The following is a 114,489-nucleotide window of genomic DNA, read 5'->3' as shown; positions in this document are numbered from 1 at the left end:
AGCAGGATTCCTAGTGTTTAGCAGCCCCTTCCCTCACACCCCTCCACCCCGCACCGGCCAGCACAGAGCAGGTGCCCAGAAAACAGTTGACCATTTATGAGCACTTAACTAAGCACTGGACCCTGCTCTCCACACGCTCTCGTTCTTAAAAACACCTTAGACAGGTGTTTTCTCCTCTGCTTTATAGCTGGAGAAATTGAGGTTCAGAGAAAGGCTTTTGCCAAGGTCAAGGCTGATAATTTTAGGCACTAGCCTCATGAGGTAGAAGTCTTTGAAAATTCAGGGGTGAGAAACTGAACATGAACTTCAGGCCAAGGCTTAAAAAGGAACAAAGTTGTGAGGAAGGGGACCTAAGCCTACTTGAACCCCACCTGGGTCTTACCTCTGTCTCCATCATTACCCAGCCCCAGATTCTTGATCTCCCTCTCTGCTCATCTACCCTGACCTGGCCACCTGCCTCTATCTTCCACCCAAACATTCCCAGACAGAAAAAGAAAACACCAACCAAAATCAAAAATAGTGTTATTAATTCTGGTGTCTCCGAAGCACGAAAAAAAAAAAAAAAGAAAGAAAAAAAGAAACCACCCTTCCCACATTTCAGCCCCAGGTCCAGGCCAAGGGCTGCCGCCTCTGAAGGCAGAGCGGGCCCAGGGGCCAAGTCCAGTCAGTCCTGGCCATGGGCTCGAAGCGGGACCAGCCCATGGATTTGGCTTTTAGGGCCTGGCTGGGAGGCTGCCTGCCTCAGTTTTGGGAGCCCAGGCCCTGGACTAGGGATGAGAGATCAGGGGTCAAGGTCAGAGGTCTGGGCCACTTAGTTCTGATACTCTGGCTAAGGCAGCCAGAGGTCAGGGTTCAGATGTGGAAGCCAAAGCCACTCAGTTCTGTGGTCCAGGAGAGAGGGCCAGAGGCCGGGGATCCAAGTTACTGAATCCTGGGGCTGGGATCCAGAGGGTACCAGGCCACTCAGTATTGATGCTCCAGCAGGGGCTGAGCGGCCGGGCTCTCCCGCTCCTCAGCAGGGGCAGGCCAGTCCCCCAGGGTCCCAGTAGGTGTGCCACTTTCAGGAGCACTGCTGTCCAAGCAAGGAATGTCCTTGGCTGCTCTGGGGGGCGAGGAAGCATTGGTGCTGATATCCGGGCTGAGGCTGAGGTCTAGGGGCGCCTAGGGGAGGGGAGAGCGGTTGGTGGAAGAGCAGACCTGAGTAGCTCAGGACCCAATCCTTCCACAGAACCCTTACCTGAGATTTGGGGGTGCCTCCTTTGGGGCTCCCTGAGGCTGGTTCTGCCTCAGATCCCCCTAGCCCCTTTCGACCCCCCAGGCTCCACTTCCCACTGGGACCCTCAGAACTGAGGAGCCCAGGGCCAGGGGGCCTTGAGGGCCGGGGACCCTCCGTGGAGGCAGGAGAGGCAGGGGTTGGTCCAGGGAGCCGAGGGGGTGGCCACTGCAGCAATGGAGGGGGTCGCCCATCACCAGAGCTGCTCAGGGAAGGCCGAGGGCCCCAGCCTGGGCCCGGAGGGAGGGCCTGGTCGCCACTGCCTGTGGGAAACAGGTAAGAGGGTCAAGCTCTCAGCTAGGCTGTCCTCCTCACTCACTGGCTTAGGTTGGCCTTGCTCACTCACCTGCTGTGTTCTCAGGTGTGGAGTGTGCCAGGGCGGGGTTATTGCTGAGGGAGGTTAAGCCACCACCTCCGACACAGTCCGAGTCATCCACGTTCCCACCGCTGTTGCAGCCGGCACCACAGCCCTTATGAAGCCTAGAATGGGGGGTGGCAGGGAGGGACAGGTTGGCAGGCGGAGGGCCTAAGACTCCAGAGGCGCAAGTCCCCAGCTCTAGGACAAGCCAGCTAACATCTCTGAGCCCCAGGATCCCGTCTCTAAGAGATGTTGCCATCTCCTTTTCAGGGTCTTCTAAGAGAGGTGTCATTGACAGCTCAGAAGGCAAAAGGCCACCACTAACTTTGGGAAAGCAGCATGAAGATGGGTCAGCTCTAAGGCAGTGTCACCTCTCAGGACCCAGGCCTGGCTCCAGCACTTCTTCACTCTGAGGCTTAGGAGGAACCTGCTTCACCTCGCTGAGCCTCCGCTTCCCACTCCAGGACCTCAGCCCCACAGGCTCGGGGCAGCGTTCAGGGCTCACCTCTCCCAACTGCGCAGAAGCCAGCGGGCAATGGCACTCAGGCTGACTGGGCCACCCCACAGAGCCCGCAGCTGGGGGTGGCTACCAGCCAGCGAGGTGGTGAGGGGCGACACATAGATGGGGTAGCCCAGCGGCTGGTCACAGGAAGAATTAATCATGTTGCGGAGTGCCTGCTTGGCATTCTGGATACTGCCACGTTCAGGGTTGCGGTTGCGCAGAAACACCAGCTCCTGCTGCTGCCCGGCCCATAGGCCACGGACACACTCACGGTTCACCTGCGGGTGGCCATGCACAAGGGTCAGGGGGGGGGGCCAGTGCCTGGCAGGGGGCCAGGTGCCTGGCAGGGATGGGCCATCCGCACCTTGATGACTCGGAAGCTGAGGTGGCGCCGGTTAAGCATGATGATCTTGTACTCGTCGGAGGCATCATCTAGGACGTGGCGCAGAGCCAGCAGTGAGGGTGTGTTGCTGAGGATGGCACTGCGCCAGGCCGGGTCACCCTCATGCGATATGACCAGGCGCTCCTCATTGGCGGCGATGGCATCATACAGAGCAGCCGGCTCCTCGTACTCATCTGGGGACGTGAAGTGGTCCTGGGGGGCCAATGGGAAGCCTGGTCAGTGGCCCCTGACCCGGGGAGGGCTTCATCCCCCAAATGCCCACCCTACCTGGGCACACTTCTCCCACCTGGTGAAGCTTGAGGGCCATGCGAACCCCAGGTGCCACCACACGATGAAGCAGGTCCATGTCCGCGAAGACCCACTCGTCGCGTGGGGAGGTGATGCGGAAGTCGCCCTTGAACAGGGCGTGCAGGCCATAGAGGAAGGGCTCCAGGCTGGGGATGAGAAGGAACAGGCAAGCATGAAGGTTTCTGAGCCCTGGCTCTCCACATGGTGGTCTGAGCTGAGACCATTCTTTATGCTGAGCCTCTGTTTCTCCATCCTGACAAGGCCAGTGTCTGTCTAGGTCCCTCGTAGGGTGGTGAGGAACAGGCAAGGTCTATAAGTGGGAGGTACCCTGCCCGAGGAGAAGAGCCACCCTGAAGGAAGGACTGAGGTGGCTCCTGGGGGCTTCTGGCCCAGAGCTCTTTGTGGAGGGGTTAGAGGGGAACAGGGCCAGACCTGTGGCACTCACCTGGCCGACATGCTATGCGAAGCTGTCCCCAGGGCCCGTCGGCCCAACACACACAGGCCAAAACACAGCGTGACCAGCGGCGAGTTCCAATCTTGGTCCACGGGCTGTGGCACAAGGACCCCGTCCCCAGAGCCCAGCTCAGACCCAGGACAAGGAACCTGGGATGGGGGCCAGGGCCCAGACCAAGGGAGGCCGAAAGAGGAACCCATCCAGGGAAGGGAGGGGGAGCAGCCCCAGGGTAGTGGTGGCCAGACCTGGCTGCGCCGGGAGGCACAGTACTGGATCCACTCGAGGTGCACCGCACAGAAGGAAGGCAGTGAGAGGCCAGAGAGGCGAAGGTCATAGTCCTCATCCACACTCAGTGAGAAGGTGGGGTCCGAGTCAGCATAGCCAGGCGCCCTCACTGGGCGCAGGGCTGCCGAGATGCCCTCATGGCTAAGCCACGCCTCCAGCTTCGGTGAGCGGCTCACGTAGTAGATGATGCTCTGGGAGGAGAGGGCAGGCATCAGAGCTGGGGCCAGTGACTGGGGTGGTGCCCTAGCCTCAGAGGACAAAGCACCAGGATGCTTCCTAGGACACCAACCTCATGTCCCCTCTGAGTTCTCTGAGGCCACATAGGCTAGTGTGCTCCCCTCTCCAAGGCCAGGGAAGAGGAGTGAGAAAGCTACCAGGAAGCACCCTCCACCCCCTGCCTTATAGAGCATCCCCCGGAAGGGTCTGCACTGTGGCAAGTGCTCACCTGCTTGCTTCAAAAGATTCCCCCCCTCCCCGCTTTTTTTTTTTTTTTTTAAGATTTTATTTATTTATTCATGAGAGACAAAGGGAGAGAGACAGGCAGAAACACAGGCAGAGGGAGAAGCAGGCTCCACGCAGGGAGCCGGATGCAGGACTCAATCCCAGGTTTCCAGGATCACACCCCGGGCCGAAAGCGGTGCTAAACCACGGAGCCACCTGGGCTGCCCAAGATCCCCCATTTGTAAGACAGACTGAGGCTTGGGAAGACAATGGACTTGGGGTGCCTGGGTGGCTTGGTGGTTGAGCATCTGCCTTTGGCTCAGGTCATGATCCCGGGGTCCTGGGATTGAGTCCCACATCAGTCTCCCTGCAGGGAACCTGCTTCTCCCTTTACATGTGTCTCTGCCTCCCTGTCTCAAATAAATAAATAAATAAATACATACATACATACATACATACATACAAAAAAATCTTTAGGAAAAAAAAAAAAGACAGCAGACTTGCCTGAGGTTAGTCAGCAGGGCAAACTGAGCTAGGATTGGAACCCCCAGGATCTTACCACATCATAATGCTATGGGATCCATATCTCAGAGGCCTTGGAAGGCCAGGTGGGGCTGCCTGCAGGCCAGTGGGCCTAAGTGCCTGAGTCACGGGTCCCTTTAGGCAGCCGAGGTGTGACAGCCACAAGGCATCCCCTCAAAAAAAAGGCAGAAGCACATATCGTGTGTCCAAAGTCAGAGGCTCTTGTACCCCTTAAAAGAATGCTGGTTGCTAAACAGGGGTTTGAGCAAATGGAGAAGAGCTTTTGGAAGGCGGACAGGATGGATAGGCAGTGCAAGGCTGGCGGCTGGCAGCCAGCAAGGTTATTAAGATTCCATGTGCCACCCTGGGATGGAGCTGATGGGGCTGGCCCTATGCCTGGGTACAGGGTGAGAAGTCCAGGGCCGGGGAGGGTGCTACAGCTGGCCACGAACAGAGGCCACCCAGGCAGCAGGAGTAGGAATGTCCAGCCGGGTAGCTCTGGTAGAGTATGCAGGCCCAAGGGGCTTCCCTGCACAGCTGCCACCCCACCCAGACACTGCCCCTGGCACCCCCAACTCATCCTTCCAAACTTCACCTGACACTCTCTCTTTGGCAGAGCATTCCCCAGGTACCCCGGACACCTCTACCCAGCTCTGACTGTGCCCAACCTTTGAGGCTGCTGGAGCCATGGAGAGTTAGCTTCCCCCAGGGGATATTAAACTTGGCAGGGGTGGAGCTCATCTCAGTCTGCCAGCCTGAGACTGGCTGGGTGCCTGGTGTGCTACCATGAGGCTGCACTGGCCTTGAACTGGGTTTGTGGGAGCAGGGTGACCTGGGTAAAAGCACTTCTCTGACAACAGGGGAGGAAGGTGGAGAGAACTGTGACCCCTGCATGACCTGAGGCTGGGAATGTCCCCATTTGGACCACAGCCTCTTTCTTGGAGAAGGCGAGGGGCACAAGATTTGCAAACCCTTCCCTAGGAGTGGATGGGTGGATTGAAAAAATTACAGGAATTATAGCTTCTCTGACATGTGTCCCAGATGGGATGTCCATGGGGTAGTAGGACAGCTGGGAGGTGCAGAAGACTGCCCTGGAGAGAACCTCAGGTGAGCAGGCTTCCCTGGGCCCCTCCAGGCCTCCCCTCCAGGCTCTGCATGGGGAGCCCCAGGGTAGATGCTAAGAGGACACAAGGGAATGTGGACAGGAGCCACCCTCACCCCACTCCCATACTAATCCCTCTTCAAGGAGATACACTTAGGCACAGGAGAGGAGGTGACGGAGGTGACAATCCAAAAGAGGCTTCCTAGAACCCAGTCCAGGGCTTCTGCTGGACCCCACACTGCCCACAACCCTCAACAACCCTGCGGGTTCTCAGAGCATCCGGAGTCTGATAGGGAGGCCCAGGCTTGGGTCTAAGCTTGCCTCTGCCACCTTCACCTTATCTGGGGCCTCAGGCTAATCGTTTTGTTCTCCCAGCCAGCTTCCACAGCTGAGACATCGGAACCTCTCTGGGAGGGTGTGGTGGGCTTCACCCAGCTCAGGAGGGTTGCCTGGCACAGAGCTTACCCCTCGGTAGGCATCAGTGCTTGGTAGCCACTCCTATGATTATCATTTACCACTACCACTGTGAATATTATCGTCACTGTCCGCTGGTGGGAGTTGGGCAGGGTCCTGATGGTCTAGAAGGCTGGCCTCAGCAGCTGCCCTTCCCAGCACCATGGATTCCCAATGAGGGGATCCATGCACAAGCTGCCCACCTACCCCCAATACTCACTGTCCAAGGTACCTCTTCCAGGAGGGTGACAGGGAGCCCTACCCCAGACCCCATTAGAGCCACATAAGCTGCTGGGGCCCCTGAGGCCTACTGGCCAGTGGCAGGTGGCACTTTGCAGGATGCTTAAACTCTCTAAGGCTCCTGTTTCCCTTGGGCAAAATGGGCTCCCAAACATCCTGAAGATGACACTCAGGATGCTCCCAGTCAGTGAGTGCTCATTAGCAGGGACTCTGCTGCCCAGCCACCCGCCGGCCATACCTTGACATAGTAAGTGATGAGGATCTTGCGGAGATCAAACACCTGCAGCATGGAGGCAGCGTTATTGTCGCTGATGCTGTAGCCTTCCAGCACATACTTGCTGGCTGTCACCTCCCAGGCCAGCCAACGCTGCCCAAAGGCGGCATTGAAGGACAGAACCCGAGGCAGGTGGCCAGGCTCACAGCAGCAGCAGCCCTCATCCTCCTCCACGCCCTCTGTGATGGCCTCTACCTCACGCTGCTGGCAGTACGTACCTGGAGGCAGAGAACGGCCAGTCAGGGGGCTGCCAAGACCTCCCTGCCTGCCTTTCCCTCACAAGCACCCAGGCCTTCACCGTTCCCTGCCTGGGGATGCCGTGTGAGTAATCGTTAAATGCAGGGGTCAACAAATGAACCCTTTTCCTCCTGACTCCCAGAGGCCATGGTGAAGACTGCAGTTCAGAGAGGAGTGAGCGGTGGCTTGAGCCGTTCTGTACCCTCAGGACCCTCTTCTGAAACTGGCATCCGACACATACATCTTCCTGAGGGCAAGGAGCTAGCCCATTTACCAGGGGCTATACATGGCGCCCAGCCTGAGCCAAGCCCAAGAAAAGAGAGCAGGCAGGGGGAGCCATGGGAGAACCCAGAGCTCCAGGCCCGAGCTTCCACCAAAGCCACCCACTCGGGCCAGTGGACCCAGAGTCAGGGCAGGGATACAGTGTGGCCACAGAAGACCCTGCTACCTCACCACTCATCCTATGAACCCCATGCCTAGGGAGGAAGAATGCTCTGCTCTAAGTCACTCTGCAAACCAGGGCAGGGCTGGACTAGAATCCAGCACCAGGCCCAGGCCCCACAGCTTACCCCGGAACTCAAGGCCACGCAGCTGGAAGGTGACAAGGCCATTGCCGACCTCAATGAGGTGCACCAGGGCGTTGAGGTAGTCAGAGGCCAGGACGAAGCAGTCACCGGGGCCGTAGTTGCCCCAGCGGCCCAGCACCAGGTCCCCACACAGTGTGTGCTGCAGTGAGCGTGTCAAGTGCTCGTAGAAGATGGAGTTGAGGTTGTTGTCGTCAGCGCCTGAGACCCAAGACAGACAGACAAATGGACAAAATGACAAATAAGCGAGGCCCCCTCCCCAGGGAGGCACCGCCCAAAAGTCCCCTGGATGGCCGAGTACACACCGGGGTTCCGATCCAGCTGTGTGACCAGGCGGGTGTTGGAATGATCCACACGTTTAGTGCTGTTCAGACAGAATGACAACACAGTTGGCCAACAGGGTGAGGCTGCCAGGGTTCAGATGATGATCCTGCCAGCCCACCACCACATCCTCATAGCCCACACCCCTGTTCTCAGGGCAAATGCCATGACAGTCCCATTTCACAGGAGGCTGAGGCTCCAGGACATGAGGGGACTCCCTCAGGAGCACCCAGCCAGGAAGCCCAGGGTGTGAGCCCAAGGCTTGGCCCAACTCAGGTTCTGCCCTCATCAGATCAGTCACCTGAAGCCCACTGTGCTTAAGCACTTGCAACCCTGCTGTGCCCTGTCTCTGCACCCCACCTGGCCTGGGCTCCAAGCTCCCTTTCCTTCCAAGGCCCCTGTGGGTGATCCGCCTGGTCCCTCCAGACTCACTTGTAGTCACGCTCCCAGAACTTGAGGGGCCGAGCATAGGACATGATGAAGACGGCGCTGCCCAGCAGGGGGTTGAGCGGTGTGGAGAAGAGTGCGGAGAGCAGAGCTTGAACAAACAGCATGGCCGAGTCTGGGCACGAGTCAAGGAGGCGGCGGGCATACGGACCCGCCCTGGCCTCCCTCACCACCCCACCCCGTGCCCCCCATCAACCCACCCCACACTCCCTCATCCAGTCCCCCTCCCCACACTCCCCCAGCCAGGCGGCGGGCAGCAGGCCGGCAGGCTGGGTACGTGGCACGGCAAAGGGCTGGGCAAAAGCATGGAAAGCTGAGCCCCAGGTGATCTGCCAGGGCGCGATGTAGGTCAGCACGAAACGTAGCTTGTACAGCAGGTCCCACAGCTGGCAGAGTCAGAGGAGGTAAAAGTAGACAATACGCAGGTCACACAGAGGTGCAGTTGGCCAAGGACCCATTCAGAGCCTCCACTACCCCAGTGGCTGCCACGTGGGAGTCAAGCTCCAAGCTCACGCCCAGCCCTTTCTCTCTGGACCTGGCTCAAAGCACCTTCCTGTTAGCAAACCCTCTAAGGGAGCATTAGCCATCTATTTGCAGGACCACCCTGTGAGCTTCCTATTCTTGCCCCGTTTCACAGATGAGAAACTTCAGAAAAAGCAGAGCAGGACAATGAGTTGCTCAAGCTATCAGTGATGAGGCTGGACTTCCACCATGATGCTGAAAGTCGAGACAAGCCCTGCCCTCAGAGAGGGGCACAGTTTGGATCACTACCGTCTGGAACCAGACCAGAAAACTGGACTGGAACGCCCACGTAGAAGAGAAAAAGGCTCAGGGCTTTGCCGGGATCCCACTGCAGGCAACCCTACAGGCCTTCCAGACAGTGCCAGAGAATGGTTCTTTGTTTGGTGATCCCCCTCAACCCCAGATCAGGGCACACCACAGCTTGGCAGATTCAGGGAGCCCCACCCCATACCCCGATCCATCCAGGCCCCAGGGGCTTGTGAAACTCTGCTCTTAACTGCTCCCCAGGGCTGTGGCTGGGAGAGGGGCAGAGCTCAGAGGCTGGTTCCCAGAGGACAAGGACAAATCCTCACCATCTAGTAACTGCTTAAGAGGAAGATGAGAACAGGCAGTGAAGTCAGAAAGAGCGGCTCGCCAATTCTCTAGGGAACCCGAAGCAAGTCACTTTAGCTCTGTAAACCACAGCTTCCTCTGTGTCCCTCGGGAACCTGGGGCTGATGTGGCGCTGCAGGCCCCTGGGGAAGTTCTCCCCACCACCAAGGCAGAAAAGTCCTGCTCTCCTGTACAGCCCAGAGCCTACAACTCAGCCACCAACTCACCTTGCTGCAGAGCAGGGACATGAGGAAATAGTCAAGCAAAAAGCCCTGGGAGAGGCGTGGGTAGTCGAAGTGGAATAGCAGGACAGTGAAGGCCAAGGTCAGGTACTGCTGGGGTGGGCAGCAGAAGGCTGAGCGCAACAGCTTCAGCCCAGCCACAGTCATCAGCAGTGCCCGGCAGCTGTGGGTGAGGAACAGACATTATGTGCCAAGTGGGACTCAGGGGGCGGAGGCGGTGGGTGCCCATCCCTCCCGAATCCTGGACTGGGCTCTGCTGGGCTGGGCCCTACTCTCGGGGGGCCAGGGACTCTCAGTCATCACTGTTTTAAGACCCATCTGGGAGACACATGTTTTCAAACAGAAGGGTATCAGGATCCAGAGCATTGTGATAGCTTGCTGGGCAACTGAGGCAGGTTGCATTCCCTCCATGGGCTTCAGCGTCCCACGGGCCCCTGGGAATGTGGACTGTGAGATGGTGGGGGGTGGGGCCGTCCTTACGAGAGGCAGAACTTGTCTGGGTGGCTGACAACAGTGTGGGCGTCCACCGTGAGGGCGTTGAGCACCACGGCAGGGTAGATAAGATACTTCTCGATGCACTGAAGGCTGGCATAGAGCTTCTCAAACCACATCACCTGAGCAGCACCTGCAACAGAAGGCAGGACTGTTGGTCCTCCACATCCCCCTCTCCCTGCAAGGTCAGGTCAGGTGCCCTCTTGAAGAGAACCCGAAGGGAGGGCTGAAGGGAGGGCGAACTATAAGATGTGGCTCTCCAGGTTCCCAGAGAATTTGTGGCAGCTCAAATGAGGGCGATGAGGCCCGGGCAAGGCGTGTCAGGGTCTTCGGGTACATGCTTTTGCCTGCTCTGCAGTCTATATAAACAAACCTAAGGAGGATGTCCTAGATGCCCACTGGAGCCAAGGCAGGCTAGGTAAGGCCCACATCCTCAGAGACCCAGGTCACTGGCACCTGGCTTGAGCTGACTGTGGGAATGCACAGACCAAATGAAAACCAGCCAGGGAGATCTAGTCTATCGACAACCAGTTGATAATTCTGGACAACAGATCCCTACAGGGCCCTTGGAATTGTACATCCTCCATCTCCCCACAGAAAGCAAGATGGGCAGAGAAAGGGCAGGGTGGGCAGGGTGGAAGCGAAGCAGGGGCCCAGCCAAGGCACAGCAGGCATGAGGAGAGGACAGGGGCAGGGCTGCAAAGGGGCCCCGCAAGGACAGCGCGGCTGGACGGAACCAAGTGGACAGGGCAGTGTGGGCAGAGGCTGCCCCCTGCTGGCACTCTCAGCCAAGAGAAGGCTGCCCTCTCACCAGGCTGCAGGTCCTGCGGGAAATCAGAGCAGCAGGGGTGCAGGAGCCCCAGTCCCAGGGCAGGGACTCACCTCGAACTTCATACTGGCTGTACTCCGATGGCTTCAGCACGGGCTGTGACAGGCAGAACCAGGGCAGCTGTTTGCGGAGCTGCGGCAGCAGGTAATGTGTGAAGAAGCCCACAGCCCCGGCCAGAGCATACAGCACGAAGCCCAGGACTGACTGCAGGGGAGAGGCCAGAGGCTCAGCTTAGAGGAGCGGGCCAAGGAGCCCACAGGGCCTGGGCACAGGCCAGGAAGGGGTGGAGAGGAACATGAAGCCGTGGGTGCCCAGGGCCCTCAGGTGGAGTGGGCTCCTGTGAAGACTGAGGGGGCAATGGGGGTGGGGGGGGCACACGCACCTTCAGGGCAATGAAGACAGTGCTGGCACTGATGGCAAAAGTGAGGACAGCAATCACCACACACATCACCAGGTCAGAGTGCAGGACCTCACGCTGCAAGGCCAGGAAAGACTAGCTTGGGTGCCCACCACCCAGGGCAACCACACACTATTAGCCCTCCGCCCCGAGAGTAGAACCCCACACTTCAGGCTCTCACCACCGACTGGCGCATCTTGTCTGGCAGTGGGTCTGGGGGCTCAGCCCGAGCAGTCTCTAAGCTCCGCTCCTCCAGCTCGGGGAAGAGCTTGCTCCGGATCAGAGACCTGGGTTGGGTGAGAAAAGGCAGGAGCCCGGAGTCTGCGGAGGCCATTCTTCCTCCCACAGATTCCAGGGTCAGTTGGTGACAGGCACATGCACAAGACCACCCCTCCAACCCTTGCCATGCACAGACACTCACACAAACACACACATGCGCACAGACAGGCACATGCAGGCACCCACCAGAGCACAGTGGGGTCACTGCTCTGACGGCTCAGGTGGTAGGACAGTGCCACCAGGAGGCCACAGAAGACCGAGAAGAGGACAGGGACGTGCTGCTCCGGCCAAGGAGTCTGGGGAGAGAACCCATGCTGGTCAAGGGAGGCAAGGGTAAGCGTGGTGGTAGGGGGATCCCCCCATGGGAGAAGCCACTGCTGAGCCCACTTCGCAGCCCTATCCCACCCCACCCCCCAGGTCTCAGCATGCCCCCCCACCCCATAGGTCATCCCTACCTTGATGGCCCCAAGGCAGAAACCATAGAGCAGGGCAGCAGCCAGCAGGCTGCGAGAGAGGCTGAAGACTGCAGTGAGTGGACTGGTGGCGGCTGTGAGGGGAGAAACAGCAGGTAAAGCCTAACTTCCATCTGCTGGCACCTCACCTCACCCCCACCCCACTGCCCCTTGATTCCCACAAGCTAACCTCCCTGCAACCCATCCCCAGCCCATTCTCCTCTGGTCCCCAAGCCTTGAGAAGCCTTCAGATCTTCTGGCATTCTTGGGTTTAAACCATTGCTTGGGGAGGGGGCAAGATGGGCTCTTGAAATCCACAGTATAAACAGAGGAGAAGGATCAGCAAAAGGCTGGAGCCACATACCTAAACCACAGCACTTCCTGGGCCTCACGCTGCCCCCCCCAACCCCCAAGCCACCTATGGGCCCCATACCTGTACCCCCGAAGCCGTGCATATCTATCTGCTCCAGCAGGTACATGAGGCAGGTGTTGACCTGGGGCAGGAGGCCCAGGAGGAAGACGAACGGGAAGCACAAGGTGAATACTGGCAGGGAGGGAAAGCAAAGGCCCAGTCGGTCAGCCCGCAGGCCACCCCCTGGCTCACCCTTGGGACTTCGCTCCCCTGGGCCACCTCAACGTGGCCCAGTCTCACCAGTGGCCACGTCCCGGGCACAGAAGAAGAAGGAGGCGGAGAAGAGCGTGAGGCCATACAGGGAGACGGGTGGGAAGGGCTGAGCTGAGCCCAAGGCGTCCAGTAGCCAGATGAGCAGACAGCAGATGCAGAAGTAGACAGGCCGGCTATATGCGATCACCCAGTTGTGGCCCTGGGAAGTGGGACTGTGAGGAGCCAGATCTCCCTAGCTGACCAACCCACACACACGTACACACACACACACACACACACATGCATGCACGCACATGTTAATGCATGCTCGTGTACCCTGTCCATGGCCCTGGATCCAAGACAGAAAGCTTGGCAGGTTGAGGGCCACGGGACTGAGGATCTGAGGACCTCCCAGGACCCTCCCAGGACCCTCCAAGCCTATCTCAGCCCCCTGCCTGAGCCTCCTGGGTAAAGGCACAGGTACTCACGTGCATGGGAGATGCCGCATCAGGCTGGACACTCTGGAAGAGACAGGAGCTACATTGGCAACAAGAGCCAGAGCCCAAGAGAGGGTCAGAGACCCCCAGACTGCTTAGTTCTACCATTGGGACCGTCAGGAGTGACCAGGGCAGGAACCTAAACCATTCTGAGCCTCAATTCTCTCATTAGAAAGATGGGGGGCTGATTACAGGGGCTTTTAAGCACCTTATCTGCTTTCTAACTCACACTCCTCAAAACAGGTTGTGGGAACAGAGACGTCTGGAAAGAGATGGGTGGGGGAAAGAAAGCCAAGGAATAAAGCCTGACCTTCAGCAGGGAATACTGGCAGGAGGCAATGACCAAACAGAACTGGAAGACCCAGATATCCGTGAAGAAGCCCTTGAGCAGCAACAGGTAGCCCAGGAAGGCAACAAGGCTGCTGAGGCCGACGCCAAGTATGTTCTCCACCAGCCCGCGAGTCCTGGAGAGACAGCAGGGTCAGGGTACATCCATCACCTTCCCGGCTAATGGGGCAAAAGCAGGTTGGGTGGGAAGACAGGACCCAGCCACAAGGACCCACATTTGAGCCTGTGCCCACACCACCCCTCATCCTCTAAATATCTGAACCTATATACCTTTTAGGGACAGGGCCAGGTCGCACCTGTTCAGGAAGCTGCCCCATTGCTACCCTGCATACGAATCTTTGCCCCTTCTAGACTCTAAAGGCTCCAAGCACCACCACCCTGGGGCTTGCCTGGCTCCAGCTAATGTGTGCCCCATCAAGCATTCCCAACAAACACTGTGCCAGGGAGGAAATCCAAAGTGTGGGAAGCCAGGACCCAGGCTCAAGGCCCAAGTCATCCACATAGACAACAAAAGTCATCTGACTTCTGATCTGACTTCCCCAGCCTCAGTTACCCCATAAGAAATGGGGAGATTGAGACAAAGGGTTTGCTAGTTTTTTTAGACCATAAAACTCAACTTTGTCAAATCTAATTCAGAAGAAAATAAAAGCAAGAGACTAGATGAGAATCGTTTGTTTTGAGCAGAACTTTTGGACAGGGGGACGCCTGGGTGGCTCAGCGGTTAAGTGTCAGCCTTTGGCTCAGGTTGTGATCCCGGGGTCCTGAGATCGAGTCCTGCATTGGGCTCCCCACAAGTAGCCTGCTTCTCCCTCTATCTATGTCTCTGATTCTCCCTCTCTGTGTCTCTCGTGAATAAATAAATAAACCTCCTAAACTCCTAAAAAAAAAAAAAGAAAACACATACACAAAAAGAAACTTTTGAACAGGGAATAACCACAGCAGCCCCCACTCGGCCACCTCTTTTCACCCCAGAGGAACCTAGTAAAACCCCACTGCAGACCCCACCCCTCAATGTACCTTCAGTGACCCCCGGCAGTTAGGTTCTCTAATGCAATAACGGCTTCCACACGTTTAGAGGGTCCAGAAGGCCAGGGGCCAGGGACTGGGGACCAGGCAGGCAGGCACTCACCGGTCCAGCAGGGCCAGGAGGGCCAGCCGCTCGTAGCGCACAGATGTCCAGCGGCCAGGAAGAAGCCAGTACTTGTAGCTGTGCTGGGCGCGGGGCGGTGCCTCCTCCATCAGCGTCTGCTCCTGGGATTCGTGCAGGGAGTCCTGGTCCAGCAGGTCAAGCTGCGGTCCCCATACCGCAGCCATCAGCCCCTCGCCCCCCAACCTGGCCCACTGCCACCATTCCCCTTCCCAGGGCCCGCTGGCTCGTCAGCCATTGCCTTGGGCACAGGAAGTCCCCGCCATCTAGTGGCCCTATGGCCTATCCTGATCTTCCACCACAAAGGCATGCTCCTTTCTTTCTCCAGGTCCCCAAGACACGGCTTAATGGCAGCTGGGGCTGCTAGGGTTGCTGAGGGCCAGAATCGCCAGTGCCTGTGCCTGTTCTCGCTGCTCGGGTACCCTCTCCTGCCTCTTTCTGGGCTCAGTGAAATCCACCCTGTCCTTTGGGACCTGGTACAAATGCTACCATCCTCCCGGACAGAGCATCAAGGTCACTCTGACCACTCTACCGCAGAGCACACAAAGTACCAGCCCTGACGACAGGCCCGCTGATGGCTATGCTATGAGGCCCGAGACAAACTACTGGATCTCTGGGAATTTCTTGTGTCCTTCATTCAGTAAATACTTAGAGGGCAAGCTGTGGGCCTGGCCCTGTACCCAGCCTTGGAGATACCATGCAGAGCCAAAGTTGCACAGCCCCCGCCTATGGATGTGGCCATCAGCTCTATCAGGACCATGGTGGCTACCCTGTATGACAATTAGGGACAATAAGTGCCTCAGTAAGGGAGACATGGGGCTTCCAGACACTGCATGTGCTCTATGACCCTGAGCATTAGATGTGTGGGTACCTCTTTTACCACTGTTCTTCAAGTCCCGAGTCTGTGTTTTATGTGTCTTTAATGCTTCTACTATTACTACAGCGACCATGTGAATTATTGTTCAAACTGGGACACTTCCAGGAGTGAAATGGGAGGGTACGGTAACAAGCACAGAGTACCCCAAGCCGTGCCATGAGCCTGGGCCCAGCCCAGTAAGCTGACCAGTCTCTTCTGCAGGTTTCACCATAGATACCCACTGCCCCCTCTACTTATGGGACCCTACAGAATAAAGATACTCCAGACACGCTTGTCTGATAAGCAAACGGACAACTCCTTGAATCACAGAGATCCAGAGCCTGCACACCCAGTGCCAGCTGTCAAAGGTCAGGACAGACACCTAGGGCCCCCTAGAGCCCTCACTCGAGTGGCCAGTCCCCCTGGGTGCCTGGGCAACTGCTCTGCGACCTGCTCCCCTGCTGCTGCCCCTCCTGCAGGTCCTTCCCTGACCATTGGCTCCTCACCTCTGGGATCTCCAGGGGCACACGGCGCACCTGCATGCCCTGCAGAACCACGGGCCTTGGCTGCAACAGGTTCAGGCTGCCCGCTGCCTCAGGGACATCAGCCGAGTGGAAGCTGGAGGAATGTGAGTGGCGGTCCCTGTGGGAACGGCAGCCATGAAGACTGGGGCCACTGTTGAGCCCTGGGACAGCGGTGGGATTAAGGCCACAGCCAGGCCATACCTGGGGGCCTCAGGGGGCTGCTCAGATACCCAAAAGGAGGATCTGGAGAAAGCAAGTGGCAGAAGTGCCTCCTTCCCAGGCCCTGGGCTTCCTGGAAGCCTCCTGCCTAGAAAGGTCATGTTCCTACAGTGTCAAAGGATCCCTGTAAGCCTGGCCTTTGCTGCTCCCCACTCCCTTCTAGAAGTTCTGAGCTGCCCCTGCGAAGAAAGAGAAAATCCCCAGAAATGGCAACCCACCAGGCTGCTGGCCAGGAGAGCTCAGGACTGGGGACTCACCACGCTCCGTTGGCTGCCTGCTCCCCCTGCTGCCCCACGGGGTTCTCATAGCCGCCTCCAGCTAGGCCAAAGGTATAGGAACGCCGCACGCCTGGGTCAGGGGTGTGGGACACAAGGCAGCACGTCAGGGACAGGAGCCCTGGACCTGACCCAAGTGGACCATCTGATGAGGAAGAACCCCATCCCCTGGTCCCCTGCATGACAGCCCAGCCCCTAGGGACCACAAGCTGGAGCAGAACGGGCCTGTGGGTCAGCCTGCCCTGGGTTTGGGTCCCTGTTCTGCCATTTGCTCAACTGTCACTTCAGGTTGTGCCTCAGCTTCCACAGAAGCAGAGCAGGGATAACGAGACCACCCACGTCTAGCTGCAAGTGTGACAGCAGGCAGCACAAGTAAAGTGGTCGCTACAGACCCGAAAGGGTGCTAAGTACCCAATAGAGCAAGTACTACCACTGGGGCGACAAAGACGTGCAGCAGAAAGGGGCGGGGGGTGGGGAATGCTGGGATCAGGGGCTTGGCCACAGGACTGAGAGAGGGGCTCACCGCTTTCGTCGTAGAAGTAGTGCACAGCACCCTCAGACGTGTCATCGAAGGTGCAGGCTTCGTGCACGGTGGCACCGGCCCGTGTGAGCAGCAGCGAGGAGGCGAAGTGCAGGGCAGAGGGCAGTGTCAGCGCCCGGGAGTGAGAGGCAGCCCGGCCACGCTGAGCCTCCTGCAGGCTGCTGAGGAGGGGTCAGCACTTAAGTGAGCGCCACTCAGAGCCACTGGCCCCCACTGCCCCTCTGACCAACCAGTAGGTGCTCACCTGGGTGGGGAACCCATGACAGAGGCTGGAGGAGTAGGGTTGCTGCCTGCATTGTGGCGTCTGCGGATGGCCTGAGTCCGCCACACACTGCTTGTGCGGTCCCGTTTGCCAGGCTCCTCAGCTGCTGCCCAGAGAGAGGTCCCATGCGTAAGCCAGAGAGACTCGGACACAGCCTTGGACATGGTTGGGGCGAGGGAGGGCAGGAGGGGATAGCTGCTCCTGCACGGAGCTAAAGGTCAGGCCTAATCCAACTGTGACCTGCCTCTGGGGCCTAGCCAGGTCACCTAACCACTCATGACTCAGTTTCCACATTTGGAAATAAGGACAAGATCTTCCCCTGCCCTGCTGACAGCCCAGGAGAATGAATGTGGATGCTGAGAGTTGTCGATGGGTAGGTGCTTTGTGCAAACTACAGGACCTGGAGCTGAGTGTCTGAGGACTCCCAGCCCTGCTTATCTGAGGGGTTCGGCAGGTGTCACACAACCACTCAGTCCACATCCACCTGCTGCCTGAGACAGAGGCTAAGATGACTCTGACTGGCTCCACTCCAGCGTAGCCCTTGTCCAAACCCACGCCCAAACCTAGCTCGCCTCCCTACCCCCACCCCCCAGCACAGCAGGCACTCACCTCCCCCCACAGCACCTTCCTCTTGCAGCTCCCCCCGCCAGCCGGGTTGGTTGGCAGCAGGTCCCCTGTGGACCTCAGCAGGCAGCAGAGCAGGCTCAACAGAAGCCAGCTCCACCCCCGCCTGGGCCTCCAGCTCAGCCTTGGAGCCAGCCAGGGGGGCCCTCAGGACATCACCCCCTGCCCCATCCATGCTCAGCACACGGGCATGTGTTTTGGCGCTGGCGGTACTAGGCGTCCGCTGGGTCCCATAGGGCCGCTTGGGGGGTACAGCAGTCCCCTCCTCAGCCCCATGAGGGGCCCGTCGCTTCCGGGGTCCCCCTGCTGCACCACGGGAGCTCTCAGGGGAATAACAGGAAGTAGAAGAAGAACTGTCAGTACTGTAGCGGCGCTGAGATCGGAGGCTAGAGGCTGGGCTCAGTTCACTGCCCTCGCTGGTGTCTTCATCCTCAAAGAAGCCCCCACTTTCAAGCAGGGGCCGCCGAGGGGCACGGCCAGGAGGAGAGTGTCTTCGCATGGGTGGCCGCCGTTTGGTGGGCCGCAGCAAGGCCAAGTCCTTGGGCCGCACAACCAGGAGTGGCTCAGCTGGGCCCGGTGGTGTCCCTGCTCCTATGACTGTATCAAAGGAACGCAGCGTGTCATCTGAGGGGACTCCAGCATCTGGCGATGCAGGCAGCTCAGCCTCAGAGGGTGGGTCTGTGTCGCTGCCCTCCGGGGCTTGCCCACCGGGAGGGCTGTCCAGGTGGGTTGAGTTGGTCTTCTCACTCTTGAAGCTGCTCAACGTCTCCCTGTCAGTGCCACTGAAGCAGGAATCTGAGGAGCCTGCTTTCTGGGGCGTGGGCTCACCCGAGCCCCGCCGGTCCAGGGGCTGGTAGCCGCCTGCTCCCCGGCGCTGTTCCCGTCGACTGCTGGTCCTCACCAGGGCCCGCTCAGGCCGGGTCAGGGTCAGGAAGCTCTTGCTCAGCTCCTGGCTGAGGCTCCCCTTCAGAAGGGGGCTCATGGGAGTGTCGGCCACACTGCTCCCACTCCAGGGGGCTCCATCCCCAGCCAAGGGAGAACGTTCTGAAGAGTCTGTGCTGGGGAGAGAGGGGTCTGGGGCAGCCCCCGGGGGTGTCTGGGGAAGGTCTCCAACTATCAGAAAAAAGGAAGACAAAATGAGGGGAGGGCATGCTGCAAAAGGAACCAGCTGCTGAGGGGGTCCTGTGGCCAGGCCACAGGATGAGATAGGCTACAGGACGGGGCAGATGGGGCAGGACAACGAGAAAGCCCCATCCTAAAGGACAAAGAGAGCTCCGGAGAAGCAAAAGTTGAGGTGACTCAAAGACCAGATAGCTAGTCCTCCCCCTAAGCCCCTGCCACGTCACCCCCACTCACTCAGTTTCTCCTGTGAGCTTAGCTTCAGCATCTCTCGATCCGCTGAGGTCACGATCACATTATTGCTGCCCTGCTCTCGCACCAGCTCCTTGATGTCTGCAACCACGGCCCCACAGGTGTCAGCAGGACTTCGAGGCATCGCTGTGCCATCTCATTCCACACCGCCAAATTCAGACCTGAGCAGCAGCCACCTACCTCTGAGGGGCCCAGAGTCCTCCATCCGGGGCAGCAGCTCCTGAGCAAAGAGAAAAATGAAGGAACAAAAAGAGTAAGAAGTAGACTCAGGACATACCCCAATGGGGATGGGCTCCCAGGAGAGGAGTGGGACGGGGTAGCTATGGACCACTCACCGAGACCTGGTTGAAGCCAAACACAGAATGCTGGGAGCTACAGCGTACCGGGGGTGTGGAACTCACTTTCCGAAACACTGTCATTTCCACTCCAGGGTCCCTAGCAGTGGAGAAAAGCATCAGCTTTCAGCTAACCTCCTGCCCCTTTATACTATACTTCCTCCACTACCCCAGCACTCCTTTCTTCTCAAAGGTCCTCTCACAAGTCTGGGGCTGACCACAGAACAAGTGCCCACCTGCTCATGGACCCAATGTCCCTAAGGCCCCAGTGCTTAAGCCCAGGCACTAAGCACCCTTAATTCCCAACACAGCCCCTCCGAGACTCACCTGGGCAGACTGCTGTCCCCCTGTGCAGGCTCCTCCTCTGGCTCCCCCATGGTAGAGTTACGCTTCTCCACAATCTCGCCCTGATCGAACATAGCGTGTAACCGATAGTTCACAGTCTTGATGGTAGTGAAGATGACAGCCACCACGAGGCAGTACACGCAGGCCACCATCAAGCTGGGGGGCAGGACCTGGAGGTGGCAACAAGTCAGGTTCCCCCTCACGCAGCCCTGTCCCTATGGGGTAGACCTACCACCAAAATCATAGCTAGTTCACAAGAGTTCATCACCCATCCCTCGGAACTGCTACAAAGACCCTCCTCAGGGAACTCTGTCCTCTTACTGAAGAGAAATTAAGTGAGAGACTCAAGGTCACCCAGCCCAGGAAAGGAATAATTTGGCCACTTCTCCATATACCCCCAAACTCTGCAGGGAGTCCTCTGTCTCCACAAGGCATATCCCCAAATCCCTGCCAGCTTGGCACCCCTCCGTGACATCTGCCCTCCCTTTCCCCAGAGGGGGGTTACAGGTGGCGGGAGCATCTCACCATGTACAGCAAGAAGGGAAAGGTGAGCAGGAAGATCCAGACATAAAGGTGGAAGCAGTTGGAGAAGGTGCTCTGGTGCGGGTCGAAGAACCAACCGCCGGTGAGCGAGGCCCACACCCCCTGGCGCAGGATCTGCAATACCTGCGACCCCATGGCCCCGCCGCTGCTGCGCGCGCCCCCCTCCCGGGACCCTCATGGGGGCGGCCGCCGGCCCACGCCCCGCCTGGCGCCCGAGGGCCCCGGGGCCCGGCCTCGCGCTCACGCCATGGCCTCCCACAGCCGGAGAGAGGGGTCGGCTGGGCGAGGGGGCGGGCAGGGGGCGGGGCCGACCCGGGCAGTCAGCGGTGCGAGGCCTGGACGCGGGGGTGGAGCCTCATCAGGGGCGGGGTCCAGGCCCCCACCCCTGGCCCACAACTGCTCCGAGAGGCCGAGCCGGTAGACAGGCGCGGGGCACGGGCCAGACCCTCGTCGGCGGCATCCAGAGATGGGCGTGGGGTGGGTGCTCCGGGGATGCAGGCGACGGCTCCCTCGGCTCCGGCCCGGGGAGAGCCCCGGGACCCTGAGGTCCACTTCCGGGGTTACAGGTCACTCGCTTCGGTCTCCGCGATCGCCCGGCTACTGCGGGACCCGGCCCAAGGGGGAGGCCGGAAGGAGCAGCGAGCCGCCAGCCAGCAGTGGCGCATGCGCCCGACCGGCCTAGTTGGGACCCGGAAAAGGAAAACTTGAAGGCATGAAACCTGACGCACGCGCAGGAAGGTCGTGGAGCGCTAAGACGCGGGGGAGCCCTTTGGGCGTGCGCGGAGTCCAGGCCTAAAAGCTCCAAAAGTGGTAGCGCTAGGGCGCATGCGCACGCCCAGGCGTTGTCCACCCAGCGGACACCCCTGGGCGGAACCGAAGGGATAGTTGAGTGGCCACTGAGTAATGGCGGGATTAATTGGCACAAAACTCTCTCAGTGAGTTACAGGAGGCGGAGCAAAAAGAGGCGTGGACTTCTCGGGGCTACTGCGATAGTTGTGCACCACCGAGGCACGCCCCTCTCGGTCCGCCCCTTTCAGTGTAGGACCGCGTACCCGCACTCACGCCCCAAGCAGCCTCTACTTCCGGGTCAGAGCTCAGACTTAGCGGGTGGAGAGCTACCCTCCCGAACAGGCATGAATAATAGAAATAGGATAGCGTCGCTTTTCTTAAAGTGACAGGCTCAAGGCAATGGGGGGGGCGGGGTCTGTCCATCCAGCAGCTGTAAGGGCAATTTGGCTCTTCTGAATCCAACCACTGGGCGAAGTTCAGAATTACAGTCTCAGGTTTCCGCCCACTTGGCTTGGGGTGAAGAAGTGGATTGTTTCCCAGGTAAGGGGAAGAGGACAGTCTTAGACAACTCGTTCCAAGAGTTTGAGATGCAGCCAGTTCCGTCTTCCAGTCTTGCCCACTCCCATCCCAAGCAGAGCTTCTGGTCCCTATTTCAGCTATGAAGGGAAGGAGGCGAAAAGATGAGTTATGCAGTCCTGCAACTTCGGAGCCAAGACTAGGCTTGCCCCACTCCCAAGCCAGGTTCTTTACCCCGTTTTGCGGATGCGGATGCGGAAGGGATGGCCTGTCCTTAGCAAAGACCAACCCTGACCCTGAACCTTCTGCGATGGGTGTTCGGGGCGATCATCCCCTCCTGCCCTTCATTGCCCGCCTACCCGGGAACTCCCGGGACCGGCGCCGGCAGCCTCTGGGAGGGGAGCAGCGCTACCCGCCCGCGTCATCTGATGCTGTTTCCTGCAAGAAGGAGAAGAGCGGAAAAAAGTGAAACTCCACCCTCCACCTCTGCCTCCCGCCCCCGGGGCCAAAGTACAAAGGGAGGAGGAAGAAGGGAACGGGGTTGGAGCCGTCGGGCTGAGGGAGCCGGACTGGGAAGCGGCAGCTCGGCCAAACTAGGAACACGCCAGCCACCCCCTGCGCAAAGAGACCCAGCGGAGTCCCCGCGCTGCCCGTTGCGGACCCCACCTTGCACTTGGCGAGTGCTGGAGCCAATCTCCCCGGACTGCTCTGGGACGGAGGGACTTCAGGCCCCTCCAAGCTGGCCATGGTGAGACGCAGGAGGCCCCGGGGTCCCACCCCCAGAGCCTGACCACACTGCCCTGGGTGGCCCTCTAGAAGCCCGAGATGCGGGGGGCCGGGAGTCAATACTCCTGGCTCCCCAGAGAGGTGTGGGTCTGGAGCTGAGGGCCAGGGCCCGGATGCCCAGGTTCCGGGACTAGGGCCTCAGCAGCCAGCAGGGGTGGGGACCAGGGGCACCCAGGGAAGATACCCTGCTTGCCCCCAAATCAACTCCAGCCATGGAGCCCTTGAAGAACCTCTTTCTCAAGAGCCCGCTGGGGTCATGGAACAGCAGTGGCGGTGGGGGCGGTGGGGGCAGTGGCGGAGGCTGGCCAGAGGGGTCCCCGAAGACAGCGGCTTATGCCAACCCCGTGTGGACAGCCCTGTTTGACTATGAGCCCAATGGGCAGGATGAACTGGCCCTGAGAAAGGGCGACCGTGTGGAGGTGCTGTCCCGGGATGCAGCTATCTCAGGCGATGAGGGCTGGTGGGCCGGCCAGGTGGGTGGCCAGGTGGGCATCTTTCCATCCAACTATGTGTCTCGGGGCGGTGGCCCACCCCCCTGCGAGGTGGCCAGCTTCCAAGAGCTGCGGCTGGAGGAGGTGATCGGCATCGGTGGCTTCGGCAAGGTCTACCGCGGCAGCTGGCGAGGTGAGCTGGTGGCTGTGAAGGCAGCTCGCCAGGACCCCGATGAGGACATCAGTGTGACAGCCGAGAGTGTGCGCCAGGAGGCCCGGCTTTTCGCCATGCTGGCACACCCCAACATCATTGCCCTCAAGGCCGTGTGCCTGGAGGAGCCCAACCTGTGCTTGGTGATGGAGTACGCAGCTGGTGGGCCCCTCAGCCGTGCCCTGGCTGGGCGGCGTGTGCCCCCCCACGTACTGGTCAACTGGGCTGTGCAGATTGCCCGTGGGATGCATTACCTGCACTGTGAGGCCCTGGTGCCTGTCATCCACCGAGACCTCAAGTCCAACAACAGTGAGTTTTGGGGAGCATGGTTGGAGGGTGGCATAGCCCAAGCACACACCAGCCAACTTCTCAGCTGAGTCCCCTGGGGATCTACTCGAGGCAGGAGCTCCTTCCCTAGGGGAGTCCTAGTAGAGTCGGGGTGCCATTTACCCACACTGGCCGCAAAGCAGGAGACCCAGGCACCGAACAGTCCTTCAAGCCCCAGCCTCAGGAGTCTTTGACCCTGGCTCACAGCCACCAGGTTAAAAAATTGGGATCTCTCAAGTGAGCCATAAGTGTCCTGCCTAACATGGGCACCACTTCAAGGCAGTAGAGCTCTGGATGCTGGCAGTCATCTTCCCCCCCTAAAGTTCATGCCCATGCTGTTGATGCTCTGTTCTTGGGGTAGAAAGCTCCTCCAGAACAGAGATCTTGGAGAGGAAAGCCCCCACTAAACCCCGTGGTGGTCAAGGCTGGGGACAGGGCTGGAATTCTGGCTCTGCCCATACCCCTGACTACATGACCTTTAACTGGTTATTTCAACTCAGAGCCTCAATTTTGGACTCTGTAAAAAGGGAGTGACCAGGAAGGTGAAATGGTGTAAGGGGCTGGGTGAGCCTGGTGTCTGCTGCCTGGCACACAGTGGGTCTGCAGCTATGTGGGGGAACATTCGAGGGCTGGATCACCTAGAGGGCTTTGCCTGGAATTAGCACTTAGGGTGGGCCTGGTGGGGTTAAGGGAGACTCAAGCAGTCCAGTACAGCATCTCCAGCCATTTCAGGCCCAACACACTGCCCAGCATGGGCCCAAGACAAGCGAGTGACAGGTTCCGAGGGCTTCCTGGAGCAGATAAGCTTCACACCAGGCCAAAAGCAGGCACCCTGTTGGATGTTCAGGTAGAACACGACCAGAGCAAAGGCAAAGAGGCAGGACTCAGAGCCACCTACCGTGCCCCCAATAGTGGGGACACAGAGCTAGATTTGCCAGGGAAGGGGGGACCAGGGTCCAGGCTGTAGAGCAATAGGAAGTGCAGAAGGAGCTGATGGGTTATTGGAGAGGCTTGGGCAGCTCTTGGTGGGCGGTGAGCATAGATATTTTGGACCGCCTGGCTTGGGCTGGCCTTATACAAGTGGCTTCTGGGGAGTAGGACGCCATAACCCAGTAATATCCGAGTCCTTGCCAGGCCCGGAGGGACAAGGAAAGGCCTGCCAGCCACCCCACCTACTCCTCTCATCCAGTGGGGTACTTCTCACTGCTCAGCCTGGTGCTAGCCCTCCAGGGACCCCCACTCCCTGCCCCAATCCAAGGGAGATTCCCCGAAGGCTTTGGGGGAGGGGACTCCCTTCTTCTGTTTTTCCTCCAGTTTTCTTTCCAGAAAAAATGGAACAATAGCCCAGGCCCCTGCTCCCCACCCTCCCCACTGCTTCCTGCGTTTCCTGCTGCCCCTGAGCCGGCTTCCTGCCCCTGCTCCAGCCTCTGCTCCCTCCCCACCCCAGCTGCCTGCCGGGGAGGAAAGAACCAAGGGAGGGGGGTGCTGTGGGAGAGGAAGGAGCCAGGGATTGCATCCCCCCCCTTCCCCTGTTTCTCTCCCAGAGTCTGGGTGATGGTGAAGGACAGGCCAGGTGCCCTCAGCCTCGCTGAGCCTGGCCTCCCACCTTGGAGACCCCAGTCCTCGGCTTGGGGTGCTGTCTGTGGGATGGTGGGGGGAGTCCCTGGGCTGGGGGGGGCAGAGGCAGGAAACAATGGCGTGATTTTCCTGGACAATGGGGGCCTTGTGAGGAAGCCTGGCGGGGAGTGGAGGGGGAATTCTCTGGGCCCACGAGTCACAGGACTGACCAGCCAGCCCAGCCTGGGTCAGACCTCCCCCAATTTCTCCCCCAAAGGACTCCCTTCCCAGTTGGAGACCTGGTCTCAGCCTCCCAGAAAGGAGAAGTAGGGACCATGGGAGGGAAGCGGAAGAGGCGTGAGCTGCCCAGGCCACTCCCTGGCCCCACAGAGGCTGGCCTGGGGAGGGGGGTGGGGGCCAGGGCCCTGAATGGGACTGAGCTTGGGGTCTCCAGCCTTCTCCGCTCCAGGTGGCCCCTGACCACCCCTTCCCCAAGGTCCATATCAGACACCAAAGGGGCAGATCAGGTTGGGACAAATTCAAGGCACTTGGAAAAAAGCAGGGGATGCAGAGGTGAGGATGAGGCTTCGGAAGTGTCAGGCCAAGTTGGTGGTGGGAGGTGACAGGCCATTAGGACAAAGATGTCCCAAGATTTTGGATGAGAGGCTGCGTGTCTTTGGGCTTCAGATTACCTGATGGAAAAGGGGAGGCTGGCCCCCCAGCCAGAGAGGCTGGTGCAGAAGCCCTTCACTGGTCTGTGAGGTACGAGTGGCTAGAGACCTGACCAGTTGGTCTTCAAGAGGATGGGTGGGTCCTGTTACCAGAGGAGATGGGAGTTCCTCTCCAGCCTCCATACATAGACCCCTTTGCCTGGTCCCACTCCAGCCACCTGCCCCCACCCTGCTGTGGTTCTGCGTTGGAATGAGCTTGTGTAGTGTCTTCTAAGTGGTCCAGTTCTGAGCTTCCAACAGCCAGGACAGAGGCTGTTGCAAAGCCGGGAGGACCCTTGACAGAGGACAGCAAGGAGAGTCCATATGAGAAGGTAGAGGACTAATCTTTAGGACAGCTGACAATCTTTAGGGTACTCATACTAGATGTCACCCCCTGGGCTAAGGATTTAAGAAGTATGATTTTGTTTGGGTGTCTGGGTTGCTCAGTCAGTTGAGCATCCAACTTGATCTCAGCTCAAATCTTGATCTCAGGGCTGTGAGTTCAAGCCCCATGTTGGGCTCCACACTGGGTGTGGAGCCTACTTAAAAAATAAAAAAGTGTGATCTTGTTAAATACTTATGACAACCATCTGAGGTGGGTTTTGTTATCATCCTTAGCTTTATTTTTTTTTTTCATCTTTAGCTTTATTAATTGTTTGGGACTCAGCGTCAGTCTGGCTCAGAGGAGAGGGTGGATTGTAGGACCATTCTCTGAATCAGGAGAAATTGTAGGAAGATTTGCTGGTATGGTAGGATGATGAAGGTGGTTGTTGAGGGCCTTTGGACATCAGACAGGGCGATGATGGGCAGCTGAATTGGTTTCCGACCTAGAGCTCCAAATGTGGGAGAAGCCAATGGGGAGTGGGCAGTGGGGCACTTGGGAGAGGCCAAGACAGCCTGAGGGCAGTGGGCAGAGGTTGAGGAGAGGCCAGGCTCTGAGGAACACTGGCACTGGAAAGGATGAGGTTAGAGGAGGGCCTAAGGAAACAGCAGAAGGGGCACCTGGGTGGCTCGGTGGTTGAGTGACTCAGGTCATGCATGATCCCGGGGTCCTGGGATCAGAGTCCCACCAGCAGTGAGCGTGCCTCTCTCGGTGTCTCTCATTAATAAATAAATAAAATCTTTAAAAGTGGGGGGGGGGGGGCAGCAGAAGCAGGCAGAGGCCCCAGAATCAAAGACAGAAGGGAGCAGGTGGACAGCAGTGCCAGTTGCCCCCACAAGGCCCAGAGAGTTTGGCCTGCGCAGGATCGGGGGTTATAGCTTTATGCCTGGAAAAGTGAATATCCTAGTTCCGCCACCAGCCCTGAGAAGTCCTCCATTTCGCCAGGTTAGGTTAGGTGTCCATCCCCTCTGCCCCAGCCCCAGTACCTTGAGCTGTGCCCAGAAGGGTGCTGTCACCCTGGACAGGAGAGCTGAGAGGTGCATGTGCCCTAAAATGACATATGTGCAGGAAGGTATTTGGCTTGGATGTCACTTCTCTGCAGTAAGTAGAAAAGTGAGAGGCCCTTTCAAACCCTCGATGAGTCTATGACTTTATCCCCTTTCTGTCCTCAAAACCTTCTCATTTGAGCCATGTTTGTCCTGATGAGAGATTTGCAAGTTGCTGCTTCTCCTCTCTGTATAGAGTTTGGTGGCCCCATCTGGGTCAACACCGTGAGCCCCTGCCAAGTCTGACCATCCACTCCTACATTTGTCCCCAGCTTCTTTCTTTTCTAAGAACCTTCAGTTCTTAGACCCCCTATTTCTTTACATCCAACTGCATCAGTAGATGTCTTTTGTTGGAGTCTTTCTCTCCCGGGAGCGGTTGTACTAGCCAAGAGGCGATAAGGGGACCAGGGGCCTGCTGGGCTTCCTCTCTCACCAAGGAGTTCCCTCCTGCTCCCTCCTGCTCCCCTCCCAAGAGAGGTTCTAGTTCATTCTCCTGCTTCAGCAACATGACAAGACACATTGGGTTTCTATCCAATGCAGCACTAGAGAAAAGTTAGAACACTGGATTTAGAACCACATAGATGTGGTGGAAATTTGTTCTTTATTTGCAGATGATCTTGGCAAGTTCTCTGCCCAGTTTCCTTTTCTATAAAATGAGGATAATGGTGTGTACCTCAGAGATTGCTTTGTGAGTGTTAGAGCTGAGTGTATATGCCCCGCCCCAAGTAGCCCCTCCACAAGTTTCCCAGTATTGCTATTTCTCTCTGATTTTACCCCAACCCCAGCTGTGAACTCTCCAGAGCAAGATCACTTCTATGCTCCCAGTACCTAGCCTGCATGTCTGTCAGGTGATGGCTTGCTCCTAGCTCCTCCCCTGTCCCCACTACCTGATGTGGAACACCCACAATCCAGCCCCCCTTTTCCCCAGTTCTGCTGCTGCAGCCCATTGAAGGTGATGACATGGACCACAAGACCTTGAAGATAACGGACTTTGGCCTGGCCCGAGAGTGGCACAAAACCACACAAATGAGTGCTGCGGGCACCTATGCCTGGATGGCTCCTGAGGTCATCAAGGCTTCCACCTTCTCTAAGGGCAGCGATGTCTGGAGGTGAGGCCTGGGTAGAGACTGGGCAAGGCCATCTGTGGGGCTGAGGAGGACACAGGTGGCTGCCAAAATCTAGGGCTGGGTAGAGAGGCAGTGCCCAGTGGAGAGGGACCCGTCATTTGGTTCCTAGTTGTTTTGGGGTGAAATGGCAATGAGTAGGTAGAGGAGTGGATACAGACCTTTTGTCTCGCCCACAGTTTCGGGGTGCTGCTGTGGGAGTTGCTGACTGGGGAGGTGCCCTACCGTGGTATCGACTGCCTTGCTGTGGCCTACGGAGTAGCCGTCAACAAGCTCACGCTGCCCATCCCATCCACCTGCCCTGAGCCCTTCGCACAGCTCATGGCAGGTAAGGGGAAGGGGCTGGAGGAGGCGGGGCAGAGCTCCTGGGCACAAGACACATCCACCCACAGACCCCTTCTCATTCTGTCCCCCCCTCCACTCCGTGTCCCCAGACTGCTGGGCGCAGGACCCCCATCGCAGGCCCGACTTTGCCTCCATCCTGCAGCAGCTGGAGGCGCTAGAGGCGCAAGTCCTGCGGGAAATGCCGCGGGACTCCTTCCATTCCATGCAGGAAGGCTGGAAGCGCGAGATCCAAGGCCTCTTCGACGAGCTGCGGGCCAAGGAAAAGGTGGGGGGTCACGAGGTTGGAAAGGAACGCCGGGAAGTGCCTCCCCGGTTTCCTTGGGGCGGGGCAGGGCGGGGGGCGCCGACGCTAGGGCCCAGACCCGGCTGATCCCACCGCCTTCGCTGTTCGGGCACAGGAACTTCTGAGCCGCGAGGAGGAGCTGACCCGCGCGGCGCGTGAGCAGCGGTCACAGGCGGAGCAGCTGCGGCGGCGCGAGCACCTGCTGGCCCAGTGGGAGTTGGAGGTGTTCGAGCGCGAGCTGACGCTGCTACTGCAGCAGGTGGACCGCGAGCGGCCGCACGTACGCCGCCGGCGCGGCACCTTCAAGCGCAGCAAGCTCCGCGCGCGGGACGGCGGCGAGCGCATCAGCATGCCCCTCGGTAGGGGGCGGGGGCGGGGGCGGGGGCGGGGGCGGGGGCGGCCGCGCTGGCCACACTGGGATTGGCCGGCGGTGTTGGCGGGCGGGCCGGGGGCGGGGCCCACAGCGCTTTTTCCGTGTGTGGGCGGGCTCTGGTGGAAATCTCTGCTGGCGGCCGGGCAGGGGCGGGGTCAGGAAAGTGCCGGTGAGGCCTTGGGGACCCGGACGGTGTCCTCCCGGGAATCAGCGAGTCCGCCTCACTTATGGTGGTGGCGGCGTCCAGGCTGGCTGCTTCTCTTACCGAGAACCCGGGGCCCGTGAAGGTAGTGATGCTGGCCTCGGTCACAGCCACCGTGCCAGGCCCGGTCCTTGCGCTGCCTTGGTGGCCCGGGAGCTGGCCGAGAGGACCCTGAGGGTTGGAATCCTGGCTCTTGTCCACCACAAACCTGTACCCTGCTTCCCCCCCAACACCAGATTTCAAACACCGCATCACTGTGCAGGCCTCACCTGGCCTGGACCGGAGGAGAAATGTCTTCGAGGTCGGAGCTGGGGATTCGCCCACCTTCCCCCGGTTCCGGGCGATCCAGTGTAAGAAACCTCTTCCCGTGCTTCCCCCTGCCCCTTATCTTTCTTTCAGACCTTGTCTTAGGAGGTGGATTCCACCCACTGTCTCCTCCTCTAACTCCCCACATCCAGGCTCCCTTCCCTGTCTCTAGACTGATAGCTCCAAGTTCCCTGGACAGCATTCATTTTATCTAAATTTGGAGAAGAGAAAAGTGTAAAAAGTAACTTGCCTAATGTCACACAGCTAATGATGGGCAGGGCCAGAATTCAAACCCAGGCAAGTTTGCCACAGTGTGCTAACTATTAAGCACAGATGCCAGCGGAAGGACTAGATGAGATGTCCCACCCCATTGCTAGCCCAGGACACAAACCCACCTACTCCATCTCAGTTCTGCTCAAATTCTCTGTGGCCCCAAACCCACCCTCAGAATGGTATGGGTTCCAGCCTCATCCCCCATCCTCTAAGAAGTTGTCCCTGGTGCCCACCTCTCATGATAGGGTTCTTGACCTCAGCTCAGACTCCCTGGTTTTCCACCTACAGTGGAGCCTGCAGAACCAGGCCAGGCATGGGGCCGCCAATCCCCCCGGCGTCTGGAGGACTCCAGCAATGGAGAGCGGCGAGCATGCTGGGCCTGGGGTCCCAGTTCCCCCAAGCCTGGGGAAGCCCAGAATGGGAGGTGAGCGCCTGAGTGCCCCCACCCCGGCATTGTCCACCTCCCAGTAGTTCTGAGATTCATGAAGTCCAACTCCCCTCCACTCCCCAGGAGAAGGTCCCGCTTGGATGAAGCCGCGTGGTACCTGGATTCAGATGACTCATCGTCCTTGGGATCTCCTTCTACACCCCCGATGCTCAATGGTGAGTGGTTTTATCTACCCCACAGCAGACTCTTGCTGTACTCCTGTGGCTACTGCAGGGAGAACTATAGGAAGTTAATCCTGGGTTCAGGCCTAGCCTGCAAGAGGGAGCTTTCCTAGCCCTGTGGAAGCTACTGTGCCTCAGCAGGCTGTAGGGAGGGAAGGAAGACAGGGAATGGTACTCCCCATTTGGGATCCAAAGGAAACTGGATTCAGAGAGGGGAGGGAGACCACCCATGCATAGTGGAGCCAGGCAGGTGGCTGCCACACTGGCACTTCTCAGAGTCCCTTCCAGGGATCCTCTAGGTAGAGAAGAGGATAAGAAAGCTGAGCAGGTGGGGATCCAGGACCCACTGTCACTGTATCTGGGGCAGTTCTGAGCTTCTCTGTCCTCCACGAGGATAGCAGCAATTACGAGGTGCCAGGCATTCCATCGGATCAACAGCCCTGTGAAGGATGTGCTATTATTATTGCCATTTTAGATGAAAAAATTGAGGCTCCAAGAGGTAAAGTAACCTACCTAGAGCCTTCAGCTAAGGATTAGAACTCAGAGAGACTTAGAAGCTTTTTGAAGAAAGAGTTGGGTACATACACACTGCTTGGGAAGCTAGGGGGTTGGGCAGAGAGCAGGGCCCCGGTTTCAGAGGGATAAGGGCTCAGCTCAGGATTGGCAAAGGGTAGGAAGCTGCATCCTTCCTTGCCTCTGGGTCCCGTCAGAGCCCCTGTCACCCCACCCAGCATATCACCTCCACCCTTACTTGAGTTATACTTGATAGTAGTAACAACGGGTAACATTTACTGGGTGCCTCCTACGTGCCAGACAATGCTGTGAGGTGGGTATGATCATTAGCACCATCATAGAGAGGCACAGAAGGTTATGTGGTTTGATGTAGGGCACACAGCAGAATAGAGATTTGAACCAAGGTCTGACTCCAGAGGCAGGTCCTAGACATCTGCAGTACCACTCCCCAGTCCAGAAATTTTACTGCCCCCAGCTGGCTGTGCTGCAGGGACTGAACTGAGAATTAGAAGGCCAAGCAGGCAGCTTGGATTCACCTGCTCTGGAGCATACCAAGCTAGAAGGGCCAGGAGAGAACTTAAAGTACCATCAACCCAGGTGTGTAGGTTGAAGCAGCCCCTACCATATTCTGCAGAGCCCTCTGGAGGAAGCAGGACTAGGGACACAAGGGCCTGAACCCCTCCTTCTCAAGCTTGCACCTTATCTGGAAGGATCTCACCAACCTCAGCCCAACTGCTGGCCGAGCACTGGGTTCCCCGAGCATAAGCCCACACTCCTGTGGCTGTCTTGAGCCCACAAGAGTACATGAACTTGACCTACAGCCAGAACCAGAAGCCTGGCTGAGAATCAAAACAGATCCTGTGAGATTGCCCTAGGCGTCAGCCATACTACTGGGGAACAGGTCGCAGTAAACTGCCTGCTGATGGATGCAGTCAGCCTCTACCGAGAGAACGAGAGAACGTCCCTGTGCAGCACGTTGTCCTCGAGCCACTGTCACATGGCACCTCCTCTCTGTGAGGCCCCATGGAGGCGATTTCACCTTCATTTCTGGGTCAAGGGTCTCTGGGTCTCTGCTTTATCCTAAACTACAGGGTTGCCAGCTCTTCATGCTAGGAAGCTTAGAGGCAAATTCAAGGAACTCCTTGCTGCATTACCTTGAGCAAGGCACTTAACCTTTTGGAAACCTGTTTCTCAGGCCACTGAGCACAGGAACGTCTTTATGCTCTCATTTTGTGCGGGTACTGATGTCCACCTTCCCTTAACTTTGTCTCATTTCTCTTCCTGGTTTTGTTTTTTGTTTTTTTTTTTAAGATTTTATTTATTGGGCAGCCTGGGTGGCTCAGAGGTTTGGCGCCGCCTTCAGCGCAGGGTGTGATCCTGGAGAACCGGGATCGAGTCCCACATTGGGCTCCCTGTGTGGCGCCTGCCTCCCCCTCTGCCTGTATCTCTGCCTCTCTCTCTCCTCTCTGTGTATTCTCATGAATAAATAAATAAAATCTTTTTTAATTTTTTATTTTTTTAAGATTTTATTTATTTATTCATGAGAGAGAAAGAGAGAGGGAGAGAGAGAGAGAGAGAGGCAGAGACCCAGGCAGAGGGAGAAGCACGCTCCATGCAGGGAGCCCGACATGGGACTCACCCGGGTCCCCAGGATCATGCCCTGGGCCAAAGGTGGCGCTAAACCGCTGAGCCACCCGGGCTGCCCTCTCTTCCTGGTTTTAAACATGTTTTCCCCTATTCTGTTTAATATCACTGTAAAGGGTGAGTTCCTTCACCTTAAAGTGGTATCATAACAGTCACCTTAGGTGGTTGTTGCTAGGGTCATAAGAATGGACCCTTCCATCAAACATGTATTGATGCATTTTATGAGCCAGGCATGGACCTGTTAGAAATCAGCCCTGCCCTGACCCGGGAGAGGGCCTAGTCTGGTGGATGGGGCAGCTCAGAAACAAACAAGTAGAGCCGACCGTAGTAAGTGGTGGGGCAGAGGCAGAGGCTGTATCAGGCATGCATGCTGTGAGCAATAACTGCTCAGGTGAAGAGGGGTTCAGGGAAGGCTTCTAGAAGAGGAAAAAGCTCTTGTTCTCCTCTAGGTGTTGCCAACTCCACTTCTGACACCACAGGTGTGGCTCATGTTCAGTCCTGACATAGTCTAGCTGGAGTTATTAGCATCAGACCCCCTGGGTGAAGGTCAGTGCCATAAGCCTGCCCCCCACCCGAGTTCAGACTCCGGTCATGAGTCCCAGGTGTCACCTGTGCTTCTGACCAGCCAGTTCTAAATCTCAGGTTCCTCCCCCTTGGGCATGATAATTGGCTAGAGGAGCTCACAGAACTCAGGAGAGCAGTGTACTTATTAGATTACCAACTAAGTGTAAAGGACCACAGACCAAGCACAACCAGAGAGAAGAGATGTGCAGGGCAATGTATGTCGGAGGGGGTGTGGAGCTTCAGTACCCTCTCTGGGCATGCCACCCTCCAGCACCTTGATGTACTGACCAACCTAGAAGCTCTCCGAACCCTCTGGCTGGGGTTTTTAGGGAACCTTCATTATGTGCACATGATCAATTGATTAATCATTGGCTGTTGGCGATAGACCTCAATCTCCAGCTGCCTAGTCATGTGGCTCATTCCCCTGGCAACTAGACCTCCATTTTTTACAGGCTTTCCAAAAATGACTTTGTTAATATGAACTTAAATGTGATTCATAGGGGCTGGTTAGGAAGAGCGGAAGATGCTCCTTTTACTTCTACCCACCTATCACTGAGTAAGATCTGAGAGTTTTAGTTAGAAGTTCTGTGCCAAGAATGAGATGAAGACCAAATATATATTTCTTACTATAATTAACAGCACCACAGCTTCACAGAGGAGGCGCCCTTTCACCTAGGTGTTAAATGGTGAATAAGAGATCATGGAAAGCCAAGGTGGAGAAGGTGTGCTGGGCAGAGGGAATAGCGTGTGTGCAGGCACCGGGCTTATCACACCCGAGGAAAAGGAAGCTTGGCTGGAACTCAGAGGAGAGCTGAGAGCCAGGGAGTTGCAGGCCTTCATCCCCCAGGTCTGTGGGGCCCAGGTCTGTGGGGCCCAGCCCAGTCCCAACAGATGTCAGTTGAGTGAATGAGTGGGTGAAGCTGGAAAAGCAGGCAGGAGCCAGTTCTGGAACGGTGATGGGGAATTTAGCCAATTTGCATTTTAAAGGCAGGGGCCTGGATAAGGAGGGATAAGTCAAAGACTGGATCAGGGTTGTAGCTGAGAAAAGGGACCCTGAACCAAGTCTTGGTAGTAAAAGCTCAATTTCCCCAGCATTGCATTTCTTCCTCTGGACACTCAGCCCCATGTCCCACTCCAGGCCTGGCCCAAGGTACGTGGAGTAAGGGAAGGCTTTGAAAACCTAGCCGAGGAGCTTGGACTTTATTTTAGTGGTAATGGAGAGTGGCAAGTTCTAGCGCCAAAGACGACTTTGGGCTTTGTGGGAGGCCATCATAGGTGGTGCTACCACCACCCCCTCCTCAATGTCAGGTTCCCAACACTCACCCCTGGTGGTCTAGAATGGAGTCAGGCCAACTTTAGGCCCATAGGTAGGACACTGATGTCCTGAAATCCAGAGCAGAGTCTGGCTAGGAAGTAGTGGAGAGCAAAAGACTCCGTTGCCTCCACCTGGAGTGAAGCCATCTCTAGCCCTCACTGGCTGTGCAGCCTTAGACACACCCTTAACCTCTCTGAGCCTGGAACCCCTGGGGCACGAGGATCAGACAACATACTGCCCCTAACTCACTGAGCTCAGGCCTGGCACAAACAACTGACCACCCGAGTCTCAGTTTCCTCATTTCTAGAATGAGGACAGTGATGTGTGCCTCTCCGGGCTGTTGTGTACAGTATAATTGACCTGTGTGCCCAGTTCAAGCTACGGATGGAATAAGAGCAGGTGGGCAGAAGGACCAGGGCTGAACAGCCAGGAAGGAGGTGGGCACAGGGCACAGGTCCCAGCTCTGTCCCTGGAGCCCTGCAGATGCCCCTGGCTGCCCATTAAGGCCACTGAAGTCAGCTGGGATCTGGCCTCAGCTTACCTCCTGGTGGACCTCAGCTTACCTCCTGCTGGACCCAGCCCCACCCCTTCTCTTCAGCCCAGCCCCCAGCTCTGGGCTCCAAGGCACCTAGCTGCCTCCCAGGCTTTGCTCCTGCTGGCTCCTTAGCCTACACTGCCCTCCCATACCCACCCCTTCTGAAAGGCCAAAGTGAGAGAGAGAGAGAGAGAGAGAGAGGTGGGGGGAGGCCGGCGGGGTGGAGGAACTGGGTGGGGGAATAAGGGAGTCAGGGGAGACGTTGGTGGGGAGCAGAACTCAGTCCTTGTTCCAGGGCCACTGAGGGGTCCCTGGGGTCCCCGCCCGAAGACGGCCTAACATGTGCCCGCCCCCGCTGCCAGGTAACCCCCCGCGGCCGAGGGGGAGCCCGGAGCCTGAGGAGCCTCGGCGCCCAGGCCTGTCGGAGCGCGGGAGCGGCTCGGGGACGCCCAAGCTGATCCAGCGCGCCCTGCTGCGCGGCACCGCCCTGCTCGCCTCCCTGGGCCTGGGCCGAGACCTGCAGCCCCCCGGGGGCCCGGGCCGGGAGCGCGCCGAGACCCCGCCGACGCCCCGCGCACTGCCCTCCGTGTCCCCGGCCGAGCCGCCCCCGGCCCCGCTCCTCCGCCTCTCCCCCAAGACGCCTGACGCCCCCGCCTCCCCGCTGAGCCCCGATGCCCCCGGCCCGCCGGCCCCCGCGCCCCTGCTGCTGGAGCTGGGGGTCCCTGTGGGCCAGCGGTCGGCCAAGAGCCCCCGGCGTGACGGAGAGAGGCGTGGTGAGTGGCCAGTGGCCGCCCGCTGTGGGGCCGGAGGGGAGGGGGCTGCTGGATGCCAGGCCGGGCCCTCGGGCACTGGGGGCGCCTATGGGGGGCTGACTGCCAAGTTCAGTCACCCGGGGGGGTGGGGGGGGATGGGGTGGGGCCCGGCCTGGCGGGTTGTGAAATACTAGGAATAATCATCGTGGGGTGAGGAGAGCAAACGCCTACTGGTTGCTAACTGGCGCCAGGTGCTGTTCCTACTGCCTAGAGACCTTGTCTCACTTAACAACCGGGGGAGTGGGGGGGACCCTGTGCGCAAAGCACTCCAGTCATACCCATGTTTTAGATGAGGAAGTCGAAGGCACAGAGATGGGGGACTCAAGGCTCCCACCAGTACCAGGCGGAGCTGGAATCCAAGTGCAGGCCCCTCTACCCCAGAGATCTTGCTCTTAACCACTGCATGGTTAAACAGATGCACACACACACACACACACACACACACACGCACCCAGCAGAGCACAACAGGGCGGGGGGCATGGAAGTTCAGAGTCAAGCGCTCCCTGTGCAGATGGTAAAACCCAGGCCCAGAGCTGGGCCGTGCCTCGGGTGGATGCCCAGGACCCGCTGGCTGCCTGACCCTAGGCCCCCTCTCCCCACTCCCTAGGAAGTACTGTCTCACCCCCACCCGGGATATCGCGCTCGGCTCCTGGCACCCCAGGCACCCCACGCTCACCACCCCTGGGCCTCATCAGCCGACCACGGCCTTCACCCCTTCGCAGCCGCATCGACCCGTGGAGCTTTGTGTCAGCTGGGCCCCGGCCTTCACCTTTGTCTTCGCCACAACCTGCGCCCCGCCGGGCACCCTGGACCTTGTTTCCAGACTCAGACCCCTTCTGGGACTCTCCACCCGCCAACCCCTTCCGGGGGGGCCCTCAGGACTGCAGGGCACAGACCAAAGACATAGGTGCCCAGGCCCCGTGGGCGCCAGAGGCAGGGCCGTGAGTGGGCCGGGCTGCTCCCCCACGCTCCAGCTGCCCTAAAGGAGCCACAGTATACACTGGAACAGGAGCCGGGCAAGCCTCTGTAGCTGCCTTGGTTTCCCCCAGGGACCCCACCCCTTCTGGGGGTCAGGAACACTACACTGCACAGGAAGCCTTCACACTGGATGGGGGGGCCTACGTCCCCCGACACACCTGAAACCTGTGGGTCCCCCGACTTACCTGCCCCATTGGGGCCCAACACTGTACCCAGCTGGTTGGGAGGACCAGAGCCTGTCTCAGGGAATTGCCCCCAGGGTTGGTGCAGGAAGGAGGGGATGTGCCTGGGAGAGGGGCCAGCCTCAGCTGTCACCAGCACTTTTGACCAGGCCCTGCTACTCTAGCCCCTGCCCCAGGGCTCAGTGCCTGGGCACCCCCCCCCACCCGCCCTCACCTTGCCCTGGGGTCATTTGGGGCTAGGACTCTCTGGGTGCCTTCCTGCTGCCCCGGCCAGGGTTGGGGCCTCGGCCTCAGGATCCAATGAAGCCAAATAAACTCTCCAAGCTGTCTCCCCAGGCATAGCCTGTCACCTTTCTGAAGGTAATGGGGCGGGTGGGGGAGATCCAACCCATCACACACACCTGGTAACCTAGTGCCCCCAGCGCGATGAGCAGTTGGCCTGTGTCTAGGCTGGAGTTGAGTCCCCTGGCCTCAGCCAGGTGGTCTAGGCCGGTTCTCGGCATCCACACGCACTGGTCTCACCCACCTTTACCCTGCCCTTGCCAGGCCTTTCCTGCCATTACAAGTGACTGGTGACTATTCACCCCGATTCTTCCTGCTGCTGGGCAGTCCCTGCTTGTCGTCAGGGCCCAGCTCCAACATCACCTCCTCTGGGACATCTTCCCTGGCTGTGCCGCCCCCACCACAGTTAGTTTGCTAAGCTTGGGGGGCTGGAGCCCTCTGGGCAGCACCTTGGGGATTTGTCCCAGGTTTGTCTGTTCCATGGTCTGGAACTGGAAAGAGTGACCCACGCTGGCACCCAGCTCTGCCCGTGCTTCTACTGCTGCAGGCTTCTATGGGCAGCAGCCGCCCTCACATCATGCCCCAGGGCAGGGCCCTCCATGGTTCAGGGGAGTCGCACCTAGGCTCCTCCCCTCCCCTACACACTTCCTAGCAGCCAGGCCCTCTGGGTCCTCCATGTTCAGTGGGGCAGGACTCAGGAGGGCCCAGCGCAGAGGGTTCTCAGGGAGGACTCAGAACGGAGGTGTGAGAGCATCATCTGTCCAGGGTCCTCTGGGCATCCTTGGCTTCTCTTAGTTCACCACCCTGCCCCTACCTGGCCTGTCCCAGATCCTGCCACTCCCCTCCCCTCTTCCTTCCTACCTACGGTAGCCCCCCAGAGGTCTCCCTAGGCTATTCTTGTCCTCAAGACCCCATGTCTTTACCCTCTCTCCCCCAACAGCCAGCCCGCTGTTCCTCTCACACCCCAAGCTCTCCCCCACCTTGACTGGCCTCTTCTGTTCCCCAGCTGAAATGTCACTCTTCACTCCTCCAAGAGCCTTCCCAGGGAGTCCCCCCCGCCCCCAGAACTTCAGGCATGTGTAACTGTGAACTTGTCACATCTCCTTGCTAACAGTTTTCTTGTGGCAACACCAGGAGGGAAGGGACCTGTGTCTGTCCTCTTCTTAGTGTCTTCAGGATCAAAGTGTGTGCTGAGTAGGTGAATGCAGTGTGTGTGGCAGAGGGGTGAGCTCCTCCTTGAATAAGCCACCACAGTGTGATTTTTGAGCCAGTCGCTATCTCTTGGGGCCTCCTCCTGCCTCACCCCACCCGTATCTCCCCAGCTGCAGGGAATTGAGCAAACAACGCCTTGCCCCCGGAAACCGGGCAGAGGGACTCAGATGCCCTCCAAGCTCATTCACACTCTCCCTTGCTGCGTCCTAGGCATTGCTCTGTCTTCAGCCACCCACGTAGCACCTCCTCCCTACCCCACCCTGCCCAGCCCCTCCGAGGTAGGTGCCTGTGGTGGCGCCGCCATCAGCTTTCACAGCGGATCCAACCCCGGGTAGCTCACCATGGGGACTCTGAGGCCTTGGGCCCGGTTCCCACTCCTGGTGGCAGCCCACCTGCTGGCCCTGGGGATCGGGGCTGCTGTGCTTCAGGCCCTGGAGGGGCCTCCAGCGCTCCAGCTCCAGGCCAAGCTCAGGGCAGAGCTGGCTGCTTTCCAGGCGGAGTATGGGGCCTGCCTGCCACCGGGGGCGCTGGAGGAGCTGCTGGGCACTGCCCTGGAAGCCCAGGTACACGGGGTCTCCAGCCTGGGCAATGGCTCAGAGGCCAGGACCTGGGATCTGCCCTCAGCCCTGCTCTTCACTGCCAGCATCCTCACTACCACGGGTAAGGCCACCAGACGGCCCAGCAGGAGGGGTTCCTGGGGGCACTGGGGGTGTAGCCCTTCTGCCAGACCCAAAATGCCAGACTGACTAGGCCTGACGTCACAGCTGGGGCTTCCCACCCCAACACCCCAACTGGTGCCTCAACTTCAGCTGCCAGGTGGGGTGTGGCCTACTCAGCCACACCCTCTTGCCTGCCCCCCAGACCCAGGAAAGATGCCCAGACCCCGTGGCCTGAGGCCAGGTAAGGGACAGATACTGTGGGACGAATTCTTGAGTGGAGGAAAATGGAGTAGACCCAGGAGTACAGATTCGGACCACCAACTCAGGAGAGTGTGTCCAGGGGGAGGAGGCCCTGATGACATGTTAGCCATGGTGAGAGGGCACAGAGATGAGGGATTCCTGGCAGATGAAGGGATTCCTGGCAGAGGGAACAGCATGTGCAAAGGCCTGGAGAAATAAAGGAATGGGACCCACAGCCCTGGAGGTTTCTCCACCTGCCAAGTGTCTAAGTGTTTTTTTTTGTTTGTTTGTTTTGTTTTGTTTTTTTTTTTTTTTAAGATTTTATTTATTTATTCATGAGAGACACAGAGAGAGAGAGGCAGAGACACAGGCAGAGGGAGAAGCAGGCTCCATGCGGGGAGCCCAATGTGGGACTCGATCCCAGGACTCCAGGATCACGCCCTGGGCCAAAGGCAGGCGCTAAACCGCTGCGCCACCCAGGGATCCCTCTAAGTGTTTTTTTTTTTTGTTTGTTTGTTTGTTTTTTTATGATAGTCACAGAGAGAGAGAGAGAGAGAGAGAGGCAGAGACACAGGCAGAGGGAGAAGCAGGCTCCATGCACCGGGAGCCCGATGTGGGATTCGATCCCGGGTCTCCAGGATCGCGCCCCGGGCCAAAGGCAGGCGCCAAACCGCTGCGCCACCCAGGGATCCCTCTAAGTGTTTTTTGAATTAAAATCTATATTGCCAGATTCTTTTGAACAATCAGGAAACCTACTTGCACGGAGCCAGAAACCCTGCAAGGGATTCCGTATTGTCTGGAGTGGAATAGGCCTGCACTTTGGGCAGAGTGTGTCCTCTCCAGGCCAGCCCAGTCCCCACCACTCCCTCTTGTCTCACAACAGGCTCCTCAAGGCATTTGAATTTACAACCTCTGGACTAGCTGGTCCTGTTTGCCCAGCACACCCTGCTCCCCCACCTCTCCCTAACTTTGCACATGTTTTTCCAGTTTTGAATGCCTTCTCTCAGGCATGCTGGCTCTCTTGCCACCCTTCACATGAAGTGTCTCTACTGATTTTCCTGCCTGTCTCCAAATGGCAGGGCCTGAGCACACTCAGATTCCAGTGCAAGGCCTGGCACACAGGATGTCTCAGTACACCTTTGGGAAGTGATAGACTGGGTATTATTCTTCCTAGGGGATTTGGAAGTATCAAGGGCAGAGCTAAGGAATCTGAGAAAACCAAGCTTCCTCTGGGGCAGGACAGCAGTTCTCAAAACTGTCCCAAGCTACAAGAGGCCTAAGGTGACTGCTTCTTTTAATCCTTACATTTTCCAGAAAAGAGTGGCCAGAGACGCTGGTTGGTTTGTTTATTTAAGAGTAGGGGAGGTTGGGGAGGAGGATGGTGCCCAGAGAGAAAAGGAGAATCTTAAGCAGGCTCCAGGCTTTGATCTCATGACCCTGAGTTCATGACCTGAGCCAAGATTAAGAGTCAGACACTTACCTAGGAAGAGCAGTTACAGAGGTTAAAAGACTGGTTAAAGGACCCCCAGCAAATGAGGAGCAAAGCCAGCCAGAGCCCAGGTCTGAACAGTTCCCATCATCTCAGCCACCAGAGGGCAGCCTTCTGCCAGCGGCCTTGTTGGGGGAAGGAGGGGAACCACACCTGGCACCCCATGCAAGTGACCTTGCCTACCACCTCTCTCCTTTCCAGGTTATGGCAACATGGCCCCACTCTCAGCAGGTGGAAAGGCTTTCTGTGTGGTCTACGCAACCCTCGGGCTGCCAGCCTCCCTAGCACTCCTGGCCGCTCTGCGCTGCTGCCTGCTGCCCCTGCTAAGCCATCCTGGGGCCTGGGTGGCCATCCACTGGCAGCTGGCCCCAGAGACGGCTGCACTGCTGTGTGCAGCTGGATTGGGCCTGCTGGTGGCTGGGACCTTCGTGCTGCTTCCGGCACTGGTGCTGTGGGGGTTGCAGGGTGAGTGCGACCTGCTGGAGGCCATCTACTTCTGCTTCAGCTCACTCAGCACCATCGGCCTGGGGGACCTGTTGCCAGGTGGTAGCCGTGGCCTTCATCCAGTACTTTACCACCTTGGCCAGCTTGCACTTCTTGGTGAGTCCAGCTGCCACAGAGTGTGGGAGAAAGGAGAGGAGGGAAGAGGAGCCTGGACTAAAACTCCCATAAGCCACCAGGAAGGCTGAGCCTCAAGGGTGAAGGAGCACTGCCCTAGGCTGTGGAGTGGGAGTTGTAGTTGGAAGAACCCTGATGGTGGAGTTGAGAGAGTTGTGACTGGCACTAGGTACTGGTGGGGAGGGGGTCACCTGCCTGGGAGGTGGGCAAGGAGCATCACTGGCACCCCAAGAGCTGCCCTAGCAACCTCTCCTCACCAGGTTACTTGCTCCTTGGGCTCCTGGCCATGCTGCTGACTGTGGAGACCTTCTCAGAGCTGCCACAGGTCCGTGCCATGGTGAAGTTCTTTGGGTCCAGTGGCCTGCTGACTGCTGAAGACCAAGGTGGCATCCTAGGCCAGGATGAACTGGCTCTGAGCACCCTGCCACCCTCAGCAGCAGCCCCAGAACAGGCCGCAACCTGCTGACGGGTGTCAGGTGATGGAGTGGAGCTCCTCTCAAGTGGACAAGCCCCACAACGAAGCCTCCAGAGATGGGAGGGGGGATTGTAAGGACCTCAGATAATAATGTGTTTTAAAAAGGGGGTGGTGTAAGAACCCCAACTGTTTTTGTCTCTTCCTTCAAAACGGGACCCCTAGAGCGATCAACGACCCAAACCCCATCATCCTTAACCACCTACCCCCAGTCCTTTGAAAGTGAAAGCCGGGCAGAGCCCTCCTCCGCCATCTGGGAACCTCAAAGCCCGAGCAGGCCCCACTTGGGATCGCAGATAACCTCTTCGGCCTCTGCCCCACCCCCTTCCGTCTATTGAAAGCCCCCTCCTGAGAAAGGCCATTGTGGTGTAGCTTCGTCCAACTTTATTGCTCACGAAGATCAAGAATGGGGGAGGGCGGGGGCGCACGGTCCAGCGGCCATCCCAGCTCCCCCGCCCGCAGGCCCAGGGCCCTCGGCCTGGGGGGCGGTGTCGTACTTCGGGACACTCCTGGACCCTGGGACCCTGGGACCCCCCCCCCCCCGCCCCCGGCGAACACACGCACACACTCACACGAACAAATAAATACGGCCCCGGACTGCACGGCCGTCCAGCCGCTCCCATCGGTCGGGCTCGGGGGCCGCCCTGCTCCCCGCCCTGTGGGCGACGGCGGCCCCACGAGTGGAGCGCGCTGCGACCACGTGCGGTCCTCCAGGCGCCAGCCCCGGGGCGGCGACCCCGTGCTGCGCTGCGGCGAGAAGGGCTGCGGTGCGAGCCGGAGGCCTCAGCTCAGCGAACAGCGCTCGCGCCGGCTCAGCTGGCGGCTCAGCTTGCGGCGCCGCTGCTCCAGGCCGCGTTCCAGGCGCTCATCCTCCTCCAGGGCGCTGCGAGGGAACCCCATCCGGTCAGAGCCGGGGCGCTGGCCCCCTCCGCCCCCTGCCGCCGGGCCGAGCAACCCCCGGGAGCGCGCCCCAGGCCCTCCCCGCCTCCCCGCGCCGACCCTACCCCACTCACATCCGCTCCTTGTGGTCCAGGTCCCGGACCAGCTCGTCGCGCTGGTTCACCAGCGACACCAGCTCCTCCAGGAGCAGCTGCTCTCGGTGCTGCTGCGCCGCGGTTTTCAGCCAGTCTGGGAGCGGAGGGGGCTGGGAGTCAGGAGGCGCCGGCCCGGCTGGGTCCTGCTCTCGGGCCCCCTCCGGCGCCATCTCCCAGGTCCCATGTCCCACCTTCGATCGCCAGCATGGCCCGTAGCTCCCGGCTCAGCAACTCAAACCTCCGCTCCAGGTCCTGCTCCTCGATGCTGGGGTAGGGGTAGGGGGTGGGGGTAGGGGGTGGGAGTAGGGGTGGGTCAGGAAGAGGGAATGGGAGGGGGAGGGGTCTCAGGGCTCTGACCACTCCCTGGCCCCCATCCCACTCCATGACCGATTTGCCGGGAGGCCTGGGCTGAGAGCAGCGCTATACCCCGTCCCTGCTCCAAATCGTCTTCCTTCCAACTCTTCTCCAAATGCTGAATGTTTATATTGTCTCCTCCCATCCTCGCTGCTCTTTTTTTTTTTTTTTTCAATTAAGAAACAATCTTGCAGGATTGTTTGGATGAACATTATTCACAAACAGCAAGTATTAGACAAAATTATTCTGAAAATTGATCCAAAATGCAAAAGGGAAGAAAAACCACCTTCATCATGCCGGACTATAAAAAGAAGAATCACGTTTGATCCCACTTGGGAAACCAGCTCAGATCTCCCTGGGCCTCAGTTTTCCTTATTGTAAAAGAACAAGGTCAAACTGGGGCACTAAGCCCTGACCCGCCTGTACTATGTTTTTCTCTTGGGTTTTGGATTCATAAAACAGTTCCAATTTAAGAGATATGTAACTTATACTGGACTTTTGAGAAGAAAAAATAAGGGGATCCCTGGGTGGTGCAGCGGTTTCACACCTGCCTTTGGCCCAGGGCACGATCCTGGAGACCCGGGATCGAATCCCACATCAGGCTCCCGGTGCATGGAGCCTGCTTCTCCCCCTGCCTGTGTCTCTGCCTCTCTCTCTCTCTCTCTGTGACTATCATAAATAAATAAAAATTAAAAAAAAAGAAAAAATAAGATGACTGAACAATTTTTCAAAAGAATCTTTGAAGAAAGAAGAAAGCTGTGAATATTTGTAACCAATGTAGCCAAGATTCCCTATTCTGCAGGCCCTGGGTTGGGGTGGTGGACGCCTGCCCCAGGCGGGGCCTGCCTGCACTCACAGCAGCTGCAGCTGGTCCTGCCTTCTGATGAGAGCATTCTTCTTGTTGACCAGTGTGAACCACTCCTGGATCAACATCTCCTCCTGCAGCTTGTCAGCACCTGAACCAGGCCAAGAGTGTCACCAGGCCTGCCACCAACCCAGGTGGCAGGGTAAGGTGGCTGGAGAGTGGGGAAGGGGCTTGCTTCATTATGGCATCCCGGAAGCCAGTGTGCCTCTGGCAAGCTGCTTCCCTTACCCAGCTGTAAATGGGGACAGTGACCCCAGCTTTGCCCTCTCCCAGCTCCTCCCCAGAACAGGAAGTGCTGCAGGGCTAGGCAGATCTGGTACATTGTGCTGGGGAGTGGACTCCAGGCGCCTGCCCCACCTGACTCCATAAGTCTCCTCAGTTGTGTCTCCACCTCGGCTGCCCGCCCATCAATCTGTCTCTGCTCCTGTTCCAGGGCCTGCAGCTCTGCACACACATACTGACTTGTGTCCTGGAACCGTTGCTGCAAGAAACGGGGGCAAAGGACAGGGTGGACTCAGCCCGAGCTCTGCCTAGGAAATGCCACCCACCAGTTCCACCCACCTCGGCCATCCTTACCAGCCCAGCCTCTTCCCCTGGACTTGGGGGTGGCTCCTCTGATGGGAGACTCTTACCTGCAGACAGAGACCAAGCTAAGGCACCTCCAACTGACACCTGCCCTCAGGGTATCCCCAGTTCAGGATCAGCCAGAGCTGAGCTCAGTCACTACTCCAAAACTACTCACCAGGGGACTGCTGTGGGGCTGCGGTTGTGGGTGGGCCAGGGACAGAGCTGGGGTCAGGGCTCAGGGCTTCCTGTAGAGAAAGAGGCCAGTGAGGCTTGTGGGGGTTTCCCAACAGCCCCACCCTGGGGCCAGCCAGAGGCTCAGTGCACACACAGGGCAGGAGGGGCCCTCAACTCCAGGCCCTGGCCATCCCAGCTGCTTCTCCAGTCCTGCAGGCACAGAACTCCACCCCCACCTCCTTTAGGAAAAATGCCTCCTCAAGCAAAGGCCACGGCCTTCACCCTCCCTGGCTCTGTGGTCCTGGGCCAGTCCACTCCCACTCTTGGAGCCTCACAGTCCTCATTCCCTGGGCTGGGCTGATAATCCTGGCTTTATAGGGATTTTGTGAGAGTCATCAGTGAAAGGCTAAGAAGGGCCTGAGTGGGGCCTCTCCTTCCCTGTCTCACCCCTTCCTCCATGGATCTCCCTCAGGTCACCTCTGACTCCCATGACCTAGCTCTTGCATCTCCAGCATGGTCAGGGGACTACACAGTGACAGTGAGCTGACCTGACTCACCTCATCTCCAGACCTAGGCTGTCCTGAACCACCACCTCCATATCCTGTCCTAAAGGGGGCACCCTCCCACCTTATCAATTCCCATGCTAGGGACCGTAGTGCTCTTCCTAGAACACTCAGAACAGGACAGGTTGGCTGGACCTACCACTTTTAGCCTGGAAAGGCAGGGCTGGCCCCTACTGTGCATTCCCCACCGCCCCCTGCCCCGGCAACTTGCTGGGAGAGTCAGCGCTGGGGACTTAGATCTGAAGACAGCCTAGCCCCTTTGATGGCTCCTGCTCTGGCTACCCTTCTAGGTCACAGGGTGGGAAGAAGAGGTGGAACCACTCTACTGTCCACTCCACCCCACACTTCTCTGTGAGCCATCGCTGGGCAGATCCCACTCAGGTGCCATCTTCTCTGGCCTGGGCCAGTAGCAGCCTCCTCACCAGCCACTGCCCAGGCCCTGCCTGCTGACGCTCCCCTCAAGCCATAACGCAGGGATCTCCCTAAAAGCTTCACCCGATGGTGTTCCTCTCCCCCGAGCCCTCTCAGCCCCCAGTATTGTTGCCAAGGCCTGGGGCCAGCTCCAGCCTCAGCTCCTAGTACCCCACACAGCACCCAGACTCCGCCTAGCCATAGCAACAGGCTTGGGCTTTCACTTCCCCAAACAGTTTCCTCAGCCTGGGCTGGCCTCTAGCAGGGGCTGCCTCACTTCAGCAACCTCCATGACCCAGCTCAGCTCAGCCTCTTCAAGCACCCTTCGGGTTCCCACTTGGGTTTCTGTATCTCTTCCTGACCTTCATGCCTCCCAAGGCCGTGATCCCCAGGCTGCACGATGCTCCCCTCACAGCTTCCCTGGCCTTCCTCAGCACAGCTCCTACCCCAGTCAGGGCCGCTGGTGAGGTGACCCATGTCTCCCTGCCCAGAGGTCACCTCTGCAGGCAGGGTGGGGCCCAGAGCCGGCATTCAGGGCCGCTGATGAGAGCTTATTGACCACAGTTATGCATTGGACCCCGCGCATGTACATTGACTCCTTCAGTTCCCCCAACAACCCTGTGAGTCATGGTGATCACCATCCCGAATTCACAGATGAGGAAACTGGAGGTCAGAGGTGAGGCTCATACAGAACCTGGCCTTGGACCCATGGCTGTCTAATCCAAAGATTTGCTCCCAAGCTTGGCCACCAATGTACTGTTTGCCTCTGGGCCAATCACACCCACAAGGCTTCCATTTGTGTCTTTGTATGTGAGAGAAATCCCAGACTCATGTAACCTGGGGGCTGCAGGGCTCCTGAAAGGCATCTGGGGGAGAACACAGTGCCGCTTTTTTGACAGCACCCTGAGCTGGTGTCTCAAGGCCACTCCATAAGAACTTTCATGTGTTTGGCTCTCATCCTCAGGGAAAGAGCACAGAGAGGTCAAATGGCTTGCCCGGGGTCACACAGCGGGTCAATAGCACAGGACCTAGTAGAGAGCACCATTTAAGAGTTCTGTGTTCACAGGTGTTCTCAACTTCCTTTGCCTCTGTCTTCACCTCCCTAAGTCTCAATGTTCCCACCTGCAAAATGGGGTAATGGTTCCTCCCTGGAAGGGGCATTGTGGAGTCACTTAGGAGCTGATGAGGGGTCATGGAGCTGGGCCAGGCACAGAGAAGCAGGCACTCTACCCACAGAGCAGGCAGGGGCAGGGGAGTGAAGGAGAAACCCCAACCTCAGCAAAAACAGAGCTTACTCACACTGGCCCTGATGGGAATTCATTCCAATGCTTCCTCATGTCTGACCCCAATTCCCCTTTTTCTGCACCTTCATGTGTGGCCCCTCCTCCAGGAAGTCTTACTGGGCTGCAAGAGAGGCACCCTGCCCTGCTCACAGTGTTGTGTCAGCCCTATCCCAGCTTCTGGTGCCCGACTTTGTCCCATCCAGGATTCTGGGAATTGCCAAGGGCGCAGCAGGGCCTGACCTCCTCCCACCACAGGCATAGGGCATGGGGGATGGGACTGGCCAACATGGAGGAGTCCCAGGGTGCCTGGGTGGGTCAGTCAGTTGATCTTGGTTTCCGCTCAAGTGCTGGTCTCGAGGTCATGGGATTGAGTCCTTCAGCGGGTTCAGCACTCAGCTGGGAGTCTGCGTGAGATCCTCTCTCCTTCTGTCCCTCCTCCCACTTCTCTCAAATAAATAAATCTTTACGTGGGCGGGCGGGGGGGGGGGAAGGAGTCCTCTCCAGGCCTGTGGGTCAAAAACCTCCTGTGGGACAAGGGCTAGAGAGTGGCCTGGCTTGGAAGGACCAGACACTGGGACTTGGGCAGAGAAGGGTGTGGGATGGAGCCTTCCCTCTTAAGATTTGCTGAGCCACTGACACACATGAACAAGGCTGCGGTCATGGCCACAGCCATGGACGGCTGTGTCCCCCTGACCCCAGCCTATCACATCTCCTATGGGTGCCCCAGGTAGCCCTCCCTGTCTCCCATTCACAATGCGGTGCCTCTGACTCTGTTCTCAATGCTTCAGTTCTATAAGCCAGCCTCACCACCACTGCCGCCTGCTGACATTCTGGGAGGGGAGTGGCAGGCAGACCCCAAAACGAAACCTGAGCCTTCCTGCTAACACACTTTTACTTCAGCAGGTCCCTCCACATGAGAACTACCCCCTCCCAGTTTTCACCTGGAGAGCTTGCCCACCTTATCAGCCTCGCTCACATGGTGGCCGCTTCCAGAAAGACCTTCCCCATTTATTCTCGCTTTTTTAAAGCTTTTATTTATTTATTCATGAGAGACACACACAGAGAGAAAGGCACAGACACAGGCAGAGGCAGAGGGAGAAGCAGGCTCCATGCAGGGAGCCCGACACAGGACTTGATCCCAGGTCTCCAGGATCACACCCTGGGTTGAAGGCGGTGCCAAACCACGGAGCCACCCGGGCTGCCCAATTCTCGCCTTTCTTTAGCACTCAGGGGTCATCCCTGGGCAGCTGAAGGCTTGGAGTGGCCTGACAGAGCTGCCCCTGTTGTCCCAGGCAGGACGGGTACAGTGAGTGGAAGGAGCCCCAGCTCGGAGGCTACTTCAGTGGCTCTGAGTCCTTGAGCAAATCCGTACCTTCTCTAGGACCATCTCCCCTTCAGTGCAGTGATCATGTGACACCCAGGGAGACCCTGACCTGAGACCTGCAGGGGCTGGGGTGAGGGACACGGGCACCCGGTAGGGTCTACCATCCCCAACCTCCCATTATTAGAGAAGAATGGGTTTCCAGGATCTTGAGTTAAGGATCCAAGTCAGAGATACTTGGGGTTGGGAGGCCCTGGATGGTCCCCTGGAGCACAGAAGCTCTGTCCCAACTTACAGAACAAATAGTGGCTGCTGGTCGACCCCTGCAGGGAAAGAAACACCCCAACCCACTTTACAGTCTATAAAGAGCAGTGCACTGAGTGCTGAAAACCTAGAGCCTTCTAGGAACTACCCACTACCATGATTCTACTCTACCTGGATGTCAAGCATTAAAAACCATTAGTATAGGGATCCCTGGGTGGCGCAGCAGTTTGGCGCCTGCCTTTGGCCCAGGGCACGTTCCTGGAGACCCGGGATCGAATCCCACATCAGGCTCCTGGTGCATGGAGCCTGCTTCTCCCTCTGCCTATGTCTCTGCCTCTCTCTCTCTCTCTCTCTCTCTCTCCGTAACTATCATAAATAAATAAAAAATTTAAAAAAAATCTTAAAAAAAAAAAAAAAAAACATTAGTATATATGGGCAGCCCGGGTGGCTCAGCAGTTTGGCGCCGCCTTCGTACTGGAGACCCGGGATGGAGCCCACATTGGGCTCCCCGCATGGAGCCTGCTTCTCCCTCTGCCTGTGTCTCTGCCTCTCCGTGTGTGTCTCTCATGAATAAATATATAAAATCTTAAAAAGCAAAACACATTAGCATATGTCCCAAGGTTGGCAGCAAAGGTGGAGACCCTGCCCAGGCCGCTGCTCGTCCCCCAGGGGGCCTCGGCTTGCATGTGTCCCCAGAGCGGGAGCTCACTACCTTGCCAGGGTACTCTTCCGTGGCACCATGGTCCCTCCACTCAGAAAGCACTCCGCGGGGTCCAGCTGAGCCCTGCTGCCCGGCAGCGGCCACCCCTGGGCCAGCTCCGCCCTTGGGGCTTCTCTGCCCAGCTCCCCCCTATGCCGCAGGAGGGCACTCACTGCCGCCGGGGCTCCGGTCGCTCCGCTGGCTCCAGCCGCTCCCGAGTCCGGGTCCTCGGCCGAGAAAGAGTTGCTGTTCCGCAGCCGCGAGCGCCTCTTCCTGAGGAGGTCGGCGTCGCGCACGTGGGAGAAGGAGCCGTGGGCGCGGGGCGGGGGCACCGGCCCGGCCTCCCCGTTGACCGACGGCCGCCGCTGCCTCGCGCCGCCCCCCGCGCCCGGGGCCCCGGACCCGTTCACCAGCCCTTGGGCCGGGGGCGCGGATGGCCGGGCCCCGGGGCCGTCGCCAGGGGCCTCCGCGGAGCGCGCTTCCAGGGCGGGCTCGGCGCCGCCGTCCTCGGAGGTGGCCTCGGGAGCCGCGCGGTCAGCGCGGTTCTCGGGCTCCTTGGGCTCCGCCGGCGCCTCGGGCCGGTGCTCCCGCAGCCGCCGCGCCAGGCCCCCGGTGTCCAGGCTGTCGGCCGGGCCGGGCCGGGCGCTGGCCACACAGTACGTGCCAGCGCCGCCGCCGCCCTCCAGCTGCACCAGCTGCAACTCCTGCCCCGTGCAGAAGGCGCGGATCTGGCACAGGTACGTCATGACGATGAGCTTGTCGGGCACCGACAGCAGCACCATGTCCGCCGGCTCCAGCAGCCGCGACACGCCCAGGGCCGCGAAGCCATCGAAGGCCTAGGGACCGAGCGCTGATGAGCGGCGGCGGGCGGTACCCAGGGACGCCGCGGCCCCCGCCCCGCCCTCGGCCGCCGCAGGCGGAGTCCCGCGACTCTCAGGCGGGGGTTTGCCCAGCGAGCCTTCACCCTTCTGCTGGGGAGATCCAGCAACAGGGCCCGCCCTCCCGCCACCCAGCAACTGCACACCAAAGGGTGGTTTTGGAAAAACCATCTGGTGGAAATATGCTTTAAAACAAAACTAACCAAACTAAGGAAAACGAACAATGTAAAGACCAAGAGAGTAAAAAGTGGCAGAACTTCTAAAGTCCGCTCTGGGGGCCCTGCAGCCCATAGATTCCTCTCCCAAAGACCGGCCGACTCTAAATCTGGGATCTAGGGCCTAGCTCGGGAACCTTTCCCTCCAGGCCTTGGTCCTGTCCCATCTCACCTGCTTGTTGTTCTGTTTGATGTTGAGCGGATCCAGGGAGGCGTAGTCACTGCAGGGAGAGGGCTGGTCGGAGGCTGGAATCACACTGCCCTCCCAGGAGACTCCCTCCTTCATTCCCACCCCCTCTGGCAGCTCACATCTTGTCTGGGTGGAATCGGTGCAGGATGGCACAGAATGCCAAGCCGTTGCGCCAAGACGTAGTAAAGTTGGTGACTCGGACACCACGGTAACCAGCAGTGACTTCCTGGCACCACTCCAGCAGGGATTGACTGGAGCTGACCTGGGCAGGTGGTGCCTAGAGACACAAGGATGCACTCAGGGAATGTGAACACAGGACTGTGCCCTCTGCCCCTTGGACACAAAATAGCTCCAGCTCTGGGTTTACAGGGGTCACCAGAGACCACTGGCCAGAGCCCTGGGACCAGGCAAAGGGTTTCCAGGTCTGTGGTTATCTACCAAGGTCACCTAAAAGGCCAGTGGCCCCAGGCAAGATCAGAGGTAACCAGCAGCCACACCTAAAAGTCAGCCCAGAAAATCAGGGGGGGTGTCTGGCTCCATGCAGCCCAGGGAAGACAAGATGGGGGAGCCAGGGCATCCTGAGAGAGGAGAGGGTGAGGGGGGCTCCTTGTAGCTGAGCCCCGGTCCTACCACACCCCAGTTGACCAGGTGGGTCCATGCAGAGCCGCCGTTAGCTCAGCCCCAGGTTAGCGGGAAGCAGCAGACTGGGCCCTCGGCGGCCCCCATCCCTACCTGGCTGCCCAGCAGCCTCCCGTCCTCTTCAGGCTCCTCTGGGGAAGAGGCCCCTGAGGGCTTGCGCACCCCAGCCCCCGCCCTACTGGCCACCTGTGCCTCAGTCAGGCTGGCCTCTGGGAGGTTTAACTCAGCGTCTTTTCCCTTCTCAGTTCCTGAGACCCCAGTTTCTGCATCCTGGGGCTCCAAAATACTTAATTCGTTCTCGGGAGGCCCTAAACCCTCCATCTCTGCTTCCTGGGCCCCCAAAACCCCAGATCTGGCCTCTGAAACCCCCCAAACCCCAGCTTCCACCTCCTGGACCCTCAAAACTGTAGTCTCTGCCTCTGACTCTACCCCCTGGGGCACTACAACTCCATGCTTAGTGATGGAGTCCTGTAGAGCCTCATATTTGAGGGTCTCCCAGAGCCCAGGCTCTGCCTCCTGGGCCCCCAAAGTCTCTGCCTTCACTTTCTCAGTCACTAAAACTGTAGTTTCTGTCTGTTGAGTCCACAGTCCCTCCATCTCTGCCATTCCAACCTCTGGTCTCAAAACCCTTGAATCAGCCACCTCTGTCTCCTGGGCTCCTGCTACTTCATTCTCTATCCTTGGGACCCCTGCACCCCCAGCTGCTACCTCCTGGGTCCCCAGTATCTCAGCTGCTGCTGTCCTGGTCTCAAACCATGGAACCTCTGAACCGCCTATCTCTGCTTCCTGGGTCCCTGCCATCTTGTATTTTATCCCTGAGCCCCTTACTTTTGTCTCTTGGGTCCCCAATATCTCAGCCTCTGCCCTCCCAGCCTCGATCTCTGGCATGCTGGCACCTCCCACCTCTGCCTCCTGAGCCCCCCATATTTCAGATTCTGCTGCCTCAGCCTCTGTCCCCAGCATCCCTGAACCACCAGCTGTCTCCTGGGTCCCCAATATCTCAGTCTCTGCCATTCTAGTCTTTGTCCCCAGAAATCCTGAATCCCCAGCCTCTGTTTTCTGGGTCCCCAGTTCCTCAGACTCTGCCATTCCAGCAGCCTCTGACTCCAGGACCCCCAACCCCATGCTCTCCGTCTCCTGGGCCTCCAGGGCCTCAGCCTTTGCTGTCCCAGCCTCTATCTCCAGGAATCCTGATCTCCCCACTTCTGTCTCCTGGGTCCCCAGTACCTCGGACTCTGCCACCCCAGTCTCTGTTCCCAGGATTCTCGAATCCCCAGCCTCTGCCTCCCAGAACTCCAGATCTCTAGACATCACCCCTTGGTCAGCTGCTGGTGGGGCCCCCTTGTACCTGCTCACCTGGGGCCTGACATCCGCTGCTCCAACAGAGGGACCCTGCTCCGGGCCTGTCCCCCCAATACCAGGGCCTCTCACCTCTGTACCCTCTCTCTCGTGTCCTGCAGCAGCCTTGTCACCTTTGAGGTCACCAAGATGCCTGGTGTGCCCTACAGGCTCTGCTGCAGGTGTGCTCAGGATTGTAGGAGCCTCATCCCCAGTCCTGACCCCTGTCCTCCCTTGAGAGCCCCTTGGTGGAGCCTCGGGAGTCTCCTTGAATCTTGTCTCAGACATCACCCCTATAGCCTCTGGTCCCTTAGTGTCCACATGTCTCACCTTTGACCTCTGCTCAGCATCCACTTGACTCACTTCTAAACTCTCTTCAGCCTTCCCAGCTCTGATGTCTAATCTCTTAGTGTTCACCTCTGTGACTTCTGACTCATGCTCTGTGTCCACCCCTCTAGCCCCTGGCCTGTCCCCAGGGCTCCCCTCTTCAACCTTGTTTTTCTGCCCTACCAGAGAGTCTCTGGAGCCTTCATCCTCAATGCCTGGGCCCAGCCTGGCTCCCTGAGCCTCTGTCCCTTCCTGAGGGCTTTCCTGGACTTGGATCTCCCCAGAAGAACCCACTCCTGCTAGGGGGGCCCCTGAGGCTTTGGAAGCCTCATCTTCCCCTTGGGGGCCTGGGGGCCAGGGGGCATCAGAGCCTTTCCGGAACCGAGGGGCTGGAGTAGGGGCCACATCCTGGCGTGGCTGTCTTGAGGACCTGAGGAGAGAGCAGGAGGAAGCATTGGGGAACCCACTTGGCTGCCTACTGTCAGCCCCATCCCCACCCTTCAGGTTGCTAGGGCACTGGAAAGACAGGTTGGTAGGGGGAATGCAGCTTTCTAACAGTAGAGCAGGGGATGGAAGTGGGGCTCATTCCAAAGCTCACCTCTCCTCTGGTGGGGTTCCCAGGGGCCTTGGGGCCTTGAGCCCCACCTGGCCCCCTGCTACAGTAGCTGGTTCTGGCCCCTGGCCCCGGGAGGCCCTGGCTGGGGGCGCAGGGGCACTCACAGGGGTGGGACTGGTATCCTCCGCACTAGAAGGGCTGGCAGCTGGGGAGGAAGGAAGGGAGGGGCGCTGAGGCCTGGGCCCCAGACTGGAGGTCCATTCCCTCCCCAACCCCAACCCCAGCCTGGGCCTCACCTGCCTGCCGGGACTGTACCCGGCCCTCCTCGTCCTCCTCACAAAGTGTCTTCAGCTCTCGAGAGGGATCTGGGGTGGGGATGGGGGGCAGGTCAGCCCAGGGGAGGACCCCACAGGTCTGACGGCTTCCCCCCAACCAGAGTTTTGGGCCTACCTGGGAAACGCCCCAGCCTCAGGGCACTGCCCCGACCTGCGAGAAGAGACAGGCCCTCGGATGCAGACAGAAAGAGAGAGAGAGAGAGAACCACAAGGACAGACAGAAACAAAGCCTTAACAAGCAAAAAGGAGGGATGAGAAAGCTAGTGGCTCAGTACCAGGGTGGGTGGTGAGGCCTGGAGAGAGTAGACTGCATCTCCCCACTGTGCTTTTGGCCCAGCCAGTTCAGGGCAGGTACTGACCCAGTCAGGCACCCACTCAGGGCTGAGGACAGGGCCTGTGGGACTCAGCTAAGGACCCAGGCCGCCATGGGACTAGGAGCCAAGTTTGGATAGTCAGAGCTGCTGGGCAGGTTGGGACTGCCTGGGCAGGTGAGCCCCCCGACTGGGCATGCGCAAGCACCACCCCGTCCCCCCCACTGCACAGCCAGCAGCTCCTGGCCTGGCTTATCCCCAGCATTCCCTACGTCCTGGTGATCTCATCCATGGCAGGCTGTGAGCCCACCTGGCTGGGGGACATGAGACCGTGTCTCAGGGGCCCCTGGGCCATTAGCCTCCTCCTCGTCACTCTCAGCAAAGTCATCCAGGTTGCCCACATCGCTAGGCTTCACGCTCATGAGGCTCGCAAGACTCTGCATGTCATCGTCCCTGGGGGGTCAGAGGTCAGGGTTGAGGGCTGAGGTCAGAGGTTCCAGACTCAGGCCAAGGAAGGAGGATGGGCACTCACGTGGCACGGCCCTCCCGCAGCAGTACCCCCGAGAGAGTGAGGCTCAGCTCAGCTTGTACCACCTTCACGGACTTGGGCTTTAGCCGCAGCCGCAGGGGTGCTCGGGCAGGCACGGGCCCCGCGTAGTGGGCCAGGTCCACCTCAGCAGTGGCCAGCACCTTCCGTTGTCCCTTAGATTCCTGTGAGCCAGGAAAAGAGGCGGGCGGGGAAGGATAGTCAGTGCTGCCCCAGAGTCCCCAAGAGCCCAGGTCCCAGCCTGCCTGGCCACTCACATTCTCGATAACAAATGTCCACTCCTTGGCCTCGTACTGGTCCACGTGAGGGTCCTAGGAAACGAGGGCACCAGTGAGTACAAGGGCTCTGGGGTGAGAGCAGTGTGGGGAGAAGGGCCAGCTGTCTCTCACTGTGTGTGGCAAGTATGTGTGCATGCCACCCCCTCCGAGGAGACCTCTTGGGCCACCCCTACCCCATCTTGGTTCTCCATCTCACCCCTCTGTTCTATCCTATTTGGATGGATAACTCAATGGGGATCCCCCGGGGCTGCCTGGGTGGTAATCGTCCCCCCACCCCTGCATTCCCACCTATGCAGAAGGGCTAGAGACTCACCCTGTAGAGAGTCACAGAGATGTCCACATTCTCTGGCACCATCCACACCACGGTGCCCCGGTATGGGTTCTGGATGCCTGGCTGCCAGCTGTGGGCCTGCAGGGAGTGGTGGAAGGCCTCCCCTGACTCTTAACTCTCCCCTCACCACCTGCCCTTAGCTCCAGACTTGATCTCATCTTTCTCTCCCTTCTATGGATTCTAATCCAAACCTGAACCTGACTCTACTCCCCCATCAGTTCTCATGTACCCACTTTCCCCACACCCTCTGTTAGCCTCACCCACAACCCACAACCTGGACCCCTTTCCAGTTGACAACCTCCCCCACCTTGGAGCAGATGCGTCGATTCCGCCGGGTCCACACCACCACCAGCTTATCCGGTTGCCTGGGAGTTGGGAGAGGGGGTCTTCTCAGTCAGGCCCACCCACCCAGCCTCTCCATATCCTCCAGGGTCTTCCTTCTGCCCACATCCCCCTCCCCCAGGAGAGGGCCCCCCGCACAGCCCCTTATCTGGAGCCACCAGGAGCAGGGTGGGGCTGTGGAGGCAGGGTGGGGCCCAGGGCAGAAGGGCAAAGGCTCCAGTGGGTCGGCAGGGATTACGAAGACTGACAATGAGAGACACGGAGACATACAGAGAGACCAGCACACACAGAGAGAACCACATGCACACAGCAAGGACCCTCCAAGAGACACACTGACTCAGAGAGACAGACATGGAGTAAAACAAACCCATTTGCTCACAAATATTTGGGCAGTGTGGACTGTAAACCCAGCCCAGTTTAGAGGCAGAGCAGGGCAAAGGAGAAGCAAGACCTTCTCAGGCTGAGGACAACAGAGGTTGGGGAAGAGTGCCAATCGAGAAGGGAAATAAATTAACCAGCTGACTTTAGGGAGATAGGAGAGAGCCACTGGGGTCTCCTTGAGGTTGGGGTGTCTGAGCAGAGGCTCAGGGGAGGGATGGGCTATGTGAGTTGTCTAGAGAAGGAAGGCTCAGGAAGAAGGAATGGTAAGCACAGAGGTCTGAGATTGTGGGGAGATTCAGGGTTAGAGTGAGAGTCAGAGGTTGGGAGGTGGTCAGGGAGGCAGAGCATCAGCTTGTCATTAGACAGCCACCCAGGGCCTTCTATGTCCAGCCCTCTGCTGAGCCCAGGGGCCCTGAGAGTCAGCCATGCTCCCCACCTCTCAAGCCCCGAGCCCGGGACTCTAGCTTTGCAGGGCCCCTGATTCCCACAGGGGGCATCAAGGAAGACTTCCAGAGGGTGACCTCCAAGCTGAACTGCATATGCCAGGGCAGACTCAGAGGACAGGCAGAGATGTGAAGAGAGCAAAGAGTTGCCTGAGCAGGCCCGGCCCCACAGAGCTAATGTGTGGCTGGGCCTGGGAGGGAGAAGGTTGTTTTGGGTTAGAAGGTCCAGCTCCTGCTCAGGAGGGTGGAGATGGTTGAGGGGACCATGAAGCCGAGGACAATGCAGGAGCCCTTCTTGCCTGCACCCAGCCCCATGCCAGGACACTTAGGTACACCCACCCCCCTGCCCCTCTGCAGGCTGAGCCAGGATAATTGGCTCTGCTGTCAACCCCTGAGAATGCTGAGGCCCAGAGAAGTTGGGAGCCAGGGTAGGTCACAAAGCCGAGCCCAGAGCTCTCTGGCCTATAGCCAAGCTCCCCTCCCGAACCCTAAATTGCAGACAATGCAAACTGCAAACTTCCCAGAAAGGGGAAGCAGACAGGGGGTGCCTAGAGAGGGCGGGGCCTGGCTAGGCAGCCTGACTCAGGCTGGGCACGCCTTCCTGGGGAGCCAAGACCTGGGCAGGGGCAGCTTCCTAGCATGGGCTCCTGGCTAGGAAGCCCAGGAAGCCCTGCCCACCCCCGTGACTCAGATGCATTGATACTGCCCGCACCCCAGGCCTGCTCTCTGGGACCAAGCCCAGCGTCCCCTTGGCCTCACCCAGGATGCTGGGGCAGAAGGCAGAAGCCAGAGACCAGAGTTAAAGTCCTAGCTCTGTGCTGTGCTACTTTAGCTCTTGTCTTCTCTGGGCCGCACCAAATGGAGTGAATGGCTTTCTGGCTGGCCCAGTGAAAACCAGGGACATGGCTGCTGCCCAAGGGACCCTAGCCTCCTGCTCACTACCCCCCTCCCTTTGGACCCCATGATCCCTTCCTGCCCCAGCAGCTCTTCCTCTTGGGAACCTAAATTTAGCCCCGCCTGACGGGTGAGGCCCCCACAGCTGTGCCCTAATCCAGCCAAGGGAAGCCGACACCAGTGAACACGTATATTTAGGGTGTGACGCAGGGGTCCGGGCAGCTGCGGGTGGGAGCATGTGGACAAGATGCCTCTGGGCCCTTAGGCAGTCCAGGCCAGGTCCTGTACTCTTCTCACAAATCTCCCCGCACCAGGCCACCTCACCAGCCCCAAGACCTCTCCTTCCCGACTCACAACCTTCTAGGCCTGCAGGCCCCTTTAAGCCATCCCTGCCTCCCTCCTCATCCGTCTTGATGCTCAGTTTCCCCTTTTAAGGACATAGTGGAAACATATCCAGCCTCCCAGCACCCACTCAGCTGAAGTGGGTGTGTGGGTTCCTTTGGCTCAACAAGTGGGTGGGGGAGGCAACATCCTTGTTCTGGGCTGTACCGCAGTCCATGAAGGTTTCAGCCACAGCCTGGCCACCAACAGACCTCAAAATTTGCTACCTTTTCTGATGTTATCCCGAACCATCCCTCTAGTCAAAAAAAAAAAATGAGGCCTCCCTTCCCCCAGTGCTGCATGCAGCTGAGGAAGGTGTGAGCACAGACAGATTCTCAGGCCTGCAAGTTCTGACCTCAACACCCCAAAAGCTACCCACAGCCCCAACTCCGGGGGTCCCACAAGCTGCAAGGGCACTTTTGAGTCTCTGTGTCTGGGACACCAGAGCCCAAGGTGGGGGCGAGGGGCCTAGTTGGCCAGGGGGCTGGGGAAAGGTTCTCTCTGGCTCCCAGCAGCGCCACGGGGTCCCAGCCGAGTACCCCAGGCCTCCCAGCCACTCACCATTTCTTGGTGCACTCCACCACCAGCTCGTGGTAACAGGCCACAAACTGGAACTTGGCGGCCCGCTTGCCCACGCGCTGCAGGCGCTTCCACACCGAGGTCATGGCCCCCGCCGCCGGGCTGCTGGCTCTTCAGACTCGGGGCTTCCGCTGGCCCGCGACCGCCGGCCCGGCCTGGGTCCCCATGGCCTCCCGGGCTGCTATCCGCGCCGCCCGCCCCGTCCGTCGCAGATGTCCGAGGCTCGGACCCGGGGCCGATCTCCCCGCTGCGGCCGCTGGGGCCCGCCGGGGGCTCTGGCTGAGTCGGCCGCCCGATCGTCCGGGGCGCGTCGGGTCGCGGGAGCGCTGAGCGGCCCGCGCGCCGTTTCCTGGAGCCGCACCCCCCGTCGGGAGGCGGGCGGGGCCCGGCCGGGGCGGGAGCGGGAGCGAGGGGCGGGGCGGCCCGGCTTCCGGGACTTCGCGCCGTCGCCGCGGTTGGGGGGTGGGGGGGCCGTACCAAGGGGGAAGCCTGGATCGCAGCGCCCGCTCGTAGCGCGCGGCGACGGTGTGGACGCGCAGGCCGGGGAGAGAACCTAGTGCCGCCCTCGGGAGCATGGCCCGGAACGCCACCCTTCCTGCCCGCAGCCCTGGGAGGTACGTACTGATGGCCCCATTTCACAGGCGGGGGAAATAGAGCCCCAGAAAGAACAGACTTGCTCAGGGCCACACCGAGAATCTGGGCCAGAGCCAGCTGTTCTCAACATCAGGAGTCTCTGCCACCCACGTCTCAACCTCAATAGGAAGGAGCAGAGTCAAGGATCAACCTGGGTGGCCCTACCTGTGGGCAGCACCCATTTGCCAGTCTCAACCTAATTCCTTAGCTGTCAAGTGGGAGGATGGTCCGAACATCCCACAAGCAGCCGATTTCCAAAAACTATGGGACCTTGGGCAAAGCCTTACACTCTGAGCCTCAGTTTCTACCTCTGTTAAATAGAAATAATTATGTTTCTGTCTCTTACACAGCCACTGAGAGCATGAAATCTTGGGAAGCATTTAGTTCGGAGACTGGCTGGTTTTCTACAGTCTCATTAGAATCCGTTATCGCGGACGAGAAAGTGCGTGAGTATGCGCGCCTGCGCAAACACGTGTTTACTCTCCCCTGAGAAGCCTGCCCCAGGCGGTAGCCGCCCTGTTCACACCTCGATTAGAACCCTTATCGCCCACCCGCTGGCCTGGCATGGTAATGAGCACCAGCAAGTATCACAGCCGGAGTTAGAGAACTGTCCTGGGGCAGCGCATCAGCTTCTTTCCCTCTTGGCCAGCACTCAGCAAGGGTTGCGAATGAACTGGGTGCTTAATACTTGGTTTGAACAGGGTATCTGTCTGATCTGCCAAGAGTGATCGCGGTTGTCTCCAGAGGCAAGTGACTGTGCATAGGGTGTGGGGATGAGCAGCCTGTAAGCCTAAGTGTGTAACTTCGAGGTCCTCTCCTCTTCGTCTCAGGGAGTTGCGGGGGTGTATGTGCCCAGATGTCTGAGCATCCACCGTCCCCAAATGTGCAGGCTTCTTTTAGCGAGCCTGACACGTGGTCTGGCTCCCAGGCCCAGCGTTGTGGTCCTCGGTTTCCTCTGTAAGAGAAAGCCTTTTACATACAGACCAAAGGCTCCAAGTGCAAAGGGGGGCAGCCAGGAGGCCTGTGCAGAGTATCTGGCACCCAATCACTCCTCACCGAAACTGGGTCTCAGGTACCGAAGCCCAGGACCCTGCCCCCTTCTCTCCCCCGCCCCAGGGTTTATGTGGCCTCCAGGGAGCCACGGGCCAATGCAACTTCACCCCCTTCAGCTTCTGCAGCGGTTTCCTCCCACTCAAAGAGCACTCACTAGCTCCCAGGCCCTTCCGGGAGGCGCCTTCCCCTCTCCCGCCTAGAGGCCCTAGGCCCAAGGGCTCAGGCCCACCCATTTCCTGTGCCGCCCCAACTCCGCCCCTATTCGGGGTGGAAAGTTTCTCTCAAGTTAGGCGGTTCCTTCTCCTTCCTTCCCGCCGGGAAGGACCAAAGCAAGTCGGGGTGGGGGGTGGGCTCCCAGATCTCTGGCCAGAGAGGGGAAATTACTCGCCCGCCGTCGCAGAACCGCGGGACTAGCTCCGCCAGCTGGATGTGCTCCCCAACCTCGTCAGTGGAGGGAGGACTCGCACTCCTTCGCCGGCAGGCCTTTCTTCCACTCGGGGGTCTTGCGCGCCACCTGCCGGCAGAGCGCGGGGCCGCACTTGCCAGAAACACCGCTATCTCCCCGCCCCAGAGCCAGGCATTCAAAACACAAGAAAGCCGAGAGAGGATTTATTTAACTACGTGCCCAAGAGTCTGGCCCCTAAACTTAAATATCCAGCACGGAGCCTTGGCCCTCCCGGCCGTGGGTGGGTGCAAGAATGGGAATGCCCTGGTCTAGAGCAGTGGAACCCAGGGACCAAAGGTGGGATGCCCCTGAGCCAGCAGCTGCCATAGCAGCAAAAGGTGAAAAGATGGGAACCAAGCACTCATCCCAATCCCAGAGACGTCAAGGGGAGTGCCAGATGCTTTGGGCCCCACCACTAGACTGAAGGTTGGCCAAGCTGGGGTGCACACATGTGGGAGTAGTGGAGGTCCAGTGCGGTGGGCAAAGGCTGTGGCCCAGGTGCCTGCCCCAGTGTTAGCTAACCAGAGTCAGAAAAGAGGTGGTTGGCAGTTTTGCCTCTGAGGGGCTCAAGGCTTGCCTTGTGAAGTGGGTATAGGGGAAAGCAGGCACTATAAGTCTGAGTACTTACTAAGGGGTGAGTTTCTGAGCCTTTTGCATGGGTGCATGTTCCCCCCACCCTCAGCTCTTCAGAGGCTGATGTGAAAGGCGTCCTGCAGCCACTGGTCACGGGCATTGTGTGTCTGGGGCACAGTGAGGGGTGGTGGGTCCGGGGGTAGGCTGGCATCAGGAGGCTCATCGTCATCAGAAAGGCCAGCATCAGGTGGATAAGAGCTGTCTGAGTGCAGGGAGGATGACAGGTCCTGGCACAGGCTCAAGTCTTGGCACAGGTGCTTATAGTCTTGGATTGACTCGTACAGGCCCCACAGCTGGCACAGCAGGGACATATCCAGCTGCCGCAGCCCCACCTGCAAAAGACTGAGGGTGGGCTGGGGTTGGGGTCCAGGCCACCCTCAGCCCTAACCAATCTTCCTGCACCTTTTTAAGCATAAAGATTTGTGGACATCAGATTGCCACCTGCAAGCTGACTCCTTAGGTAAGTCACTGATCCTCAACTGTAAAAGGGGATAACATTTACCTAGCAGGATGCAATGAAATAATATGAGTAAAGCATTTAAAAATACATGGTAAGTACTGCCATAGGTAATAACTATAATCACTGTTACTATATCCCCTCTGACCCAAAGGGCTTTTGTAGATCTTCTGAAACTCAAGCCATGAGTTCCCGGTTCCGTGCCTCTGCGCTGCGCCCCATCCTGGGACCCTCATATTCAGCTGCGGCCCCCCGCCCAGCTGGCCCGGGGCCCAGCTACTCACCATCTCTTTGCGCAGCGCTGCTAGTGCTGAGTCGAGATTAACAGGACGACGCGGGCCGGGGGGACCTGCGGCGGCTCCCGCGTTGGTGGCGCCCGCCGCGTAGCGGGGCCCATCTGGGAGGCGGGCGGCGCGGCTCAGCTCGTCGTGGATGCGGCTGCGCTGGCTGTAGACGCGCTCCAGCTCCCGCCACGAACCCCCGCTTGCGTTGAGGAGACCGCTGAGGCCGCGCGGTAGCGGAGGGAGCCCGGCCAGGGCGCAGCCAGCGCCGCCCGGCGCCTCGGCCGAGGGCAGCCCATTCATGGCCTGGCCGGCGCGGACCGCGACGCTGCCTACTGCCCTTCAACGCTCCGCCCGGGCCGCAGCCCGCAGGCTCCGCACCGCGCAGCCCCGCCGGCCGAACCCAGCCGCCGCCCGCAGGCCGCGCTTTGTTCCTTCCCCCGACTCCTCCGACTCCGCCCCTGCCCCACCCCCTTCGCATAGGCAGGGCCTCCCTTAAAAGGGCTACGTTGGTGGGCCCACAGTGCGAATCCTGGGCAAGGGAGTGGGGCAGCCGCTGAAAGGGAGCCAGAAAAAGGGGCGTGGGGGGGGGGCGGTGGGGAAAGACCCCAAAAGCGACGAACACGTCTCTTTTACGGCTCGTTTTGCTCCCCCCACAACAACATGTTTAGTTATTCTGCCCAATTTTAAGTCTCCAGGGTAAGATCTAAACCTGGGGTTGGGGCGGAGGGAGGGCGGGGTCATGAGACTAGGGTATGTCCATACTTGGTCCCCAACGTGCAACCTGATGCCCTGTCAGTGTCTCAGTGTCTGAGACAGGGGCATGAGGTGGGTCGGGATGATGGTATCAGAATGCTCAGGGGAAGAAGACCCCAAAGGGGCCTGGAACCCAAAATCTCATTCAAGGGTGGGAACTGAGCATTGGAGGGCTGAGGAGCCTGAAGGGGTGCTGTAGTGGTCCATCTCTCTTGGTTCTGCTTTTAAGAAGGCTCTGACTTTCTCCTCAGAAAAAAACTATCACATAGTTCTCTCCCTCCTCCCTCATTCTGAGTGGGGAATCCAAGCTGAAACAAGCCCAATTAATCTCTCAGGGCATCAAGGAGAGCAGAACAGTGGCAGGGTAAGAGGCCAAAGGCAGGAAAAAGGCAACCGGAACTGGAGCTGGCATGCACACTCAGAACCAAGGAAAGAACAAACCACACAAGAGGACAGCTGTTTTTCTAGAGGGTTTTTCTCAGGCGGGGCTTTTTTAGTGTTGAAGCTGCCGAAGGCTGCGCAGAGCCTCAGCACAAGCCCGGATCAAGCTACACAGCTGGATGCTAGTCTCCAGGGAGGTGCTAGAGCCCAGGTCAGCTGAGGCCCAGGTCAGCTTCTGCAGGAGGGCCTCCTGTGTGCAGGCCAAGACATCTGCATTTGGAGGCACAGCAGGAGGGGGTGGCCCCTGGGCTGCCTTGAGCCCTGCTGCAGCTCCCTCACAGTGCTCTGGACGGGGTACTGGGGGCTGAGGGGCTGGCCGAGAGCCCGAGGGGAGCTCCACGGCAGAGGCAAGCTGGTGTTCCCGAGCTTGGGAGAGAGCGGCCTGGGCATTCAGAGCTAAAAGAGGAGAAAGTGGGTGGAATGATCAGGAAGCATGTCCCGCGTCAGCCCTGGACCACTTCCTCCTTACTGCTCTGTTCATTCTGTACTTGAGATGCCTCTCTATAAGGTAACTCATCCATTTTCTTCTTGGGGTCACAGTTATTTATGCCCTTGCTTCATCTCTCCCATCAACACTATGCCCGACTTAGCTCACTTTTCATACTGTCTGGCACACAGGTGTTTAGTGCCCCTAATAAATGAATGCTCCTCTCTAGAGCCGAAAGTAGAAAGCACCTTACCTCCGCTTCACCCACAGACTCCATTGTCACCTCCCAAACCTACTGTTACCGGGCCTTTATCACCCCGCGGCTTCTCCACCAAGCATACTCGGCCCCTCACCCGGATTATCTTTATCCACGTCTGAGTCGAGCTCCTGACAAGCCACGCAGTAGATTTTCCGCTGTTTGTCTTGAAGGAGGATCGTCTAGAAGCAGAAAGCACGGGGACATGGGTGAGACGCAGGGCGATGCGGTCCAGAGGGGAGAGCTGGGGCAGGGCCGTGCGGCCTGGTCCGCGGCCCCATGCCCGATCCCAGGTCCCGAGCCTCTCCTCACCCCGCAGTCCGCGCACGTCTCGCCCAGCATGCGGTAACCACGCAGCAGGTAGTCGCCCATGAGCCGAGAGATGCGATCCTGTCGCTCCCTTCGCGCTTGCAGAACCTTCGTCTCCGCTTCGGTTGGGGGCTCCCAGGAGAAGTCGTCGACTTCTGGGGTTAGAGAGGCACAAGAGGCAGAGGGGTCTTGCCCGAGCGGGCCACCTCCTGCACCCCGCAACCAGAGGCCCCCACGGCCCAAGTCCTCACCAGCACCGTTCAGGGCCATGTTGCCGTTGTCGCCACCAGGCTCAACGGACGTGACGTACTAGCGGAGCGCTGGACGCTCGGCTCCGCCCCCGCCGCTTAGACCTGGGAGGAGCGCGGAGAGAGCGCCTCGGGCGTGCGGATGCCGGTAGCGGGGCGTGTCTGCGGCGGGAGATCCCGGCCTAGGGGCGAGCCCTCGGCCCGAACCCAGTGGACGAACCGGGCTGGCGGGGCCGCAGGAGGGCAGTCCCCGGGGTAACGTCGCTCGGGTCGCAGGACCTGAAAGTGGCTGCGCGGGGTCGCCCTTCCTGCCGGCCGCAGATGGAGAAGCCGCCTTGGCTTGAGAAATCCACGCTGGCCTCCGCCTCCCCTTGGGTTTCCCGTTCCGCACCGGTCGGACCTGGGCCAGGCGGGGCAGCGGCGTCATCACAACACCCCCTGGATAACAGCAAGTGGCCACTGAAGTCCCTTCAGTACTCGGTGCTTTCTCACTTCAGCCGGCCAGGCGGGCCAGGCGGGGGTCGTTCTCCCTTCCTATACCTTTCAGCCTATTTCAAGACACCCTCACCCCCTTCTGCTTGTTCAGAGGCCCAGTCTGCGGATCCCCTTAACTCCGCCCCTAACTTTTTTTTTTTCTGTTTTAAGTTTAAGGCCCCCAAACGCAGGCTGCTTGGAAAAGCACTGCCCTGGGCTTGCCCAGGTCCGGGTCCGCAGCAGCTGCAGAGGGGTTCCTGGTGGATGGTGAGGCTGAAGGACCTAATAGTTACCCTTATGACCGTTATGCTTTTTTTAGGTGGGCTCTGTTAAAATTACTAGTGCTCCCTGAGCACTGGCCTTAATGTTGCCCCCTCTTCTGCGTTCTCTTTCTTTACGCATCCTCTCCCTTATTAGATTTGGAGAAGCCAGATAGGGCAGGTAGTGGTGCCCAGATGTGCCGCCTGAAGTGCCTTAAGGCGGCACATCAGGGCAGAGGAGAAGGAGCTAGGATTTAGACCGTACAATCTCACTGCAGCCTCCTTTTTTGACTAGACAGCCCGTGCTTCTGCATTCTTACCTGAAGAGCGAATGCCCTTCTGGTGCCACCTTCCTTCTTCATAGACTTCATGGAACTGCCATCATCTGACCCTTGCTGCCACCTGCTTGCAGAGCCTTGTGCCCCTCTTCACTCTACCAGCAGGCTGTCTGCCAGCGGTGTTCCTGACTCGGTCTGACCCTAGGTCAGTTCTGCCAAGCTGATTAGAGGAACTCTTGGACTCTAGCCTGCGTGCACAGACCCTCCAGGTCCGTACTGTCTTCATCTCCCAACACTATCCGAAATTCCTCAGTGTACCCTTCTGGGTCATCATAATGGCCAGTATCCATTCAACAGCTTATTCTTTCTGGAACCAAATAAAACCCTGGCATTTGTCCTCCTATTTATTTTTTTTAATATTTTATTTATTTATTCATGAGAGACAGAGAGAGAGAGAGGCAGAGACACAGGCAGAGGGAGAAGCAGGCTCCATGCAGGGAGCCTGATGTGGGACTCGATCCTGGGTCTCCAGGATCACGCCCTGGGCCAAAGGCAGGCGCCAAACCGCTGAGCCACTCAGGGATCCCTGTCCTCCTATTTAATCCCTGTCATTTAGTCCTCATGACAGCCTTACCAGGAAGATACTACTGTTATCTCCATTTAACAGAACAGGAAACAATAATCCTTTATTTATTATTTTTTTTAAATATTCTATCCATTCATGAGAGAAACAGAGAGAGACACAGAGACACAGGCAGAGAGATAAGCAGGCTCCATGCAGGGAGCTTGATGTAGGACTCAATCCCGGGACTCCAGGATCACGCCCTGGGCTGAAGGCAGGCACTCAACCACCAAGCCACCTGTGCGTCCCCAATAATCCCTTTAAAACAAAAATCAGGGATTCCTGGGGGGCTTAGCAGTTGGGCGTCTGCCTTTGGCTCAGGGCATGATCCCAGTTTGGGGATCAAGTCCCGCATTGGGATCCCTGTGGGGAGCCTGCTTCTCCCTCAGCCTCTCTGTGTGTCTCCCATGAATAAAAAAGACAAACAAAAATCATAAATCAGAGGGTGCCTGGGTGGCTCAGTGGTTGCGCATCAGACTCTTGGTTTTGGCTCAGGTCATGACCTTGGGGTGATGGGATCAAGCCCTACACGGGGCTCTTCACTCAGCTCCCTTCCTTTCTACCCCTCCCCACCATGCTCTTGCGCACATGTGCTCTCTCAAATAAATAAATCTTTTTTTTAATTTTTTTTTAATTTTTATTTACTTATGATAGAGAGAGAGAGAGGCAGAGACATAGGCAGAGGGAGAAGCAGGCTCCATGCACCGGGAGCCTGATGTGGGATTCGATCCCGGGTCTCCAGGATCGTGCCCTGGGCCAAAGGCAGGCGCCAAACCGCTGCACCACCCAGGGATCCCATAAATAAATCTTTTTTTAAAGATTTATTTATTCATGAGAGACACAGAGAAAGAGAGAAGCAGAGATACAGGCAGAAGGAGAAGCAGGCTCCCCACAGGGAGCCTGATGTGGGATTCAATCCCGGATCCCGGGACCATGCCCTGAGCTGAAGGCAGATGCTCAACCGCTGAGCCACACGTGTCCCAATAAATAAGTCTTTAAAACATAAATTAGGTCAAGGGTGCCTGGGTGTCTCAGTTGGTTAAGCATCTGCCTTTGGCTCAGGTCTTCATCCCAAGGTCCTGGGATCAAGCCCCAGATCTGGCTCCCTGGTCAGCGGGGAGTCTGCTTCTCCCTCTCCCTCTGCCCCCCGCTCATGCTCTCTCTTATGCTCTCAAATAAATAAAATATATTTTTAAATATTTTACTTATTAATTCATGAGAGACAGAGAGGCAGAGACACAGGCTGAGGGAGGAGAAGCAGGCTCATGCAAGAAGCCCCATGTGGACTTGATCCCCGGAATCTGGAATCACACCCTGAGCCAAAAGCAAACACCCAACCGTTGAGCCACACAGGCATCCCTAAATAAATAAAATATTAAAAAAAAAAACATAAATCAGATCAAATCACTCTTGCTCAAAACTCTCTGGCATCCCCCCATCACACTTAGACAAAAATCCAAAGTCCCACAAATCTGGTTCCTGGCCCTGCTCATCCCTTTCCACTCCTCCTACAACCCCTTCTCACTACTCAAGGGCACTCCCATCACCTTTCTCCCCTCAGGGCCCCTTCCTGCCTCAAGTTCTGCAAGAGGATGGACAAGGCACAGGCCTGGAATTAGGCTCGCTTGGGTTTGATCCTGGATCTGCTGCTGTGTCCCCAGGAGTAATTCACTTCATTTCTCTGGACTTCAATTCCTCATCCGTGAAACTGGGTCAGTTATACCTACTTGGCAGGGGTTGCCGTGAGGATTTAGTGAGATGTGAGGAGATAGGTGGTAGGAGAAAATTGACTCCCAGTCTCTCACATGAATGCAGGTTTAGTGAGCAGAGACACCACCTTTGTTCTGGACTGTCTTTTCCAGAATGCTTGTATAGTGAACAGCCTTGGACAACAGAGATAACTGGCTCCCTCCAGAGCAAAGGGCAGGCATACTTACTGCCCATTATAAAATACCTAGATGCCCCAAGCTCAGAGTTAGTCCCTCCACTGTAACACAACTCACCGCTGTGTGTAGGCATTCATATGAGTCCACCTGCCTTGCTTTGGTGAGACTTGAGGATAAGGGGAAGTGACAAATATACTCATGTTCATAACACTTGTGTGCTGGGAGGAATAAAGTCCTTTATCTCTGACCCACAAGTCTCATGTCCTCTGCCAGTATCCATGAAATTGTGTCACCATAACTTGTTAATTTGAAAGTAGGCTGAAATAATATAAAAGGAGGGGGGACGCCTGGGTGGCTCCTTGGTTGAGCATCTGCCTTTGGCTCAGGGCATGTTCCCAGGCTCCTGGGATTGAGTCCCGCCTTGGGCTCCCTGCAGGAAGCCTGCTTCTCCCTCTGCCTGTGTCTCTGCCTCTCTGTGTCTCTCATAAATAAATAAAATCTTTAAAAAAAGATTAGAGAAAATCAACTAACCTACAAATTAATTCATTGAAAAGAGCAACAAAATTGACAAACCTTTACCTAGACTGACCAACTCAAGCCCAGCTTAGCCAAAGGATATGAACTTTGCAGCTCCAACTGGAAAGCAATGTGACTGTGGTTGCTAAGTCAAGGAGTCCCCAGATGTGAGGTAAATAATGTCAGTGACCACCCAATAGGGGGTTTTACTGTAACATTTCCAGCTGACTGTGGAAACAAATTACAGCTGATCCATCTAGAGCACTTAGGTAGATGCCCATGCTATGGGTCATTCTCTAATGAGACTGACAGGAATCAAGCTGTTGATTGACACTGCGTTGCCCAGATTGTCTCCATTTCTGCCTGGGTCCTTCATCATAACAGACATGGCAACGTGTCCACCATCACAGAGTGGGAGCAAAGTAAAGGACTCTTTACTTCTGGTGCAGAGCCCACTGCCCCATGCCAGACTTGTGATTCCTGACAACTTTCATCTGTATGTCCCGGAACTAGAGAGGCCACATTGTATGCAGTGTTGCTCCTGTTCACTCCTAAGGGGTTTAAATACATAGAATCTTTTACTCCTCCTTGGGGCTATGGGTGATGGCTCACACTTTTCCAGGTTACAATGGTGCTGCTCCAGTCCAATCAGCCAACTTCAGCCACATCATTGTGGTTCCTGAGACTTATCTGTGTTTTTTATTTTCTGGGTGATTTCATTTAACAACAGTGCAACTTTTATCCCAAAAGCTACTCAACAATGGGCTGATAGTCTAAGTATTTTGTGGTCCTTCCAAGCTCTCTATTATCCACTGTTGAGTGGATACTGTTGAGTGTTGAGTGTTGAAGTGGTCTCCTCAAATATAAACTCAACGGATGCCTGGGTGGCTCAGTGGTTGAGTGTCTGTCTTTGGCTCAGATCGTGATCCCAGAGTCCCAGGATCAACTCCCACATCGGTTTCCCTGTGAGGAGCCTGCTTCTCCCTCTGCCTGTGTCTCTGCCTCTCTCTCTGCCCCTCATGACTAAATAAATAAAATCTTTAAAATATATATGTAAACTCAAAAAAGCATTCAACTCTTGATCTCGGGGTCATGAGTTCAAGTCCCACATTGGGGATAGAGTTTACTTAAGAAAAAACTCAGAAAGATTTCTGGCCCTCCCTCCTGGCCCACACACAGTGCAGCAGTTCAATCACTGAATGTAGCTGTCCCCAGGATGAAGCCATCTCCTCTTGGTCAGGTCCTTTGTTAATGATCAGGATACGAAGTATGGGGTTTAGATAGACCAGTGTTAAAAATTCACTGGGGCATCTGGGGCTGGCTTGGTCAGGAGAGCATAGACCCTTAATCTCAGGGTTGTGAGTTTGAGCCCCACATTGGGTGTAGAGATTACTTTAAAATAAATAAAAATTCAGGCTTCTACACTCACCATTCATGGACATAGGATTCTTTCTTCCCCCTCACACTAGCCCCAGCCTGGTTGGTGCATCTCCTGGGTGGCAGCTCAGTCAAAGGGGGCCTACACGATTTACACTGAATTGTGGTTCAACCACTGAGGTTCTCTTGTTGGACTGCTATGGCCCTGGATCATGAGAATAACTGGAGTGTTCAGTTATATCTCTTTGAGTCAGTGGCCCACATGTAGACTGGGGGGACATAATGAGTCCCTGTACATTGTATAAAAATTTCCTTTGGGACACCTGGGTGTCTCAGTGGTTGAGCATCTGCCTTTGGCTCAGGTTATGATCCCAGAGGTCCTGGGATCAAGTCCCTCATTAGGCTCCCCGCAGGGAGCCTCCTTCTCCCTCTACCTGTGTCTCTGCCTCTCTCTGTGTCTCTCATGAATAAATAAATAAAATCTTTTTAAAAACAATGTCCTTCTTGTGCCAGATCCTTCCAGATGAGAGGTATAAGTAGGGAATGTTTAGGAAAAGGTGAAATTCTAGCCACTGGAATAGAATAGATTGATTTTATAACAATGGAAGGAAAACCACCACCTCAGCAGCTGGGGAAGGAGTTCGTCAAACACAGGAGACATAGAGGAAGAAGAGACTTTAATGATCTTTGTATTTCCAAGCCACCTGGAGTCTCCCTTACTGAGCAAAATATCTTGGTCCAATTTGTATGAGTTGGACTGTCACTTAAATTTAACTGACTGCTGGGTCTGGTATCCTCCACTAGACAGTCTGACAGAACCTGCCGTTCTAATCCTACTGAAGGCATGGAAGCAGCAGAGGGCATCCTCAGCTCCAATATTTCCCACATAAAATACTATGCCAACGCCAGCACCTCCAGGTGCCCTCCTCACCCCCATCTTGTAGCCGTCATCACTCACAATTCCCTGGGGCAGATGAATGCCATTTGGCATTTGGCATTTGGCATGGACAAGCAGGACAGGCTGGGCCCTCAGTGGGTCCATCCCAAAACAGGGACTAGACTCAATTCTTTGGCTCGGACTGGAAACTCAAAGGCTACTAATGTGTGGAGTGGCCATGCTGGGGGCACTGTCAACCTGGGCTCCCCAGCTGATGTAGGTCTGTCCCACTTGGGGGGTGCCAGATTTCTTTCCAGAGGCACCATGTGCACCTTTAAGACCACACAACTTGTATGGAAGTCAAACAGAAACCTGTCTCTTTCTTGAAAACAGGATGACTTGAAACTTATCCCCAACTTTAGTTGAAGTAATCGATGGCAAATGTTGGCCTGGAAGGCTCTTAGGAGCCCTTTCATTCACTAACGTTGCTATGGATGATAGAAATTCCCTGGTCTTCTTCCTTGCAGGTCAGGGCAGAGTCTGTGCGACTGTTAATATATTCTGCTATGCCTGGGTTAACACTTTTGACCAAGTGGAGGGGCTGATACAGAGAACTAAGGAGCAAGCAACCTTGCTTTTTAAGGCAGATCTGATGCTTCAATGAATTTGTTCAGCTAAGACCCTGAGGGGTCTGGTTGAGGTGAGTACTGTAAATTGGCCTCATCCTGCTGCTTAAAGTCCTGTTGAGAGCAGCCTTAAGTAATGCTGTGTGACAAATTGAATGGGTTTGGCTCCAGACCCTGTTGATCAGGTTTGCCAATAGAGTGATGCAGTCATGGGAAAATCTGCCAAAATCAAAGACAGTTCAGAAATGAGGGTTGGTTATTATCACAAAAACAATTTTCCAGGACTCGCACATTATGCACTGACTCCCTTGTCCTGGACTCTTCTCAGGAATGTTTGTGTAATGAGCAGCCATGGAAGATGGAGACGATGTCTCCTCCAAAGCAAAGAACAGACGTGCTTGTTGACCATTTGAAAAGATTTGGCGTTCTCTAAATTTAGAGTCCTCTCCACATTGCAATGCCCTGTGTGCAGACATCTATCTGGCCCCCTAGTGCTCTTTCCATGGGACTTAGGGACAAGGGGATTGATGTCAATAGGCTGATGATCACACTGTTTACTACATCATGAGTAATAAAGTCCTTTGTCTCTGACCCAAGAATCTTGTGTCTTCTGCCAGCACGCACAAAGCAGTGGTGGGCTCACTTATTAGTTTGCAAGTAGGGGACGATCTCAGCCCCTTCCCAGTCCTTGACAGGGGTACACAGAAAATCCTAGAAAAGCTGACAGTAAAGCCTTTTCATAGCAATCGTGGTGGGTACACCAGTTGTCTGGGAAGCAGTGGGCTTGGGCTCTTTCAGACTATTCCCTCACCAAAGAATCTATCACACCCTGAAGTGAGGCAGCCCAACATCTGCCCCTACCTGTGGCATTGTTGACGTGGTGGTAGTTAGGCCCATTCCTCAGGGACAGCAAACACCGTGGTGGCACATATGCTCACACAACTCTATTCCAGCTACCGCTTGACTGCCTGGTTTGGAGGTCAGGTTCACACAGTACCAAGTGGTCTATGCTGAACAGCTGTGAGTCTGAAAAACATAACTTATGTTATTGTAGTTTCACACTAACAGGCACTCAAAAGGGGTCAGTTCTTCTTCTTGTTTTTCACCAAGATGTGAATTGGCCTAACGTTTCTGTGAAACAGGAAAGAGGGATCCCTGGGTGGCGCAGCGGTTTAGCACCTGCCTTTGGCCCAGGGCCCAATCCTGGAGACCCGGGATCGAGTCCCACGTCCAGCTCCCGGTGCATGGAGCCTGCTTCTCTGCTTCTTCCTCTGCCTATGTCTCTGCCTCTCTCTCTCTCTCTCTGTGACTATCATAAAAAAAAAAAAAAGGAACACAAAGCAGTGTGTTTAAAAAAAAAAGAAACAAGAAAGAGCTAGATGATGGAGTGATAGAAATAATACTATTCAGCTTTCGGAGCACCTGGGTGGCTCAGTTGGTTAAGCATCTGCCTTTGGCTCAGGTCATGATCTCAGAGTCCTGGGATCAAGCCCTGCATCAGGCTCCTTGTTCAGCGGGGGATCTGCTTCTCCTTCTGTGCCTCCCCCTTCTCCCTGCTCGTGTTCTCTCTCTCTCTCTCTCTCAAATAAATAAAATCTTTTAAAAAGAATACTATTCAACTTTTGGTGCCTGTTTTCTTTGGCGCTGTATGAAGGGCTTTGCATGAATTATCTCACTTAATGCTCAGGACAGCGCTGTAAATTAGGTCTTATCATCATCCCCCATTTATAGACTAGGAAGCTGAGGCTTGAGCAGGATAAGATTTCTCCACCATCACTCAGCTGGGATGTGGCGGGGCTGGGACTCCATCCGAGCAGTGCACATCTAGAACCTGATTCTCTCAGTGGGGTTTTCCTGTGTCTGAAAGGTGGAGAAGGGTAGCAGGGCCTAAGATCCCGTCTGATTGCTCCAGCATGAAGCAAGGTTCATTTCATTGTCCAATCCCATCTCTCAGTGCCCTTCATCTCTTGGTGGCACACTGGACAGCCATGCTCAGCAGAGTGTCTTCGGAGAGAGACGCTTCAGGGCAGAACTGTCCCCTCCAGGCCTCTGAAACTTCCCACCCTCATCTTCAGAACTGATGAGGAGCCTCACCCCCCCACCCTCCAGAGCCATGTCTTTCTTCAGAACCCAGAAGCTTCCCAAAGACATTCAGAACTCTGAAGGTGGCCCAAAGGCTCTCTTTTGGGGGCTGTGGCCCACAACCCCACAGGCGGCCCAGCTCCCACTGGCCAGCATGTCATGGTTCCCAGACCCAGATCACAAGGATAAGAGCTAAGATATATTGTGCACTTACTATGTGGCCAGCATCTACCAAGGGTTTCCAAAGTGTCAGCTCATTTGATTCTGGGTTTAACAATGAGGAAATTGAGACTTACAGAAGTTGAAGAATTTTCCCAATTTCCATAGTACAGGATGCAGCCAGGAAAATCTAAAGCCAGAAAACGACTGCTGTGCTATGCCGCCTCCTGAAATAGAACCTCCTTATGCAGGCTGCTGATGCCCTGTCCGGCCAATTCCCCTCATGAGCCATCAGGAGCCCTGAGTTGGAGTCCTGGCTCTGCCGTTGACCAGCGGTGTAACCTTGGCCAAGTCCCTTGCCTTCTCTGGGCCTCAAGAACCTCTGCACAAAGGAGCCTTTCCTAACCTTGAAGCAGTCTTAACATTTCCTGAGTCTGGGTCCCCTGCTTCCTTTTTGCCCTATTCCAGTGGAGCTCCTCATTGCTCTCAGGGCCCCATTCACCTATCTTCAGGACATTTGTGGGACCCTTCCCACTCCTCCTTCCCAGGAGCACTGTCTAGGTTTTGGATCAGGCAGGCTGGATTTCAGTCCCCATGCCTTCCTGATGACCTGAGTCTGTTTCATCTTTTAAAGCCTCATTCCAGAGGGCCAAGGGTTGTTTTAGAGAAATATGTAGGGAAATGCCTCCTACAGACAGGGACCCTAGACAAGAAGGATCATCCCCACCACCCCATCCCACCTCCCAACCCCACAAAGGATCCTGTGGGCCTAGGCCAGCAAAGGGAAGCCTGGAGTTTTTTTTTTAAGCAGGGGGTAGCATGGTTGGAATCAGGTTTTAAAAGGCGACTCTGGCACCAGGTAGAGGAGGGACCAGGGCAGGCAGAAGTGGCAGTGGGGAGCCCTCTTAGGCGACGGAAATTATCTAGAATGACAGAAGAGGTCATGTCTCCTTGGACTTGCAGAACTCCGTCTAGTGGGCACGGAAGCATGCCGGTAGATTCTAGGGGAGTGGATGGCTGGTGTGGTGACACAGGAGATAAGGACAGAGAGTGTGCTGGCCAAGGATACCTCGTGGGTTGGACTGTCACAGTCTGCCCTGCTGGTCCACTCTGCCTCCTTGTCCTCCCTGCTCCATGGCCAACCTCATGTGCTAAAACCCCCCAGGGGCCTCTGCCTGCAGGCTTCCTTTGGAGTTCAGACCCTGGGAGGCCTGGCTCAATAAGAGGAGACTAGGGGAATATTTATTTCCCCAGCCCCCCTCCCTGCAGACAGCAAGAGGGTCTCTGCTGCAAGCCACAGGTCCAGCTCCTGTGGCTCCAGGCTTTAGTTAGTGGGGCACTAGATCCCCCTCCTAGTCCCTTCAGCGGCCAGGGCTTCCCTCTGTTGTCCCTGGTGGTCTCCTAGCCCTCTTTAAAACTCCCTCCAGGGCAGCCCCAGTGGCGCAGCGGTTTAGCGCAGCCTGAAGCCTGGGGTGTGATCCTGGAGACCTGGGATCGAGTCCCACATCGGGCTCCCTGCATGGAGCCTGCTTCTCCCTCTGTCTCTGCCTCTCTCTCTCTCTCTCTCTCTGTGTGTGTCTCTCATGAATAAATAAATAAAATTCTTTAAAAAATAAAAAATAAAAAAATAAAACTCCCTCCAAGCTAGTCCCCTCCACCACCCACTCCTAGCCCACTGTTCCCTGCTGAGCTTTAGGAGTTTTGTAAAGACAATAAATGACATTTACTGAGCTCGCAGTATGAGCCAGGCAGTGGGCTGGGTGCTTGCTTGCACTGCCCCAAGTCACCACCCTATCCTGCTTTCAGCAGCAGGAGACACCGTTGGCCACGCACTCCTCCCAAAACACTCCTCTGACTCTTTCCAATCATGTCCCTGGTTTTCCACTCTGCCCTCCCCAGCTGCTCCTTCTGAGTCACTTCTGACTCTGCCTTTTCTCCCTGATCTGGGAGTGGGGACCTCCCTGGGTCACCCAGGGCCCTCTTTGCTCCCAGGCTAACCCCGTCCTTTGCCACCGCCATCGATGCCCCTGTATGCTGGGGACCCTAAGTCTGTGTCAGCAGGCTGCACATTCTGTCTGAGCTCTAGGCCTCTGGGTGGAGATGTCTCTATTTGGATGATACAAGCATCTCAAACTCAGCAAGCCCCAAACAAAACTCCAGACTCTTCCCCGTGTCTCCCTCTCTTCTGCCACCCTCCTCACCCACCCACGGGCTCAAGCCAGAAACCTGGAACCATTCATGCCACCTGCCTCTCCCAGTGTCTGGAGTCAACCTCCCAAATATATCTCTGTGTCCAAACTGTATCATCTCTCCAGGGATGATGGCAACAGCACCCCCTCTTGCCCTGATACAGTCCCATTGCAATGAAAAGGAAACCCAGATTCCTCATGGTGGCCTCCCATCTCCATGTTCTCTCTCCCCCTTGGAACCCTGTAGCTTTGCTTGCCTTCTATTAGTTCCTAGAAGAACGGAGCCTCTCCCCTCCCATCCCTCAGACCTGCAAGCCGTCTGTAACTGTCTCTTGATCCCCTGACCCTCTCAGGCCCGCTGCAGGCTCCTCTCCAGCGTGGCCGGCTTCACATACACCCTGTGCACCCCTGTTCCTCTGCCAGCTTCCTGCTTACGAGTCCCTTTGTCCAGGTCCCACCACACCCTTGCTCTTCTCTCACAGCACCAGTCTCTTATACCCACAGTCACGTGTGAACTGGTTTGTGTCACATGTCAGTCCCCTCCTGTACAGAGGCTTCAAGAAGGCAGGGGTTGGTTCTATTTCTTGGCAACAGCTCGGTATGTGGTAGGTTTTCAGTTTGTTGTACAACTAGATCCCCATTTCACAGGTGAGAAAACTGAGGCTTGGAGAGATTAAGACTCTATCCCTGGTCTGTCTGTACTGTGTTCCCAGGGGAGCCACAGCCTGCTCAAGGTCACCGGGGGGTCAGGTTCAAAGGAGTGTGAGGAAAATATGACTGTAAAACGCTCAGCCTTGCCTCTGGCAGGTGGTAAGCACTCAGTAGTATTCCCTGAACCTGTACCCTGAGGGAGGGTGGGGCTGCCCCTCACACCCTCTTTGGGGTTCCAGCAGTAGGGATCCCCTGAGGATGTGGCCTCACCCCATCCCTGCAACACCAGACTGTATGAACAGGTCAGAGACCACTGAGCAATTCAGGTAAGGGCACCACTTTAAGGGTCTCCCTTAGCCCCATCGGAAGCTACCCAAATAAATCGGTCTTCAAAGTAAAAAGCAGGAGTTCCTTGGACAGGTGTTTCTAAAAGCAAGTCTCCGAACCCCCTCTCCTCAGTAGATGCCACTCTGGTGCCACTGATGCCACACTTGGTGCCACTCTGACTTAGCAGTGTCCCCATCCGGATACCCTGGTCACACACACACCCGCACCCGCACCCCCAACGTGTTCTGTGAGTCAGACCCTGAATCCTGGGGTCTCCTGGCCAGGCTCTGTCACTATGGCTGGGGCCTCAGGACACTGCAGCTTTCTGGGCCTCCGTTCCAGATGAGTGGACAGGCCTGGCCCCTCCTCAGCCCCTGCCAACCCCTGCCCTGGGGCCCTGCTGTGTCCCTCCTCAGCCCCCTGGGCCTTCGAGCTGCACCCCCCTCCTCCCGGCTGTTAGCCTGGGAAGGGGGCCAGGCCCTGAGCTCAGACCTTGGCGATTCCAGAGTGTCTGAGGCCCCGAGCCAGCCCCGCCAGCCCGGCCAGACAAGGCGAAGGAGGTGGGGGCAGGGTGGGCACCAGGAAGCCATGGGGGGGGGGGTGCTCGGCAGGGAAGCCTGGTCTCCAGCTTTGTTCTTTCTGCCCCTCTTCTGGACCCCTCACGGAGCCCCTGGCCAAAGCGGTGCCCTCTGCCTTGGGCCCCCTCCGCAGAAGGGAACGGACCGGCACTAATGAGAAGTGACTCTGGGGGCGGTGAGCCCCCCGCGTGCGCAAGGGAGGCTGGGAGGGTGCCGAGGGCCGGGGTTCGGCCCCACCTGGCCGCCGGCAGCCGCGTGACCTCGCGGGGCCCCGGGGCCCTCCCCCAGCCTCGGTTTCCCGCTCCGACGCGGCCGCCCGCCCCGCCCGGAGGAATCTGGGGGCCGGCGGCGTCCCAGGTGAGGGCCCTCTGGAAGGCGCCCAGCGCGGCGGCGGCGGCGGGTTCCGGCGGGGCGGGCACGTGGGGCGGGCACCTGGGGCGGGCATCGGGGGCGGGCACCGCCCCCCGGCCTCCGCCCGCCCGCACGCCCTCGCTCCTCCGGGCAGCGGCGGCGACGCTCGAAACAGAAAAAAACTGTCTCCCTGGCCCGGGGCCAGCGTCCCAGCCCCCCTCGCCGCCGCCGCCGCGCCGCGCCGCAGCCAGGGAAAACAACTGCTCACTTCTCCCTGCGTCCGCCCCGCGCGCTCCCTGCTTCCCGGCGGCCGCGGGAGCCCAGCCCGGCCGGGGGAGGCGCGGAGCGGGCCGGCCGCCCGGCCTTCCTCTCGCCTCGCTCCTCCTCCGCCTCAACTCGCTCGGCCTTCGCGCGGCCGCCTCAGTTTGGGGCCTTCGCAGGCCCCCCGCCCCCGGCCCCGGTCCGTGGCTGGGCTCCCTCCCGGGGCTCTGGAAGTTTCCGGGCTCCCCGCAGTCCAGCCTCCATCTCTTTGCCTCGCGCCGGGCCCGCGCCCGCGCCTGCCGTCCCCTCCCTGCGCGCTTCCTCTGTTCTTCTCCCTCCCGGCCCTCGCTCCCCTCTCCCGGGGCTCCCGGCTTGCTACCCCAACCCCCCACCCCCGGGCGCCGCGACTATAGCCCGGGCGGCCCCGGATGCCCCGGCCCCGCGGGGCTGCCGGCGGCCGGGCCCCTGAGATGCGCGGGGCGGGGGCGGGGGCGGCGGGGCTGCTGGCGCTGCTGCTGCTGCTGCTGCTGGGCCCGGGCGGCGGGGCCGAGGGGGGGCCGGCGGGCGAGCGGGGCGCCGGCGGGGGCGGGGCGCTGGCCCGCGAGCGCTTCAAGGTGGTCTTTGCGCCCGTGATCTGCAAGCGGACCTGTCTCAAGGGCCAGTGTCGGGACAGTTGTCAGCAGGGCTCCAACATGACGCTCATCGGAGAGAACGGCCACAGCACCGACACGCTCACGGGCTCCGGCTTCCGCGTGGGTGAGGGCCAGGGGGCACGGGTCGGGGGAGCGGGAAGGCAGGCGCCGGGCCGAATGCGGGAGACACGCCCGGGTAGGGTACATGACGCGGGGGGCCAGGGGCGCGGAAAGCAGAGCTCTGGGGCCTGGGGCCCCAGTGACCTGAGGAGCTTGGGAGGCTGGAGTCCTGAGGCTAGAGTCAGAGGGCTGCATGGACCCCGCCTTACAGCTTTGGGGTAGGGCTGAGACCTAAGGTATGGGGTCATGCTGGGGTCCCAGATGACACAGGCCACTGGGAAGGCGCTGGGTTCTGAGAGGGAATCGAAGTCAGCACACAGGGGCTTTTGAGGGATGTGAGCTGGGGCCCGGAGGTCACAGAGAAGGGATAAATATTCCCTCAAGGAACAGATTTGCTGGAAGAAACGAAAAGTCCTTTCAAAACGTCTAACGCAGGGCCTGCCAGGGGTAGACACCTGCATGCTCTGGGAGGAGCCAAGGCCAAGGCTGGGGGTGAAGTTAGATATTGGCAATGTCTTGGAGGAAAGAAGTGCTGAGGCCTAACAAGTGGAATGCAGGCTTGGAGGTGGGGGCTGGTTTGGTTCCTCAGTCCTTCTTTTTCACGGTGTCCCATCTATGCCTTCCCCTTAAGCTCTCAAGAGCTCTGCCTCAGAGTCTCCCCTCCCTAACAAGCCCTCAGGACTCCCCAGTTCCAACTGGAGCCTGCCCCTTCCCCGGCATCTCTCTTCAAAGGGCCAGCCCTGGCGCTCCACTCTCCTCCTACCAGGGCCCTGTGGGCCAGGCTGGGGGAGGTGTCCCAGCAGTAATTACCCTCCTGGACAGGGTAATTAAGCTGGGCCCAGGATGGCACCAGCAAAACGGCCCCTCTTACACATTCCTATACTCACATACAGACTCACAGACCCAAAGGAACCCCACTGATGTGGTCCATAGTTCTCGTGAGGTGTGTGTGTGCGCTTGTGTGCGTGCATAGGCTTTGGAGTAACACTCTGTGATTAATTACATGTTTCTTTGTGTTGTCTTGGGTGCATGTCTCCAGTCACTATGAGAGTGTTTCTGTGAGCTTGTGTTGGTGCCAGAATGAATGTGTGTGTGTATGTGTGTGTGTGTGTGTGTGAGAGAGAGAGAGAGACAGAGAGAGAGAGACAGGATGACCGTGCGTGTGAGTGTATGTGGGCCCAGCCTCCCAGACCCCCTGGCCATACTGCCCAGGCTGCTGTCTCCATCTGTGCTGCCCACATCCCTCAGGCTTGGTGCCCAGGCCACAGTGGGCGGGTGTCATTGAGAGGTCACCCTCACCGCTATGGGTGACTCACTGGAAGGCAGGAAGAAGCGGATCCTGCCTCCCCCAGCCCAAGACACGCCTCTTCTGCCCTGACAGTCCTGGCAGGATGGGCTGGGCTGGGATGCTCTTAGCCAGGCCCTGATGGCCATAGATGTGAGTTGTCCCTCTGAGGCACTGCAAGTGTCCAGAAGAACATCACCCTCATCTTTCCATTCTAAGAAGTGAGAGCAGCCACAGGGCAGGCAGGAGAGGGGCTGGGGCTGGTGTGAGAGCTCAGGGCCCCAAGGCTGGATGTGGGATGTGAGTGTGTGTTGCAGAAAGACATAGATCTCAGCCTGTCACTCAGTCTCTCCTTCATTCATCCCCCCTGAACCTCCTCTGGGGGGAGAGGCAGACCCAGAGCTGAGGCAGACCCAGCCCTGCCCTCCAAAGCACCCTTTACAGTGTGGGAGACAGACATAAATATAACCAAGTCAAGTGCCAGACAGAGCTGGGCGGAGGGTGATAACTCAGGAGAGGGAACAGAGGTGAGAGGGGTGGGTGTATGGGAAAAGGCTCCCTTCCCAGAGGAGAAGCTGAAGCTGGAAGGGTAATATTTGAAGACGTAGAGGTGGAGGGACAGGGCCCCAAGGGGAGGGAGTGGCATGAATAAAAAAAAGCCATAGTGGCAGGAGATGTGATATGTTTTTAGGAGGAGGGAGAAGAGTGCTAAGGCATGGGGTGCATGTGGAAAGAGCAGAGGGGGATCAGCTTATAACAGATTCATTCTGGGCCATGGAGAGCCTTAAATGTTTGGATGATGAAGCAAGCAGTGGGCAGGGGTGTGATATCAGGGCTTTGCCTGAGAGGGGTTTCTCTAGGGGCAGTAGTCCAAGGTGGGAGGGGAAGAGGGGGAAGAGGATGTGGATTTTTGACAGCGTTCCCTGGATGGAGGTGGCCAAGAGAGGTCCCAGAGAGGTAGTAGCTAGAGATGTGGGCATCGCTGATAGTGGTGAGGTATAGGCCCTGGGATGGCAAGGCAGAAGGAGGAAAGGAGGGAGGGCTCAGAGAGGGCTGAGGTCTGAATGAAGGAGAATTTAGAAGAGGAGGAAGTGCCAGATAGAGGTCACATTCCCAGGAAAGTCTGGAGGGGAAAGCCAGAGGAGAAAGCAGCTGTTCCATCACCACCAGCACCATCATTTGCTAGTACTTTTTAAACACCCTCCATGTGCCAGGCACTGTGCTGAGTATTTGTACAGGGATTACCTCCTTGAGTAGACACAACAAACATCCCTACAGATGAGATCGCTGAGGCACAGGGAGGAGGAGCAAGATGCTCAGGGCCACACAGCTGGCACATGGCCTCCTTGCTAGGATTTAAATCCAGGATTTAAGACTCCAGAAGCTACATTGGGTAGAAGGATGTTGGGAAGACCGAGAGAGCAGTTTCTACGGGTTCCAAAACCAGCTTCTCAAGGAGGACAGAACCAGTGGGTGGCAAGGAAGTGGGGAGGAGGGGAAAGAGAGGGAGTGGATGAGGAGGGACCCAGCTGGGGACTGGGAGCTGGGGACTGGGGGCTGGGGGTGCCGATGTGCCTGGACCCTGATCTACCTCCCCTCCTCAGTGGTGTGCCCTCTTCCCTGCATGAACGGTGGCCAGTGCTCCTCCCGAAACCAGTGCCTGTGTCCCCCGGACTTCACGGGTCGCTTCTGCCAGGTGCCTGCCGGAGGAGCTGGCGGGAGCACCGGCGGCTCGGGCCCTGGGCTGGGCCGGGCCGGGGCCCTGTCCACAGGTGCGCTGCCGCCCCTGGCTCCAGAGAGCGAGTCTGTGGCCAGCAAGCACGCCATCTACGCGGTCCAGGTGATCGCTGATCCGCCGGGGCCTGGGGAGGGACCCCCTGCGCAGCATGCAGCCTTCCTGGTGCCCCTTGGGCCAGGACAGATCTCAGCAGAAGGTACCGGACCACACGGGGCAGACCCGGGGAGGCCGAAGGGCGCGGACACACTGGTGGTGGGACCTCCAGGAGCCCCCGCCCCCTGGCTCGCCCCCTGGCTCCACAACCTGTAGTGTGGGGCAGCACTGAAGCCACCGTGCACCGCCCCTCAGTGCAGGCCCCGCCCCCCGTGGTGAACGTGCGCGTCCACCACCCACCCGAGGCCTCGGTCCAAGTGCACCGCATCGAGGGGTCGAATGCCGAGGGCCCCGCCCCTTCGCAGCACCTGCTGCCGCACCCCAAGCCCCAGCACCCCCGGCCACCCACCCAGAAGCCCCTGGGCCGCTGCTTCCAGGACACACTACCCAAGCAGCCCGTGAGTGAATCCACAGTCCAGCTGGACCAGCCCTTGGGTCTCAGGGTTATCCTGTCCCAGCTCAATGCGGATTGCGCAAAACAGGGGTCCCCTGAGGAGGGAGGCCGGGTGGGGCTGGGCCCCCTGTGACCCCTGTTCCAACTTCCCCTAGTGTGGCAGCAATCCCCTCCCGGGCCTCACCAAGCAGGAGGACTGCTGTGGGAGCATCGGCACCGCATGGGGCCAGAGCAAGTGCCATAAATGCCCTCAGCTGCAGTGTGAGTGCCTGGGCTCAGGGATACCCGCTGCTGCAGGGGGGAACCCATGCATACCTCCTTCTCCCCTACAGGGGGAGGACCTAGCTTATGCAGCTTGAGCCTCTCACTGCCCACCAAATTACCCCTCTCCCAGCATCCCACTCTGCTCCTCCCCAGCACCCTCCTTTCCCTCCCCGCAGGACCCCCAGTATCCTCCCCTGCCATGCTGTCCTCTCTCTGCAGACACAGGGGTGCAGAAACCAGGACCTGTACGTGGGGAGGTGGGCACCGACTGCCCCCAGGGCTACAAGAGACTCAACAGCACCCACTGCCAGGGTATGGGCCAGCCAGGAGATTCTGTGGACTGGAGGGACAAGCCAGTTGTCACTGTGGGAGGTCCCATGGTGGGTGACAGAGGAGGTGGGGCTGGAGCAGGACCTTGAGGTTCTTGGAGCAGCTTGCTGTCACCCTGTGGCCCCACACTAGAGAGATCACATTCCCACTTACCACAGACATCAACGAGTGCGCGATGCCGGGCATGTGTCGCCATGGTGACTGCCTCAACAACCCTGGCTCCTATCGCTGCGTCTGCCCACCTGGCCATAGCTTGGGTCCCTCCCGAACACAGTGCATTGGTGAGAATGGGGGGCTCAGGTCCTGGGGAGGTCACAAGGCATGGACAGGAGAGGTAAGGCTCCAAGCAGCAAGGATCAGAGGTCACAAAGGTCAGAGTGGGGTCAGGGTTGATTGGAGGAGGAATAAGGCCCAGAGCCGATAGGATCAGGGATCAGTGGGCTCAGGAGTCACGTGAGATCTGGTTAGAGGTCACATGGGGTCAGGGGCTATACAGAGCAAGGGTCATATAAGATCATGGGCTGGTTGGGTAGGAGGGATAGAGTCTAGAGCAACTAGAATCAAGGGCCAGTGGGGCCAGTTGATCACAGAGATTTCAGGGGTCACATGCGGCCAGAGAAACAGGTTCAGGGATCACATGAATTCAGGGTCATGTGAGGTCAGAGGCCACATGAGGATCAAGGGTTGTCTGAGCCAGAGAGGCAAGGTCTGGAGCAGTTGGTAAGAGGGACATGGGCAGTGTTCAAGGCAGGATGCCCATGCCTGCCCCTGGCCCCTGCAGCAGACAAGCCAGAGGAGAAGAGCCTGTGTTTCCGCCTGGTGAGCCCGGAGCACCAGTGCCAGCACCCACTGACCACGCGCCTTACCCGCCAGCTCTGCTGCTGCAGTGTGGGCAAGGCCTGGGGTGCGAGGTGCCAGCGCTGCCCCACTGATGGCACCGGTGAGCCTGAGGCATGTGGGGCTGAGGGGCCGTCTGTGTGCCTATCCAGGAAACACTCATTTCTCTGCCCCTTGCTCTGGCAGCTGCCTTCAAGGAGATCTGTCCAGCTGGGAAGGGGTACCACATCCTCACTTCCCACCAGACACTCACCATTCAGGGAGAAAGTGACTTTTCCCTTTTCCTGCACCCCGACGGGCCACCCAAGCCCCAACAGCTCCCCGAGAGCCCTAGCCGGGCACCACCACCTGAGGACACAGAGGAAGAGCGAGGTCTGGCCTGACCCTTTCCATTCCCTGACAGATGCCAAACACCTAGAACCTGACCCCTGGACTCCTGACCTGCAGATATGACCTCAGAGTCTAACCCCTAACTCCTAATCCTTGACCTAACCACTGGCTCCCAGAGCTAACCCTCTTGTCCCTAAGCAAGGTTGCAACCCTAGGATTTATCCCCTGATCAGCAGGATCTGACCATCCATTTTCCTCCAGATTTATTCCTCTGAGTATGGAACCCCTTTGATTTCCACCAGGGCATTGATCCAGCTCAAATGTTGTACCTAGATATGACCTTCTGACTCTTGACCCAAGGACTTTGACTCTAGAGATCACCTCCTAAGCCTTATTCTATAACCCAAGGACCTTGACCAGCCATTGCTCCCTATAACTGTTTCCCTGACCCTAGGATCTAACTCTTGACACTTGACCCAGAGACATGATTGTTGAACTCTTAGAGACCCTAACCACAAATAACTGCCGATCCTAGTCTTAACTCCCTCCTCCCAGCCCTGCACTAATTGCCCCATCATCTTCCCTTTTAGGGGTGAGCACGGACTCAGTGAGTATGAGAGCCTGGGCGGGAGGAGCAGGGAAGCTAAGGAGACAATGGGAAGCTAAGGAGACTACTGTCCTCACAGCCAGTGATAGAGGAGGAGTCAGCACAGCAGAGTCACCCGACTGCCACCATGTCTCCTGCCAGGCCATACCCAGGTGAGCTGGGCACTGCAGGAACCAGTCCTCATGGGGGTGGTTGACAGAGGAGCCACAAAAGGATAGTGGAGCTGGATGTGAAATCCTAGCCAATGGCTTGCCTAGAGAGGGGTGGCTTTCCCATTGTTCACAACCCCTGGTGGATCTACACTTCTGCCTACAGAGTTGATCTCTCGGCCCTCGCCTCCCACTGTGCGCTGGTTCCTGCCAGACCTCCCGCCATCCCGCAGTGCAGTGGAGATCGCTCCTACTCAGGTCACAGGTAAGACCTGTCCACCTAGGCCACGTCCCAGAGAAGACCCCTCCCTGGCTTAATTTTACTCCTCCCTCACCACCTCCCCAATCATTCCTGAGCACTAACATTTATCCTGGGGTTACTCTGTGCCAGGCTGTGTACCGCACTGGCCTCTGGGGAAGCCATTGTGTGCAGCAGAGACCCCATTCTGCCCTTGAATAACGCCAGTATTTTGGTGCTCAGCTCAGTCCGAGGGTAATAATCCACTCATCCAACAAATATTTATTGAGCACCTACTACGTGCCAGGCACTGTTTAGGTGCTGGGGATACAGTAGTAAACCAAAGCCAGAAATTCTCTGTTCTTGCAGGGCAAACAGACACCAGACAGATCAGTGGTAAAAATCTAGTATGTCTCATAAATGCCGTGGAAAAATAAATCCGAGAAGGAAAGAAGTTTGGGAGTTGTGATAATATGGAGGGTGGCAAGGAGAAAAGGTTTTCTGGGCAGGGCCTTGAAAGAGTGTTAGAAATGAATAAGAAGTGGGGAAGGAATGGGTGTGCAGGTTGGGAAAACTGACATTCCAAGGGAAGATCAGGCAAAGGGTACATGAAACATTGGTGGATGGAAAACCACACACAGCCCAGTGTTTTTGAACCAAGGGAGGGCCAACTCACAGAGCCTTGTTAAGAGGCCTGGGTTTGATCCCAAAGGCTGTGGGAAGAGTCCGGAGGGTTTGGGGCATCATGATAATTGCTAGCTATGGCTGAGCAACTGCCTTGTGCCAGGCACTGACTGAAGGGTTTTACATACTAAATATCATTTAACCTTCTCCTACTGTGAATGTGGGTATGGTTAGCTTCATCATCCAGATGAGAATACAGGGGCTCAGATTCAATAGCTTGTTCCTCCGCCGCAGTCAGGAGCCAGATTCTAGTCTGTCTGGGTGGGCTCCAGAGCTGATTGGAAGGAGCTACCAGCTGATTGGAACCTAGGAGGCTCTGGGGTGAGGGCCCAGGGTGGCAGTCCTGGAGGCCTGTATGGGCTAGGACAGCGCAGTGACAGCTCCCTCAGGGCTGTGGGAATGTGGGGGAAGAGGCACCTGGGGAGGCTTCTCAGGGGAGGGGGTGTTCAGGAGGCTGGGGAGCCAGATAGTCTAGGTGAAAAGAGCAGCCTGCTGGGTGTGTTTGGGGGTGGGGCAGAGCTCAGGATCCAGTCCAGGGTTTCAAGGAGGAGGGAATTGAGGGAGGAGGAGGAGGAACATAGGAGGCAGGGAGTTCAGGACTGGTGACAAAGAGTGCAAAGGGGGTTTCTGGATCTGACCACTTCTGCACAACCAGGGGGCATGCAGATTCCCAGGAAATGAGCTCCTTGCCTGCCTTGGGAGGGGGAGGAAAGCAACCATTCTGGAATAGGGGACCCAGGTCCCTGAGGCAAAGGTGTTGGGGTCACTGGGCTAGAGTATAGGGGAGTGTCTAAGGCTACAGGGTTTTAAATATTGTGAGTGGAGGGGGAGGGTCTCAGAGCCTGTTGGGTAGGGGTATTGGGATGACTGAATGGCCCTGAGGGGAGGTGATGGCGTTTGGGGTGCTGGAGATGGAAGGCAGTAGGGATAGAAATATCAGGGATGCTAGAGTTGAGGTTAGGAATGGAACCTGGGGTTGCCCTCTGGGGTCGTGATGTTGGGGTTATCTGGGATGGAGGTGCAGGAAATCCTAGGATTGGAGTATGAGCTGCAAGGACCCGAGGTCATGGTGTGATCAGGCTCGGGTATCTGGGTCATAGGAATAGGGCATCGAGGTCTGCCCGGGAACCGGAACCGAGGCAGAAAGTGAGCGCTCCCTGCTCGGCCCCCTGCTCAACCGCCTCCCCCCTCCCGCCTCCCAGAGACAGATGAGTGCCGTCTGAACCAGAACATCTGTGGCCACGGAGAGTGCGTCCCGGGCCCCTCGGACTACTCCTGTCACTGCAATCCCGGCTACCGATCGCACCCGCAGCACCGCTACTGCGTGGGTGAGCGCGGGGGAGTGGGGGGCCCCGGGGCGGCCTAGGATCCCAACGCCCTGAGACTTGTCCCCGCCCGGGTCCTTCTCAGACGTGAATGAGTGCGAGGCGGAGCCCTGCGGCGCCGGGAGGGGCGTCTGCATGAACACGGGCGGCTCGTACAACTGCCACTGCAACCGGGGCTACCGCCTGCACGTCGGCGCCGGGGGGCGCTCGTGCGTGGGTGAGCACGGTGGGGGCTAGCGCGGGGTAGGGGTGGGGCAGGGCGGACGGGGGCCTCTCCTCTGGATTGCCGTGCAACCGCCTCCACCGCCCCTGGCAACCCCCTCACGCCCTCTTCCTCCTACTCAGACCTGAACGAGTGCGCCAAGCCTCACCTGTGTGGCGATGGCGGCTTCTGCCTCAACTTCCCCGGCCACTACAAGTGCAACTGCTACCCCGGCTACCGGCTCAAAGCCTCACGACCACCCGTGTGCGAAGGTGGGGGAGACCCCCTCCAGACCGACAGGGGGTCCTCTGCTGTCCCTCGACCCGGGCTGGGGGCAGGAGGCCTGGACTCCAGCTCTGGGCCTCTGAGGTTGGGCTGCGGGAGCCCAGAGGACCGGGTTGGCCTTGGTGGTCTGTAACGGAGGGAGGCCCCACCCAGGACACTGAGCGCCTGGCCCGCCACATTGTCCCCAGATGGGTCTCCCTCCTCCCCCGCCCCGCACAGACATCGACGAGTGCCGAGATCCCAGCTCCTGCCCGGACGGCAAATGCGAGAACAAACCCGGGAGCTTCAAGTGCATTCCCTGTCAGCCCGGCTACCGCAGCCAAGGGGGCGGGGCCTGCCGCGGTGAGGGGCGGGGCGTGGAGCCAGACGGGGCGGGGATTCGAAGGCTGATGGGCGGGGCCCGTGCGGAAGTTGTCTCCGGGACCCAGCAGTTTCCGGGTCCTGTTAGGACAGGGGCGGGGCCGATGGCGGTGAGAGGCGCCTGGCAGTGGGGGCCTCCCCCATCCCAGGCAGAGGAGACCCCCGCCCCGGCACCACGCGGGGTCCAAGGGGGCGGCGACCGAGGCGCGTCTTCGCCGCTGCAGACGTGAACGAGTGTGCCGAGGGCAGCCCCTGCTCGCCCGGCTGGTGCGAGAACCTCCCAGGCTCTTTCCGCTGCACGTGCGCCCAGGGCTACGCGCCGGCGCCCGACGGCCGCAGTTGCCAGGGTGAGCCCCAGCCCCTTCCCCGATGCTCCCGCACCCACTCACGCGTGGAAGCTGGGGACCGAGTAAGCCTGTCTGTCCCATGTTGGGCAGGAGATAGCTAATTCACCCTCCAGCTCACTGGACCTGGCTGATGAAAGGGCCACCAGAATTTCTACAGAAGAAGGGTCTTAGGGAGGCGAGGCTTGAAGCTGCTTTTGCAAAGCACATTTCTTACATTTAAAGGGGAAAAAAGATATTAAAGGACAAGGAGGGGCGTTAGTAGTTCTGCTGCACTGTTTCTTAGGCACCAAGAGGTGGGCTGGGGCTGGGATTCAGAGAAACTGAGGAACATTAGGCACAGACTGGAGAATGCAAGGCTGTGGGCCTGGCTGGAATGTGGGTTCGGGGGCTGGGAGGAGGGGAGGCCAGAACTGCCCTGAAAGAACAGTAGGAATTTAACCAAGCAAAGAAAGCCAACACCAGGGGACTCAGAGGTGAAAATCAGTGCGGGATGCACAGAAAACTGAGGTGTAAGCAGAGGGTGGGGGGCTGAGTTCTGGCTGGTGAGGGGCAGGGCCCCACCCTCTAGGAGGCCCCCTGAGCCCTGCCCAGGAGGCTGAGCTTCATCCTGAGGGTGTTATGAGGCACCTGAAGCATTTTAAGGGGAAGGCTGATGAGATTCACCATTGGCTTTAGAAAGTTTCCTGCTGCTGAGTGTGCAGAGTAGCTGACGGTTTGCTGGAGACTCAGGACACAGATGGTGGTGGACATGATGAGGGTAGTGGCCTCGAGATGGTCATGGGGTGATGTGATATAAGAGAAATATTAAAGCAGATTACCTGGGCTTGTTAACTGGATGTCAAGGTGAGAGAGGCGGGGAGAGAGGGACCTCCAGGTTTCTGGTTTGGGTGACTCTGTGGGTGGTGCTGTTTGTTGGGATAGGGCCTCCAGGGGTGGTGCAGATTTGAGAAGGAAGACACTACATTTCATGCTGGACAAATTGAGTAGGTGGTCCCTGTGGGCCTCTGAGCTGGAGATGCCAGCAGAGGGTGGGCGGTACAGATTGGAAGCCTTGGCCAGACACAGTCCCCTGGAATTGTGGACTTCTGGGGACTGTGGAGCCTTGGGGTGCGCTTGCTCAGCCAAAGAGGGTGGGTCCAGTGAGTGGAGCCTCAGCAAAGCCTTGTGGGCAAGGCCACATCAACAGAAGGTAGGGGGATAGGAGTGGGAAGTGGGGGCGGATGGAAGAAGGCTCAGCGAGTATGAGCTGAGAAACTGGGGAGAGGCTTCCAGGGCAGAGGAAGATGAACCAAATGCACAAGAAACATTCTTGTAAAGTAAAAAGTGAGTAGTGAGATGAGAAAGTCCCTGGTAACCTTGGTTGGGTGGCTTCTGTGGCATGAGGGGGCCAAGAGATGCAGGCAGCAAGTGAGGAAGAGTGGGACATGGGGCTACCAGAATGGGGTTTAGGGTTGTAGGCTAAGGAGATACCAGGAAAGTGGGCCAGGGGATGATAATCGCAGCTGGGGGAGGAGCCATGGGCAGGAGAAGGGACATCTCTTGCTCTAGCAGATGTAATAATTTTCAGGAGGTTAAAGGAGATTACCCTTAGTTTTCTCAATGAACATTGGAGGAGGGCCTGAGTCCAGCAGGGGACTTGCAATGACCAGTAGAGGTTTGGGACTGCCCAAGGGCATGGGAGCTGCCTAGGGACTTTCCAGAAGTCCAGACTTGGAAGGAGGGGCAGGGTGGTGCCAGCCACGCTGAGTATCAGGCAGGGCCTAAGGCCAGAGGGAGTGGCCATGGCCCAGGGTGCTCAGCCTGGCCGTTGCCTGCACCCTACTCAACATCCTGGATCTGGAGGCCCAGAGGGAAGCATGGCCTGGCAGAGCAGTGCTGAGGGAGGAGAGGTGTTGCAGGCCTCTGAGGGAGAAGGTGGGATAGGGGACTTGATAACAGCAGAGGCCGGGGAGCGGGGGTGGGGTGGGGGAAGCAACTGCCACTGAAGTGAAGGTCACAGAAACTGATGGTGTAAGTAAGGTCAAGGCTAGGCCTGGCTGACCCTATGGATGCTGAAAAGTACTCGAGTGGGGAGCAAGACTGAGAAAGGGAGACTAGGAAGGTGGGTGCTGACAGCAAAGAGAAGGTGAAGGCTGGCATGGGGGCCAAGTGCACCTCGGAGGCAGAGCACGTTTGGAAGGGGTCTGAGGTGTGGCCAAGAACCAGCTTCTGCCACAAGGGACTGCAGAGAAGCATGCTTTCAGGGGAAGGCCAAGTTCCTTTACTGCACAAGCGGAAGACTTTATTCCGTGAGAAGGACAAAGAGAGGGGCTTGTTTACGTGGGAAGAAAGGGAGCCATGGCAGATGAAAGGGTGAGAGCAGCTGGGGCAAGGAAGACCAGGGCAGCATGGGAAGAGGAGATGGGGAAGGTGCCCTTGTCTGATGAGGATGGATGAAAGCTGGGGAAGCTTGAGCTCTTTGGAACCAGACACAGCCCAGGGTCCCTGGCAGCACCTGGCCTGGTCACCAGGGCACTGTGTGCCACACAGAGGGGTGTTAGGGGCCTGTACTTCCCTTGAGCACCCCTGGCCTCAGCTCCGGTGCTCCATGCCACAGGCATGGGTGGGGAAAGGGGATCAGAGGCCTGAGACCATCCCGTGCTGGCCCTCACCTCCCCTCCCCCATGTCCTACAGATGAGGATGAGTGTGAGGCCGGGACTGTGTGTGACAATGGCATCTGCACCAACACGCCAGGCTCTTTCCAGTGTCAATGCCTCTCTGGCTATCATCTGTCAAGAGACCGGAGCCGATGTGAGGGTGAGCAGTGCCAAGAGTTGGGAGTTAACCTGTTCCTCCCTACCTCAGGACTTCCACTGCGCAGGCTCCAAGCCCAGGGGCTCCCTGTAAACAAGCCAGGCCCTTTCCTGTCCAGCCCCAATCCGGATCAGAGATGGGGCGTGAGGTGTGGGCCCGACCCAGGGGTCTGGGGGTAGCCTTGGCAGCCTTCTGCTGTCTGAGTGGAGTCAGTCCCTGAGATCCCCTACCTTTGATCCTCTACAGACATTGATGAGTGTGACTTCCCCGCAGCCTGCATTGGGGGTGACTGCATCAACACCAATGGTTCCTACCGATGTCTCTGTCCCCAGGGGCATCGGCTGGTAGGCGGCAGGAAGTGCCAAGGTATGGGGGGATTGGCTGAGAGTTCCTGAGGAGGGATGGCTGGGAATGGCAGTCATCTCCTAGACACACTGTTGATCTGTCTTGATCTGTCTTTCCATCCATCCGTCTGTCCACACATTCACGCAGCCTTCAACTCCTTCACCTAGAATAGCAACAGTAATAATGAAAGTAATTATGTGGCACTTACTCTGTGCCAGCTCACTCTTAGGTGCAGTAGCCAGCAGGAGTTTACTGAGAACCTACTATTTGCCACCTTCTATCCTATGTACAGGTGTGGAGCAACCACCCAGGGTTCCCACTAGGGGAGGCTGACATATAAACTGATTCCTACCATTCAGGATGCCAAAAGAGGTCTGGACAAATGATTAACTGGCAACAGAAAGGTGACAGTTGAATTGGAACTTGGAGCATAAAGATGGTCCCTAACACATAAATAAGTCCCCATGCAGAGAGAAGCACGGATGGTATTCCAGGCCCAAAGAACAGTGTGTTCAAAGCACAGAGATCTGGAAGGAGCTAGTTGTGTTTTGTGAGGAGAATGCTCCTAACATAGAGTTGGGGGGTGCTGGTGTTTAAAGGATAAAACTGAAAGATATCAGGAGGCCAAACTGCAGGTCCTCAAATGCCGAGTGGAGGACTCCATTTGTTGTCAGTGACAGCCATCGTAGGTTTCAGGAAGAAGACAGTGAATGTGCACACTCCTACCCACAGGCACAGACAGACACGAGCAGACTTCCTATTGTGTGTACTTTGAGATCAAAGTGGAAGTTTGAGTTCGGAGCTTGTGTGAGTCCCTGGAGGCACATCCTTAGAGAGGAGGGGCTGGTTCCCTTGGAGCAACTATTTCTGCTTCCCTCCCTCGCCACAGACATAGATGAGTGCAGCCAGGACCCGGGCCTGTGCCTTCCCCACGGGGCCTGTGAGAATCTGCAGGGCTCCTACGCTTGCATCTGTGATGAGGGCTTCACGCCCACCCAGGACCAGCACGGCTGTGAGGGTGAGTGCCCTCCAGGCTCCTCCTCAGGCTGCACCACTTCCCTGAGCTGCAGCTTTGGTGCAGAGATGGACTCTGGTCCCACCCTCTGGAATCTGGGGAATGGGGAGAAGTGCCTTACAGGGGAGCCCTGAATGCCACATTGAGGATGGAGCTTGACTCTGGACAGGGCAGCTGAGGGGAGCCAGGGAATGTGAAGGAGCAGAGGAATGAGGTTGGTGGGGAGGTGGGTTGGCGAGACTGCAGGGCCCTGAGCTGCCCTCCGCTCCCCTCAGAGGTGGAGCAGCCCCACCACAAGAAGGAGTGCTACCTTAACTTCGATGACACGGTGTTCTGCGACAGCGTACTGGCCACCAATGTCACCCAGCAGGAGTGCTGCTGCTCACTGGGGGCTGGCTGGGGAGACCACTGCGAGATCTACCCCTGCCCAGTCTACAGCTCAGGTCAGGAGTCTCCATTTCTTCATTTTGGAAACAGAGTAGGGGAACGGCCCTCCCTGGGTCGGTGGGACCTGGGGCGGAGACTTCCGACCTGCGCCCGACGCCTAGTGCGCACGCGCTCAATCCTGCCTCCTTTCCTTCCCACGGCCGCTCTCACCACAGCCGAGTTCCACAGTCTCTGCCCAGACGGGAAGGGCTACACCCAAGACAACAACATCGTCAACTACGGCATCCCAGCCCACCGCGGTAAGCCCCAGCGCGGCTCCGCCCGCCGAGGTGTGGACCGCCCCGATCCCGCCCGTGCTCTCTAGTTCCGTAGCGAGCGCCGGGTAAGCCCCGCCCGCGCCCTCAGCGCCTGCCCCGCCCCTATCCCCGCTCACGTCAGCGTCGGGAAAAGCTCGCGCTGAGTTTGCTCCGCTCCCGCCGCAAGCCCCGCCCACACCCCCCTGACCGCGCGCCGAGCCGCCGGGCAGGTGGAGGCCACAGGCACCGCGGCTTGTCACTCCGCAGACATCGACGAGTGCATATTGTTTGGGGCGGAGATCTGCAAGGAGGGCAAGTGCGTGAATACGCAGCCGGGCTACGAGTGCTATTGCAAGCAAGGCTTCTACTACGACGGGAACCTACTGGAGTGCGTGGGTAAGGGGCCATTGGACAGTGGCCGGGAGACGCGCACAACCATCCGACTTCGGGCCAGTACCCTCCACTCGCGCTCTTCCTCCCCGCAGACGTGGACGAGTGCCTGGACGAGTCCAACTGCCGGAACGGAGTGTGTGAGAACACGCGCGGCGGCTACCGCTGTGCCTGCACACCACCTGCCGAGTACAGCCCGGCGCAGCGCCAGTGCCTAAGCCCCGAGGAGATGGGTGAGGCCCAGGCCTGCTGGCTGGGGAACCAGGAGGGGAGCGGGGACGGGCCGAGCTGTGACCGCCACCCCCCCCCCCCCCATGCCCTCGCTACCCGTAGACATAGACGAGTGCCAGGACCCGGCAGCCTGCCGCCCTGGTCGCTGCGTCAACCTGCCGGGCTCCTACCGCTGCGAGTGCCGCCCGCCCTGGGTGCCCGGGCCCGCCGGCCGAGATTGCCAGCTCCCAGAGAGCCCAGCCGGTGAGGGCGAGTTGTCCTGGGCCGACTCCAGGGCCCGGACCTCCACTGTGTGGTGTCCAGGGGTCGCAGCCCCGCAAGGGTAGGTTGGAACCGGGAGCTGACTGTCCCCCCTAGCTGATGCCTGGTGTTCCTCCACAGAGCGTGCCCCGGAGCGAAGGGACGTGTGCTGGGCCCAGCGTGGAGAAGATGGCATGTGCGCCGGGCCCCTGACCGGGCCAGCCCTCACCTTCGACGACTGCTGCTGTCGCCAGGGCCGCGGTTGGGGGGCCCAGTGCCGCCCCTGCCCACCTCGCGGCGCTGGTGAGCACCGCCTGGGAGCAGTTGGCAGGAGTATTGGGGCGGGAGCCAGGGTGCATCCCAGTCACTGACCGCCCCTGTCCCTCCCAGGGCCCCAGTGCCCGACGTCGCAGAGTGAGAGCAACTCCTTCTGGGATGCCAGCCCCTTGCTGCTGGGGAAGCCCCCTCGAGGTGAGTGTAACAACGGGGAAGGGACAGAGGCGACGAGGGTCATCAACCATCAGCTTAGCTTGGTGGAGGTGGAGGTTGATGTCCGCATTCTCCCCGCCCGGCGCAGAAGAGGACAGCTCTGAAGAGGATTCAGATGAGTGCCGCTGCGTGAGTGGCCGCTGCGTGCCCCGGCCCGGCGGTGCGGTGTGCGAGTGTCCCGGTGGCTTCCAGCTGGATGCCTCTCGTGCGCGCTGCGTGGGTAAGCGAGCGAGCGGGGCGAAGGGGGCAGGGCAGGGGCTGTGGGGGGTGGGGCCAACACCCAGGCCAGCTGCAGGGGCGTGGAGGGGCACACTAACGGGGTTGCGTGCTCTGGCGCCCTTGGTGAAGCCCGCACCTGTCGCCCTCACTTCCAGACATCGATGAGTGCCGAGAGCTGAACCAGCGCGGGTTGCTGTGCAAGAGCGAGCGCTGCGTGAACACGAGTGGCTCCTTCCGCTGCGTCTGCAAAGCTGGCTTCGCGCGCAGCCGCCCGCATGGGGCCTGCGTGCCCCAGCGTCGCCGCTAACGGAGAGCCACATCTTGGCCATCAGCGAGGGGCTTCCACCTGACCCTCTGGGCGAGCTCTGCCTCTATCATCTGCCGCAACTCGGGGCTTGGACCCAGAGCTCTCCAGGGCCCGCAGACCCCTTCCTGTGCCTGGAGTTCCAAGGGCATCTGTAGCGGGATGCCACCCAGGTCACAGGCGGAGATTGGGTCTGGGGCACTGGCGGCTTCCTCCCAGAGGGCATTTCCTGGAAACTGATAAATCAGATTGTGCCTCTTTACTCTTGGCTTTTGAACAAATCGATGTTCACATCTGCGATGGGCATGGACTCCACAGGGCAGCACCAGACCCAAGCCTCCTAGGAGGGGCTACACTGAGCCCAGCACCGGGGTGTGAAATAGAATTTATTGTGGCTCTGATTATGTACACGTGAGATGTGTCTGGCCAGGGGGCCAGGCTGGCATGGTTTGTACAATAAATACATCTGTGGGCCTGCTCTCCACAGCTGCAAGCGCCCACACCGACAGTTCAATCCAGCTTGCGGGTCCCCAGCTTCATGGGACCCTTGGCTGCCTTCTTCTCTGCGCGTTTGGCCTCCATCTCTCGCCGCCGCTCCTCGCGCTTTTTCCGGGCCAGCTCAGCCTTCCCTTGCCCTGGGAGCAGGAGGAAGAGGTGGGCTGAGGGCTTCAGGACCACAGGGGTCTCGGCTTCCCAGCGTGCACCTGCCCAGGGTCCGCCCCGCGACCCCCCCCCCCCCGCCCGCCACTGCCACCCCTGCCAGGGGAAGCACTTACGGCTCTCTGTCTCCAGACCCTCCCAGTTGTCATCGCCCCAAGAATCAGGTCTCAGCTGAAAGGGAAGTGTGGCTGGAGTGGAGGTGGACTCCCAGCTGAGGTATACCCCAGTCTGTACCCTCAAGTGGATGGGTGCCAAGTACCTGGGTGCCAGCCTCCCGTCGTGCAGACATGGCAGCAAAGGGATCACCTTTGTCACTGGGCTCCGAGCCACCCCAGTTATACTCGCTGGCCAGCCTTGTGCCCTCAGGGGGCGGTTCTGGGGGACTTGGCTCCTGCCAGCCCTGCTCCCATGAGCCCTCGGCTTCCCAGCTGCTCCAGTCTGACTCAGGGGATTTGGGGTCCACATTGCTGGTCTGCAGGTGGAGAGGTAGTGCCTGATGGGATGGGGGGGGAGCTGACCCCCCCCCCCAGGAACTCCCCTGCCCCACCCCACTTACCTGCCCACCACGGCTAGCCTGGCCCCCAGTACTCCAGTCTTCCTGCTGGGCCAACACAGATTCGGCCTCCTGCTGCAGTGTGGGAAGGAGAGCATGACTATAGACACTCCAGCCCCCACCCAAAGGGCAAGGAGCCTGCCAGCCTCTTCTCAGCCATGGGCTCCACCCTTTCTTCTTTTGCATTCCATCTCATTTGCTCCTCAAGCCTTGTTTCCCATCTACAGAGTGGATGTGCCATCATTCCTCCGAGGCTGGGGAATGAGATCTAGCAGTTCCACACCCCTCTCCACAGCCCTGGGCCAGAGACTGCTGTCAGCAGTGGAGAGGTCTGCCCCCATTCCCTTCAGGGTAGCTCTACTCCATAGGCCTGGGAATGGCCTCTCCCTACTAACCATTGGAGCTACTGGGGGAAGGATGGGGAGCAGAAGAGGGTGAGAAGACCAATGGGCTGCCCCCAAAACCACCCACCTGGACTTTCATTTCCAGCCCTGCTCCCAGAGGCCCTTGGGTTTAGTGAGTGTCAGCTGCCAGCTCTTATACACCAGGGCCACTCCATGACATCTACTTACCAGGGATGCTGTGCAGAGGAGGCCAGGCATGACTCCAGCCAAGCTCACCTGAGCTCTTTGAAGGCAGCCTATAACCTCTGAGCTAGAGTGGCCTGAGGAGACCCTTTCAGCCTCACTCACCTCCAGGCTGCCCCAATCTTCATCATCCCATCTGTCGGCAGCACTGCTGTCCTCCGCTGTGTCTGTGCTCTCCTCTTGTGTCTCCCAGTGGCCTGAGGTTGTGGACGTGGCAGGGACAAGGGTGGGGGCCAGGGCAGGAAGTCCTGAGGAGCAGAGGATCACTGAGCTCCCATACACTGGAGCCCAGAAAGGTCTCAAAACAGGGAGAGATTGCTGGGGTAGGGGGGAAGGTAGGGAGGAGAAGACCCTGCCCTGTCTCCCACGTCCCCACCACCACCCCCGGGGAAGCCAGACAGTAACAACTCCTCTGAGCCCTCTCAGTCACTGATGCAGCCCTGGGGCACTCACCCTCAGGTGTGGGTCTCTGGGGGATGTTGGGCTCAGCCGGGGCAGCTGTTGGGTGCGCACGGATCAGCTTGGAGGTGAGCGAGGAGACTCCTGTCACAGCCCAGCCTGCCCAGCTGGCTGCGGCTCCTCCCATTCCTGGGCTGGAGGCCGCATGGACATCCTTTTCTAGACAATGACGAGAGAGAGAAACAGGTATAGTCACCCCAGGGCCTCATGGGGAAGATGACAGGAAGGCAATAACTGACACGGAGCAACTTGTAGTGGCCCTCTCTTCTCCAGACCTGTGCACCCGCACCCCATCTGTGAGATGGGAGTGGGGTGGGTGAGGAACAATGGTGTCAGGTCTGCTCTCTGGGGTTCTTCCAGCTTTTAGATACTCCAGGGAGGTGGAAGGGGGCCATGTCAGGTGATAGTCGAAGATGTGGGAGAAAGAGGGAACATGAGTGTGGGCCACTCACCCACTTCAGCCAGCTGGGTGGGGTCCTCTGACACAGACTCCAGTTTGGACAGGAAGCTTCGAATGGCCTTGAAGGCCTGTGGGGTAGTAAGGGGCAGAGCTGGGGCCTCCAGGGTTCCCGTGAGCCCACCAGGCCAGCTAGAGCCCAGATATCCCCCGAGCCTCAGCTCCAGAGCCCGGGCCCAGCTGTGCCTCACCTGGTCTCGCACGGATTTCTCGGGATCCACGGTGAGGCCACAGAGCACAGGCAGGATCTTGTGGGCACAGTCGTTCATCGAGTAGAGGTTGTGGGTGGCAGCAAAACCCAGGACCCCCGCCACCCGGGAAGGTGCAAAGGGGTCCTTAGTGGCACGGCTGAAGGCGGAGGTGAGGACCCTGTGCCTAGTCTGGGAGGGGCAGGGGAGAGGGCTCCTGAGTGTGGGGTCAGTCCTGGGACCCAGAACTGCCAGACCTGCTGCAGAGCAGAGGCCATCCACAGGCCCCCTGACCCCAAGTCTGAAAAAGATGAGCAAATCACTAACAAAGGAGGAGAATTTTTACTTAAAACTCCAGCTTGGCTTCTCCCAGTTCAGTGGGTTCATGATGCCTCAGGACCATAGGGGCCAGAGCAGCGGCTTCCCTGGAGCCTGTGCCTCTCTCCCCACCTATACCATTGACATCATTCATTCATTCATTCATTCATTCATTCATTCATTCATTCATTCCTGCTGTCTGTGCATTGCAGTCGTCTCCATTTACAAACCCCGGCTGAGGGAATGCACATGGGTCATGGGGCCAGGCAAGCCCAGGTTCAGTTCCCAGATTCACCACCATCTACCCCTCAGACACTGGGGCTGGGAGGATGTCAGCCCCTGCACAAGGAGGCCTAGCCCTAGAGGATGCTGGGTCCTGAGACAGGGACAGAGGTCCCAGGGCACTCACACTGGCATTGAGGTAGGAGCCGATTTTGCCCAGGCAGACGGTAGTGTTGCAGCGAATGGGGCCCTGTTCATCCTTGGCCTGCAGCCGCGCGAAATGCTTCATCAGCTCCACATTGAGGTTGGCCTCGTTCAGCTTTGGGGCCAGAAGCAGCATGGACTGCAGGGTGGGGGAATGTGGAAACTGTGGGCCACAGCCAGCAAGGGTCACATGTAGGAGTGGCCTCCTGGGAGGGTGCGGAGGCCAGTTGGGACACTGGGCTCTGGCAGGACCTGCCAAAGCCCTCCCAAACCTACCTCCCTCCTGGTCCTGGCCCCTACCCAGAGTGTCAAGGAAGGGGACACTTCTCTGTCCCCTTTACAGCAAAATCTCCAAAGTTTGTTCACATTCTCACCTCCCATCACTCCCCTTCTGCTCTCTCTTGGACGCACTCGATTCAGACTTCCACAGAAACACCCCTGTACCACACTCTACCAAGTGGCTCGAGTAGAGGTCACCAGGAACCTCCATGTTGCTAAATCCAATGACCAGTTCTCCATCCAAACCAAAACCATATCTGATCCCTCAGCAGCTTTGACACCCCCAAGATCTCCTTCCTCCTTGAGACTTCCATCTTCTGGCCCTCCAGGACCCCACCCCCCACTCCTGGTTCTCCTCTGACCCCAATGGCTGCTCCTTCTCAATCTCCTGTGGATGAGACTGTTCAGACCCCCAGATCTGTTCCCCAGGCCTCTTCTCTTCTACCCCTCACGCTACGTGATCTTACCTCCTTTGTGGCTTTAAATGCCTTATTAGCGGACAATACCTAGGTGAGCACCTCCGGCCTAGGCTTCTTCCTTAAACTTCATACATGTATAACCAGCGGCTGAACAGACACCTGCACCTGCCCAACTTACGTGGCCAAGACCAGACCAACCGCTTCCTGTGAAACTGCTGCTCCCAAACTTCTTGATAAATGGCAATGTAACCTTGCAGCTGCCAAGGCCAGAAACCTCAGAGCCACACTTGGCTCTACTGCCACCCATCAGCATATACTGTCTGCCCCACCTTTGGGATGTGGTCCCTTCTACCTGCTACTACCGTTCAGATGGGAGCCACTGTTACCTCTGACTCTGCCTCTCTCCCCATTCCCCTTCAGCTATGCTAAACTTCCTGCTGCTACTTCACTCCAGGCACAGGCTGGCCTCAAGACCTCTGCACATGTTCCTTCTACAGGGAGCACATTTCCTCCCAAGCACCCTGGAGCCTGATCCCTTGCCTCTTTTCCTTAAATAATACCTCCTTAGCAAAGTCTTCCCTGATCGCTGTTTTTAAAACTGCAAACCCTTCTCTTTATACTCTGTGACTTTCTGACATATCCTTTCTTTTCCTTATTTTTTTTTTTAATATTTTATTTATTTCTTTGAGAGTGCAGGCTTGGGTAAGCAGGGGGAGCAGCAGAGGGAGAGAGAGAGAAGCAGACTCCAGGCTGAGTGCAGAGCCTGATGTGGGGCTTGATCTCAGGACTCTGAGATCATGACCAGAACCAAAATCAAGAGTCAGGCTCAACCTACTGAGCCACCAGGAGCCCCCTAACATACCTTTTCTAATCCAGTTTACTGTCTGGCAAGCCCATTCCCTGTGACCTCAAAAAGCAGCTTCCCAAGACACACTGCATCCCAGCATGGGGCACAGGGCTGGGCATAGTGAGATGCTCAGCCAGGGTCTGCTGTACAGAGGACTACAGGCCATGCCCACCCTGCAACCCCCACCAGCTGCTGAGCTAAGCCCAAAACCTGGACCAACATGCAGGATGGTACCTGCCCCTCCCAACCTGCTCAGATGCCCAGGCGAAAACCAAGGCCTCTGTGTCCTCATGTGAGCCCCATTCAAGACCTGGAAAACCAGGGCTTAGCTACCTTGACTGTCTGCTCTCGGATGGCAGGGTTGGTGTCCAGGAAGCCATGTACAACGTGGGGGAAGATCTGTGTGTTGACTGTTGGCTCATCAAGGTACTGGATAAACTGTTCCATCTGTGGTCCAGTAGGAGTGAGAACACAGTCAGCCCTTCCTACCTGACCATGGCCACCGGCCCGTTTCATGGCTCAGTTATTCCCTCTACGCAGCCAGTGGCTAAACAAGTGAGTCTCCTAAACCCTCCAACTGGCATCTGGCCCTTCTCTGGCCTTGGACCTCGTGGAGTGATGAGGAGAGCCCAGGAGGGTACTGGGAAGAACCAAGGACTAGGAGCTGGAAGGTCTGGCCTCTGGGCCTGCACCACACCCCTTCTTAGAGCCTCCACTGTATTTTCTATAAAAGGGGTTATAACCCCGACCCAGAAAGTGGCAAGGGGAGAGCTAGCATGTTTGGCAGTTAGACAGAGAATGATACCTGGGAACCTCTAGGACTTCCTGGCTTATCAGATGCCTCCACCCCCGATCCCATAGATTTGTCTGATACTTCCAACTGACCTAGAGTTGGCAGGAGAGACACTATACTATCCCTACTCTAAATGGCTAAAGTGACCAAGCCAAGAGATTGGATGGCAGGGGTAGGGCCTGCAGTTTGGGCAGGCTGTGCCTTCCCAAAGCTGCCAATGAGCCCTGTGATTGTCTCCATTTCCTAAGAGCCTAGCCTTACCAGTATCTCACCTGTGTGTACTTAGGGAAAGGTTTCTGGGGTGCTAGGGTGGGGGCTTTGGCTACCTGATGGGTGCTGGAGGTGAGGCAGGGGTCTCCCCAGCAGCCAAGGTGGGGTCTGGGTTGGGTAGAAGGGGACAGGGTCTAACTATAGTCCCTACCTGCTGTAGGAGGCGGATGCGCATGGCCCGGTCAGTGGATGAGAACATCTTGACCACAACAGGGATGATCTTCTGCTGATACTCCTCAGCGTTGAGAAACTTGCCCACCTTCAGGAAAGAGCAGGAAGAGGGAGCTCAGCTACTTCCATAGAAGTGGGATGACTTTACTAGGCTCACTTACTTTCCTGGAACTCCCTGCTGATTTCCCAGGGTGGGAATGGGGTGATGGTAGAAGGAGTCAGGCACTTTCCAGCAGCTCCTCTGCCCATACTCCATCTCAGGCAGCCCTGCCCTTAACCTTTCTGGGTCAAGGCAGCCTCCCAAGAGGTTGATGAAAGCTCTGTGCTCCTCCCTATAATCAGGCACCAATATACCACATGCACACAGAATTCTAAAAATAATTCCTTTTTTTAAAAATCTGTTATTTTGTTTTTAATTATCCTAAGCCTTATCACATAATTTACAAATTTGTGCTGATGATATATCACCTCTATTTTAACCCTTCTAATGACTTGGCAAAAGCACCATTACCAATCATACATATATGGTAATTCTACAGTAGTGTCTTTGAATGGCTGTTTAAAAAATAATCCTGAATTATAACTTAGTCTTGGGGATCCCTGGGTGGCACAGCAGTTTAGCGCCTGCCTTTGGCCCAGGGCGCGATCCTGGAAGCCCAGGATCGAATCCCACGTCGGGCTCCCAGTGCATGGAGCCTGCTTCTCCCTCTGCCTGTGTCTCTGCCTCTCTCTCTCTCTCTCTCTCTCCCTCTTTCTCTCTCTCTCTGTGACTATCATAAATAAATAAATAAAAAATAACTTAGTCTTGATTTAGTAAAGAATTCACAAGCCAAGTCTGCTGCTTTATCTTGTCACACCGAATTTTAAAAGCAACTGACCGTACAGATCATCTGTAAAATGTGAGACGTGTTAAATATTCTTCATTTAATATTACCACATAAACCACACTAACATGCCTTTCATTAAGCAAAAGGCAACATTTAGATGCAGAGAATTTTAATTAAATTGGCATGGTTAAGACCAAAAAGATAAAGTGGACACTGCCAGCTTATCTTCAGTCCTTGCCTCTAACAGGCAAAGCAAAACAACTTGAAACACAGCCGAGTCTTGCTGTTCTGAGACAGTGAAGGGATTTCCTCAGCATTTAAATACATTAATATAACCAGTTATATAAGTTTAAATATAAAACCACTCTCCTATAAGTTTAGAGATGGCATTTACCATCACTGTGAAAAGCTGAACATCAATAATCAATTCCAATCATACTTTTAGAAGGGGGAAACAGTGACAGCACTTGCTGAACCAGAATTACTATCAAGTTCAAAAAGCTGATTATATGCATTTAACCACAAGCCAGCCTTATTTAAACCAGGACTGTCCAAAAGAAATATTCTATCAGCCATTCATGATCTGAATTCTGGTCTTTGAGACCCATTTGAATATGGTACACTTAAATATCAAGTTCAGTCTTTCCTCCATCTTCTTAATGTCAGCAAAGATCATTTTTATTCCAGGAATGTGCTTCTTGGGATTCTGCAAACACTCCATCAGTGTCTCCTCTCCCCAGGTGGTACCTTCATTCTGGTGGGCATCCTTGTAAGAAAATCCAGGGGCTTGACCTGTCTTTCACCCAGATAAACCACAGAGATCTGGCCCAGTCCTGCGCTTGCCTCCCTTTCCTATGGTATGGCACTGGGCACACCTCTGAACCAAAATCTTCTTGCCCTTCTCACCATCACCCATTTTTTTTTAAGATTTTATTTATTTATTCATGAGAGACACAGAGAGAAAGAGGCAGAGACATATGCAGAGGGAGAAGCAGGCTCCATGCAGGGACCCCGATGTGGGACTCGATCCCAGGTCTCCAGGATCACACCCTGAGCTGAAGGCGGTGCTAAACCGCTGCGCCACTGGGCTGTCCCCATCACCCTTTTTTAAATTGTTCTTTTGTCCCCCGGGAAATGAAGGTGCCCGCTGGCAAGCTGGATGTCCCTCTAACTCTAATTCTGTAATTTCTGGAGATTCCCAGCCATACAGGATTTGCTTGCTGTCTTTCCCCCCTCAGGGGAAAGGGTTCTCCCAGGCTAGATAGAGTAGGGAATGGCAGGTGCCCAAGTAAGAGTGGGCTGGGGTCTGAAGAAGGTGGGGAGGATCAAACCCCTAGAAGTCAAATGAACAGAAGGCCAAGTGGTCAGGAGAGAGGACGGAAAGTGGGGTTGGAAACTAGAGTGCACAAGTCAGAACAAGGGCGTTGTCTTGGGGAAATGGAGGAAGGTCTAGAGGCTCTGAAGTAAGGGGTTTTCGAAAAAAGAATTTTAGAGGCATAAGGTTTCACCTCCTCAAGGACAAGAAGTCCCCACAGCCTCCCTGAGATCAAGTGGCCCTGGGTAGCTGAACCAATGAGATATCAGCAGTAGCTCCTCAAGTGCATGCGTGTGTCTCTGTGTGTGTGAGCGTGGTCTGCCCCCTGTGTATATGTGTATCTGTCGTGCATGTGTGTGTGAGTATGGGTCTGCCGTGTGTGTGTGAGTGTACACCTGCAGTGTGTAACCAGGCTGTCCCTCCCCAGAGCCTTCTCTTTTGCAATGGACACCCACCCAGCCCCCGCCCACCTTGAAGAGCGGTGTGAGGACCACGGCTCCCGCATTGCCAAACTCGAAGGCGGTCAGCAGCTGGGGCAGTACCCTGTGCCGGCAGAAATCCTCAGGGAAAGAGTCTAGGCTCTTGCTCAGCTCTTGGAAGAACTTTTGCTTCTCAGCCGGCTCTTTGATCTGGGGGAACAAGGACAGAACACAGGTAGGAGTTCAGCGTCATCAGGCCATTCCTCAGCTATGGGCAAGGACAGAGGGTCACCAGCCCCCACTCCGAAAAAGAACTTAAGCTTATGAGCTGAACTGGTCCGGGCTCAAATCCTTGGGCAAGTTCCTCCATCTGTGAAATGGGTTAATAACAATACAACCTCACAGAACTGTTGTGCACAGGAAAGCTGCCAGCACAGTGCCTGACACAGCATGGGTGCCTGGTCAGTGATCGTCACTCCCATCACTGCGCGTGACCTGTTGCTGGGAAGCCAGCCGCCTGGGGCATAGGCCCTTTGTCAACATGGCCTGTTCTCCTCCCAATAACCCAAGGTGTGGGTACCATGAACCCCAGCACAAGGATGAGGAAACTAAGGCTCAGAGGGGAGAGGGCTTAGTCCCCCCATCCCCATGGCTCCAGCTGGGTTGGTGTTTGTGGCAAACTGAGGGGAAAGCAGGGATTAGGTGCAGTTGACCTCCAAACCTGGTCTTCCCACTGAACCCAAACAGGCCAGGCTGTCACCTCAATGATCCCCCAACCTCCTTCTGAGGCCATGATCCCCACAACTCACATTTCCTGAGGATAGACTACAGGCCAGTCAGAGTGATATACTAAAACTTTTACGCAGGTTAAATAATCTCGTCACAACTTGATCTAGATGCCAACATAGTCCACGTTTAATCCACCAAGAAAGCTGAGGCACAGAGAGGACAAGGAATCTGTCCAAAGTCACATAGCTAGGAAACAGGGAAGAGTGTGACTTGGTGGTCTGGTGCCTCCACTGTGCTGCACCTTGTGAAGAAACACTCATCCCCTCATGTACAGGCAAGGAGGCTGAGTCTCAATGTCACTAGCCAAGAGTGACAGAGCAGGGATTATAACCTAGTTCTGCATGCTTCCAAAGTTCCTTTTTTTTTTTTTTTTTAATTTTTATTTATTTATGATAGTCACAGAGAGAGAAAGAGAGAGGCAGAGACATAGGCAGAGGGAGAAGCAGGCTCCATGCACCGGAAGCCCCATGTGGGATTCGATCCCGGGTCTCCAGGATCGCGCCCTGGGCCAAAGGCAGGCGCCAAACCGCTGCGCCACCCAAGGATCCCGCTTCCAAAGTTCCTGAACTCACAATCATACCTTCATTCCCCCAAGCCACCGCCTGGTGCAGAAGAGCTGACCTCTGGCTGGGGAGGAAGAGGACCTGGTTGGCACCTGAGCAGCCCAGTCAAGGGTGGGAGGGAGGCTTCGTGCTCTGACAGCAGGGCTCGTGGGGCGCCAAAGCCCAGAGGAAGACCCAACCACACTCAGGGTTGCCTAGCTAAGACCCCTCCCCTGGTCTGCCCTGTGACAGGAAGAGGGGCCCCCTGGCACTGCACTCCCACATTCTCCTCAGGACTGGCAGACACAGCCCGTTTCCTATGGAGCACATTTTTTAAGAAGGGCAGCCTGGCAGAGTCAGCCATGTGAGAATTCCATGTAACAAAGATCCTGCCATCCCCACACTGCCCAGGAGGTACGGGGCTCGGCGTCTCTGGTGCCTCTGCGCCAAGATGCAGCTCAGGTTCCCCCCCGCTCCATCATGGTCTGTGCAGGGGGCTGTCACTCTTTTCCCGCTCCAGACTCTCTGTCACCTTTCTGTGTGCCCCACACATGGCCAGGTCAGAGCGGGTATCTGGGGCTGAGCCTTCCTCCTTCATTCCCTAGAACCACCTACCGGCCAGCAGAGACTACTATTATCCCCATTATACAGACCGGGAAACTGAAGTCTAAGGAGATTAAGCCAAAGATTCCTTCCTCACATCTTTCCATGTGCTATTCCCCCTGCCTGGAATATTCATTCCCAGTTATCATCCCCATGGCTCCCACCTTCCCACTCTTCAGGTCTCAGCTCAAATGTCAGCCCTGAGAGAGCCCTTCCCTGGGCGCCCTGACCCACTATTTTCCTTCCTGGTACTTACCCCTGTCCTGGGGAGTTCAAATTCCCTTATTTATGTATTTTCTGTCCCTCTCCACCAGCTAGAATCCCCGAGAGGGGGTACCTGGCCCATTTACTCCCTGCTTGATCCTTGAGGGCAGGGATCTGGGTCTGACTCCACCCCCACCCCACCACCCCCTGCCACAGCACATCGCAGCACTGGGCACAGCATATATCAGAGCCAGGGCCACTATGCACAAGTGGTTACTGGAGTGCCAGGGGAGTCCCTAAGTACCTACTATGTGCCAAACACTATGCTGTGCACTTCAGACTCACTGAATCTTCACCGAGCTCCTCTGAAGTAGTAGGTACAATTATTAGTAACAAGTGTCAGACAAGTCACACAGTAAGAGTCAGAACCAGGGTCTAGACCCAGAAAGCCTGGCTCCATAATCCATGGTTGCCTCCCAGGGTCTAGTCATGGGGGAGCCCACAAAGTGGGTAGGGAGGATGGAGTGAAGAACCCAGGACCAAAGCCCAGGATGGGCTGGAGGGCTCACCTGAATCTCTTCCAAAAAGAGGTTGGTCTCCACAAAGCGGTTGTTCATGAAGCCGCCAGGTGCCCGGCAGTTCTGCAGGAAGCGGGCTGGGTTGGGACGCACCTTGGGGTTGGCTCCAACTAGTTCACAGTAATGGGGCACCAGCGATTTGGGGATCTGTGGGAGAAGGGTCAGTGGCAGGGCAGGGCTGGTTGGCTGGCAGAAAGGGGCTGGGGTTGGGTCAGACACTCACCTTCCCAGGGTTGCGCAGGGCAGCCGCCCGAGGTAGGGGCCCATTGAAGACTTCCCAGATGAGGCAGCCCAAGCGCCACATGTCAGCTGACCTGAGGCAGGGATCAGAGCTGCTCCAGGCCCTGCCACCTGCTAGTACAGGCCTCCAACCTGCCTCAGGCACCAGACACTAACTATATGGCAAACCCTGAACTACGTCCCTCAGCTGATCCTCTCATCGGCCCTGAGAAGCAGGGTTCATTAGTCCCATTTGACAGATAAAGAAAGTGAAGCTCAGAGAAGGAAGGACATCCACCCCACATCACACGTCTTTCAAACTCAGAACCACCAAAACACACCCAAAGCCTGTGTTTATCCTGCCCTACCTCTTGGAGGACCCTGGTTCCCTCCCCAGCTGGGCAGCAGGGGACAGGGGAGTGCCAACTAGTTGAGGGGTCCTGAGACTACAGGAGCTTCCAGAATAGGGTGGGCTGGGGCATGCTGCCCCCAGTCACCCACCATTTCTCTCTAACTGCTCTGCCACTGCCATCAGCCAACTCCGGGGGGTCATACTGCTCAAGTTCGGGGACCCCCTTCCGGGGGGGTCCCCCACCATTGCCCTGGGCCGAATACATGTAGTCCAGACCCCCCAGCTTCCACTCGCCGGCACGGTCCACGAACACGGCAGCCATGCAGATGTTGTTGTGGATGAGGCTGCAGTCATTTACCAGGAAGCTGAGGGCTTTCTGGGGGCAGAAGGAGCCATCACACTCCAGCAACTGAAGTCCCCCACCCTGCTCTCATCACCACTGCCCCCCACCTCACCACAATCTGGTGTAGGCCCCAGGAGAGCTCCAGCTCCTTCAAGCCACCAGCCTCCGCTCGCTCCTTGAGGTACATTCCCAGTGGGGTCACTGCCTCTGTCACTACATGGAGGCATTTGTCCGTCTGAAAAAGGAGACATGGTGTAAGAGGAAGGGAAGATGAGGGGCATGGGGAGACAGGTGGAGAAGGGGATCAAATTTGCGGGTGCTGAGGCAGGAGGGTGGAAGCGGGAAGGCATGACAGGGAGACTGGAAGAAAGCGAGGGGGCAAAGACGGGGCAGCGCCCTGGGCGGGTACCTCCAGCCCATCGATGTAGGCCAGAATGTTGGGGTGCCGGAGAGTTTTGAGGCGCTTGAAGGCAGCCTTGGCCACCTGGGTCTGCTCATCGGCCCCGGGCTTCACGTCATACACGAAGATGGACACCGGGCTGCCTGTGGCCTGAGGGAGGAGGGCAGAGGAACCTGAGGGATGTGGGCCGGGCCCAGGCGACCACGCCAGCTCCGAGATGGTCCCCAGAGCTGCCAAGCGCGGGGGGAAAGGGCCGCCGCCAGTCTCTCCCCAGGTCAGCCCTCGGGGCCTGAGTCGCGCCCACGTGACCCCGGTTCCGTCCGCCTGCCGTCCCTCGGTCCTCCGCCCGCCACGTCGTCACTGACCGTCCGCCTCCCGCGGCCCGTTGCCCCGGAGGCTCCGCAGCCACGTCAGGCGGGGCGCGACGCGGCGGGGCCGGCGGCGCTGACTAGGCGAGGCCGAGGTCGGCCACGGCCTGCAGAGCGGGGCGGTGCTCACCTTCTTGCGGCCGCGGTGCAGGACCCAGGGCCCCGGCGGGCCGCCCTCTGGGGGGTCCGGGCTGAGCTCGAACGGGAAGTCCCGGACCGGGTCCCGGGCAAAGAACCACATTGTTTCCGCCGCCGCCGCAGGCTGGGGCGCCTGTGCTCCGGGTCCTCAGGCCGCCGAGCCGGGGGCGGGGCGAGGGCGGGGCGGGGGCGGGGCCGGGCCGGGCCGGGGGCGGGGCCGGGCGGGGGCGGGGGCGGGGCGGGCGGCGAGTTGACCAACTGCAGGCGGCGCGGCGGGGCCTGGCCGGCCAGGTGCCGCCGGTTACCAGGTGCGTAGCTCTAGCGGGCCACCCCAAATCTCTGAGCCTCTATGTCCTTGTATCTAAAATATAGGTGTGGTAGAGTCCACCTCCCCTCACTACCATGGGGATGAGAACTCGAGAAGGGACAGGGGATGGAGAAACCGAGGCGTGGAGGGAGCAGAGATACAGAGACAGATGGAAGAGGAAGTCATAGGCGGACGCGAAGGGGTGAAGTGAGAAGTGGGGTAGACAGAGAACTGGGGAGGACGACTGTCCCCAAGCCAGATGTTCTCTCCCACCAGCCAGTGGGCGGCTCCGGGATCCAGTGAGGCATCGGTATTGGTGGAATGACTGATCAGGGAAGAAGCCCAAAGAGACAGAGGCCCTGAGAAGCAGGGCCAAGGGATGGCAGAGTGAAGCAAAGGCCTAGGGGAGGTCCAGAAACCCTGTGGCAGGGAGGGAAGAAGCAGTAACTCTGGAAAAGAGAAAAGTGGAGGGGGAACGGCCCAGAAAGTCCAGAAGATGCCAGAGGGCCAGGAGGGGCCCCTGCTCTCCTGGGCGCAGCAGACCTGGCTGTCTGGTTTACAAGGCCAGCATCTTTTCCAGGCCCCACACTGCCTGTGCAGGCAGGCATATCCTGTGGCAAAATGGTGTTAGCAGCTCAAATGCCTGGACACTGGGCAGGCAAAGACCCCCCCCTTCAGGGGGGATCTCAGGGGACCCAGGGTTGGGGATGGTCCTGCAGCCACACCCTACAGGGCATGGGTGAGATCCTAGAACTGATTATGAAATGTTAGTTGGGAGGCCCTCCAGAACAGATTCAAGAGCAAGGATGTCAAAGTCAGGAGAGATGGGTTCAAATTCCTTGCCTAGTGGCTCAGTCGGTTAAGCGTCTGCCCCTGGCTCAGGTCATGATCCCAGAGTCCTGGGATTGAGTGCCACATTGGGATCCCTGCTCAGCAGGGAGTCTGCTTCTCCCTCTGCTTCTCACCCCACTCGTGCTTTCTCTCTCACTCTCAAATAAATAAATAAGTAAAATCTTAAACAAACTCCTGCTCAGCTCCTCTCACTGGCTCACTGGCTCCTCTCACCTTATCCTCTGAAAGCCTTGGCTCCCTCGTCTAATAAATTGGAATAAACAGTCCCTGCAAGTCACGTGACAGAACAGCCACTTGGCACAGACTCCTGGTCTCCCTTTCCTTATCCAAGCCCCTGTGACGGATGGTCACACAGAGGGAGGGTTGGACAGGGTGCTGGCTGCTCAGAGCAGAATAGAAATAACCACTAGAGATTTTCCCGTGCAGCTTCTATAGGAAGACAGTGAGGACTGTCTTGTAAATATGGAATTTGCAATATTGTGGGGTGGGGATGGGGGCAATTTGAGGTCTTGAATGCCAGAATACAGAGGCCAGAAGAGGTAAGCCAGAGCCTGAGCTGTGTGTTTGTGAGTGTGACATGATGGAGATGACATTTTGGAGTCATGGTTGAAGGGGACAGTTTAAGAACATAGGGTTCATGTAGTGGCATTTAGTTAGTGGCATGTTCTCTTAAGCACCTGCCAAATGATTTGTCTGTGCAGTGCATGGGGCCACACCCAGAGAGGAAATGGGTGCAGAAAGAGAAAGCCAGTGGTTGGGAGAAATCTGGGAGTTCCCAGTGCACAGAAGGACAGCAGGGAGGTAGGGGCTGAGCCTAGAGCAGACTAGGGAGGGCACACCAGAAAGCACAGCTACAAATGAAGAATAAAGTCTGCTCACGTACATCTACCACTTAATCCCTGGACCCTGTGAATGTTACCTTACATGGTAAAAGGGGACTTCACTGTTGTCATCAAGTCAAGGGTCTTGAGATGGGGAGGTTTCCTGGTGATCCACGTAGACCTGATACAATCACGCTCCTTCTGTGCGGGAGGCAGGAGGGTCACATTGAGTGACAGATGTACCAGTGGGAGCAAGAGGGCGAAGTGGTGTGAGGGAGGGGTCATGAGCCAAGGAATGCAGGCAGCCTTCTAGAAGCTGGAAAAGACAGACTCTCCCTTGCAGTCGTCAGAAGGGATGCAGTCCTGACAACACCTTCGTTTTAGATTTTGGAATCCGGAACTGTAAGATAATAAATTTAAACTGCTAAATTTGTGGAAACTAATACAACAGGTACATTGGAGGGTTTGTGAGTTACTGTATGTAATTGCTTCAGTGCATAGCATGTAGCTGGTGCTCAGTAGATGTGGATCAGAGGGCTGCTTGTAATAATGGAAAAGTGGAGTGATCTACATGTCCAGCAGGAGTGGAGGGATTCAAAACTCTACCCATACTAGGAAACCACAGCAATGGCTAATACAAAAGAGGCTGTTCTATAGGTATTGGTGTGGAGACATGATGGTGACGATGACAATGATGATGATGATGATGTCACTGCTGTTTTCTTCTTTTTTAAAAAAAGATTTTATTTATTCATAGAGACACAGAAAGAGAGGCAGAGACACAGGCAGAGGGAGAAGCAGGCTCCATGCAGAGAACCTGACATGGGACTCGATCCAGGGTCTCCAGGATCACCCCCGGGCTGCAGGCGGTGCTAAACCGCTGTGCCACCGGGGTTGCCCTCACTGCTGTTTTCTGAGTCCTCCCTGCATGTCAGGCACTGAGCTGGGTGCTCTCCCTCCTTGCGATCCTCATAACAATAGATAGGGTCAAAAAGTAATTTGAACGGGGAAAGTCTAACATAAAGAATTATTAACTGTAACGGGATCGGAGTAACAGGGATTGGCTAGTAAGAAGGAAAAATACTCTAGAGACGGTCATCCCAGGGCAGAGATAGAGCACTTCCTCCCCCAGCCAGAACTGCCCACATCCAGGCCCAAGTCTGAGGTACAGACCTGGTTGGAGAGGGAACATCTGTAGCTCACTGAATAGTAGAGAAGTTGCTGAAGTACTGCGCAGGCCCCATGGAACTTGCTGGTAACATACTTTAAGGAGGCTGGGGAAGAGGCCCTCCACTACTCCCAGGGTGGGAGTGGGGTGCTAAGGGGAAGCAGCTGATGGTGGGTCCGGCTGGCTACCTGTGCTGGAGGAGCCTGGAGCTGGAAAAGCTGTTCCCTGGGGGCCGGAGCTGAGCTGGAGAAGCTAAGCCTACTGCAGAAGCCCGGTGAGAGAAGCCTCATCACTAGGAAGCAAAGCCTCTTCTTCAAGCAATGGCTGTCAGCGCCCTCTGCTGGCAAAATTTACCATTGTTCCACCGGGCAAAGAAAACTGTTTAAAGGGCCCAGATCCGTTTTTCACAGGCAGATACAATGAATTTGGAGCTGAGAGGCAATAAACAACTGGCACAGAAACCTTCGTTCCATTTCCACAGATGAGGAATGGAAGCCCCAGAAAGGGGAAGCAGCACAACCAGTCCTAGGATTTGCTTTACTCTACAAAATGTTTAGAAAGTGGGTTGCAACATCCATGCTATGTCCTTGTGGTAATAACTCCACTAACCATGAACATGCACAGACATACTCTCCAGCCTGGAGAAATACATACCAAATGCCAGTGGTTCTCTCCAGGGCATGGAGATTACAGGGAATTCTTTTTGCTATATTACTAGGTTGAACAGTATAAAATCACTGTGTTTGTAGGTCAAAAAATAGTGAAATATTGGAAATTTTTTTCAGATTTTATTTATTTATTCATGAGAGACACACAGAGAGGCAGAGACACAGGCAGAGAGAGAAGCAGTCTCCATGCGCGGAGGACAATGTGGGACTCAATCCTGGGACTCCGGGATCATGCGCCCTGAGCCAAAGGCAAATGTTCAACCGCTGAGCCACCCAGGCATCCTGAAATATTGGAAATTTCATACAGCTCAATACAGTATTTCTGTGATGTGATATTTGAAGTTTTTATGAGTGTTTACTTTTATAAACAGAAAATTATATATATACACGAAACATATAATTACACATGCACATATATATACATTATAAATATATGTATTATGTATGTGTGCTTTGGAAAGTCCTTCCTCTGTCTTTTTTTTAATATGCACCCCTATGTTTATTCCAGTATTATTTATAATAGCCAAGATATGGAAGCAACCCTTCCTCTGTCTTTTGCATGCAAAGTTATCTTTCCCTTTCCTTTCTATTCCCATAAAATAGAAACTTTATGGGACACCTGAGTGGCTCAGCGGTTGGACGTCTACCTTCGGCTCAGGGCGTGATCCTGAGGTCCAGGATGGAGTCCCACATCAGGCTCCTTGCAGGGAGCCTGCTTCTCCCTCTGCCTGTGTCTTTGCCTCTCTCTCTTTCTGTATCTCTCATGAATAAATAAATAAAAATATATATTTTTAAAATAGCAACTTTAAGCTTAGCTAACAGGGACCCACAAAGACTTTAGGAGAAAATAATTGTTGTTCAACCCACTATAAGATTTCAAGAGCTGGGGATCCCTGGGTGGCTCAGCGGTTTAGCGCCACCTTCAGCCCAGGGTGTGATCCTGGAGACCCGGGATCCAGTCCCACATCAGGCTCCCTGCATGGAACCTGCTTCTTCCGCTGCCTGTGTCTCGGCCTCTCTCTCTGTCTGTCTCTCATGAATAAATAAAATAAAATAAAATAAAATAAAAATTTCAAGAGCTACTTGCTAATGGTTCATACTTTCTTTTATTTTTTTTAAGTAGGTCCCATGCCCAGCATGGAGCCCAACAGAGAGTTCAAACTCACAACCCTGAGATCAAGACCTGAGCTGAGACCAAGAGCCAGAGAAGCTCAACCAACTGAGCCACTCAGGTGCCCCCCACCCCGCCTGCTTTTTCTTGACAGCTTACCATATGGAGAACCTGTCATTTGTGTTCTATTTATTTTATGACATTTAAGTCATGAAACAGAAAAGCTTCTGTTAAACAATGGTGGGTCTTATGTGACAGTTAGCAAAACTTCATTTTAGAAAGTATTTGGGGCAGTCCGGGTGGCTCAGCGGTTTAGCACCACCTTCAGCCCAGGGCCTGATCCTGGAGGCCCTGGATCAAGTCTCATGTCAGGCTCCCTGCATGGAGCCTGCTTCTCCCTCTGCCTGTGTCTCTGCCTCTGTGTGTGTGTGCGCACGTGCGCGTGTGTGTCTTTCATGAATAAATAAATAAAATCTTTTAAAAAAAGAAAGTATTTGAATTGTATTTTGTCCTAAGTCTAAATATTGAGAATTTAAAGAAAATACTTCAATGTCTGCAAAAACATGAGAATAATTTTAAAGTAAAAGTTACTTTGCCTCCACACTATTGCCTTCCCCTGGCTATGTGGGAGGGGAGATTTGTTTTGTTTTGTTTTTGGCAAACATGATACCCCAAAAAGAAGCTTCATATGGTTCCTGCCTACTTTGGTAAGCAGAATAATAACCCCACCCCACCCTCAAATGTCCATATCCTAGTTGACAAAACCTGTGAACATTGCATGAAAAAGGGGGAACTAAGGTTGCAGAGGGAATAAAATTTACTAATCAGCT

At 57.2% G+C, this 114,489-nt stretch overlaps 8 protein-coding genes and 1 long non-coding RNA gene across 36 annotated transcripts; 4 read left to right on the top strand and 5 right to left on the bottom strand.

Moving 5' to 3' along the window:
- Positions 1-505: 505 nt before the first annotated feature.
- PCNX3 (pecanex 3) lies at positions 506-21,450 on the bottom strand. 7 transcript variants are annotated; one of them, XM_077862409.1, is made up of 35 exons: positions 20,462-21,450; positions 19,919-20,106; positions 19,592-19,691; positions 19,437-19,476; positions 19,242-19,337; positions 17,871-18,998; positions 17,244-17,367; positions 16,982-17,160; positions 16,441-16,531; positions 15,947-16,082; positions 14,567-14,709; positions 13,400-13,553; positions 13,081-13,113; positions 12,641-12,812; positions 12,422-12,532; positions 11,992-12,083; positions 11,723-11,832; positions 11,439-11,544; positions 11,243-11,335; positions 10,914-11,064; positions 10,020-10,164; positions 9,525-9,702; positions 8,462-8,570; positions 8,170-8,299; positions 7,722-7,780; positions 7,402-7,617; positions 6,560-6,813; positions 3,524-3,754; positions 3,270-3,373; positions 2,823-2,970; positions 2,498-2,728; positions 2,137-2,411; positions 1,620-1,753; positions 1,238-1,536; positions 506-1,161 (listed from the first exon to the last, which is right to left on the bottom strand). In XM_077862409.1, exons 1-35 carry the CDS (start codon positions 20,612-20,614, stop codon positions 964-966), a joined length of 6,111 nt encoding a protein of 2,036 aa, XP_077718535.1. In that variant the 5' UTR covers positions 20,615-21,450; the 3' UTR covers positions 506-963. The 7 variants fall into 7 exon arrangements, with proteins under 7 accessions (XP_077718535.1, XP_077718536.1, XP_077718533.1 ...); XM_077862410.1 differs by having other exon boundaries at positions 14,567-14,688; XM_077862407.1 differs by having other exon boundaries at positions 14,567-14,727; positions 16,982-17,157.
- Positions 21,422-37,631, top strand: MAP3K11 (mitogen-activated protein kinase kinase kinase 11). Its single transcript, XM_077862420.1, has 10 exons — positions 21,422-23,521; positions 28,163-28,343; positions 28,538-28,686; positions 28,793-28,968; positions 29,102-29,345; positions 29,798-29,911; positions 30,429-30,564; positions 30,652-30,743; positions 35,683-36,093; positions 36,740-37,631. Exons 1-10 carry the CDS (start codon positions 22,783-22,785, stop codon positions 37,075-37,077), a joined length of 2,580 nt encoding a protein of 859 aa, XP_077718546.1. The 5' UTR covers positions 21,422-22,782; the 3' UTR covers positions 37,078-37,631.
- A 150-nt stretch (positions 37,632-37,781) lies between these two features.
- KCNK7 (potassium two pore domain channel subfamily K member 7) lies at positions 37,782-42,387 on the top strand. Its single transcript, XM_077862421.1, has 3 exons — positions 37,782-39,446; positions 41,376-41,774; positions 42,053-42,387. The coding sequence occupies exons 1-3, from the start codon at positions 39,128-39,130 to the stop codon at positions 42,256-42,258; spliced, it is 924 nt and encodes a 307-aa protein (XP_077718547.1). The 5' UTR covers positions 37,782-39,127; the 3' UTR covers positions 42,259-42,387.
- Positions 41,018-59,112, bottom strand: EHBP1L1 (EH domain binding protein 1 like 1). 9 transcript variants are annotated; one of them, XR_013359749.1, is made up of 22 exons: positions 58,748-59,110; positions 56,053-56,110; positions 55,728-55,823; positions 55,394-55,447; positions 55,122-55,300; positions 54,900-55,042; positions 54,394-54,429; positions 54,240-54,308; positions 53,986-54,148; positions 51,816-53,817; positions 51,203-51,360; positions 51,066-51,114; positions 49,974-50,636; positions 45,260-45,329; positions 45,094-45,149; positions 44,875-44,998; positions 44,509-44,608; positions 43,490-43,563; positions 43,278-43,392; positions 42,837-43,147; positions 42,050-42,183; positions 41,018-41,784 (listed from the first exon to the last, which is right to left on the bottom strand). XR_013359749.1 is itself a non-coding variant. In XM_077862415.1 (20 exons), exons 1-20 carry the CDS (start codon positions 58,849-58,851, stop codon positions 43,048-43,050), a joined length of 3,150 nt encoding a protein of 1,049 aa, XP_077718541.1. In that variant the 5' UTR covers positions 58,852-59,111; the 3' UTR covers positions 42,632-43,047. The 9 variants fall into 9 exon arrangements, 8 of the variants coding, with proteins under 8 accessions (XP_077718541.1, XP_077718542.1, XP_077718538.1 ...); XM_077862415.1 differs by lacking the exons at positions 41,018-41,784; positions 42,050-42,183 and having other exon boundaries at positions 42,632-43,147; positions 53,079-53,817; positions 58,748-59,111; XM_077862416.1 differs by lacking the exons at positions 41,018-41,784; positions 42,050-42,183 and having other exon boundaries at positions 42,632-43,147; positions 53,571-53,817; positions 58,748-59,111.
- A 91-nt stretch (positions 59,113-59,203) lies between these two features.
- Positions 59,204-66,119, top strand: LOC144292311 (uncharacterized). Of its 2 annotated transcripts, none has more exons than XR_013359754.1 (4): positions 59,204-59,379; positions 59,749-59,844; positions 61,941-61,989; positions 65,734-66,119. It is a non-coding gene; the product is annotated as an uncharacterized LOC144292311 (long non-coding RNA). The 2 variants fall into 2 exon arrangements; XR_013359753.1 differs by having other exon boundaries at positions 59,206-59,379; positions 59,749-59,840.
- On the bottom strand, positions 61,045-63,333 carry FAM89B (family with sequence similarity 89 member B). Its single transcript, XM_077862424.1, has 2 exons — positions 62,271-63,333; positions 61,045-61,861 (listed from the first exon to the last, which is right to left on the bottom strand). Exons 1-2 carry the CDS (start codon positions 62,568-62,570, stop codon positions 61,583-61,585), a joined length of 579 nt encoding a protein of 192 aa, XP_077718550.1. The 5' UTR covers positions 62,571-63,333; the 3' UTR covers positions 61,045-61,582.
- Positions 63,481-64,863, bottom strand: ZNRD2 (zinc ribbon domain containing 2). 2 transcript variants are annotated; one of them, XM_077862423.1, is made up of 4 exons: positions 64,708-64,863; positions 64,460-64,611; positions 64,245-64,329; positions 63,481-63,860 (listed from the first exon to the last, which is right to left on the bottom strand). In XM_077862423.1, exons 1-4 carry the CDS (start codon positions 64,724-64,726, stop codon positions 63,517-63,519), a joined length of 600 nt encoding a protein of 199 aa, XP_077718549.1. In that variant the 5' UTR covers positions 64,727-64,863; the 3' UTR covers positions 63,481-63,516. The 2 variants fall into 2 exon arrangements, with proteins under 2 accessions (XP_077718549.1, XP_077718548.1); XM_077862422.1 differs by having other exon boundaries at positions 64,460-64,763.
- Positions 66,120-78,141: 12,022 nt separating the features above from the next.
- LTBP3 (latent transforming growth factor beta binding protein 3) lies at positions 78,142-95,726 on the top strand. 5 transcript variants are annotated; one of them, XM_077862393.1, is made up of 28 exons: positions 78,143-78,974; positions 81,860-82,189; positions 82,342-82,544; positions 82,696-82,801; positions 83,024-83,116; positions 83,293-83,415; positions 83,919-84,074; positions 84,158-84,343; positions 84,892-84,908; positions 84,988-85,060; positions 85,224-85,322; positions 87,182-87,307; positions 87,390-87,521; positions 87,650-87,778; positions 88,011-88,133; positions 88,376-88,498; positions 91,173-91,295; positions 91,539-91,658; positions 92,527-92,655; positions 92,928-93,095; positions 93,255-93,338; positions 93,603-93,731; positions 93,821-93,958; positions 94,059-94,199; positions 94,338-94,499; positions 94,587-94,667; positions 94,774-94,905; positions 95,060-95,726. In XM_077862393.1, the coding sequence occupies exons 1-28, from the start codon at positions 78,647-78,649 to the stop codon at positions 95,209-95,211; spliced, it is 3,906 nt and encodes a 1,301-aa protein (XP_077718519.1). In that variant the 5' UTR covers positions 78,143-78,646; the 3' UTR covers positions 95,212-95,726. The 5 variants fall into 5 exon arrangements, with proteins under 5 accessions (XP_077718522.1, XP_077718519.1, XP_077718520.1 ...); XM_077862392.1 differs by having other exon boundaries at positions 78,158-78,974; positions 83,916-84,074; XM_077862394.1 differs by lacking the exon at positions 88,376-88,498 and having other exon boundaries at positions 78,146-78,974; positions 83,916-84,074.
- SCYL1 (SCY1 like pseudokinase 1) lies at positions 95,582-108,905 on the bottom strand. 8 transcript variants are annotated; one of them, XM_077862397.1, is made up of 18 exons: positions 108,725-108,905; positions 108,236-108,376; positions 107,939-108,061; positions 107,633-107,859; positions 107,136-107,226; positions 106,904-107,059; positions 104,248-104,406; positions 101,616-101,723; positions 100,735-100,848; positions 98,840-98,995; positions 98,116-98,304; positions 97,920-97,995; positions 97,462-97,626; positions 97,114-97,256; positions 96,425-96,496; positions 96,128-96,361; positions 95,985-96,039; positions 95,582-95,843 (listed from the first exon to the last, which is right to left on the bottom strand). In XM_077862397.1, exons 1-18 carry the CDS (start codon positions 108,833-108,835, stop codon positions 95,719-95,721), a joined length of 2,445 nt encoding a protein of 814 aa, XP_077718523.1. In that variant the 5' UTR covers positions 108,836-108,905; the 3' UTR covers positions 95,582-95,718. The 8 variants fall into 8 exon arrangements, with proteins under 8 accessions (XP_077718523.1, XP_077718525.1, XP_077718524.1 ...); XM_077862399.1 differs by having other exon boundaries at positions 96,128-96,340; XM_077862398.1 differs by having other exon boundaries at positions 96,425-96,493.
- Positions 108,906-114,489: the final 5,584 nt, after the last annotated feature.

The sequence above is a fragment of the Canis aureus genome, chromosome 21 (genome assembly GCF_053574225.1).
Source record: "Canis aureus isolate CA01 chromosome 21, VMU_Caureus_v.1.0, whole genome shotgun sequence".
Classification (NCBI taxonomy): domain Eukaryota; kingdom Metazoa; phylum Chordata; class Mammalia; order Carnivora; family Canidae; genus Canis; species Canis aureus.
Note: the sequence above shows the minus strand (reverse complement) of the source record. Positions and strands in the feature narration are given on the sequence as shown.

Excerpts from the sequence above, each read along its gene's own strand:
- PCNX3 (XM_077862405.1), bottom strand. The coding sequence starts at position 20,614 with ATGGGGTCGCAGGTATTGCAGATCCTGCGCCAGGGGGTGTGGGCCTCG. Across the intron at positions 19,338-19,436 it reads GGACTCTGGGCCCCTCAGAG|ACATCAAGGAGCTGGTGCGA; the intron begins GTAGGTGGCTGC and ends CCGTGGTTGCAG. Across the intron at positions 7,618-7,721 it reads ACAGCTGGATCGGAACCCCG|GCGCTGACGACAACAACCTC; the intron begins GTGTGTACTCGG and ends CTTGGGTCTCAG.
- MAP3K11 (XM_077862420.1), top strand. The coding sequence starts at position 22,783 with ATGGAGCCCTTGAAGAACCTCTTTCTCAAGAGCCCGCTGGGGTCATGG. Across the intron at positions 28,344-28,537 it reads AAGGGCAGCGATGTCTGGAG|TTTCGGGGTGCTGCTGTGGG; the intron begins GTGAGGCCTGGG and ends TCTCGCCCACAG. Across the intron at positions 30,744-35,682 it reads TACACCCCCGATGCTCAATG|GTAACCCCCCGCGGCCGAGG; the intron begins GTGAGTGGTTTT and ends CCCCGCTGCCAG.
- KCNK7 (XM_077862421.1), top strand. The coding sequence starts at position 39,128 with ATGGGGACTCTGAGGCCTTGGGCCCGGTTCCCACTCCTGGTGGCAGCC. Across the intron at positions 39,447-41,375 it reads CAGCATCCTCACTACCACGG|GTTATGGCAACATGGCCCCA; the intron begins GTAAGGCCACCA and ends TCTCCTTTCCAG. Across the intron at positions 41,775-42,052 it reads TGGCCAGCTTGCACTTCTTG|GTTACTTGCTCCTTGGGCTC; the intron begins GTGAGTCCAGCT and ends TCTCCTCACCAG.
- EHBP1L1 (XM_077862412.1), bottom strand. The coding sequence starts at position 58,851 with ATGACCTCGGTGTGGAAGCGCCTGCAGCGCGTGGGCAAGCGGGCCGCC. Across the intron at positions 54,149-54,239 it reads GGTACAGTCCCGGCAGGCAG|CTGCCAGCCCTTCTAGTGCG; the intron begins GTGAGGCCCAGG and ends CTTCCTCCCCAG. Across the intron at positions 43,148-43,277 it reads CTGGACCACAAGGAGCGGAT|CGCCCTGGAGGAGGATGAGC; the intron begins GTGAGTGGGGTA and ends GTTCCCTCGCAG.
- FAM89B (XM_077862424.1), bottom strand. The coding sequence starts at position 62,570 with ATGAATGGGCTGCCCTCGGCCGAGGCGCCGGGCGGCGCTGGCTGCGCC. Across the intron at positions 61,862-62,270 it reads CAGCGCTGCGCAAAGAGATG|GTGGGGCTGCGGCAGCTGGA; the intron begins GTGAGTAGCTGG and ends AGTCTTTTGCAG.
- ZNRD2 (XM_077862422.1), bottom strand. The coding sequence starts at position 64,726 with ATGGCCCTGAACGGTGCTGGTGAGGACTTGGGCCGTGGGGGCCTCTGG. Across the intron at positions 64,330-64,459 it reads AGACGTGCGCGGACTGCGGG|ACGATCCTCCTTCAAGACAA; the intron begins GTGAGGAGAGGC and ends TTCTGCTTCTAG. Across the intron at positions 63,861-64,244 it reads CGTGGATAAAGATAATCCGG|CTCTGAATGCCCAGGCCGCT; the intron begins GTGAGGGGCCGA and ends CTCCTCTTTTAG.
- LTBP3 (XM_077862392.1), top strand. The coding sequence starts at position 78,647 with ATGCCCCGGCCCCGCGGGGCTGCCGGCGGCCGGGCCCCTGAGATGCGC. Across the intron at positions 85,061-85,223 it reads TCCTGCCAGGCCATACCCAG|AGTTGATCTCTCGGCCCTCG; the intron begins GTGAGCTGGGCA and ends TTCTGCCTACAG. Across the intron at positions 94,500-94,586 it reads CTGCCCACCTCGCGGCGCTG|GGCCCCAGTGCCCGACGTCG; the intron begins GTGAGCACCGCC and ends TGTCCCTCCCAG.
- SCYL1 (XM_077862397.1), bottom strand. The coding sequence starts at position 108,835 with ATGTGGTTCTTTGCCCGGGACCCGGTCCGGGACTTCCCGTTCGAGCTC. Across the intron at positions 107,227-107,632 it reads AGAGCAGTTAGAGAGAAATG|GTCAGCTGACATGTGGCGCT; the intron begins GTGGGTGACTGG and ends TCCCTGCCTCAG. Across the intron at positions 96,362-96,424 it reads AGGCTAGCCGTGGTGGGCAG|GCACTACCTCTCCACCTGCA; the intron begins GTAAGTGGGGTG and ends CCATCCCATCAG.